The sequence below is a fragment of the Hakea prostrata genome, chromosome 10 (genome assembly GCF_041222555.1).
Source record: "Hakea prostrata isolate BN-2017 chromosome 10, UWA_Hpros_2, whole genome shotgun sequence".
In the NCBI taxonomy this organism is placed as follows: Eukaryota; Viridiplantae; Streptophyta; class Magnoliopsida; order Proteales; family Proteaceae; genus Hakea; species Hakea prostrata.
The window spans coordinates 39,754,903-39,897,879 of NC_142609.1; the positions used below are offsets into that span (position 1 = coordinate 39,754,903).

Below are 142,977 nucleotides of genomic sequence, written 5' to 3' on the forward strand. Positions count from 1 at the left end.
GAGCAACTCCCAAACCATCTCTAATATGATCATTCCTTATTTTATCCATCCTAGTTTTGCCACTCATCCATATTAGCATCCTCATTTCTGAGTTTATCTATATGATTCTTTTTAACAGCCCAACACTTTGCACCATACATCATAGCTGGTCGAACAACGGTCCTATAAAATTTTCCTTTAAGCTTTAATGGAATACGCCGATCACACAAGACCTTGGATGCACCTCTCCACTTCATCCACCCTATTTAAATTCTTTGGGAAACATCATTCTCTAAATCACCTATTTTACTTATGATTGAACCTATGTACCTAAACATTCACTCTGAGGAATCTCTTTATCATTAAATATCACCACCTCATCATCTACTCGATCATGACTAAAGTTACAAACTAGATATTTTGTCTTTGTTCTACTTAGTTTAAAGCCTTTTGATTCCAAAGCTGCTCTCCATGATTCTAATTTGGTATTAATCCCCACTCGAGTCTCATCAATCAACACAATATCATCAACAAAAAGCATACACCAAGGGACTTCATATTGAATGTCTTTGGTTAATTCATCCATTACAAGTGCAAAAAGTTATGGGCTTAAAGTTGATCCTTGATGTAGCCCAACTGTAATTGAGAATTCATTACTTTGTCCCCCCACTATTCTTACACTTGTCACCGAACCATCATACATATCCTTAATTATATCTACATATTTACTTGCAACACTTATTTTCTGTAGTACTTGCCAAATTAATGCTCTAAGGACTCTATCATAAGCTTTTTCTAGGTTAATAAATACCATATGAAGGTCTATCCTACATTCTCGGTACCTTTCCATAAATCTCCTAATTAGGTAAAGTGTTACTCAATTAATATGGCTCTATATTATTAGACTCTGAATTATAGCAGTTTTTAGAACCAAATAGAGGAAGAATAGGAAAACACGTGCTGATGTGTGTTAGTCTCATAAAGCTTATGAGGGAAAAAAGATTGAATTGGCTTTCTACACAAACTGTGTAGGAGATAGTAAATTTATATAGATTGCACTACCTTGCTGATCAAAAATTCAATTCAAAATTATAAATCCACATCTAAGATAAGAATTTCGTAAAAAGAAAAGACAAAGAAAGAAACGATCAGAGTGTTAAGTAATATGGCTATAAAATATCAGAGTGTGAACTGACTTTACTTTGAAGAACTAAAAAAGAATTACAATAATAGTAACTGGAGAAGAGTAGCAGATGGATAGAAGTAAAGAAGAAAGTGGAGGTAACATCTTCAGCTGATGAAACCTAAAGTGGGCACTTCCTTTACGTTGTCTTATATAAAACTCTGGAAATATGAGTTTATATGAACTGGCCTAATCCTAATACAATTCAACCATTACTTTTCCTACCCAAAAAAAAATAAAAAAAAATTCAACCATTACTTTAGCAAATAGTAGACTAAAGTGGCAAATCGGAATCCTAAGTTACCATGAATTTAAGATGACATATGACTTCATTAATTATATGTTGGCTAGTAAGAGATGAGCAGTTAGGCTCTCAAGCTCGTAATGCTTCTGGGGAAAGAAGTAAAATTTATGGACCTCCTGTTGGATTAAATTTAGCCTTTATTGTTGAGTTAATTACCACAAAAAAACATTGAAAAGATAAAAGCCCATAACCATCTAACATAAAAAACAGAGTCTATCTTTGTGTTTGTGTCTGACTGCATTGCATAGACATTTTTCTTTCTGACTAGTCAAGTCAAAATTCTAGTCAATTAGAGATTTCTCATTAAAATATTGCCTCGTTGTCTTTTGAAAATAATTCATTTTTACTGTGTTTTTCTTTGATTTCTTTCGTGGTGAAGGTGTTACTTTTGATGTCATAACTTGGGGGTTTAAGAGCTTGGTCAGTAGAGTAACAGGATTTGACGAAAAATAGATTTGGGGTTTGTGTTGCCTTTTCTATGAGGTATCCCAATGAAAATGGGAAAAATGAAATTGGTATTGAAGGATGAAATAAGAACTTTTGGGGATTGGAATGAATTTGCTAGTTTTCCCACTTCATTCTTTAATAGTTCGACTATTTGAAGACTTTCACAATACTGCAACAAATTTAAAGTAGGGATTGTACTTTTGAATGGCAAGAGGGTGAGATCAGTGCTGGTTGCAGTCACTTACACTTGGGAATTGTATCTGAAGCTAAAAAGATTTAGATCATGGTGTAGAGTTGTAGTAGCGTGGCTAGGGGTCAGTAAATGCATTAGTTATCTTTATATGAGTGTTTAGATTCTGAAAACTTGCTTATAGTGGTATTATAACCAGGTTTCTTTATTTTTTTTCTTTCTGAAGTTACTTTTAAGTTGTCAATTTGTGATGTAACTGCACTAATTGAGTTACTTGCTCAGAAAATTTCATTAGGTCCCTCCCTGTCACTTTCATATTGGACAACTTAGAGTTTTGTGAAGTTCAATTATCTTTTCTGCTAAGACCTATATGCATGGAAAGAAAAACAAATCCCCCAAAACACAACGTTCGCCCGGCGAACGCCGGGCAACGAACGCAAACGGAGAACACCGATATCCGCGATTTCCTCCAACCGGCGATAATAACGAAAACGAACACCCACTCCCCGATCGACCAAAGAGGAAGAACCCCGTGCAATCGATAAAAAAAGTGCAAGGAAAGGCTAGCGCACCAAGCCCAAAGAAAACGGAAGATGAAGCGGAACAAGAAGAAACCCGACGACAGAAGAAGAGAAAATGGTTGATCGCACCAAAGCCCAACGACCGATCACGGCACACCGGCGCCACGAAACCAACCACCGCAACAAACAAACGCCAGCCCACGCCCACGGAGCGACCAGGGAGGAAGGAAACAGCGAGAAACGAACGAGGCACCCGGCGGAAATGATAACTGTATCACGCCCTCACGCGGAAACTTGAAATAAATATTTAAAATTTAAACCCCTTCACAAACGCCAAAGCAAAAGTGAATAATGATAACCCATTTAATATAACGGAACCCCAAAGCATAAAGTAAACAAGATGAACCCCAATATTATCCGGGAACACGTGATATCCGACCGCCATTAATAAAGCTTTACATATTTTTATTATTTTATTTGAAACGAATGTTATTATAGGCGCAAACCGGTTGCCCGGTCGCTGGGTGGCGATGCGACTTCTCCTTGCTTATATGTAGTGAAGAGCTTCCACTTGTTGTTTTGCTGCCAAGCTTGGAACTTTCATGGGTTAGAAACCTCAGGTATTTGGCTGTTGTAATGAGAGAAACTCTAACCAGTTGAGCTACATTGCTAATTTTTTTTTTTCAATTTCTTTCTTATTGGTGCATGTGACTGTTCAAGGTTATTACTTCTGCTGCTTCTTTCTCTCTCTAGAGTCACTCATGTTAGTTCCTTATTTTTTCATGCTGGCCTAGCTTGAACCAACAGGAGGAATTGAAGTCTTGTGCAGCCATATAAAGTCCAAATTTGACAGTAGGCACTTGTTATTTGGTCAACTTCCTCGAGGAAGTTTCTGATAATTTTAATTGACATAAAGTTTGTAGATAGAATTTGATTCTTTTTGAAATTATTTTGTTCTCCATCAGCATTCCTGTTGTGATATGCTTAATGTTCTGCTCATCCCTCTTCTTTTTTTCGCTGAAACACTGACATGTGACTCCTGATACTTGACCAGGTGCTTCATCCAATGACACATCCACTTCATGTCACTTTCCTCCTGATTTAGTGTTTTTTGTGCAAGGCAGGCCAATTGAAGCTCACAGAGTCATCTTAAGCGCTCGGTCTGCTTTCTATAGGAAAAAATTTGAGTCAGATTGGAGAGACCGCAGGGAAGTGAGGTTTTCAAGTGGAAAATTATCTTATTCTGCCCTATACAGTCTCTTCCATTTCTTCTATTCTGACAGACTTGATGTTGCTGTGGATGACATGGAAGATCTCATACGAATTTGTAAAGTCTGCAAATGTGAAGGACTGCAGAAAGCTCTTGAGAAAGAGTTGATCCATCAAAAATATGCTGAATATAAATCACTGAGGGACGAGGACAATTCTCAGAAAAGATTCATTTTACAGGGCCTGTCCCTTCCAGAGGAGGATCGGCTTCCTGCAGCCTTGTACCGAATTCTTCAATGCTCTCTTGCCAAGTCCCATAAGGAAGAAAATCTTGAAAATGGTACTGAAGAACTAATTTCTGGAGTTGGGGCCTTGCTGATGAGTGACTATGGAGACGATCTTGCTGATGTTTGCATAAGGGTGGATAGCAAGGTTTTCCGGTGCCATCAAGTGATATTAGCATCAAGGTCAGAATACTTCAAAGCAAGGTTGTCTCGAATGACTGAATTTCTTGAAGGGACCAAAAGATTGCCGGGTCATACTCTTCCATGTCTTGAAGAACGTGATTTGAGCACAGAGGCTTTTGAGAAGATGATAGAATATATGTAAGCTCCATTGTCTAAAACAAAATTTGAAAAATTTAAAGTCAAAATACTTATTAGCACTCCCTAAAATTGTCTCACAGTATACCATAGATGATATAATCAATGGACCTGGTATAATTAAGGATCTTGATGTGAGTAATCAAGCAAGTTGTGGTTGGACCAACAATATGTTTTATTGCTTGGTTGTGCATATACATTAGGCTGACTCCTGAGATAACAATTGGCTTATATTTGCTACTTAATGATTTCAGGTACACAGATGGCTTGAAGGATGTAGATCCAGACCAGGTACCTAGTTTTCCTGACTCTGGAAATCTCTCTCTCTCTTTCAGTGTGGGGTGTGGGTTTACATGCCATCCATGCATGTTAATCAGTTTGTGCTTTGTGGTACTGTTTGCATTCTGATTCTGTAGGCCGAAGAAATGTTTGATGCTGCTTCAAGATATCTATTATTTCCCATGAAGCGTGCTGTTGCTGATGCATTGTTGCCACACCTTGAAATGGTCTCTCCTGCAGAGCTGTGCCACTGGCTGCTGCTATCAGATATGTATGGCTTTTTTATTTTTGGTTGTTTTTCGTTCGTTTGTTTGTTCCCCCCCTTTTTTTTTCTGTCCTAGATTGATAGTTGGCGTTCCAGTATCCTACAATTTTTATCCTTCTGTTAGATAGTTCAATTTAAAGGTCTTTGAACTTCAAAATAAACTGATAAGCTGTACTGGTGTCCAATCAACATGAACCAGAGCAGCAGGTGGACTTTTTGATCCAGCATAGCCCTTCAGATGTAAAAGTTGCTTGTCTATTCAAATCCACTCATTTATAAATCAATCCCAAATAGATACTTCTTTCCGTAGAAGTTTTACCATCTAGCTAGCAACATATTTTGTCAGCGTTTTTGCAGTTTTCTTAGTCATTTGCAGCAAAACCATATGAAGGGCTCTCATATCTTTTGGTAATGTTGTAGGTATGCTGTTGTAAAGATTAGGGAATATTGCCTCGATGTCATTGCTTGCAATTTTGAGACATTTGCTGATACACGTGAATTCCGGGCAATGCTGTTGGAACTTCCTCCTCCCTCTGGAGATTCTTCACTTCGCACCACCCTTCCAAGCGCTCCAGGAGCTGGTGGGACCACTGACCAAGGAAATATCCTAGACGACCTGCGGGAGAAGTGGCTTGAGGCTGAAGCTGGTGAGCTTGATGAGAGAGATGCAAGTGCTGCCTTATTTGATCAGCGATTGGAGATGCTTATTCTTGTGGCTAGACAAGAAAATGCTGGGGATGACGCTAATTATCCTTAACTGCAACAGTGTGTAAGCATGCTCTTTACTTGATTACAGGAATAGGAAGTTGGTTAAAAAAAGAGAAAATTGTTGTTCATCTTATATACCACATAGTCATAATTTAAAAAAAAAAAAAAAAAAAAGGTGTATGCACAAATCTGTTGAAATCTGCTGATTGATTCACTTCTTCTCAGGCTTATTGTGTGATAGGTGGTCTATTGAGCACATTGGGTAACTGGTGATTTCTTAATATTCTTCACCCCAAGGTTGACAGATGGATACAAGGTAACAATCGTACTGGAATTTCTAATTTGACTAATAAATGACATATTTAAGAGTTGAGAGAGCTTGCTTTCACTGAAATTTTGGGAGGATGAAATCATTCTTGGACTGAATTTCTGTCGTTTTTGGGAAATTGAAGTGCAGCTGCATATAATAGCGTAAGAGGAATTTCTGGCTTTTGAATTCTTGCAATCCACAAATTAAACCTGGATTGAGCTTTTGTTTCTGACAAAGAATCTGGAACTTACCAAAAGAAATAAGAATCAGGACCGGAGTGGCCTTTAATCTTTGTATTCAGTTTTGAATCTGTTGAATGTTAATCCCAATTCCGGCTAATCCAAGTTGGTGGATCCACTATACTTTTCTAGGATTCAGGTTTATCTAATGATCTATTGATTCTGGCTGCATCAGAATCTGCCGTAAAATATTTACTCGCCTTCATTCATCCCCTGTCTTTCTTTGCTCCGTTGGAGGTTTATCTCCATTGATTCAGTTTTTATCTCGATTTTCCTTTCTCGTCCCTCCTAGGGTTTTTGGCTCTGAGAATTGTTTCGGGCAGATACTTGGGCGCATTTTCTTGTCTGCCGTTCAATCTCTCAGATATGCCCGACACCGCCTATATTTAAGTTTCGGCCACTCAAAAACTAAGGATGTAAATGAAATCCAGTCCGGCCAAGTCGACCCAAACCCACCTCGGACTAAAGAAGATCAAGCTCTTCTCTGATTGTAAGGCAGTGCTTTCTAGTTTACATGGTGATTCCATTGCTCTGGATTGGCATTGTTCTAACTTAATTCAGTTTATCAAGAACCTTTTGTTGGGATTTGATACTTGCATTGTATTTCATATTTCTCGTGCAGACAATGTTTCTGTCGATTTGTTAGATAGAGGGGTCCGTTGTTTGGGTATGTATAAAGTTTGGTAGATGCAGTCCCACGTGGGCTAGCAGATTTGTACAGTGTATCTGTTGGGAGGATCTCCCCAGACTTGTTTCTTTGAATGAAGTTTAATGTGTTTGGTCAAAAAAAAAAAAAAAAACCCCACCTCTTGGGTAGATTCAATTTGGACTCTGTTAACCCAAAGAGAGGGGGGGTTGGTTACGATATAACTGGCACTGGCAGGGTTGGTAAAGGTTCAAATGTAACCCTTAGGCCAACCCAGCTCAACCTACTTGATCTGTGTTAATTTAGTAAATGAGAATTATTTACAAATTGAGTTTAAATTACTTATTTAATCAAATATCCAATTAATTATTTCAATGGATTAGCCTAGTTGCCTGACACTAACGCTTGGTTAAGAATTCAAATTTAATTGGTACCATTAACCCAAGCATTTTATTTTGTTTCCAAAGTTAAAACTCAGGGCTGTGATCATGGTAAAACGGGGTTAACCCATCAGGATAGGTCAGAGGCTTAGAAGCAACCTAATAGAGTATGGATCTATGGATATGATTTAAGGTTTGCGAACCCTAGCAGGGTTAAGTTGGATTTGGATTTGGGGGTTCAGGTCTCTAGAGTAAAGTCGGGTTTAAACTGGCTCGACGCAGCCCGGTCTGTTGGCGCCCCTATCAAAAGACTTCTAGCGAAGAGAATGATAAGATGGAAAAAAATTTATAAAGTCAAATGGTCTGGGATACGACGGAGAGAAATTGAACATATCCATGCTATGTGGTTTAAATTGAACCATATGGTTCACATTTTTGTTAATTTAGGTGGTGAGGTTATTAATATGGCTCAGGTGGATAACCTAATTCATGTGTCTTTTTTTCTTTCTCTTTTTTTGGGATGGATGGAATGAGGCGGGTTTGGGGGGGGGGGGGGGGAAGAGATGTGGAAGGAATGATGATTGAATCACATACCTCTAAGGACTTTAGGCCTTTAGCAAGAGGCTGCCTCCCAATGCGCTAGAAGTGCACCCACATATTCTTGTATCTGGCTAGCGAAATAGAGATGTAAATAGATAGAACTGAAATGGGATCGATTCAATTCAAATTTTTTCTACAATCAGCTCCGAGATCAATTTGAACCCGAACCATGCCCTTGTATACAAAGATGTCAATGGAACTCTGGTGGCCACTCGCATGAAATCCAGGAGGCTGTGGATCCCATGTATGTAGCCGCTGAAGCACCCTCAACGTCTGTTCCATTCTTTTTTTTTTTGGTAAGACGTCTGTTCCATTATGTGGGAAGAAAAGCCAGACGCATTCAAGGAGGAGACTTAAATGCTACGCATTAAATGCACGGTCTGCGAGACACAAATATTGGCAGCATATCATGTGCATTTAATGCACAATACTGAAGTTGAACCCTTTCCAACCACCACAATGCGTGTGCAGTGCAACCCTTTGACCAAAAAAAAGTCACTGCCAACGAGAGGTCTATAAAATTATAATAGATCCATGAACAACAATTTGAAGTCAAATCTGATCCGTATTGCTGAAGTAGGCCATCAAAAAAAGCATCAGGAACGAGTACATGAGAACAGTTTCATCTGATATTATTATTTTCATTCTTCAACCCTACTAGCAGAAAATAGTGTCAAAAGAATAAACCTACACAACTGCAATTTCTAATTACAAAAGAAAGGGGGAAAGAAAAATGGAAAGAGGAACCTAGTAAGGACACTATATCCTACTGAAATGAAAGGAAAGACCAATTTTACAAGACCTTGTCTTTAAAAACCACAAGTACCCCAAAAGATAACTATGCATCCCCTTCTCACTTTATAAGGTAATCCCAAAATTCTTTAACACAAAGGAATCTCCTCTCTGTTGATCTAGAAATTTAAAAGAAAAGAGTAGTTTTGAGTAGAAATCTTGCGTCATTCATCGGTTCCGGCAGCGTCATTTTCAAGCTGCAAAGATGTCACAGATGCAGTGTCTGAGGCTGCATCGTCCATTGTCATTTTTGTGATCTCACCTGCTAAGATCCCTCCATTAGCTTCATTCACTAAGGATGCTTGGGGTGAATCTGCTGAAATCCCCCCATTAGCTTCATTCACTAAGGATACTTGAGGTGAATCGGGTAAAATCCCTCCATTAGCTTCATTCACTAAGGATGCTTGGGGTGAATCTGCTAAAATCCCTCCATTAGCTTCATTCACCAGGGATGCTTGGGGTGAATCTGATAAAATCCCTCCATTAGTTTCATCCACTAAAGATCCTTCGGGTGAATTCACCAAGGATGCCTGGGGTGAATCTGATAAATTCCCTCCATTAGCTTCATCCACTAGGGATCCTTGGGGTGAATCTGAAGCAACGGCTTCAGTGGAGGACGAATCTGACTCTTCCACTGGTCTTTTAAGGCTCCAATACATGATGCTGGCAGTCAGAGTAAGGATCATCTTCTGGTTTACCTGCCAGAACAACAGAACCATTGATAGAACTCATCAAGAGAGAGAAAAAGAAGAAGATAAAAACAATTCATAGTAATAGCAATTAACAATAAATAACCCCCCATCTAATTGGTGCAACTGAATATGCTTATGTGGTTAGCCCTGAGCGACCACATGGCATATTGGATGAGGTTTTCAATTTCATGTACAGGTAACATCAAGAAGTACCCACCAAACATGCCAAAATTTCCCAGTAGTTGGAGTAATAAAGACACTCGTGGACATACATTTAGATGCATTGGGGGCATCCCACAGGGTTTATATGGTTTATTTCAACTGTAAAATTTAAACACAACATATCCGTGCTGCTCACTGTCTTATCCAACAGTCAGAATTGCGACATCATTTTGTCAGGTACCAGAATCAATGGCTCACTAAGATGAGCTCATCTAGAAAAACTAATCACTGACATGAGAAAGAAATACACCAAGTCCACCAGTAATATGTTCTTTACCTCCATGATGTCTTCGGGCAGTAAGAAAATGGAACACCCAAGTTTTCGTGCCACACTGATTGTATATGTGGCATTCAGCTTCTTTTCCTCATCTGGCATTTTCACAACATTGAAACGGTCAGACAGTAACTTCAATTTTCGGATCCACTCGTCAATTTTTTATCATTCATCAAGATGGGGAAATAATGGTGCCTTCCTCATTCTCTTGTAGAAGGCTTCCACTCCCAAAATTACCAAGACGATAAGTAATCAGTTGTCACAGGAGCAGATCTCATTAAAATGGAAATTTAACCAATCAGTAGCAGGAAATCATACCAGTTTCACCCTTTGTAACAAGGTTCCAGTTAACTACCCTTGGCTGTACAGCACTCAGAAGTTCAAGGAAGAATAACCCATTTGATAGGTTCTTGTCCTGAAGAAGAATGGCAGTAGATTCATCATTAATCACAAATCAGGATTTACGGGTCAAAAGAACAAAAGTAAGCTTCCTTTACCTTAAAGCTCTCCATCCGAGAAGTTCTGCGACTTTTCTTCACTGTTGTATTTGCCCAATTTAGGATGTCAGCATCTGTCATCTCCTTCCCTTGGGAGTGGAATCTCAAATTTTTAAGAAGTTGGAGCATATTAAACCTCATCAACTGCCATAGAAATGCTGAGACAGACATAAAAGTTTAGTGAAATAGAACATGAAACATGCTACGACAAACATGATTAGATGCTTTCAAATTGCGTTGATAACTTGTAAAGCTAGAGTCTATCATGAAGAATGACCGGCACTTTCTACTAAACACAGTGATAACTTGGTTCAATAATGAATTTGAGATGTTGATTTTTGACAATAATCTACTTCTCAAATCCAGTTTAAAAATATTGAGGCTGGTTCTGATGAACTTAGCGTAGGAGAAAAGCCACTACCAACATACGGTTTGTCTATGGAATGCTAAAGCTAATAGAATGTGGTGCCCCAAACAACCAGAACCAGAGTAGGTTGAAAAATAAGATTTCAGGAAATGATTAATAGAATATCAAGGAATAAGACCCAGCCAAAATTATTGTTAAAATATCTAACTGAATGTATGTAACATCAGAAACCAGACCTGAACCAAGGTCCAGATTCTTACGACCTGTAGATCCCAACCTGAAGAAGGAATTCTCAAATCGGAGTATCAATATAAAATTTAAACAAACAAGACTAAAGATTAAATTCAATCAATACCAAGTAAAGTCCTAACGATACCCAAGAATATGACATTTGACTTGGTAAACAGAAGTTAAAAATTAATCAAACTTTTTGATGGATTACAGGAAATCAGACCGAAGATTGGAATTTGAAACCGTAGGAAGTTTGAAGAAACAGACCCGATTATCTTTTGTGAACAACAGAGATGAAATCCAATGCTTGGGGATTAGAAGCTTCAGAAAATTGCTAAGGATTTCAGTAAACCAGAAAAAGATAGGATTCATACGCTTGAATAGAATCATAACTTCAAGAGAACTGTAAACAGAAGTTCAGCAACTCAGATAAAGGCAATAAGAAATTTGTCTAAATTAGAGAGTACACATACTAATCAGGAACTCTCATGAAGAAATATTGAAGAAGAAGAATAAGGAATAAGGATATGAATCAAGCTTCTCACTTGATCCTAGACTGGAAGTGCAGCAACCATACCTTACCATATCAATTTCTCACCAAGGGTATTACTGCATCTTACATCAATTATTCTGAATTTCTCAGAACATAGGAGATAGAAGCCCCAGCATCATTCATTTATTTAAAATCAAGGAAAGGCTCTTTAGTTTTTACATTACTAACAGAAACTAGCCGTGATTTGGCATTTGTCTGTAGGATATCCAGCAGTCAACAGGAAACAATCCTTCCAGAAAATGAGAAAAGAAGGAAATGTTTCATGAATGACCAGGGCCAAGCCGTGCTAGCTACTCTCTGTATCTGTCCCTTCTAACATGAACTGACCTTGCTGCCTTCTTTTGTATGATACCGTTTTGTCACACGTAATTGGTGCTCCCCTAATGCTGCTTTCTCAGAGAACATACTTCCCCCACCCCAAGCCTCCCCCCTCCTGCCGTGCCCAAAAAAAAAAAAGAGAGAAGGAAAAGGAGAAAAAAACTCACCCAAAACACAGACACACACACACAAGGGGGGAAAAAAGATGAAGAAGAAGAAGAAGATAAATAGCTCTCTCATAAGCAAGCCATAGTAAGAATCATTACACATCCAAGACTTCAGGAAACTATCATAAACCAGACTGAGGCTGACGGATTAACCCTCTCTTTACAAGAAACTGAAAAACACTGATTGAGGTAGTTAACTCTTGTCTGCATCACCGATACTTCAGTTTACAGAGCAGCAGACAATGGACTATAAGGCATCTCTAATAAAATAACATGTAGACTTGTAGAGGTACAAGTTACAACAAATAAGAGGGATGCAGGCATGCAGCAACATCAGACTTTCAAGTTTTGCTTATGTTTTCGTTGGTGCTATAACAGTTGTTTTAGGTAGACAGTAATATGGCAAATCTGACTATTGGATATCTAGGGAATGCCATGTGTCACATTTCAAGCTGAAAATCAATCATATGACTCACATGTATGCCCAGGCACCCTCTTCATGGTCTTGAGTTTATAAATGATTTGTTACTTCACATGGTCAAATTCCATTCCAGCTAAAACTTTACATGTGAGCAGGGATCCTGGGTTCCTCCTACACAGAAAATTTCAGCGCCATCATCTGCCAAGGCAGTGTAAGATGCTCACCTATACAAATTCCGGGAGGTCACCATGTCATTCCCTCTATAGATATTGTTCTTCTCTAAAAATCACAGTAAATGCTTAGTCAATATAAATGGTAACATTCATCTGATAATAATGATAATTCTAGATTTAATTAATTATTATTATTATTATTATTATTTTTATAATTTTTAAAAAGGTAAGAGCCTATCAATCACCTATACTAACTATTTAATCAAATTCCTTGCTCAAAATTTTACATTTGATTACCCCCAATAAGTAAACTTCTAACTCTCTGAAATTGGGACTCTGAAGATTGAAGGGGCTGGATTTTGAATTTTAATAATCTAATGAGCCTCGAAATTTGATCAACTACCAGCTAAATGATGGTGATGATATGGTCCAAAGATGGGGGCAACCTGATGGTCAGATTAGGAAGAATATTCACCCAAACAAAAATACTCGTGTTCTAGAGGTATCTGTTGTGGAGTTGCAGAGCCTAATGGCAGCAGCTTGTAGGGGCAATGAAGACTGATTTCACAGTAAATCCTGGAGTCAGGACTTTAACAACCTAACAGCACTCTCCTGTCAGACTTAAAACGCCAAGGGAAGCAGCACTCGCTTCAACAAGCAATCAGCCACATGGACCATAAACACCAGAATAAACTCTTTTTGAAATAGGAACGCAGCAGCAAAGTTGGCTCATTTGAGTAACCCCTTACAGTAAAATCCATTGGACCAAAAGCAAAACATGCATACAATCAATGAAAATGCTTTTTCCACTAAAATAACCCCACATCTATATTTATTTGCATCATTAACATAACTGACTGTGTTTGTTTGTTTTTTTTTTGGGGGTGGGGGGAGGGAAGTAGCTTCCTGAATCCCGATACCTAATCTCGCACTTGAAATTATTTGCATCATTAGCATGACTGACTGTCCTGTTTTTTATGGTGGGGGGTTGGCTTCCTGAATCCTGATTCCTAATCTCGCACTTGAAATTTAGCAGAACTTAAAAGCAACTTACCAAACTAAAAAAATGGATCAAATCAAGCAGATATAAGCAAGTCAGAAATGGTTGAATTAACTCTTTTGACAAATATGTCTAAGAAGACAAAACATACCAAGTGTAAGCTTCCTATTTCCTTGTACAAAATCATTTCCAGCTACATTGACTACGGAGAACTTCATTTGTTTCCCGATCCTGATAACTTGGTTGCAATTTTCCACTTTCCTAAATGGCATCTTAATTGGAGGTTTGGTTGCTTGCTTCCAATTAACTGACCCTGGAGACACCTTATCAAGTACTTCCAATAGGACCCACCTGCAAGAAAAGGAAAATGATCCATCAAGCCATATCCATCGCTCTAAATTTTTATGCACCTAGAAAATACAAACTCACCCATTTCTGACATCCTCAAACACATTATTGACATATGAACTAATTCCAAGACTGTTGATCCACAGCCGGAAGCATCTCTCTTCCCTAGATACTTGCACATCATCTGGCATCATCTCAGCGAAGGAGACCTTTTTGTCATCGAGTGACAGGCCATTTCTGTAAAAGCGATCCAACCCTTAATTAGTACAAATACCTGAACTTATTGTAAGAAGAAGATATATTTGACGCCAAACAATGCTAAGGAAATATATGCTTGATGCCAGTGGACAAACATATTTTCACCCAAGGATCAGTACTATAAGGCCTAATCAAAGAAATACTGAAGCATTCCCAATCCGTATGCCTAGGATCAAAACAGAAGCAGAAGTAGGTGGGTATGGAGTGAAAGCAACTTCCATCTGTTCTTGAAAAAAATATATTATATGTTAGAACCTCTGGCTAAAATTTATGTGGATTACTGGTATACTAACCAAAATGTCATCTTAGTTCCCAGAATACAAAAGTATGAGAGATTGCATAAGAATGAACGAAAAATGCATTTAAGTTGTATATACGCAGGGGATTTAATTCATTTTTCAGCACCCCATTTTGAGTTTTTTCCCCCCTTCGTTTTTATGTTTTAGCTTAATTGCATTAACCTCATAGCCGATTATGCCCCCTCCCCTCCAGCTCATTTTTGCTTTTCCATTTCAGAGTACACGTTTCACCCCAACCCCTCCTTCAAGAAGAAGGTGGTATGTCATACAGTCAAATGCATTCAGTGTGCTGAAAGCCCTGAAAGGATGGCATTCATATAACATTAAGGGAGGTTAGCTTTATCCTTTCCTGATACATAGATCCATGTGGGTGTGGAAATGGCCCAACCAATATTAGTGGCATAGACATGTCTACCATTTGACAGCCCAGAAAAAAAATGCAATTATAACTTGTTATAATACATGTGTATTGGTTGGGGAACATCGAAGGTTCATAATTCCTTAAGATTCAGGCTACTGAGTTTTCTTATTGCTTTTATGCTTCGTGCTTTCGATGGAGAAGCATTCATAAACCTTACCGTCGTCTCGTAAAGTAAGAGCAACAATTGGGGTTTTATGACTTAAAAGAGTCTTCATTTGAGAGCTTGCAGCACCATTTAGGAGTTCTTGGGAGATCTCCATTGAATTTTTCTTTCATTATATGGTGACACATCTTCAGCCTCGCCCATAGATGTAGCACATTACATCAGCTAGTGAACCACGTCAATCTACATGTTGGCTCGCTCTGGTTTCTTTTCTGTTTGTTTCTTCTTAGGTGTTCGTTCTACCTACCATGAGCTTATTTCCTTGTTAAGTAGTTGAGATTTAGGCAATTAAGTTTTCTACTGTGTTTATGCTTATACTTTGCTCAATTGTAAGTTCCCATTCTCTTTGTAATTTTGCTTTTACTTGAATAGATAAAGCTAAGCAGTTGGAAGTTAGATTATATTACCTATCTCCTAGTTTGCTTGCCCACCATAGATTCCTCTTCTCTCAATCAGAACCTCTCTCTCTCTCTCTCTCTCTCTCTCTCTCTCTCTCCTGATTCTCTAAGGTTCTGTTTGGTTGGATGAATCCATGGATTTGAAATGGAATCGGAATTCAAATCCATGGATTTCAAATCTAGAGTCATGGTAACGTTGACAAAACACTGGAACCCAAGGCACATCCGCAGATTCACGACTTTTTATACTAGGGGTGGAGTCCGGCGATTCCACCAAATCCCCAGGAATTCGCAAAATCGAACTTTTAAGCAAAAACTTGAAATCCATGGATTCATCCAACCAAAAAAGCTCTAAGCTATTGGTACCATTTCAACCTTAAGTATAGAAATGTATAACCCATATATCTTATCTACTTGAGTCATCAACAGACTATATATATCTGAAGATTACTATTATTTATTTCTTCGCATCCTTGGGCAATAATTTTATCCGTGAAGATGTCACTCAGCTACAATTCATATTTACTCGGTCGACAACACCTACTGTTGCCTCGTCTACAATAACCCATACTGCTTATTATTTGAAATGCTATCTCATTTATTTGCTCTAAGTAACTCATACAACCTAACTGGTCCACCATAAGTCCACAACCTATAGCCTATTTATCACGAGAGTTTTTATCTGAAACTTGTGTATAGGGCAAGCATGTCTGCCATTGTTTCAGCAGAATACTGTTTACCACCTGCTTTCTTTAAGAAGGGGGTAAGTGTAGCTATTGGAGCCGCTCTTTAATAGTTTCATTCTTTCTTTCTTTTTTTCCTTCTCTTTTTTTTGGGGGGGGGGGGGGGGGAGGGTTTGGGGGGTGGAATACCACCAAATACCAGCTGTATATGATGTAGTTTTTCGATGCTGCACCTTTTAACTCTCATTCAGAAGATGGCTACTTACTACTGCCGACATAATTTGGGAGTGCCTTTGATATTGCTGTTGCTATTATAAGATTATGGATTGTGATACGTGTTTGCTACTGCCTATTTTACTGGTGGTTGATTGGATGCTGGTTGATGTGCTTTAGTTGATACTGTTACCTTAATGAAGTTGCAAATAACAGAGTTTACATTGTTTTCTTCTTCTTTTCTTTTACCGGTTTATCAGCACAGTATAGTTACAAGCATATATAGTACCACCACAGAAAACAGATGTAGCAAGTTAATCAAACTATTCCCAAGCAAAGAATCCATACTAAAGAAGCAATTCAATCTTATAAGTCATAACTCAACATATTTAGGAAGCAACTGTCCTATACTAAACATTTACAAAAAAAATTATTCTTATAGTCTCATTCTCAAGGAACATAGTTGTCTTTGGTTTAGGGGAAAGGTAATAAGCAAAAGTAATACCAAAGTACAGGAAAAGGACAAAAGCAATGTCATTTGTCACCTATGATGGAAGATTTGCGCAACAAATGTGAGATTCAGATTTGCTGAGCCTTCAGTGATGTCTTTTGGTGTTAGGTATCTTTTACATTCCATCCTTTCTGCATGCTCAAGTACAAAATTTGCTCTTTCAGTAGGATCCTTAACGTCCAATGTACCAGGGCTACAGTGCTCAGGGGCGAGAACATTTAGGAGGTAAGTATAAGCTTCTCCATCCTGTACACAAATAAACTCATGGTAATAAATTATATCATTCAAAAGAGAAGCAATTCTATAGTCTATCAGATTAAAAGCAATTATAATGATGTTAATCAACCAAGTTTCCAACCATCATACCAGCTTGATGTAAGAGAGTCCCCGGCCAAAGGTAAGGAAATACCTTGATAAAGATCAGCAGTGAAGTTTAAGAGGTTAAGCCAAACCAAGCCACAAAACAAGGTTTTTGGACAATGAGGAAATTAGGAGTCTAACGGAAAGGTATAGAGGGTGTAAGAAAGATCTTCATATGGTCTTTATCGACCTAGAAAAAGCTTATGATATAATCCCTAATTTGGCAAGTGCTAGAGAAAATAAATTTTGCAAGTAAATATATGGACATGGTTAAAGGTATGTATGCTAGTTCAGTAACAAGTGTAAGAACGGCGGGGGGACAAGATGCGAATTTTCAATTATAGTTGGGCTACACCAAGCAGCTTTAAGCCCATATTTATTTACACTTATGATGGATGATCTAACCAAAGAAATTCAAGATGAGGTTCCTTAGTGTATGCTTTTTGCTGATGATATTGCTTTGTAAGACGAAACATAAGTTGGGATTAATAAAAAAATAGAATCACGGAGGTCAACTTTGGAATAAAAAAGTTTTAAACTGAGTAAAAAGAAGATGGACTATTTAGTGTATAACTTTGGTTGTAACCAGACTAATGATGAGGTGGTGAAACTTGATGACAAGGAGATTCCACAAAGCGATAGGACCTTGGCTCAATCATAAACAAAAAAAGGTGACATAGGAGATGATGTATCCGAAAGAATTAAAATAGGGTGGAAGAAGTGGAGAAGTGCCTCTAGGGTCTTGTGTGATCGACATGTTCTTTTAGGGCTAGAAGGAAAAATCTATAGAACCGCCATATCTAGCTATGATGTAAGGTGCAGAGTGTTATGCTGTTAAGAAACATCTTTTAGATAAAATCAGTGTAGTATAAATGAGCATGCTAAGATGGATGAGTGGCAACTAGGAAGGATAAGGTAAGGAATGATCATATTAGAGCTGTTCTAGAAGTAGCTTTGATGAAGGATAAGCTACGAGAAAATCGATTGAAGTGGCGTGGCCAGTTCAATGGAGACCATTAAGTGCTCCCTGTATGGGGAGGTGATTTAATCTAGATTAAGGAATTAGAAGAACCTTAAGAGAAGATGTGAGAAATAACATGCATAGCTTAGGGCTTTTATCTAGTATGGCCTCAAATAGAGTTGATTGGAATGCACAGATCCATATAGCTGGGACAAGGGTGGTGGTTGTTGTCATTTGACAAGGAGGAAATTTCTTATGTTATACACTTTAAAGAAGTTCTGAATGCAGTGTTACAAGTCTCAGAGAATCAACGTTATGAGGTGTGAACACAAGGTCTTTAGGAGGTAGCGATGATTATACTGACTATCCCAAGGTGGCTTGAGGAATGAGGATCACATTAAGAAATACCTCCAGCAACTAAGAGCCAGTTTCCATTGTTTTCTACTTCATTCTGCTTTTGGGAACCTACTACAAGCTATTAGGATTTAATGTAAGAGAAAATGAAACCAGATTACCCTAGATCAAGGCATCAAGCTATGCCCCAATTAATGTAATTAACGAATGACTTTGTTCTGGCAATGAAACCCTACAATTTTTTTGAGATCCACTCCTAACCCAGCCAGAGATCAATGCTGAACATAGAAGAAACCTCTGGTGGTCCAACAATCCCATGGACAGGAGATAAGAATCCCCTTCCAAAGGTAACAGTATGACAGTGTGCAACCACAGTTTCAACAGTTGTGATTATTCATATTTTTAAGTTTTATCAACTTAATGATGCCCTTGCTAATATAAAAATTGAGAACCAGGCAAATACTTTTCTTACCTTTACATCAGAAGAAAAATTCGTAATGGTTTTCTTGTACCCTGCTTTTTTCAGATGGAAGTTCATCCAACGAAGTAATATTTTTTCTGGGCCCAACCCCATTAGCTCCTCTACCTCCTGTTCATTCAACATTAATAAAAAGTATATAGTAAGTTTTCCTCTCAAGCAATATGTAAAAAAGTAGGGAAGAAAATTTGCATTTCCAGATTGAGAAACAAAGACAGGGCACCGATGCATATATTTACATTGCTGTCTTCCACCAATTCCACCAGTTGAGGTGTCTTCTTAAGGTTGAGGTCCGCCAACAGTTGTATCTGATATCATCAAACACTCATTAGTAAGTTACAATTGTAAAATGATATCTATCAACTGAACCATTGAGCTTTTGGATTATACACCTTTCCATTGTCCCATTTTGATTTGGACTCCTAGAAAGATTATTTTGGTATTTCGTCAGTGCAGAATTAGTTCAGGCCCTTACCTTTATGATTTGAGAAATTAACCCAAGTATGAGATGCGGCTGTGAAGAAAGAAAAACCAATATCACCAACAAGAACAAAAACAATACTGAAAAGTCCATGATCCCAAAACGGAATTGTTTAGTTGGAAATGGATAAACTAACCCTTCCTTCAACCAAGTCCTGTGTTCCAATGTTAACCACTGTGCAGCCAATAGCTTTTGCAGAATTAAGGCATAGTGTATGGTTTTCATTCCTTTCCCAAGGATTCATTACTCTTTTGGTGTTAATAGCCCGTTCATCTATTGTTCCAGGCACCGCAATATTGATCAGCTTACTGTAACAAGCCATTGGATGCATCAACAATCAGAAAAGAGCTACCAAAGTCAACAAGAAAGCAGAAGCAGTGTGAGAGACTGTCACATAAACCCTGCATATATACCAGAGAAGAACACCATCTTTGGCAAGATCAAATAGAGCATTTGTAGCTGGATCTATAGGAAGAAAATTCTTCAGAAATGGGTCATCTCCAAGATAGCTATTGATGTGGGCAACATAAGAAGCCTTCTCTGATTCACTAATGGTGTGGAGAAGAGTGGTGGTCGTGGCCTTGAGGAATGCTGAAGAGTGCTTAGAACCGCCCAATTTAGCTGTAGCTCGGGCTCGTAAATTCAGATATGCCTATCGTTGAATGGGGTAGATCAACATTACCTCCATATACATCCATTCAACTCAAACAGAAAAGGTAAACCAAACAAAAAAAAAGTCTCACCCTTAGAAAAGCTTCGAAATCGATCTCATCGTTCATATCAGAAGACTCGCTCAAGATACCAGAGATCTCCTCTTCTGTGAGCATCTGACTGAAGTCCTTCAATTTGGCCATTACAGGAGGCAAATTTCCAACGACCACTTTAGCCGATTGAGTCTTCAAGGATATAAACTAAAAACAAACATAACCCAATTCATAAATCACCTCCTATCGCAAAATAATCAACAAAGAAGATGCAAAACATACCTTGGATTTGAGCCCACGAAGCTCGACCTGAGTGAACTGACTCTGGAGCGAAGAATCAGCAAGATGAACACCTACAAAACTGGACATCTTTGCGGCTGTTGGTAATCGGGAACGGAGTGTACAGAAGGACCCGCAAAGTTTATGGTTAAGAGTTCCAGGAGTAAAACAGAACTCAATAAGTCTCCAACGATGGAATTCTATACGACACAGTCCGGTCAAAGCAGGAATTTAGATCCATTTTCTTGACCAGAGGAAAACTCAATTGAGAGAATCTCCAATGTCATCATCATCTTCCTAGTGCAGATACAAAAAATAATCTCTGTTGTTAATAAAGAACTTGAACAAAAGAAGCAAGAAAAAAGAAGAAAGAAAACCCATAACAGATATCAGAGAACCAAAGTGAGTTTAGGCAAACAAACCTGCTAAAGTAATCGAAACATAAAGTTGATGATGGGTTTTCTTCCTTCTATATGAACGCAAAGGTTGGTTTGACCATTCTTCTCTCAGTTTGCTTCAATGATGTGCTTGCTAGAACAGAGAAATACAGAGACGAGAAGAAGGAAGGGATCGATTTTCCTTCGTGGGAGGGCAAAGTGCAGGAAAGAAAACCGTATTCCCTTCCGACGCGCGAAGACTGATGGGGGCCAACCTAGAGGCTAGAGAGATTATTGGTTCGAGATCCTCGTTGAGTTGCAGGACGGCCCCCTTGTAAGCTTGACAAGGCAGCGACGGAAGGCTTAAAATGTCAATGGCATGAGTGACCGGTGGCAGTACCAAATTTCCATTTTCTGTCCTCCAGTGCCAACTGCCAACCCTCACATTGCTGCTATCAATCCGGTTTGGTTCGATTTGGTTTGACTCTTCACTCTTTAGAAATCAAAATTGAAGGATTTATCAAACCCTAATATGGGTTTCAAGGAATCAAAACAATCTCTTAGCAAAGATTGTTGGGGGTAAGACTACCTAAGAAAACAACCCTCAAGACTCTCTGATTGTACGAGAACTTTTGAAGGGTTTTGTAAGAAATGTGAAGACTTACTCCACCGAAGAAAAAAGAGTATAAACAACTACTTAGTATAGATGCATTCTTTTTAGCTATTGCATTATCCTAGATTCGATTGATTGTTTCATGGATGTGTGGATGAAATTATGGGAATATCAAAGACTTATAAAAAGCTAGGGCAGACCTCTGATGATTTAATGAGAAGTAGCGAGAAAGAATTTGCATAGCTTAGGCTTTATATCTAGCATGACCTAAAATGGAACTGATTGAAAGACAAATCTATGTAGCCAACCCAAGATTTATTGTTGTTGTTATTCATTTACTTAAAACATAATTTTATTCAACCACCAATGGTAGAAAATTCCATTCAAAGCAAAACCCTATGCTTGTTCTCTCACTAATCTATATGAACTGTTGAGTTATAGAACATATCAGCATTGGTTTGAATCAGATTCCATATTTTGCATGGACGAATGTGGGTAATTTTGATATTTTCTATGACTCATTTTCCACCATTATGTCTATATGCATCATGTTTCTCTAGTGAAATTGAATAGCTATCATTGTAATTTGTTTTTTCTTTTATAGCGGTTGGAGATCACTTAAGATACATGGCACGTACAGATAGATTTCCCGTCTAATAGCACACAAAAGCTCTCCTTGCTATACATAGGCACAATAGCTATATATTGGCCGCCTAAGTAGAGGTATATCCGTATATCTAATCAATTATTTTTTTTGAAACTGAGGTCCATCTAAGTTGATGTATGTGCACTTCAACTATTTCCTAGAAGGAACAACTTTATATAAGAGAGGAGCAGATAACTTTTTAGTAGAATTTTTGATGGAGCTTTGCCTCTACTTGAAGATTTGAACTCTTGATTTTTTATTGTGAGACGAGTTGAAATGTGAAATGAACTCCAACTAATTAAGGTCATACTCAACTGGGTTGCCCTCCTTTTCCTGTTTATAAGGAATAAAGCAGGGTGTTCTTAGTGCTATTTGTCAACTAAAGCAACCCCTTAGGATATATCAAATCAATTTCTATCGGTTCATTGTTAATAAGATATGATCAAACCATTAATCCGGTTCAATTTCACATTGACAACCTTATTTAAGACGAAATCTAAGATGTTGGTTCAGAAGCCGAGATTTTTGCGTCTAGAGAGGATGGAATTACTTCCTCCCACCCGGTCATACTACCATACCATAGGAATTTGTCTTGCGTGGAGCGGTGTGAGTGGGTCCCACACCATTCACAATTCAGTTATTTTCGATCTTTCCAAGTCGCATGTGTAGTTGTGGTTATTCGGCGCTCTCTCATCCCTTCCACCGGCCCTTGATCGAATTCAGCACGACACGTGGCCAACATGTATTCATCTGGGACCCACACGTATTTAGAAGCAGAACAGTACAAAAGTCCTAATACCAACTACATACCCATAAATCCGAAACCCTACAAACCATTTCCATTCATCAATTCGATCAGACGGTTGTGATGTGATAAATGCGAAGCCTCTATGAGAAGACAAAAAATTTGTGAAGCTGGGCCCACAATGGACCATAACTTTGCTTACAAGTATAAATCATGGGGAGTTGATGACGTACTTAAATGTCGCGTCTGGTGATGAGGATCCAATAGGGCTGATACATGCGAATAACGACAATGTGGCGTAGTGAAGCGGAGGCGTAGCCGTGTAGGTAAGAATAGATTTTGTTTCGAAATTAAGAAATCAATGAGGGGCTAATTATAACAGGTGAATCTAATCAGGGGTTTACAATCACATCAATCTTAATCAAAGATTTGCAAATTCCGAAAAGTGAGGGAGGCTTTAGCACTTTCGGGATTAATAAATATAGAACGAAAAAGTCAGCAATGATTTTTCCAGCTCTCCTTCTCTTCTGGTCGGTTCCTTGAGTCGTGTAGAGTTGGTTAGGTCAACATCGTGTTGAGGACTACGGTTTTACTTTATTGTATCGGACAGATTTAAATCGGCATCGATATACGATATCAATTCGTATCGGTTGTACCGAGTGATTTTGCATTCCAATAAGGTGATGATACGTACATATATATACCAAGCGGTTGGGCTATGATGCGTTACAGTTATATTGATGCTGTTCCCGACTAAACCTCATTTCGTTCCAAAGATGATGAGTCCTGCAAAAATGGTTAGATGCGGGCCGGGTAGAATACTGGGCAATTGCCTCCGATGGCTTAGTCAGACAGTGAATAGATTAAGGTCCCGTGCTCGAATTACACAAGACTATGCTCAGAATGCCTTCTTGGTAAGTTTACCTGACGAAGGCTGTTGTTTCTTCTGAGATTATGCCTCCTTGTCGTTGGTTCCGCTCGATCGGTGACTGAAGTTGACCTTCTCCATTGAGAATGGTTGCCATATTGATCCAACGTATGTCACGCCTTGATCAAGCTGGTCAGTTCTTATCCTGACTGTGTGGTGTGTGGAGTCCCGGGTAGGAAACTTCCTTATCAGGCTAGAAACCTTTTTCCAGAGAGAGTTGAAAGATTAGTTTAGAGCCAAAAAGCTAGTCTGAAATCTAGATTTCGAGGAAAACTAAGGGGGGCAGTCCGAAGACTAAATTATTAGGAGAGCCAAGAGGCTTAACAAAGGATTAAGCTGAACCTGGTTGACCTTGGTTCATACGGTTTGACCGGTTCGAAAGTCTAAAAAACGGTTTGAAATAATAAGTACATAATAAGATGATGGTGTATTTATTTGTACTAGTATGATATAATGCATTGGTTTTAGTTGTATGAGTGTTTTTTTTTGCAAAAAGAAGAAGACTTTCTAAGAAGAAGAAGGTCTTGGTCTTCACTCCTTTCTCCAAACAACAATTTTTCGAATAAAGAGTGGTAAAATGAAGGCCTTTGTCTCTCTTTGTTCAATTTCTATACACTGCTCATGGTTTTTTTCTTTTTTGTGTCTTTGCGAACCGGTATGATCCTCTAATGGTTGACATATTCGTAAAAGTTCATTTCTAGCCAAAAAGATCCACCTCATTTCTCCTTCCACTTCTAATGGATTATAAAGCTGTCAATTTGGTAGTCACACCATATACCAAAACCACCACCCGTGTAAATTGTACCATCCCAAATCCTTTTGTTTAAAATACAATAACAGTTTTGGATGTAGTAATGCAGTAGTATCAATGGTTTATAACATTTTCATACCATCTTGTATTGTTTTATACCATTACTGCATGGCACCGTTTGGTTTTAGTTTTGGGTGTTGATTTTTTGTATGAAGCTGATACCATACTGTATTACCGTTACTGTATCATTTGACATCCTTTACTCCACTGCCCCCAAATACTTTAAGAAATCAAAAATAGAAAAATAAGTTATGGGGGAGGGGAAAAAACAAAAAGATAAAAATGACAGAAGAAATTTGGGATCTCAAATAGAAATTCAAAAATGTTACTTTTGTACATACATTAAGAGATGGCAATAATGTAGTGACTAACTTGCATCTCAAGCTGCAAAGTTCTCGCTCTTGCTCTATCTTTTCTACCTCTTCTCTCCCCCCCCCTCCCGCTTTATTTTTTATCCTTTCTTATAAACAATTTAAGTTGTGTATTTTCCAAGGTTTTAAGTTTAAATAATTTACTAAAAAAAAAGAAATCCATTAGAGAACTTTTGTTTTTCTGCTCCACAGAAAATTGTCGATAGACCTCTAGCAAAAAGAAAATGTATTGTGAAGACTAGAAATTATGAAGGAGGGTGGATGCGAAAGGGTAAATGCAATGTGAGGGGACATAGATTTAGCCCAAAGAGGTCAAGCTCCTCTGTTCTAATAATTTCTCCGAGGCATCCATTGATGGAGAAACACTTTGTTTAATACCCATGCAACCCTCAGACTGTGACATATGGTGTTTTTTTTTCAGATTCAATGACTATGATTACAAGAATGGTAGAGATCCTTTGAGCCAACAAACAAAAATCTTTGTGAATCATTATCAAAAGGTTCGTCCATTAGTAGTGACCAACTCCTTTTAGTGAAGAAAATAACCTTTGATTGTAGATAATCATCAATCTTCTAGATTGGTAAAATAGTTTTCATAAAAAAATTTAATGCAATTTCAGAGACACAAGAATGGAAAACTTATCCATAAATGGGAGTTCTTGAGGATAAATAATTGTAACAAAGCAATATTACCTTGAATCTTTGAAGTGTAAATCCGCCCCTTGACCTTTCCCTTCATCTACTTCATGTCTCATGTCTTCGTATCGTTTCTGTTTCTTCATTTCCTCATCTATCTTTGGCGTTGGGTGGAACAAGACTTCCACGATGGATCATCATCTTAGTTGCGTCTCTTACTCCTTCCTCATAACGATTCCGAAGTACCGTAATCCTTCCTGTGCGAGGATCATACTTGAACAAACCTAGTAAAAGATTCTCATAAACGAAAAATTGGGAATAGAAAAGTTCACCATTCTTCAAAAAACATAAAGCCCTAACATCAACAATATGAATTTTTTTTTCAATGGAGAAAACTTTCGTCCAAGATTCTCTCACGCCATACTCCTCCATCATCCAACACTCAATATGTGAACTAAGGTTGGTCCCACGCAACAAGCAGAGACGATCTTCAAGGTAGCAAACACGGAAATGCGACTCATCTTCCTCACGATCAGGCAGTAACAACTCCCGAAACTTGTTGTTTTTAAGATTAAAACAAGTTATAGAGTTGTCACGCTTGAAATCATACCAGTGAAGAGCAGAATTTACGAACTCCCCATGTCCAGAGATGTTGCGGAATTCGGACGGCATGGAGTCAACTGTAACCCATGCATTGGTGCTAAGCGAGTAGACCTTCACCAGGGAATGCCAATTAGAATTGTCATCATCGTAACACTTAGCAATCTTTACCACCTTGTAATCATCAGAGTTGGGATCGTAACCGAATCCATAAACAATCTCGCAATGCTTGTCAGTGGTAAAGTCTCTAGGTGGAATTGTAATTGGCAGTTTCTTGTGCTCTCTGATAGAAGGATTCCAGATGAATATGTCATCTTCCGAGTTAACTACACAGAGTAAACCGTTGCATGAACCAACTACTTCGGCTTTGTTGAATGAAAATCCAAGGGGTTGATCCATTTCAACCATTGCTGCTGGTTGTTCCAATGCATCCAATTCAAGAGAGTAGAGTTTGAACGGATGATTATGTACGAGCATGAGGTTGAGATTGGTATTAGTAGCCAAGGATCTGTTGAGGTGGGCTTTCACCAAATCCGGATCGGAAATAACACCATACCATCGTTTCGATGCAAATTTGAATTTTTGAAAAAATTCTAACGGAAGCCTTGAAAGTATGTCGTCGATAATGAGATCCTCAGGGAGGTAGGTAAGTGTCTTCGTTGCAGTTGCCATTGCTTTCTCTATCTCAATGTTCTTCTCATGTTCAGCCATGACTGGGGACCAAAGGTAGGGTTTTCAATGCGAACAAGATATCAGGACTTTTAACTGCAGTTGAGAATGAAAATACAATACATTCCGAAAATACGGAAAAGGCTTGCACCAGGATTCTATATACCTTATGTAGTTCAGTCAACCTGAAACACTTCTGTTAAATTCAAATACAGTTTGATTTGAATTTAGAATTAGAATTAGAATTTGAGTCTGTTACAATCAAATCTACTTTTTCAAGATAATGGATTTTGAAGTGGTGTAAGTTACTTATCCATTCTTTTTAAACCGGTCCCTAGCTTGATACGTCTGTGTGATCACAACTATTGATTAAGGATCTGAAAGGAGACTTCCACCACTTGCATAGTACACCTGTAGCCATCTTTCTCGCACCACCTTAAATAAGAGTTGAAATTCCCAATTTGAGCCACGGTGCAGAACACTGACATTCCAAAATTTCCTTTTTTCTCCTTAATTACTTTCGGCCTGTTTGGTTATATGAATCCAGAGATTTGAAATCTCTAGATTCACAAATGGGAGATATATACCCGTTTGATTTTATGAATCCCTAGATTCTACCAATGGTGGATTAGTAGAGCAGTTAAAAAATCCAACCTCCCATGGGGAGGTCCTGGGTTTGCACCTATATTAGTAATATTCCCCTCACCTTATATACAAACTCTTCGAATTAAAAATAATAATAAATAAAAAATAAAAAAATTACACATTTGAACAATAATTCCATGATATTTTTTTATGACGAATCTATAGATTACATTTAAAAGTTTCATGCTAACCAAATAGTAATTTTATGAACTAGGGGTGTCAATTTATAGTCCGAACTGTTAAAACCAAACCACACCGGCCTGTTATTCCCGAACTGGCACGAACCGAACCTTAATGGGCCGTAATTGGGTTGAGGGTTGTGGAGCCTGCACCAACCCGAAACCGAACCACAACCCATTATAACCCGTTTTGTAATTTTACATTAAATAGTATTTGAATCATTATATTACAATTAGGTAGTTGGTATAGACAATTAAAAAAAATTAAGCATGAATTCAAAGATCAAATAGTCATTTTACTACTTAATATCTAGGTTCTTGATTTCTATAGAATGGGTGGGTTTTTTTTTTAATGGAAATTGACCAATAGCAACTTTGCTTTCCATATAATTTTCGCTTTTGTTATAGGATGCTCAATTGTTTCTTCTTGTTTTTTTTTCTTACACATCATAAACCGTTAGTCAACCTGAATCTAAATTGTTAGCCCAACCCGTTAGTTAGATCGAACCCAAACCGCACAAAATCGAAACCGGCCCGAAACCGTTATTTTGTTAATGGACCGTGTTTGGGCTAGGTGTTTTTCAGCCTGAAACCGCCACAAACCGCACCGTTGACACCCCTATTATGAACCATGACTCCATAGATTTGAAATCTCTAGATTTTTTAAATCTTCCGACTCAAGTAACCAAACAGGCCCTTCATGGTTGCCTAATGTGAAACCCAACCCTGACCTTGACCCGGAAACCCTGTTGTTTGTAGGTTCGATGACCCGAAGCAAAGAAAGAAGTCAACTATGGGCTCTCTCAGTGGAAGACTTGGTGTTTGACCCAAAACCCATGGAAGTTGATGATGGTGTTCCATATATGGAAACTTGTTCGGAACTGAAAAGGAAACTGCACCTAGTTGAAGATGAGATTAGTTGATGGACTTGGAGTATTATTTGACTTGGTTCGAAGGAATTTATACATACTAGGTAAGTCATATGATGTGTGTGGAGAAGCTCTTTAAATTTGGTTTTGGTTTGGTCCTTCAAATCCCTGTCTTGGCCTTGCTGTCATGCTTGGTCGGTTGGGCCAATCAACCAACCAATCGACCAACCAGATCTGTTTTGCTGTTTAGGTCTTGGTTGCTCTATATATTGTTGTCAACGAGTTTTCTTCGTCTCCTCTGCCTCCTAAGCCCTCTGAGACATGTGAAGACTCATTTCCAAGCCTCTCCTCTGCATTTTGGTGAAAATCTTGAGAGAAGCACTTCATCTCCTATTCCTCCATCTAAAGTTTGTAGTCTCTCTTGTAATCTACTTCTACTGTTTTCATCTCTTATTGTTAGGGATTATGAAGTGGATGCTGCATTCTTGCACCATTCCTTTTAAAATCTCCTTGTGTTTTTTTGTTTCATGATTTCATATTGATCTTCGCCATGATCATTGTGGAATTTTCATGAAACAATGCCCATCCTTTGATTTGATTCTTATCATATTTAGATCTGTTTTTCATGATAGATTAGTGTATGTTCTCTGTTTATTCTTTACTAGAATGAGAATCCTTTCATCTCTGGTTTTCCCTTCATGATCATGCTATGTTTTCATCAATAACCCTGACTGTTACTATTATGGAAGGTTTTGTTTCCAAATTTGTATATTTGTGTTTTGATCAATGTTGGTGTTTAGACTTACTCTTTAATGTTAAGGTACTGTTATAGTAATCTCCTCCAAGTTTGGTGATGTTTCGGATCATAAAAATCAAGTTTCGGATTAGAAGCATCAATTCTGTCTCTTACTGACTCAGTTGGTCGACTACTTGGTCGACTGGGTCAGTAGACCAACCAATCGACCAAGCAAGTCAGTAGCTCTGTGTTTGGTATGTTTTGAATGGTTTGACCTTCTATCTTTTAGATCTCTTTCCTAATAAGGTGTTTATGAATGTTTAGGATCTTCTTACTAAGTTTGGAACCATTATCCTTGATTATTGGGATATTCTTCGAAGCTATATAAGGTAAGGATAGTTACTTCTATAATTACATAGATTGCGTGAATCTTAGTTTCTACTTTTAGATTCTTTATCATAAATGTATTATTTTGTTGTTATACTACTGATGCAAGTACTTCACCACTAGCATTACACATATGTATTCTTTTGTTTATGGATATCTTTTATTGTCAGTTGTATATGAGATTGATCAGGTCATTGTATATTTTCTATATGATGAATTACTGGAAGTGTGTATGATATGATTGATTTGAGAATGTGACTGATTAAGTATGATTTGGGATTGAGAGGTGCATGTCATTTTGACACTTCTGTCCTTGGACATCAACGGAAATAGTATGAGATGTTTTCGGGGGTGCCCATTGACACCTTCCTGAACTATTGGTTGACATACCTAGGGCTGTCTAGTAGTGTTTGGCTAGGATATCCCATTTATATCAGATCTGACTCGAAAGGGTATTGAGATCGAACGACTAGTGGTAGCAATGGGGATTCATGGGCGCTCAAGACGGGTAACCAACCGGTGAGAGGAAGTGAGAGCTTCCCGTTTACCATTTGTGGATGATCAATAGGGTTGATGAGTCTATAGTCAGGGACTATGAGAACTCTAGTGTGAAGGATACCGGAAAGGATCGCCAGGGGCGAGGAATGGACGTATCTGGATCTGACTTGATGTAACTAAGTAGAAGACTTACATTTGGCTAGGCTTAACCCTGACATGTGCCAATACTTAAACCAATGGTGATGTGAGAGAGCGGTGACCTATACCCCAGCCATGGATTGTCCTGAGGGATGAAGGACCCACTACCAAACGGTATTGTGTAATGAGATCTTTCTAAAGAAATATGGTGCTATGACTTAAAGCATGTCTGCCAATAGAGACCAGCATACATAGAGTTAGAATCATACATACATCGTCTATTTCATATCATATTGCATTTTTGGCTTTGTAATCATGCTATGCATGTTGTTTTGGATTTAACTTGCCTTACTGAGTTTCTTTGAAATTTACTCCTTTTGTACAAAATCTTTTGTTAGACTTCTCTATAAAGGATTGGCCAATTATCGGTGCGGATTTTTATAAACCTGGCCAATTATCAATATGAATTCCTAAAACCCTACGATTAATACATGCCAATTATGTCACCATCTATTCATCATAAATTCATAGTGGGACTTAATGTCATGAACAACATTAGTAATGACAAAATTTTGACATTGATAATTCATAAAAGGGCGTCATCTTTTTTTGATCTTGTTGGTCTCGAAGTAACTTCAATAATGGTAAATTGCAAGAAAATTGATTGAGTTACATGAAAATGTCTAAATGATCTTACACAGAGAAGTCATCTAAATTAGATAGAAGGAGCTAATATAATTTTAAGAGAAGTAAACAATGATATGTATGGTTTAAGCCTTATGTATAGTACGACCTCAAATAGGTCTGATTGAAAAAAAATAAAAAATTCATGTAATCGATTCATAAAACTTGTTTTGTTGTTGATATTTTTATATGACCCAAACCCAAGACCGGATTTCAAATTCTTGAACCCTAATGATGTAGATTTTGAGTCGATTTGATGAATTGATTTTGAATCATTCTGAAAAAAATCGTAATAAGTGAAGAAGCCCAAATAGAAAACCGGGTTGGAGCCTGGGACCATTTCAAGATTTGACAATTTCATGGCTCCCACTACTGCCAAGACTACTTATGTGTGTTCCTCATTGGCTCACAAGTACTCTCTACAAGGAAAGGAGAGTGGGTGACAATAAATCACAGATGATCATGCCGTTCAATTATGAACTGATTCATCTTAGAAATTATCATGACAATGTGAGTTAAGGTTTATCTTTACTCAAGGTTAATTTAGAGGAATTCATGGATTTCACTTCAAACCATGAATACGAATTGTTAAGTCAAACCATGCAAATATTTCAGTTTGAGTCATAATGAGGTTTTAGGATTGGGTTGATTAGCTCTGTACCTTCCTGATCACCATTCTGAGCGGACTAGAAGAGACTTACGCTCTTAGTTGCATATAAACACACATGGTATAACGAGTTTGGATCTGCGACCCCATCGGAAAGCACACCCGATGGCTTTTCCACCCCAAAATACAGGGGGCCAGGGGTGAGTGATGGAATTAAATTTTTTTTTTTATATAATATTTTCAGCTGTGGGGCCCACCAATTTTGTGGTGGTAAAACCGTCGGGGAACACTTGAAGTCTGATGGAACAAGAATGTGTGCCAAGTGCCAACGACACCCTACTTTTACAGGTCACCAGATCTTGTCGAGCGTGAACTTGACTTCTAGAAATGTCCAATGTTGACTAGGGCAGAAGCAAGGAACAACTCCATGGGATTCCTGATTTTGATGAATCATTCAACAAAAGTAGCCAAATAATTTTAAAAATCAAATCATCATTCAACAGGAATGAAATCTGTAGAATCATATAATCAAGGTTTCTACCTAAAAGAAATATCAACAGTGGAGAGAAGAAGAGAGAGAGGCGAGGATAGATGTAAAATACCATTTACATCTCCAATTTGCAGTACATTATGTGGGGTGAAATGACAATCCTATCCTTGTGTTGTGAAGTCACCCATGGTTAACTACGTATAGAATAAAGCACATCATAGCTCACCAACTATATTAAACAGTTGTCAATACAATCCATGCAACATTACCTTGTAGCGTGTTTGACTCCTCTCTTTGGAGGAAATCTCTCATTAAGTGCACAATGAGTTATAGGATTCAACTACGTGTAATATTCTAATCCAATAGCTCTTATTGGGTTTAGCCCAGGCCTTGGATCCTATGACTCATTGGACACATCAAAAGATCCCCTCCAAGGAGTGTCTCTAGCAGAGTACCACCAACTATTCTAACTTCTTTGCTTGGATTCCAATAGAAGAGGGAGATGAAGAGAGGCCGCGGGATTTGAAATCAAATGAGACTTGGAAGTAGAACTGTGGCCTTGATGTTAGTGGCTGGAGATCCTCTTCACCCAAGTTGTTCGTCAGACCATCAGCGTGGAATCCACATTGTTCTACTTGATACGAGCATAGATTGTGAGTGTGGGTCCCACTAATTCATGTGAACATAAAAGAATGGTTTGACAAGTATGCTTGGTGGAGAGGATCTAGACGATGTCCTTAGTTTCATGTTTTGTTCATGACGACTTGGATGCGAGAGGCTTATTAAATTCATAGCAAAGATATGAGATTAAGGGGGTTTTGGATCCTCCTTAGTTTCATGTTTTGTTCATGACATAGGATGTGGCATTTAAGTAATCCAAGGATGCCCAACAACTAGGTTTAAATAAAAGAGATCTATGGGTGGGTTTAAAAAAAATTCAAAACGCTTTATTAAAATCTTAGCTAAAATATGAGATTAAGGGGGTTCACAATCCTAGATAGGAATTATACGAAATTGTAGGAGGTGAGAATTGTAGAGGATGTGAACCCGGGAATAAGGATGCCAGGCTATGAATAGAAAATAGTAGGGAGAAACATATTTGTCGTGGGTCTGTTACTCATGCAATGGCTCTCCTTCGCTCTCTCTTTCGTCCCAACCCACCAAACAACTCACCTTTCCCTTCCAAATTCAACCGAATTCCATCTGCGAAATCAATAAATCACCTCTGAAATGAACCTCCATTACCACAAACAACAGTGGAAGAACAAAAAGAACCTGCCACCCTCAGCTTCTCATGTTCTTGTTTTTCTTCTCTTCTTCCATGATGACACTTTAATAAGGAAGAAACGAACCAAATCTGGGTGGTTTGGCTGATCAAATTCGTCAACCTGGGGCGGTTTAAAAATGGAAGCTCAGAGGCTTAGGCAGTTGATGCTCGTTTGGTTAAGAAGCATAAGCTCTCGTTTAGCCCTCGTGGGTGGAAACCACACGGCTTCCAGGTTTTGCACTCGCTAAGCTTTCCTCTGCCTCTCCTCTTCTATCTCCCCCCCTCCTCGTCTCTATACATTATTTCTTTTCACTCTCTCGCTTTGTCATCGTCTGCAAAACTTGAAAGGAAAAAAACCCATTTACCAGAAATTTTGAATTTGGATTGAATCTTCTGCAACTTCAAGGATTAACTGACATCCATGAAAGAAAAAATGTTGGCTCCAAGTGTTCGACCTGCAAAGCCTCAATATAGGATCAATAAGCGACCCAGAAGTGGAATCATCGTGACTCCTGAGAATGAAGTCATTATTAAGCTACCCAATTCAAAGGTTGTGCAGGTTACTGCTCGATCTGTACTTCTGGCCTTGGCCATTATCACTTCTTCCTGGCTTGGATCACTTGTCATTTGGGATCCTTCCTTATCTTACAATCCTGTAACTTATGAAGCACCAATCCATCATGAGTCATTGTTGCCTGTGCTTCTTCGTGATTTAATCCGTGAGGGTCTCTTGAAATCAAGCGACAAAGCCCTCTTGGTGAATCGAAACGATAATGTCGACGAAATGGTGCTTGAGGGTTCTCTGTTCCTGAATACCCACGAGGTCGTCTCTGAATCTGATGCCCAGAGACAAAACTCGATCCCAGATGAGACATTTGATTTCGTCTTCGCGTCTAGTTATCATACCGGCGAGTTCATCGATCGAAGCCTCAAAATCGGCGGAATTGTTGCTATTCAATTGAGCAACGATGCATCGAATGCTTTTCACAAAGCATCGAATTACAAAATTGTGTATATCAGACAGTTCGAATTCACAGTCTTGGCGATGAAGAAGACTGGCCCTGCTGAGATGAAGTCACCATCGAAAAGATGCCTTTGCCCATTTTCATCAGAAGCCAAGAGAGAAGCATTGAATGGCCTGGAAGACGTGTTGCTTGAACCACCAGAAAAAACTCCTTCAGCGAAGCAAATCAAGAAGTTCATGAAAAGGGCCAAATATCTCCCAGACTTAATGGATGATTCTTTAGAAGAATACCCTCGTCGCCTATTCATCGATGTTGATTCACAGGCACAGGACAAGTACGAGAATGGTGGATCAACATGGTTTTCAGAGAATTACCCAACAAGAAATCAAGATTTTGAGACATACAAGATAGAGACAGTGGAAGAAGAGAATTTGGATACGGAGGAGCCACAGATGAGTATGTCGGATTGGTTGACGAATAATCTAAGGGAAGAAGACTATGTAGTGATGAAAGCAGAAGCAGAGGTAGTGGAAGAGATGATGAAGAGCAGAGCTATCTGTTTGGTGGATGAACTGTTTCTGAAGTGCGAGCACCAGGGATTTGGAGGAAGGAAGAGCAAGACCAAGAAGGCTTATTGGGAATGCTTGGCTCTCTATGGAAGGTTGAGAGACGAAGGAGTGGCTGTGCATCAATGGTGGGCTTGAAGAAGAAATTGACATTGTTTCAGGGAGAGAGAGAGAGAGAGGGGGGTTGTGATGTGGAGGGGTGGGTACAGCATCTTCATCCATTTTGTTTTTCTGGTAAATTACACATGATGTAACTTACTTATAGAAATTACACCTCAGGTACTGTTTGATAAAAATTATTTCAGATATTTGATGTTTAATAAATGTAATTCTTTTATTCAACTTTTTCTTTTTTGGGAAGGTTTTTGGGGATTCACATGCTTAATGAATGTTAAGGAGGAGTAAATCTTCTTAAAGAGGTGCTTTTTATGCTAGATTGTTGAAGGTGGGAGGGTTAAGGATGTAATTGTCATGTTTTAGGAAAATGATAGATATGATTGTTTTTATAATTTTATGAGACAATAGAGAATGCACCTGTGAATTTTTCAAGCATAAGTAAATGTTTTGTCATTTTCAATTAAAGAGATGACTTCCCTATAAATGGTGAAAGTGTCAGACAAAACTGAAAAGGTAAAAAAGATTTGCATCTAAGTTATCAAAATAATATGATGCCAAGTCATGCAAACAAGAACCACAGCTTAGGGGTTTATGGTGTTAATTAAACATTAAAAAATTGATGGGGGTCTCAAAGAGCTTTAAGACCGAAATCAACGCTGAAGGTCTTGTCTCTTCAATCCATTTCTGAATCTAATTTGTCAAATCTTCAATGTTATCTGATTTACTGTGCTTTCAAGAAAACCATATCATCTAGTGACTGATTAGATCCAACCCTGATAGATGAGAAGGTGTTTCTGAAGTATTGTTGCTGTTTGGTTAATTGTCAGGAATGCAAATCGTTTTCTTCTCTTTTTACAGTTATGATGACCTAGCCTATTAATCTTGAACTACAAAACAAACCAACTGACATTCTGGGCAACTTCCTTTTGGCTTTTTCCAGATCTAACCGCAGGATCTCATTTCAGAACTTACATAATAAATTTGTCAAACAAAACACTTTGACAAGCAAAAAACATGAACCAGAACAATCATTTCTTATGCATAACAACTTATGAATAAACTAGCTAGCTTCCATTGCCCAATATTGGATTTTGAAATGAAGAACAATATATCTAACAAAAGAACAGGACCATGTACTCCCAACTCAATTTCAATATACAAATTATTGTGTTTAAAGAATTTACTGAAATGGAAGGAAAGATCAAAGATGATTAAATTCCTCCCAGATCAGTATAAATTAAGATATTAGACACTCCAGTATTCCACATAATGCAGTTGATTTCCCTTAGAAGATTAAGATCAATCCACTTGCCATGGCCACAACCAAGCAAAGCAATGCACCCATGCTGATGATCTTGTGAGAAGAGGATTTTGGAGTTGTGTGAGAATTCTCATCTGTGCTTGGAGTTGAATCAGCAGCCGGAGCAATATCTGGGGATGGTGCCGGAGCCGGAGGTGCAGGTGGGGCCTTACCAAAGATTGCTTCAGGAAGAAGGACCTTGTCAACCTGAAACAATGAAACAGGGCTTGTAGAATGTACACTGCTGCTCACCTTGGTGCTTGTCCATCCTGAGCCAAGATGAACAGTTCCTGAGTCATCTGTGAAATTCAAACTGTACTGTCCTCCTGCCATAGTGGTTACAGGGCCTGATTGGCTCAAGCTGGTGAAATCAGACAGTGTGTAAAATTTGGGCAAGGCATGGAAGAGGAGAAGTGACTTCTTCTGATCATCAGTAAGATTTGAGAGAGAAGGCTTCTTAAGAGATGTGAAGGCACGGTCTTTAGGAACAAAGATGGTTATTCCCTGTTTAGTGTTGTTGGCTTGGTCTTGAAATGTCTTCATCACTTCGGTTGATTCAAGCAAGTTCAGGAAGGTATGGAATGGTCCAGCTACACTCAATAGATAGGCCAGGTCGACATAATCAGGCCCCGGTGCTGGTGCAGGGGCCGGAGATGCAACAGTCTTGGCACTTATAGATGAAGAACTCAACATGACTAGCAAACTTGTAACCATGGAAATCATGGAGACAGCTGCCATTGTTCTTCTCTCTTCCTCTCACCAAAAACCTGCAAGAATCAAAATTTGCAGGGAAAATGTTACCTGATCTCAACTTCTCTTCACAGACAACTATAGAGAACACAAATTCTTCTAGGAAACCAGCCTACCTTCTGTTTTCTGTTGGTTTCACACTGGTGGTGCAACGCAATAGTTGGGTTCTTTTAGAGAACCCAACTCATCCAACTACTGCATCAACAAACAGAAAGATGAGTCAAAGAACAATAACCAACAGAACAGTTAAAACGGAACCCAAAAACAGATCTTGACCAATAAAACAATAATGATGATTAAGCAAATGCCATTACCATAAAGACACAAAGAAATTAAGAGAGGAAGAAAAAATGCAAAAAATGCTTCAGTTGTTGAGAACTCAAGAAGAGCCCATTAATGAAACCAGAAAGGATGTGAAAGTAAGAGAGAGAATGAGAGACTACCAACCTGACACGAATTCAGAGAGAGAGAGAGAGAGAGGGGTAAAGGGAAGAACTAAAACATGAAAAACTGTTAGATGACAAGAGGGATTTGAAGTGTTGAGAGATTATATAAAATGAAAAGATTTGTGTGTATGGGTGTTGAAAGCTGGTGAAGGGTGAAGTAAGGTCGGTACCGAGGGGGAGGAGAGAGAGAGAGAGAGAGAGATTACAGTAAGGCACCGTTTGGTTGGCGAGATGTTCTACCAGAGTCTCATTCTCATTTTCTAAATTGAGTATTTCTTGGTAATTGAAGAAAATGAAAGACAATGAGAAAGTAATACATGAAAGGGAAGGGCTTCATGTAAGGTGGGCTTTCTATATCAAAACCTCCCAACTTATTAGTTTCTTTTTCTTTCACTTTTAATGGCCGACCTTGCACTCCACCCCTTCCGTAATACATAAACCAAATTTCTCTATCAACCTCCACCAGCGATTCTGCTCATTGTATCGGTGCCGGTATTGATAACTACTGATACTTTATACCTTCATACCGATACGATACTTCGTGAGAAAAATGAGCGACATAGAGAGAAAACTATATATTTTTTAAAATATTAGTTGGGCTGAATACTTTGTTGGGAAGCCAAGAAATGGCAGAAGGCCCATAAGGAAGAAGCCCATGGGCTTTTACTTTACACTTTGAACCCACAAAGCAGAGTGAGAAGTGAGAACCATAAACGACAAAAATGTCAATTGCCAAAATGTGACTAGCACTAGCAGTCTTTTGTGTGGCACAACTAAAAAATTTAAGTCTTTTTTTGATGTGGGAGAGCTTCAGCTTGTTGGACGCTCTAAGCATTAATTTAATCAAAGATTGTAAAAATTGGTTGGGAGGAAAGACTTAGACACAGTGGAACACTAGCATTATTTTATCCTTCCCGACATCTTTTTGTGTATAAAAAATTAATATAATTGAAAAAGTAAAAATTATAGACACCTTAAAATAAATAAGAAAAATTACAGATACTCCAAGGATATATCAAATTGCTAGAAATATTTCAAAATGTATCTTAAATTTGGTACATTGATACGAATTTCATTAAGTAATGGTTAGATAATCATAATTCAAATTAATTTTGGCAAAAATAATATGAATTTTGAATTTTTGCAAAGGGAACATCTTTTTTTTTTTTTTGGTAAGCAATAAAGACTTTGTTTATTTAACTGAAATTTTCGCGGGATTTTACACATTAAAGAGTCAAAAAGTAAAATTCAAGATAAGAAAGGGGGAGGGGATAAGTGGTACATGAACCAATACTTTGAGATAGCCATGGTTTTAGCAAGTTCATCGGCAGCAAAATTGGTTTCTCGAGGGATATAGGAGAAGGAACATTCTGTAAAGGATTTTGCTAGCCTGACGATATCAGAAATTAGGTGAGAGATTTTCCAGCTGCCACCGGGAGAGGGCTGCGTAAGAGAGAAGAACAAGCGATTGGTTGTCGCTCTCCACTTGTATATGGGAGATCTGGAGGTCGGAGGTGAGGCAGAGACCACGTCAAAGCGCTTGTGCCTTGGCAGTGAGAGAATCCTGACATCCCGTGCTTTGACCAAAAACAAACACAACCTAATGCGAAGAGTCACGTGCTAGACCACCAATGCCCGAACGTTTTGGATTAATAAAAGATGAGCCGTTCACATTTAGTTTGATTCTACCTGCAGGTGGAGGTTCCCACTTGAGAAATGGGATAATCTTACTAGGGGGGTGAAGAGGAGGGGAAGGGGTGAACTCATGGATTGCATGTTGTAAACGTAGTAGGACATCTTGAAGCCTGTGTGGCTCGGAAGAGTGGGTAACCATGGTGTGATATCCCCAAAGAGCCCAAAGGATGATAAAGGTGTGAAGGAGCTGCTTTCTATGAAGGGGAAGAGCTAGCATAGTGGGTGGCAAGGGTTTGAAGTAGAAGGTCGAAAAGACGTGTGGGTCCCATTGGTGAAGGTTAAGAGTATGTTGGATATGGGATGTGAATGGGCACAGTATAAAGGGGTGATGGCTGAAAAGGTGTGGTACCTACAAAGCGAACACCCCACAAAATGAAAAAGTTGAGAAAAATTATTGTAAAGCAAACAAGCTATTTGAGTTGAAGCTTTATCAGAGTTGCCTTTCTAAACTCTTCACAAATGTTGAAGAGGCCAAGTGGAGGACATTTTTCGGCTTGTAATATATCCTGTACTCTTTCTATTCTATTAAACATAGAGTGATTTTTATAAAGACCCTTTGAGGCTTGACTTAGGTCACTTTTACTCCAAAAAAGATGATGTTTTGCATCAGCCTCCCCTATAATATCAGAAAAGATGATGTTTTGAATATATATATATTCAAAGTTTTATTTTTACAATCGGTACAGATAGCCATCAAATTAGCATCGCATATATAAATTTCGATCCATCAACCCTAATAAAAACACTGAGTTATACCTGTAATTATAACTTTTCCTTTTCGCAATCAAGGGTTTTTTAGATTACAAATTTACAGAATCAAGCCCTAAGCCCTAACTCCTTGCCTGAAAATGAATTTTCTAGAATTCAACGCTCTGCAAAGCCGAAGAGATCAACATAATGAGTGATCTGGCAACGAGAGACAATGTAGAGGTAAGCCATGGGCAGGGGTATCCGTTGAAGATTTTCTTACGGTAAAGGTTGAAGACAACGTTCAAAGCCCACAAAGTTGCAAAATAGATAATTATTTTCAACTTCTAAGCTGCTGCCGCTTTTACCTGCTCCATGTTTGGTAGTTCGACCGGCTGTGATCGATCAACTTCATAGGCTTTGCACTCAATAATAGGCTTCCTAAGTCTTGAACTGTCTAAAGAGACAAAAAGCTTCAACAAATGAAATATAATGGGGTTCTCGAGCACAAAGGTCAGATTGTGTATATGATGCAAATCTAACAATGAGTTGTACAATAAAACTTTGGATATATATATATATCTATAAGGGTATTTTAGTTATTAAAAATTAATTTATCCCTGAGTTGGGTTTTTAGTTATTAAAAATTAATTTATCCCTAAGCGCCATGTAAAGTATATGTTGAGAAGTCCCAATGCCACTTGGCATTCACTAAGAGACATTCCTCAAGACTAGCATTCTTCCGAGAAGTGGCTTATTGAAAAGTACTTGAGCAACTTCTTCAAACTGGGTTTAGGAAAATGTTCTCAAGCAAACGGCTCACACCGGTTAATGGTCTAAACCATAATGTACATAACATTAGCCCCTAATCTTTGCATTAGAACCTGATGCGAAGGGTTACTTGTCAGGAGCATTCTTGATTGGATCAATAGTTCTCCAAGCAGTGAAACCTTTGCCGAGAAGCGGAACGTTGAAAGAGTTGTGTGCATGATGCATTAAGTGCTATGACAGTTAAGTCAGTTAATGGTGTACTATGTAATGATGTGCACGACGCTCGAGGCGTCTTGCTCATTGCCACGTTCCTTTATTAATGTGACGTCCTAGAAGTGGGAACATTACGTTTTGATAACCATTGATTGAAGAAGATCCAAACCGTCCATTTCAAATTTTCACAATCCCTAAATTGACATACTTTATCTTTCTTTTGCTTTCTCTATTTATTGCAACTGCAATTTCTGAACTATTCTTCTACTTCAACAAACCTACGCAAAGTTTCCATCTTCTCAAAACTTAGTAAGTTCCATCCCACATTTGCAACCATGGATAGAAAACTAGTGAAGAAGTATGATTCCTTCGGCAACCCTAGAGTCCCTAGTGAGCTCTGGAAGGATGATTGAAGTAAGCAAATTTTGGAAAAACAAATATGATTCTTGCCTTGAACCAAAACAACAAGCTTTTCATTGGAATCTTGGAGACCGCACATTAACTAACTCATATAGATGTGGACTTTTGCCTTGTAAATAAGGGATCATGCTATTCGATATAGATGGGAAGAGTGGAATTGCAGCATTAGTTGGATGTTTCCATCTTAGCACTGTTTTTTACTTTTTTTGGTAATTATTCTTAGCACCCTGTCAAGGACTTTAGATGGTGGTAAACCTAGCTTGACGTTCATTTTGTTAAGTGAGACTTTTCTCAGTGGATTAGTTTCTTCCCATAAAAGAAATTGGTGTAATTAACTTATAGTAATGTCATACTGAATTTGTTTGATGACTATTTGTTGTTCTCGGAGCTAAACTTGAATAATATATGTAACCTAAAAGGCATGTCTATATGTGAATTGCAAGACAAGTGAACAAGTGATTAACTTAGGGCCTGTTTGGTTACCTAAGTCTGGAGATTTAAAAAATCTAAAATTTCAAAGTTATAGATTTCAAAGTCATGGTTTATAAAATTAACTATTTGGTTAGCCTGAATCTTTAGAATGAAATTTGTAAATTCATCTAGAAAAAACAGTTTTGAAGTTATGGTTCAAATGTTTAGTATTTTTTTTATAATAGGGATGAAATCCTCATACTCATAAATCTACATATTCACATTTTTAATGTAAGAAAAGTGAATCCCTAGATTTCATGATCTGATTCACAAAACCAATCATGTATAAATCTCCCATTTGTGAATCCAGAGATTTCAAATCTCTGGATTCATGTAATAAAACAAGCCCTTAAAGGATATCCAATCTCTTCTTCAGCCCCTAATACTCACATCAAATTTGGTATTTATTCGATATCACTAGATATTTATAATTTAGTATTAAAACAATTTTGATATTCATCCTTAGATGTATATTAATACCCTAAATTATGGACTATTTTTTTTTTGGTAAACAAATTATGGACTATACACGAGTTTGATTGACAAAAAGATCCAATAAGATCTTTTTTGGAATCATACTGAAACCTTTATTAGATGATCTTTTACTGAGATTCTGTTTTAACCAAAATATCTTTATTTAGGCATTTTTTTTATGGTGCAGAGAATTAGTGGGGATTTCGGTACAAAACAATAATGCTAAGGGTAATACCTCTCTCTATATATATGAAATCTATGATATGCCAAGCATTTGACAAAGAGGTTTACGATAAAAGCTTTTGACAAAGAAATGGCTTCACTCAAGCTTCGATTAGTTTGTCTCTTCATCATCTCTCTTATCTTCTTTGCTGGATCTAATGGTCAGTGTCTTCTCTTTTGCTAGATTTCATATAAATGTAGAAATAGAGAACTAAAAACATGATTGATTATTGTATTTTCTTTTATTTATACAGCTAGAGAAGTGAAGGAAATAGATGGAGTTGATGAGAAAGCAGGAGAACAGTGTACGCCCTGCTATAGAAAGCGAGAAGAATGTCAACTTATATGCTTTAGAGAGAGGTGCAAATTGAAGTTTGAAGCTGGAAAACTTTATGGCAAATGTTGCTGCTAAGATGATGAGATTCTCATGTAATACTCTACAATTAAAAATAAATAAATTTCACAAAATAAATAAATAAATAAAATTCTCTAGTACTCTCCCTACTTACTTCTTAATTACTAGTACTTTCACACTAAAACTTTTACATCAGCCCCCTCATGAAAAACAAATTCTTGCCTCTTTCTCTTCTACCATTATAAAGATTCAACATTGGGGGGCCAAAGAATGAAAGTCCAGATAACCTTTTGTTGAGGAAGAAATAATATTTTTTTGCCACATATATTATGTGGTTTTTTATAAGACCCATTGGAGGTCCTATCTCTGAATTATTTTTTTATATTAAGGAATATGCTCACATATATTTTGTGGGGCCCACACATTTGAAAAAAATACGTAAATTATTGGTGATATTTAATTTTCTTTGGCTAGAGATGCAAACCATTTTTTTTAGGATAAGAGATGCAAACCAATGGTTTAGTTATATTGCTAACTATAGACATTTTATTTACAATATAAAATCAAATAACAAAAATTGTAGAAGAAATAAATAAACAGAGAACATAAAATTAAATAAAAAATAATAAAAAAATGAGAAAAAGAGAAATGATAAATAAATTGAGAAAGAGAAAGAATACCTAATAGGAAGAAATAAATGAAAGAAAATAAATACGAAAAAAAGAGGAGAGAGGAGATATGAGAGAATATATAGGGATTGAGGAATTAGTTTCTAATTGGGAATGACATTTTGAATACCTAATAAGAATTTTTTTTTTAAATTTTTTTTTTTGGATATGAGGTTCATTGGGCCAGCTTACGCGCACCACGATTACATCCTAAGGGAGCTTTATATAATTAATGCCACTGAATGAGTGCGAACCCAAGACCTCCTCTAGAGAGCTTGGGCCTTTAACCGCTTTACTAATCCATTATAAAAAGAGAAGACTATAAATAAGAAGAAAATATGAGAGAGGAGAATAAATAGAGATTGATGAATTAATTTTTAATTAAGAATGACATTTATATCCATTATTTTATATTTAAAAATTGTTCTCAATATTGAAGTGGCCCAAAAAAACCCCCCCCATAAAAATAGTGATATTTCACTAAGTGCCAAAAGACCCGAAAAATTTAATAAAAAAAAAAAAATGAAGGAAACGGTGCTCCAATCGTCCAAAAGGTTTTTTTAAAAATTAAGAGAATTAATAATAAGCAAGGGGGAACTTTGCAAAAAATGATTACAAGAAATTAATATAATGTTTTTTAAACAAAAAGTGGGGGCCTCCATGGGGTGCCTGCTGCCCATTCATTGAGGCGTGGACCGTGAAAAATTGGTTATTAAAACTAAAAAAATAAAGAAATTAATATAATCTTTTAAAAAATGGGGGCGATGGCCGCCCGGCCCCCTATGGTTCCCCTAGCTCCAAAAGTATCTCTTTACTAATAATTAAAGGGTGTAATTTACATTCTATAGTCCTTTCTAATAGCATTAGTTGGAACAAAATGGACTTCATAGGTGGATTAAAAAATCGACCTATAAGATCCAAATAATAATTCAAATTTTTTGTATTGTTTCTAATCTGATGTGTGTAACTAATGACATCGGACTACTTAAAATCTAACGATCTGTATTAGTCCAAAATAATCTTAAATTAAATTTGCTAAATCTAATCTGTTCCTAAAATTTCTCCACTATTCTCTTTCCCTCTTTGTGCACTGTGTAAATCAGATTGTATAATCCAAAGTGGAGATTCTCTTCACCCTGCCACCAGACAGGCCATTTTTCCATTCTCCCACACTCACATAAAGTCTAATACGAAACTTGCCCGTGATACACCGACAGACCCATATGTAACAATGGGAGGATGAAGGATGGGCAGTTTAGCGAAGAGGATCTCCACCTGTATAATCCATCCATCCAGCAACTCAAAACACAGTCCTGCTGCCCTAGACATCCAATCCCAACAAAGAAGTGGTACTCAAGATGTTTACAGTTACAAGTTTGGGGCAAAAGGTTCCTGCTGTCAGATGTGTGCTAGATGCCCAACCATGCTACAGGAAGAGCTCTGCATGTGAATTCATTAGATCAGGTGCAAATAATTTGAAACAGGACCCTGCTACCTTCACAAAAATAAAATTCCTCACAGTAAAATCACTAATTTGTTAGAGACAATCTAGGTATTCATGTGGGTAGGGAATCAAAAGAAGAAAGGGAAAAGCTATAATTCAACGATAGAGAAATACATAAAAGAGTAAAGTAGCCATTCCTCTTTAAGTAAAGATCACAAAAATGAATTGAAAAGAAAGTTATTTTTTTTGGTAATAGAACTGCATTAAAAAAAAACTACCCAGAGGAACAACTTGGAGGTAAGAAATCCACCAGCCAAGGAGAGGAAATGGGCCAAACAGTCAAACTCGGCACTGACCGGGCCCTCCTAGCCAAGGTGTCTGCTAAAGCATTAGACACTCTTGAAATAAAAAGAAAATTACAAACATCAATATCCTGACATAACCTTAAAATATCTCCTAAAATAAGACTAACATCCCAATCTAAAAACAAATTGATGCCATTTAAGAAATGGATAATCGATTGATTATCAGAACATATCTAGATGCATCTATATCTACTTCGAATTGCATCATGAAGAGCATCACGAAGGCACAAAGCTTCACCCATTAAAGAAGATGAAATCTTTTTTGGATCCGAAACAACATGCAGCAGACTTCCACTTGGAGAAAGAAAAGCATAACCAATTCCATTTTGCTCTTCAAATGTTGTAAAACTAGCATCACATAATATAGTAAGAACTATAGATATAGATTGGGAAGAAAAAAGAAGAGAAGACACCTGATTTGAGTTGTTATCTTCTTGTAGAGAATCTACCGTATGACCATCATTTCCTTTATTTTTCTGCAATACTGTCAAGAATTCATTAGCAGCCTTCTGTGCTTGTTGAATCACCACAATTGGATTCGTGTCTTTTTGTTGAAAGATCAACAAATTACGAGCAAGCCTTATTTGCCATAATATGAAACCAAATCGTGTACAGATTGCACGAAACTCCTCCTTACCCAATAGCTTGAAACTCAACCATTCAAAAATAAAATCAGATAAAGAAGGAGAGGAACCTGGCATTGGTGAGTAACCAATTGAGCTGCCATACAAAACGGCTCTCACAAAACTACAACCTAGAAAAAATTATGGTATTTTGGATTTTGGGTAAGTACTAAAGAACCAAAGATAAAAGATATTCAATAAATGAATGCAGAAGAATTAATGCCAGAGTTATTGTAATTGTGCTTACCCTCCTTTTTTCTGTGTGTGTTGCTTATATATCAACTCCATACCTCAGTTATTGTGAAGACGAATCTTGACCGTAGGATCCCTCCCATTAAGATGAAGGGTTGAGATTGTTAATGGTGGATAACTTAATCACCAAGTCATGAACTCAATCTTCCTGAAGAAGTTTCAAGCCAGTTGCACCTTTTCCCAAATTGATCATTAGCTCAGAGTCTCGTGGGCCTAGATATGACAGCTATCCCTTGAATCACCAAACAAAGCGTAGGGGAACAACCCTCGAAAAGACATGAACAAATGGGAGGCTTCCTAATGAGCACTGGTTTTTAATGCACTTAAGAGCATTTAATGTTGAATAATGCTCTAATTGACGTATGGATAAAGATGACCTCGCTGTGTTACTTTTGCCGGGAAGTGATATCCTAAGTGCCATATAAAGTATATGTCGAGAAGTGGCTTACTGAAAAGTACTTGAGCAGCTTCTTCAAATAGGGTTTAGCAATTTCTGAGCTTTCCTTCTACTTTAGCAAACCTATGCAAAGTTTCCATCTTCTCAAAACTTAGTAAGTTCCATTGGGCCTCAGTAACCGTGGGTAGAAAGCTAGTGAAGAAGTACGATTCCTTCAGCAACCCTAGAGTCCGCAGCACACCCTAGAACATGTTGGAATAAGAGGGGACCCCTTCGAGGGTAGATTCCCTCCATCCTTTCTAGAATTAGCCTCTGATTCATGTAGTGAATAGAAGAGACCTCTGCGTGAAGATAAATCTTCAACAATCTCAATCAACTATTAGCAACCTCAACCCTTCATCTTAATGGGAGAGATCCTACGGTTAAGATTCGTCTTCACAATAGTTGAGGTACACACAGAATGAAGGAGGGTAAACCCAATTAATAACTCTGGCATTAATTCTCCTACAAGTTCCAAAGAAGTTATTCCTTCTTGGAGCATTTACTCCTCAATACGAGGATCTGTGTTTTCCTGAATCTGCCTTAATCATTGGAGGTGGCTTCCGTCCCTAGAGGCGGCTCATTGTCACATCTCTTTGATCCACAGGAACCTACTACAGGCTAGAAGTGGACCAAGTTGGATGCAAGCAAATTTTGGAACAACAAATATGATTCTTGCCTTGACCTAAAACAACAAGCTATTCATTAGAATCTTGGAGATTGCACATTAGCTAACTCATATAGATACTTGGGGGGGGGGGGAGATTGTTGCTTTGTAAATAAGGGATCATGCCATTCGATCCAGATGGGAAGAATGGAGTTGTAGCATTAGTTGGATGTTTCGATCTTAGCAATGTTTTTTTACTTTTTTTGGTAACTATTCTTAGCACCATGTCGAGGACTTGAGATGGTGGCAAACCTGTACCTAGACATTCATTTTGTTGTGTTGGATTTCTCTCACTGGATCAATTTCTTCCCATAAAAGAAATTGGTGTAATTATCTTATAGCAATGTCATACCAAATTTGCTTGATGACTGTTTGTTGTTCTCATAGCTAAACTTGAAGAATATATGTAACCTGAAGGCATGTCTAAATGTGAATTGCAAGACAAGTGAACAAGCAATTAACTTAAAAGATATCCAATCTCTTCTTCAGCCCTAATACTCACATCAAATTTTGAATTTATTTGATATCATTGGATATTTATAATTTAATATTAAAACAATTTTGATATTCATCCTTAGATGTATATTAATACCCTTGAATTATAGACTAGTATACGAGTTTGATTGAAAGAAAGGATCCCATAAGATCTTTTTTGGCATTGTACTGGAAATCTTTATAACAAGAAACTATGTTTTTCTGTTTTAATCAAAATATCTTTATTTAGGCATTTCTTTTGATGGTGCAGAGAATTAGTGGGGATTTCGGTACAAAACAATAATGTTGATGATAATACCTATATATATGAAACCTATGATATTCCTTCGTCAATACAAGCATTTGACAAAGAGGTTTACGATAAAAGCTTTCGACAAAGAAATGGCTTCACTCAAGCTTCGATTAGTTTGTCTCTTCATCCTCTCTCTTATCTTCTTTGCTGGATCTAATGGTCAGTGTCTTCTCTTTTGCTAGATTTCATATAAATGTAGAAATAGAGAACTAAAAACATGATTGATTCTTGTATTTTCTTTTCTTTATGCAGCTAGAGAAGTGAAGGAAATAGATGGAGTTGATGAGAAAGTAGGAGGACAGTGTACGCCTTGCTATAGAAAGCGAGAAGAATGTCAACTTATATGCTTTAGAGAGAGGTGCAAATTGAAGTTTGAAGCGGGAAAACTTTATGGCAAATGTTGCTGCTAAGATGATGAGATTCTTATGTAATACTCTACAATTAAAAATAAATAAATTTCACAAAATAAATAAATAAATAAAATTCTCTGGTACTCTCCCTACTTATATTTATGGTACAAAGCGTCGGCGAGATATCGCCTTATCGTTCTCATGTCCGTCAGTAACATAATATGAAGCATGAGTTATACTTAAGATAAATGTATAATGAATTGTAGACTTTATATTTCTCTTATTGTTGTGTTTTTGTGTTCTTTTTGTATGTTTACGATAGTTTATATGAATTTTCCAAACTTCTAGTTTTGCCCGCATATAGTTGGACATTTTCCAATCAGAAACTTTAGATTAAGTGATGTTTTAACCCGAAATAATGTTTCAAGTGTGAAAACAACTTTAAATAGCCTTCAAAACCAGGAGTCGAGTTTTCATCGACACCCTGCCAAAAATCGCCGACATCTCTGCAAAATGTAGCTGTCTCGATGATGTCGCCAGCCACTGATACGGCAACATAGTCCGACATTTTGGACCTTGTTTACATCCTAATTACTAATACTTTCACACTAGCCCCTCATGAAAAGCAAATTCTTGCATCACTTTCTCTTCTACTAATTTAGAAGGACAAAGAACTCTACTTGGTCTTGTAGGTAATACACATAGTTATATTAAGGGTCATTGGACTAGAAATCTTAAATCTAAATCTATTATTTATTTTAAAATCAATTTATACAGTTCAGTCAGAAGTTTATTCAGAAAGTATCATAACCTAGGATTTAGAAGAATTTTGTAATTAGCTATAATTTAGGATTCTAAAAGAGGTTTTATTATTATTTTTTTTTTTCTCAGCATTTCGGGTTTTCTTTGGAGTTTGGATTAGTTCTTTATCAGGGAAAAACTATGTGCTGTCTCAATGCTTTTGAATTACACAGTAGGGGGTGAGGGCCGTGAGGCCGACAGGCAATTCATTAAGATTTTTACATTTGATTTTTTTTCTAATATTTATAGATGAGTTACACCATTATTGTGTGGTAGAGAAACGTATAGAAAGACATTCAAGCTCTTTTCTTTGGATGAAAGTAGCTCCAAATTGGGACGGAACCAAGATTCAATATTAGAGGGCAAAAAGAATGAAAATTCAGATAACCTTTTTGTTGGGGAAGTACTAATGTTTTTTTGCCACATACATTGTGTGGCCCCTTATAAGACTCACCGGTATCTCATCTCTGAATTATTTTATTATATTAAGGAATAGACCCAAATATATTTTGTGGGGCCCACACATTTGAAAAAAAAAATGTTATTTATTCATGATATTTAATTTTCTTTGGCTAGAGATGCAAACCATTTTTTTTAAATAAGAGATGCAAATCAATGGTTTAGTTACCTTACTAACTATAGACATTTTATTCACAATATAAAATCAAATAATAAAAATTGCAAAAGAAATAAAGAAACAAAAAATATAAAATCAAATACAATAAATAGAAAAAAAAAAAAAAAAAAAGAAGAAGAAGAAGAAAAGAAAGAAAGAAAGAAAGAAGGAGAAACAATAAATAAATTGAGAAAGAGAAGAAATACCTAATAGGAAGAAAGAAAAGAAAGAGAATAAATAGAAAGAAAAGAGGAGAGAGGAGATAGCAGAGAATAAATCGGGATTGAGGAATTAATTTCTAATTAGGAATGACATTTTGAGTACCTAATAAGAATTTTTTTCAAAAATTTCCTTTAACTCATGTTTATAGAAAGAGAAGATAATAAATATGAAAAAAGACGAAAGAAAAGAGAGAGGAGAATAAATAAGGATTGAGGAGTTAATTTTTAATTAAGAATGACATTTATATCCATTATTTTATCTTTAAAATTTGTTTTCAAGATTGAGGGGCCAAATAGTGATACTTCACATGTGATAAAAGAAAAAACTAAAAAAATTATGAGAAATAATATAAAAACTGAAAAAATTAAGGAAATTAATATAATTTTTTTTTAAAATGGGGGTGATGGCCCGCCCAACCCCACTGTGGTTCCGCCCCTTGCTCCAAAGTAGCTCTTTACTAATAATTGAAGGGTGTAATTTAAATTCTTTAGTCCTTTCCAATAGCATTAGTTGGAACAATGGCCTGCATTAAACAGGATGGACTGGAAAAAAATCATCTGTTGTGCACATCTCTTCTTGGGGCTTTTACACTTAAAAATTATCAATTTTGATCTCAACCATTAAATTGGTATTTTACACGTGTCGCAATGAAGCACCGCACTGCTGTGCACCGCAGAGAGATGTGCACAACAGACGATTTTTTTCTCGTAACGGAAGACATTGAACTACTTAAAATCTAACGATCTGTATTAGTCCTAAAAAATCTTAAATTAAAATTTCTAAATCTAATCTATCCCTAAAATTTCTCCACTATTCTCTTTCCCTCTCCGTGCACTGCTGCAAATCAAATTGTATAATGCCGAGAAGTGGCTTACTGAAAAGTACTTGAGTAGCTTCTTCAAACAAGGTTTAGCAATTTATGAGCTTTCCTTCTACTTTAGCAAACCTATGCAAAGTTTCCATCTTCTCAAAACTTAGTAAATCCAATCGGACCTCTGTAACCATGGGTAGAAAACTAGTGAAGAAGTACGATTCCTTCGGCGACCCTAGAGTCCCCAGCGAACCCTAGAACATGTTGGAATAAGAGGGGACCCCTTCAAGGGTAGATTCCCTCCATCATTTCTAGAATTAGCCTCTGATTCATGTAGTGAATAGAAGAGACCTCTGCGTGTGAAGATAAACCTTCAACAATCTCAATCCACCATCAGCAACCTCAACCCTTCATCTTAATGGGAGAGATCCTACAGTTAAGATTCGGTTTCACAATAGTTGAGGTATGGAGTTGATATATAAGCAATACACACAGAATGAAGGAGGGTAAACCCAATTAATAACTCTGGCATTAATTCTCCTGCAAGTTCCAAAGAAGTTATTCATTCTTGGAGCATTTACTCCTCAATACAAGGATCTGTGTTTTCCTGAATCTGCCTTAATCATTGGAGGTGGCTTCCGTCCTTAGAGGCGGCCCACTGTCACATCTCTTTGATCCACAGGAACCTACTATAGGCTAGAAGTGGACCAAGTTGCACGCAAGCAAATTTTGGAACAACAAATATGATTCTTGCCTTGACCCAAAACAACAAGCTATTCATTAGAATCTTGGAGATTGCACATTAACTAACTCGTATAGATACTTGGGGGGGGGGGGGATTGTTGCTTTGTAAATAAGGGATCATGCCATTCAATCCAGATGGGAAGAATGGAGTTGTAGCATTAGTTGGATGTTTCGATCTTAGCAATGTTATTTATTTTTTTTGGTAACTATTCTTTGCACCATGTCGAGGACTTGAGATGGTGGCAAACCTGTACCTAGACATTCATTTTGTTGTGTTGGATTTCTCTCACTGGATCAGTTTCTTCCCATAAAAGAAATTGGTGTAATTATCTTATAGCAATGTCATATCGAATTTGCTTGATGACTGTTTGTTGTTCTCATAGCTAAACTTGAAGAATATATGTAACCTGAAGGCATGTCTAGATGTGAATTGCAAGACAAGTGAACAAGCAATTAACTTATAAGATATCCAAACTCTTCTTCAGCCCTAATACTCACATCAAATTTTGAATTTGTTTGATATCATTGGATATTTATAATTTAATATTAAAACAATTTTGATATTCATCCTTAGATGTATATTAATACCCTTGAATTATAGACTAGTATACGAGTTTGATTGACAGAAAGGATCCCATAAGATCTTTTTTGGCATTGTACTGGAAATCTTTATAACAAGAAACTATGTTTTTCTATTTTAATCAAAATATCTTTATTTAGGCATTTCTTTTGATGGTGCAGAGAATTAGTGGGGATTTCGATACAAAACAATAATGTTGATGATAATACCTATATATATGAAACCTATGATATTCCTTCGTCAATACAAGCATTTGACAAAGAGGTTTACGATAAAAGCTTTCGACAAAGAAATGGCTTCACTCAAGCTTCGATTAGTTTGTCTCTTCATCCTCTCTCTTATCTTCTTTGCTGGATCTAATGGTCAGTGTCTTCTCTTTTGCTAGATTTCATATAAATGTAGAAATAGAGAACTAAAAACATGATTGATTCTTGTATTTTCTTTTCTTTATACAGCTAGAGAAGTGAAGGAAATAGATGGAGTTGATGAGAAAGCAGGAGGACAGTGTACGCCTTGCTATAGAAAGCGAGAAGAATGTCAACTTATATGCTTTAGAGAGAGGTGCAAATTGAAGTTTGAAGAGGGAAAACTTTATGGAAAATGTTGCTGCTAAGATGATGAGATTCTCATGTAATATTCTACAATTAATAACAAATAAATTTCACAAAATAAATAAATAAATAAAATACTCTAGTACTCTCCCGACTTACTTCTTAATTACTAATACTCACACACTAAAACTTTTACATCAGCCCCCTCATGAAAAACAAATTCTTGCCTCTCTTTCTCTTCTACCATTAAGGGTCATTGCACTAGAATCTTTCAATCTTAAATTTAAATATATTATATATTTTAAATTCAATTTATACAGTTTTTAATTCAGAAAGTTTCATAACCTAGGATTTAGAAGAATTTTGTAATTAGCCATAATTTAGGATTCTAAAAAAGGTTGTTGTTATTTTATTTTCTCAGCAATTTGAGTTTTCTTCGGAGTTTGGATTAGTTTTGTGTCAGGGAAGAACTATGTGCTGATGCTTTTGAACCACACAGTAGGAGGTGAAGCCCACATGCAATCCATTAAGATTTTTACCTTGATTTTTTCTAATATTTATAGTAGGGTTACACAACTATTGTGTGGTGGAGTAACTTATGAAAAGACATTTCAAGCTCTTTTCTTTGGATGAAAGTAGCTCCAAATAGGAGCGGAACTAGGATTTAACACGGGGGAGCAAAGAAAGAAAGTCCAAATAATCTTCTTGTTGAGGAAGCACTAATGTTTTTTCACCACATATATTATGTGGCCCCTAATAAGATTCACTGGGGTTCTATCTCTGAATTATTTTCTTATATTAAGGAATAGGCCCACATATTTTGTGGGGCCCACACATTTGAAAAAAAATACATAATTTATTGATGATATATTTTGGTTCTTTAGTACTTTTCCCTAAAAAGATCTCTACATGTGAATTCATTAGATCAGGTGCAGATAATTTGAAACAGGACCCTGCAACCTTCACTAAAATAAAATTCCTCACAGTAAAATCACTAATTTGTCAGAGACAACTAAGATTCATGTGGGTAGGAAATCAAAAGAAGAAAGGGAAAAGCTATAATTCAACCAAAGAGATGTCCAGAAAAGAGTAAAGTAGCCATTCCTCTGTATGTAAAGATCACAAAAAGAAATTGAAAGGAAAGTTGAAAGGATGTTTTATCTAACTTGAAAAAATTATGGTATTTTGGATTCTGGGTAAGTACCAAAGAACCAAAAGATAAAGATATTCAACAGATCCATTGACTGTAGTGTTTTCATTACACAAATGGCGTAACAAGCTCATGATACAGAACTGAAACTTTAAACACCCAACCAGAACAAGGAGAGAAAGGAAGGAAAACCTCTCACACAAGGGATAGCTCTCCCTTATTTAGGGATACATTCACCTCTGGCCTTTTCTTTTTTCAGTTTCTCTTTTTAGGGAAAAGTGAGAAAGAAGGGAGGAGGGCCATTCTTTCCTGATGTCAATTGAATAAGCCCAAGCTACTGTTGCAGAAACTAAAATAATGAGCTAAGTGGAAGGCCATTCTTTCCTGATCCCAAATGTGTAGTTGATCTCCAAGTAGCACTTGTTGTCATCATCGACAAGCTGAAACAAAAAACATAGATAAGAAACCAAACACAAAGATGATCGAAAAACAATAAAAACAATGCAAATCATTTGAGCTCCTACTGTGGAATTGGCTGATCAAGATTGGGATCGGCCAATTCAGATTGGTAATGACAGAAACCAATCTTGGATCCAGGCTATCCAGCCAATTCTAGGGTTTCTGGAATCAATTCGGCAGATTCCTATCCGATCCACGTTGAAATTGGCCAATTCAAATTGGAAACAGTCTAAGACTGACCCCAAATCCTGCTGATTCTAGAGTTTTGGTACACTGATGATCAAATTGCTCTATTAACATAAAATTAGGTGTTGTATCTAATATTACAATCTCAAGCAATCAATATATACAACCACGAAAAACTGAAAACAAGAATTTTCATGTGATTAATGCTACCTTTGTTCTTGCTGAATATGACCCTCTAGCAAAAATGCCAGAGGGGGTGGTCTCTTCTGGCATCTCATGTGTGTAAGGCTCTGCCTCTGGACTGAAAGTTCCAAGCATCTGTTTTGTGCTATCCACTGAAATCAAACTAATTGTGAGGGGAAGGTGCCAAGTTTTAATGCTTAACCAAACAGATTAATATACAAGTGAAACCCTTTTCCTAAAAGAAAGTTAATGAAATGGGGGAAAAGAGGAGAAGCATACCCTTGATACCAGTTTTCCAAACTGTATTGGAGTATTTTAGGCCAGAGACAATGTTGTTGTTCACCTTGAAGGAGAATTTTAGTCTGTAACGGCTACCCTCTTTTAAAGTAAACCATGAACCCTTGGGAATTCCAGCCTCGGGAATGGGAAGAACAATATCAGGACTTCCAGGAGAGATGATATAAAAGCTCAGGATCTTAACATCTGCTTCCAAAGTTTCTACACCATAGGGACGGAGAGAGAGCAGCCAGTCAAAATCCAATCATTCAACCAGTGGGAACTATTCAAGTTGAAGATAATCTTATACTAATTCAAATCTTTTAATGGTGAGAGCAATGGGTAGCCAGCAAAAAATAATGTTCTTGAGAGGAGAAGAAAATGGATACCTGCAACGCAGTTCAAATCGACTCTCCCCAGAAGTTGTTCCTTCCACCTCCTCAAACTCTCGTCTCCCTGAACCACCAAATTCATCCAAGAACATAGAAACATTTGATTTTGAGTTTTATGTAACAAATATCATGAATAAAGAAAGAAGAACAGATTGCTTTGCTTACAATATGAGGTACTAACCTGATCCTTTTCAAGCTGAGCTTTCAATGTGTACTGAGGACCCAACTCTATTTCACCATCATCAAAATCATCTTCTTCCTCAGTACCATAGAGAGAAGCCTCACTCATCTGTCTATTAATGCACTTTTCTCCTCCAAGAGACTCTTCGGTTGGCGCTGGAGACGGTGTTGCTAAAGCTTTTGAAGATCCTGAGAAACAATTCTCCTCCTCACCATCTTTTCTTTCAACAAAACCCATTTTCTTGGAACTTGAAGCAGCTCCAATAACCAAAGACATCAACAGTTCATGAACAGTTCCAACTAAAACCAGCAAAACCCAAGTCACCCAACAATGAGAGAGACACAATCCCGCGAATGGATAACCCAGTCAGGCAAAAATACAAACAGGAACTTTACAAAAACCCAAAATCAGATAAACCCATACACAAAACAAGACGATCGAGAGCAATGGAGGTGGAGGAAGTATGAAGAAAGTAAGAAATGGTCATGTGGTGATCAACATTAAAGAATTGGCGAGCAATTGAGCTGGAGAGATCGTGAGGGCCACTCTCGCACATCTCTACACGCAGGCCACGACCCACGATTCCATGTTTCTTCTAGTTCCAGGCCTCCTTCGGATTCCTTGGATTGGTGGAAAGTAGCTGCATTTTGACCACTGTCTTTGAGATTTTCAAAGCCTAGAGTTGGAGATAAGTGTAACGATTTGGCTCAACTTGGATTGAACCCTTATGGGTATAGGTTTGTGAAGAACGGTAAGGAAAATCGAACTAGTTGAGTTGAAAGTGAACTGATTGGCTCCAATGTGGACCAAGTGAAATGATTGACACTAATTCCTGTCTTCAATTGAGGGAAAAGAATAAAATCTTACTGCGTGTTCCATGCAGCGTTTCTTGTTTCAACGACATGGGCTGTTTTCACAATTTGCTTTCTTATTATTATTTTTTGTGAAAGTGAGGAGACCTTCTAATCTTAAATAGACTATGTATACAAGAAAGAGTTGTGAGAGGCACATCTACTCAATGTGGGATCCACCGCCCCATGGGTCATGGGTTGCTGCAAAATTTGATTAGATGAGCTTAATAGAGGAAGTTCCTAGATGGTGCAAGGGTCTATAGAACATGAGAAGTTATTTGTATCATTTTATAGGATGTAAGTGGATAATCGAAATTTATTCTAAATTCACATTTGTATTCGTTTAGGGGTATTCGAATCAGTTTGATTACTAATAGGATGTGGATATGATATTCCCCTTTCTTACTGGTTAGGTATTATCCATCCAATAAAATTATTTGATTTAATTACTTGTTTTCTTATTTTTAATGATTTTTTTTGAGATATGTGACTACTTTTAAGATTTTATACTAAAATAAATATTAAAGTTATTAAATTTCAAACCTAGCCCTCACAAATAAAATGGTAAAGATGTCAACACGGTAGCCACTGAGTGGGTGCAAATCCAGGACCTCCTCGTGGGAGGGTGGGTCTTTAACCGCTTGACTAACCCATCATTGGCCCGTAGTTGAAAACTTGTATTCATATCCATTTAGAAGAATTTATTTAAGAAAATAATTATTCAATTATCATCGGAATCGGATTAAATCCGTCCAAAAACCGATAGGATATTATATGAATCCGTCCCATTGTAATAGGATGCGGATATGGTATTATTACCACTATCTTATCCAAATCCGATCTGTTTACACCTCTACTCTTTTATCTTTCCATTGATTAGACCATCTTCATCAATTATCAAGGTAAAAAAAAAAACTTTATTGTCAATGCAGGGTTAGTAGAGTGGTAAGCTCCATTCTTCTCAGTGGAGAGGTCATGGCTTCGACCATTGCAGACAACAAAGCTCCACCCTGAGGATGTAATCGAGGTGTACGCAAGCTGGCCCAGATTAACCTTAAATACCAAAATAAAAAAAAAAAAAAAAAAAAAAAAAATCTCCATTTACCTTACATTGCTCTAGTTGGATATTGTCAGGTTGATGATAAATCTGTGGATGTATTTCTAGTAGAGTAGTGGCAGCTTTCTATGCAGAGATATAAGATTGAGGAAGTTTTAGGATTTTGTCCCCTTATATATACCTCTCCCCCTTCCCATCTCCTGAGCCCATGGACCCCAAAAAAATGATAATCTATTTCGAGTCCGGATTTGCGATCCCGTCGGGAAGCACAAAGCTTTTCCACCCCAAAATACAAGGGGCCCAGGGGTGGGTGATGGAATTTTTTTTTTTAAATATTTTTCAGCTGTGGGACCCACCGATTTTGTGGTGGTAAAACCGTCGGGGAGCACAGAGAGTGCTCTCCGACGGGGGTGATGATCCGGATTCATCCTCTCTGCTCTCCGACGGGGGTGATGATCCGGATTCATCTATTTCACCTACCAAAAAGAAAAGTGAAGACAGATCATGGGTCATGTGTGTGTGAAAGAGATAGGTTTACTGAGAGCATTTAGGACTTCAACCATGGTCATGGAAGAATCCCTGATAGTGTCTCTTTGATCAATGTTTATAAGCTAATGATCAACTAATTAAGAGATTATGTTCCACCACTTGTAAATAATGAATTGTTTAAGAACCCTCTGAGAAAGGTGGGTTTCCTTTATAATTGGATTAATCAAGGAAAAGTACTATCCACAAGCAAAAGGAGTAGAGTGAGTTTTTCCAAAAGAACTGGGCCATGATTTTGGATCTGCTTAACCTTAGATCCCTTAAATGAATCAAGGCACAGCGAAAGATTTCCTTAATGCACAATATTATAATTGTAGAATAGACAGGTTTGCATTTAGTGAGTGGATCCAGCACCATGTATTACACACTGTTGGCACTGAACCTAACCAACTAGTTGGATCGCTAGTTGGATCGACGGCTAAGATTGGACTTGAATTTGCTCAAAAAAACAAGAAAAGTCAAAGTGGGCCGATCGTGGCAATTAGCAAGGCACCTCCGATACCAATTCAGATTGTAAAACAACATTACCTGTATTAGGGTTTTAGGAAATCACGATTGCTTAGACAGTTAGAGTATTAGGTATGACAGTGTTTACCGTTATTTTGCCATAGATCGGCATTTCCGTTTTGATAAACTAGTTCTTATGCAAAACCGTTTTTTTAATGTTTTAGTGCTAAAAAACCGTTCTTTGCTTGAAAATGGGCGTTTGATAAATTCGTTCTGAAGATATTTTTAGAACACTAATAGAATATGTTGGTGTGTTTTTTTTTTTTTGAAAAATAAGTTGGTGTTTGATAAACTTGTTCTAAGGCTTCAATTTGAATCAATTTTATCACTTTCGTTTCTGTTCTTTTGTAAAAACATCTTTTTGATGTTCTGCAAAAAGCGTTCTTTAGAACACTTTTCTGACTAGTCCGTTCTTAAAGAACAGAAGAATGAACCGTTTTATCAAACGCCTCTAACCTGTTCTTCTGTTCATAAAGAACAGAATAATGCCAAAAAAGTTTTTTAAGAATGTTATCAAACGCGCCCCTAGTGTCCTGCCCAAAAAGAGTCTCCTGCTAAGTCAGTTAAATCTTCTATTTAGTAGGTGGTTGGATCAGTCCCAACACAGGCTCGTAGTCTGTAGGGCGCAACACTTGTTTGGGCAGAGAGGATGTTGAACTACTCACTAACGAGCTGGGGATGATCAATGTATCTTATTATCATGTGGTTCCCTTCATCTTGATCAGTTTTAAGGGTAGTGTTTGGCTTTAGTGCTGCGCAATTAATACGCAGCACTGGACTGCAAATGAGGAGGATCAATTCAAGTGGTCGAGACTCAATCTGATCACCATTTTTTTTTTTAACTACACCAACTAAAATCCGAAAAGAAAAAAAAACTAATGGTCAAACCATCATTTTAAATCCCGACCGTAAAGAGCTCTGTACTACTCATTAAATGTGTAGCACTGAAGCACTGCTAGTTTGCAAGCCTATTTGAGAAGACGGAACACGGTGTCATAAATGCATTTGGCGCCATTCCTTCGCTCCTCAGCAAGTGTAAATAGGGTGAACCGTGAACGTCATTTTCATCTCTTTCCTTAGCATTTCAAAGTTCAGGAGATCTTTGCTTGTGTTTCACTCAACTTCAAGCTTCAAGCTTCAAGCATTTTTCACATTCTTCGTTGCTTTTTTGATGATGAAGATACGGTTATTTTCAAATAGGGGGAACGTCATTTTCAAAGATGTTTAGCTTGGAATAGTCCCCCCTTCATCCCATAGAGCAACGCTTCCACCTCATCATTTGTGTTGATGTTTTCAGCTTTATAGTGTAGCACACTTTGCCTTTGCAAATTATTCTCTCATTACTCTAGCCTGCACTTTTTAGTTTGCATTATATACCCTTGAACACCATAAAGTAGATATAAGGATTTCATTAGGGATTTTATATTATCCTTGTGACATTTTCTTGAGTCAATAAGTTGTTCCCCATCCTCCACAACTAAGGACCAAAGCTTTAATTCTCCTACTATTCATTGGGAAACATTTCTTGGGACTTTATTTGGATCCGGCACTATTTTATTGAAGATTGTTGAATTTCTTTTCTTTCAAATAAAATAACAAGTTATAATGAAGACAGAGAGAAATCATTGGGATGACTTTCTTCGATGAGTTAGCAGAGATGTCACTTCTCAGACTGTCTATTGTCCCTTTTATGGAAAACTTTGCCTAGCCTGGGGATCATAAAGGTGAGCTGAAGTGGTCAAGGAACTATAGATGAGGAGTTGAGTGAGGTTGAAGCATTTTGCTTTAGTCCTGCGCAATTAATGTCCATGACATTTCAGCGGACCATTGGATCGAGATCTGGTCGAGATTTCAACCGAGATCTCAATCTCAACCATTTCAGCTCGATCCGACAACTAACAATTTCACTGAATGTGTCATGCACATTAAATGCACAAACACAAGCAAGGTCCAAGATTGAGAGGGGAGCCTTTAAACCTTACATTGTGGACAAGCACAAACCATGCGTCTTCGTGCCGACCAATAATCGAGGTGACTTCGACTCTAACACCACTGTCTAGATACGTGTCTAACCTTAAGAATAAGCACCTCGAGATCATCATTGGGCAATACATCCATCTTGAAGTAGCCCCTTTTCTTTATTGCCTTGGCCTTATGAAGATGTCAATTTATGTACTCGAAGCCAAATAACAAATCCAAACCCTATTGCAGGGTTATATAACAAATCATTAAACAGGATGGAGTGTGGGACTTATGGAACAGGGCAAAATTATGGTTGCAAAGATAGAGTACTTGAAAAAGAGCAACTCTCTAGAAGCACTAGTGAGGGCAATGAAGGAAGGCATGCAATACAGAGATCACATCCACGAAGTGTGGGTAAATGAGGAGATGACAACTCCTCTCTTCTAAAATAAATAAAGTTTAGTGAAGGTGGGAAACCAAATCGGATTTGGATTTTGCCTATTTCTTTAATTCAAAATAAATGAAGTTTAGGAAAATGGGAAACCAATTTGGATTTGAATTTTGCACATTTCATTAATTCAAAATAAATGAAGTTTAGGGTAAAATTGACATTTAATCTGGTTTTTATAAATGGAGTAGCATCGTCTTTTGATTTCTTAATTTTAATGAAGGGCAAATTAGACATTATATATTCAAACTTAACGGGGCTAATTATCCCTTAATAATAATAACCTCTGTTTATAAGTAAAAGAGAGTTCAGATCGATTGAGGCATTACATGTTTATAGTAGAAGGAGCACCCGGGAAAACAATATATGATTCTTGCACACAATAATATATTTTGATAGGGAGATAGTAGGGATAAAATGAAACTACGCCTGGTGGTTGTGCCACTGCCGAGGCAATTGAGATCTTCAATTGAAAGTACAATCTCTTTGGGGTAATGGACATCCATAATAAATATTATTTATAACATCCTCTTCATTAAAAGTTGACTCAAATTTAAATGCATCTTTTAATTAAAGAAATATAATTAATAGTGGAGTCTTATACTCTTATAATTTTATCTTCTTCTTCTAATTTTAGGAAGCTTTCTTTTACGGTCTCATCACCTTCATTCATGTGGTTGTTCTTTTGAAATATTACTACTTGTTATGCTATGTAATTTTTAACTAAGATTCTACCTACGAACGGTTTATGGATATCTTTAATAAGAGACTTTTAATAAGATTGTAGTCATGTTTGTTCCATTAGTTGGACTAATCAATAGACGTGTAGATTTAAAATTCAGTAAGAATTGATTTACCAAAGCATAGAGTAATTAAATTGTATGAACTATAAGAGTTTTATGAATGTCTTTGACCCCTAAATTTGGAGTATCTTACTTTCACGCGATTCTCAAGATTCAACAAATAATCGATATTTCATGATCAAAGGTGCAGTACTGCTTCTAGTAGCGGTCCTTCTATATCGTATGAACAATTGAAATATAGTCGAAAAAAATCTTTATTTGATGGGACTTCTTGCTATACCTATGAATTCCATTAGACCCATAAATGATGCATTAGAGGATCTTTTGGGTATTTTAATATCAAACAGGTTGAGTGTTTGGCTCCTAAACCATATTTTGATCGATTTAGAACCAAATTCTCTAAGGGCCTGTTTGATTACATGAATTCAGAGATTTCAAATCTCTGGATTAATGAATTTGAGAATTATACCCGTTTGGTTGTAAAAATCTCTAGATTCATAAAATCTAGAGATTCACCTTTTTATACTAAAAACTTGAATCTGTAGAGTTATGGGTAAAAGGTGAAATCTAGAGATTTCAAAAAAGCTATACATTTGCACTTTCACAAAAATCACGTCCATCAAATAGTTTTTTAGGATGAATCCACATATTTCATTCAACAACCAAACATCTAATTTTATTAATTATAATTCCATAGATTTGAAAAATCTAGATATTTGAAATCTCCATACTCATGTAACCAAACATGCCTTTAATCGAATTAGAATTGTAGCCAAACCAAAATCAAGCTGGCTTAGATCCAATTTTGGATCCATCTTGATCTTAAATTGGAGTTGGATTGCATTGTCATTGCTTATGAACGAATTGAAACCAAATTGAATATCCAAAAATGAACCTATTGACACCCTTTAAGTCTTTTTTCCTTTAATCATTCCAATAAAATATTGTAGAATTTTTTTTTTTAATATTTATATATATATATATATATTTTTCCGATCTTGTATTTTCAAACTTGATCTTGCAGAATTCATTAATGAGTTTGAGGGAGAACAGAGGATTTAATGACAACCTCCTTATCTGCTTGAGATTGCAAAGATTATCCAACCACTTTGTTTATTTGCTGCCTAATCTTTGAGGTCTTGAAAAATTCTCTTCTTAGATATCCAAATTTCTTAGAAACCCTAAATACTTGTAGAAGCTTCACCATAAGTAAGTGTGTCAATTGTGTACCGAAACCATTTAACTAGACCAAACCGCACTTGTACTGTACTGCATTGTTCAAAATTCCGTATGGCACTGTACTAGTTTCAGGTATTCATGTCGTCGGTATGTACCGAAATTGTATTGAATTGGTACCGTACCAAATTAATGGCAATGTAAATTTACAATTAAAACACTTTATTTTTACCCTATCCCTAATTTTCTGTTTTAGTTTTTCGTTTTATCCTTCACTCCTCTTCTTAGATTTATTTGTTTTGTCTCTGTTAATATTAGATTTTATCGATTGTTTTATCGCATTTTCATTAGGATCTTAATAAACTAATAATAAAAGTAGCATGGGAGCATTCGTACAAAAATTTACTAAATACCATGTTCTAACCATTTTCCCACATAGATTTAATGCAGAAATCATAATGAACTGTTTTTACAAATATCAAAATCGTACTGTACCTTGTAATTTTGGTATGGTAGGGTTTTGGTTTCGGTATTCAAAGTTGGTACCATACAAAAACTGTACCGAATTACCAAAACCATACCAATTGACACCCTTAACCATAAGAGATCTAAAAAGCCTCGAAAAACCATATTTGAATTTGACACCCTTAACCATAAGAGATCTAAAGAGCCTCGAAAAACCATATTTGAATTTGACATGCACATTTAGACTGAATATAACACTTGATCTTCTTAGATTAAATTTTATGTCAAAACAAATCAATGCATTCCTTTCAAGCATGAATTTTATTGAGAGCAAATTGCACCAACATCTCAAAATGGATGTCTTAAAACACTGATATTCCACTTTATGTTTCTTTTTTTTTTTTTCTTTTGGTAATCATATTCCACTTTATGTTTCAAAAACATAAATTCCACACAATTGGATTTTTATTGGATGCAGTCCAATTTGTTATTGAAAACTGTTAAATCACTCTTTAGTTTATTTCAATTCAAAAAATATCTCTGTCAAAATATAGAGACAATAAGTAAATAAATAATACTTTAATAATTTTCAATGACAAATTTGATTAATCACTATTGTATCTAATTTTGAGGTGTCTTTATTTTTTCAAACATAAAGTGAAGTCAAGTGATTTCAAGGCTCTATTTTGAGCTATTAGTGCAATTTTCTTTTTTATTTATTTCGGCCCTTCTAAATGGCAAACTATCATCTAGAAACTAGAGGAAAAAAAAAAAAAAAAAGTGAAATTGGATCCCCACAATTTCTAATCCTGATGCCCTATATCTCACATTTCCTTTAAAAAAAAAAAAAAATCTCACATTTCCCCATGTTTGGTAACCAAACAGAAAACCTAAAAAGGAGCTAATTCTCATCAGTCAGTGGTAGGTTCCGGTCATCTGAACTGAACCAACCCAGCGGAGGACCACCTTCCGATCGAGCCGTATCCGACCTACGCCCTCAATTCGGTTCCCAAAATAGCCTTTCCTTTTTTTCCTGGAAATGGAAAGCTCATAAAAACGTTATCTATCAGCTTTTCTATTCTCTCTCTCTCCCTTATCCACAGCCGTTGCTAACGTGTCGCCCTATTATCGTTCTGATAAGGGTATTACAGTAATTTGGACTACCACCTTAGATTACTTGTCTATTTTTGACAAAAGAGAAAACACCGCCATTTTATCCTCAGATGGCTCAATGACGATATTACCCTCACCTAACTCTTAGCTTTTCATAACACAATGCATTGCCGACACGAGGGCACTGTGGTCATTAGATTTTACAAACGGTTAAACGCAAAGTAGCAGGACCTTGCCGTCATTTCGAAATGTCTTAAAGAGAGAGGAGAGAGAGGAGAGAGAAGAGAGGGACAGAGAAGGAGAGAGACACAGAGAGACAAGGAGAAGAGAGAGAAGAGAGAGAGATGGCCAAGGAGGGAATCGTTTGATTTTCCGTTTTTTCTGTTATTATATGAAGGTTTATCCACAACAATGGTGTCGGACCAAGAAATAGCAAGCAGCGTGGAGTCTCTGCTCCGTGAATCGGATCCACACAGCTTTACCTCCCTTAACGCTGTCGTTCAGCAACTGGAAGGGAAACTAGGGTTAAGCCTTGCCCACAAAGCTGGTTTTATCAGAGACCAGATCGATCATCTTCTCCGATCACAGGTCCAACAACATGCTTCAAAGGACCATTTTGCCCTTCAACAGCTACAGCAACAGCAGCAGCAGCAACAGCAACAGCAACAGCAACAGCAACAGCAGCAGCAACAGCAACAGCAACAGCAGCAGCTGCAGCACCAGCACCAGCACCAGCACCATCCTCAATTTCAGAACAATCATCCCCAAATCCCTCAACATTTCGTCCTTCCTGTTCACCGTCATGAGGAGCTCAACTTTCGAGGTGCTCCGGCTCCGGCTCCGGTGCAGCTACAACCCTTAACGGTGACCAAAGCTAATGCTTTTGCTCAGAATGTCGCCGCTCCACCTGCCCCTGAAATGCCCAAAGAAAGGTTCGCTTTGCTTCTACTTTACTTCCGTTGTCGCTTTGGAAATCATGACCATAGGGTTTCTCCGTCAGGGTTTTGGAATTTGAGTTCTTCTCTGTTAATTTTGTATTTCACATTTTTTTAAGCAAAAGGTGAAATGGGTTTCTTCACGTACTTCGTTGCAAAATTATAGTTTCGAAGCGAATAACTTCGAAAAGAGTAACGCAACTTTCACAAATTAATATTTTTTTTGGGTACCAGACTTTGCATGCGTCTTTTTTTGTGGCATCTCGGATTCCGCGACTCCACCCCCTCCTCCGCTCTCTTCTCGCTTTCTTCTTCTTCTTCTTACCTCTTCTGGTACCTCGGTTGATTACCTACTTCACTAAATTAAAGAATAATAAAAGAACAATATTTGTTTATGAACTAAAATATGTGTTTCAACATGGTTCTGTGGTGATGGTTGGCCACTTCTAACTCTCATTCGCCATTATCCGTGTTCTTGTGCGTGCTTTCACTACACAGGCAACTTGTCTGTATTCGTTTAACTATGCTGTGATGCAATGTGTTTTGGGCTGTACTTGTATACATGATGGGGAGCTGTGGTACCTTTCTCTATGTATTTTGTTTTTTGGGGGAATTTCTATCTGTTGAGTTCCATACATATTGAATGTGACGTTTTATGAGGGATTTTCTGGTCCCAAGTCTATATGTTAGTTTAGTTTGTTTTAAATGATCGTTTATGTGTGCTACTTTTAGGTAACATAGTAATTGAGCTTGTCTACTTGTTCTGTTTATCATTTATTGCAGTACTCCAACTGGAACCAAAAGACGAGGTGGTCCGGGAGGGCTCAACAAAGTGTGTGGTGTTTCACCTGAGCTCCAGACCATTGTTGGTGAGCCAGCCCTGCCAAGGACCCAGGTTCTCTCTTTCTTGAATCATCATGTTTCATATTAGTTGGTCCTGTCATTAAATATTTTTTCTGCATACTATTGCTCCGAATCCTAATGGAACTATTATTTCAAGCCGCAGATTGTGAAGCAATTATGGGCCTACATCAGGAAAAACAACCTCCAAGATCCGAGCAATAAGAGAAAGATAATTTGCAATGATGAGCTGCGTTTGGTGTTTGAAACAGACTGTACTGACATGTTCAAGATGAATAAACTGCTGGCTAAGCATATTATACCTCTTGAGCCCTCAAGTATGCATGTCCTCCTCCTTTTTCTGTTTTTATTTTTTAAATAATGTAACATATTAGGCATTCTTGAAACATGTATGATAATTTATTTGGTTACTTTATTTGCAGAAGAGTCAGGTAAAGATTCTAAGAGGATAAAGTTAGATGTGGAGTCTGCAACTGAAACTACAGAAGCTGGTGAATCTTCTGTGATAATATCCGATGCACTTGCCCAATTTTTTGGCACTGGAGAAAGGGAAATGCTTCAAACGGAAGCTGTGAATCGGGTTTGGAAGTACATAAAAGTTAACCAGCTAGAGGTGGGTAACCATGCTCATAATTCTTTTTCTTTAAAGAAAATATTTATATTTATTCATAGTACTATTTATTTGGTCTGATTTGACTTTAATTGTGAGGGGGAGAAGGGGGGGAGGGAGTTGGTGGACCACAGATGTAGTCTTGAGGTCAAGGCATTGAAATAGTCTCTCTGCAAAAATTGCTGGGGTGTAAGACTGGGTAGGAAAATTTTCCCCCTCCCTGGGGGACTCGGCTTGTTCGGAAGCCTTCAGCACTTGGTTTGCCTAGTTAATTCTGATGAGATACGGCATGGATGTGAAGTAGAACCAAAAAGTATGATGCAGGAGCAGTTCCGTGGACAGTGCTGAACTTCTTTTGGAACTTGAACTGACAAGCAGGGCTATGGGTCTACTGGGGTGTCAGTAGTTTATTTGCTTATGTAGGTTTATCTTGTAATCATTTATTATAGGGTAGAATCTGATTTAGTTTTAGACTAAGTTAGATAATTAGGTAGTAGAGTCCGATGTTACTTCTGTTTTAGCAGTAGAGTGTAATAATTAAACTTCAATTCTCTTTATAAACATACTTGTAATCCAACTTTTTACCAAAATTGAATGGAATGAATGGTTGTGTTTGATTCTCTTGGGAGTGAGTTTGCTGTGAGGCTGATGGTCACCTTATCCAACCCTCCTTTCCCTCCCCCTGCTTCTTTTTCTCCGCTTTTCTTCTCCTTCTCCTGCCCCCTTTCCAGAAATACCCATTTAGTTGTAAGCCCTCTTGTATTGTCATCTTCTTTTTTTCTGTTATGTCAGTACTTGCAGGAATCATAACTTGGATTGGTCTTCTTCAGTTCAACTCATCCCCCTCTGAGATTTTGAGCATTGGGTGCCTAAAAAGTAGGTGATTTAAACCATATTCTGTGAGTTCCTAAGTCATCTTGGTTTTAAGATCAGCTTCTGACTTGTTGCTGCCAGCCACTTTCAGAAAATTTTCTGAAGTTAATCCTTGATCGTTTGAATTGCTATTACTTCCTGAGAGGGCTTAGAGTTAGGAATCTTATCATAATCTCATCTGATTGAGTTCTTTAGTCTGCAATTGGTTTGGATTTACCTCATGCTGTTCTGTTTTAACACCAGAAAGAAGACCACATAGTCCTTTCTCTTGGTTGATCGTTTAATGCCTTTCATTTGTTAATTCCTAAATACCTTCTCATGCCCTTGTTTATTACGTATCTTCTTTTCTGCTATTAATTGAAAACTCTCAGAAATACACGTCACATAAGTAAATGCTTCTTTATGATATAACTCCATTCCTTTTCTTGTGAGTGCTTTTAGAAGTCAAGGAAATTAGAGCGCATCTGTTACTAATTATTCAGCTTTTTCTACATAGTATTGTTGCCTAATTTATGAACATTGACTGTCCTTGATTAATCAAGTCCTATTGTCCATAGTGAGTCCACTGCAAACCCAAATAAGGTATTGTGATGTTGGTTGCTGATGTAGTCTTAATTGAATTAAGGACTAACAACAGCAGTTCAAAGACAGAAATATGCAGAGAAGAGATGGAGAGAAGAGGAGGGAAGATGGAGCAGAGAATTGAGGACAATGAGGAGCAAGAACTGCGATGGATTGCCGCTCTCCCTACACGTATAGCATAAATAACATAGAAAGATCATATTCATTTTAGGAAAAACATAGACTATTAGAAGCATATCAGACCCATATGAGACCTGTGACAGCTAGCTTGAAACTCAGTAAGTGGAGATAAAAAGTAAAAACCCACCTACTTTAACTGATACATGGCTCAAGCATACTGCTTAAATGTACTCCACAGTGCTCATGAGCCATGTCCTTTACATAGCAATATTGTTAACAAGGGTGAAGTTTAGGACCTTCAATCTAAGCTGGCTCTGTTTAGGGGATTTTGGGTTTCAAAAGTGGACCTGTAGTTTGACATTTCTAGGTTTCAGTTTGGGCTGAAATTGAGCTAGTTTGGATGGAAGGCATCAAGAAGTGTTCGAACCCAATTTAAGTAAATTCTGATGAGGAATTTTTAGGGCAGTTGAGAGAACCTAGGTATGGCCAGTCAATTACGTTTCTGGGGGATTTTGTGGCTGGGCTTTGGATTGAATATTTCTTCTTGGATGAATAAAAAAGTTCGTTACAATGGAAAGAAGAGGGAAGCGAAAATACAAAAGAGAACCCAGGAGAGAGGGGATTAACATGTGGCACCAAGCCTCACAACAAATCTAGAAGGGCGACAAAAGAGAGAGAAGTTACACAGCACTAGGCAAGAATGGACCAGAAGACAAGCCCAAGAGGCCAAACTAGACTGAGCCAAACCCAGAAATCTCACCATTTCTTTTTCTTCTTGACTCAGAAGGATCGTAGGTGGAAGAGTCAATCTTGACTATGAAGGTGTTCTCAGATGAAGTAGGATTAGCAGGCATTGGGGATTTCTTGATTTTGATGCTTCCGTAATTACAAAAGTAGCAACATAGGTTTCGAAGGTTGCAGTAGGCAGTAGCATGGTCATAGAGGGCCGTTTCAGCTGATGCAGTGTTGGTAGAGATTTCAAAGGACCTATTTTTATCATTCTCAGAACCAGAGGATGAAGAAGTTACAGCAGGTGCAGATTCTTCATTGCGAGCAGGGTCTTCATCAGAGTTCACTTCAGAGTCTTCACATCAATCAGCAGCAGTCCCGGTAGCAGGGAGTTCTGGTCACAGCACAGTAGAGGAGGCAGGGGCAAGGAAGGAGGGCTCAGGACGGCTGTCAGCATGGTGAGAATGAAGCAGGAAGAAAGGAAGACAGAGGAAGAGGAAGCAGAAGTCAGGAGGGGGGAAGAGTGAGAAAGGGTTTCTCCTGCTCCGGCTCTTGGTCATCCTCAGACAGATTCGTGAGAGAAGGAACAAGGGAGAAAGAAGCCTTGCATTGAATATTAATGCTGTAGGGGTCTGACGTTCTCATAATATTGCTGAATTCTGAAAATTAGAATGAGAGTAAGTGGTGTTCCAGGTATTAGGATGTTGGAGGCTAGGGGGGGTTTCGGTGAAAGGATGAGGCTGCAAAGAGGATAGATTGTAGGTTACTGTTAGAGTAGAGTCTATTGCTGAATATGGTAGGCAAAACTGATGGATGGAGTTTCAACTCTCAGGTCTGAGAAGTTTTGAATTAGGGTTAGGGGGAAATCAGAACTTGAAGGTGGGAGAAGGAGGTTGGTGGATGGGGTTCTCCTTACCTGTTGCGTCCTTTAATGGCAGCAGCTTGTGGGAATGGATGAAGACTGATCTCAGAGTTAGATTTGGGGATGGATATTGCAGAGTGGATCTCCAACCAGCATCTACGGTTCCAAACACTACGCAGTATACAACCTCTAAGCCTAGATCTCACGCACTAGTCAAGTTCTCATGATTGAGAGGGAGCCTGCAGCAGCTTGCTCGAGCAGTGCAGATTGATATGTTGAGATTTACCAGGGTACGATCTCATATGCTGTGTATACGTCCAATCTATGCATCTCGATGCTCTTGCTACCAATGATTGTTGTGTGCTATAAGATATAGATTTATATAGTATGTAGAATGAAATTCTCAAAAAGTATATTTTTGTTTAACTTTTGCTCCTATGGAATTGCATTTACTCATCTTTAATCTATTAACTCGGTCTGATAGTTATTACATAAAAAAGAAAGTGTTCCTTTGTTGGCTTAGGTTCACAGGTTTCATCACTTCTATTCGTAGTACTCCTCCTGGGGGAGAGAAGTATTACTGTTTACATAAATTCTAGATACTCTACAAATCTATTTGAACTTAAGTGTACTATTCTCTTCTTCTGTTTTTAGGACCTAAACTCGATGGTGATACTTTGTGATGCAAAGCTTCATGAACTTATTGGATGTGAAAGCATTTCTGCGTTGGGTATGTCGGAGATTCTGGCTCGCCATTTCTTCAAACGATCATGATATCGTTCCGTGTTGATGGTTGGTGAAGTCCTAAACACAACATTCTATTTTTGTTTTGTGTCTACTTTGAATTTTCTAATCTACCCGCTAACATGTCCTACTGTTGGTATGGTAAGCCCCTGTGTGGTTGGTGGTTCATATGATAGGCTTGACACCTGAAATCTTAAGTTTACATTGTCACCTGTTGCATACAATTTTCAAATGAAACACTCCTATCTTCCTTGAACTTACTTTTTGGTTGGAGGAAGGGTGGTTACTAAGCATTTGGTTTTTTCTGTACCTGTTATCAGCAGATTGTATTAGCATCTGTGCAAGTAGTTGCAAGTTGCAACATGTCAGGGATTGGTGGTAATAACTTGGTTGTTCTAAACTTCTAATGAAGTCGAAGTTTTTGGTGTGACATGAACTTGTATAGCAGATTTTACCAGATGTTCCTTGTGCATGGTTGATGTCCACATGCCAACTCATCTGAGATAATAGGAAGCACAATGACTTCCAGGTAGTTTTTCAAGTCACTGTTCCTACAGTTGATAACACCACCACTGCCACTACCACCAAACTCAGCCTTACCCCAACTTAATTGAGGTCAGCCTTGTTAATTGTTCTAGTGCCTGCCACTTTATGTACCGTCAGGGTACATATGTATCTACCAATTTAGGTTTGTCATTATTTTGTGAGTTTGAGCTTAGGATATCTTCAAGTAGTCTAGATATTTTCCTTTTATTGTTTATTTACTTTCGATATGGACTTTCTAGTTTTAGGAAGTTTCTACTTTCAGAGGATGTAACTACTCTTTACTAGATAGCCATCATGAGGGGAAGAGCAACCTAGTCCTAGATTAGTAGGAAATCATCAAGATCTCAAATCAGAACCACCTCCAAATCCCGAAGTTAAGATTGGGTTCGGAAGTATTAAATTTGGGATTTTAGTGTTTATGGATGGAATTTAGTGTTGGGGATCAGGTCGAACTCTATTGTGGGGTTGTCCTAGCCAAAGAGAGGCCATAACTGATGGCTAGAATGATAGATCTGAAATTGGGGTCTTCCAAGAGAAATTGGTAAAGTTCAGGTTTTGGCTGGTTGAAATGCAACCAGATTTGAATGGTTTTGTTAGGAGGATATGGGGATAATATGGTCCAAAGGGGATGATGACCTAATGGTTGGACTGGGCTGGCAGAATCTCCACAAGAAACACCTAGTGTCTGTTCTTGGAAGATTGTTACTGTCCCTTAAGGCTGCAGCTTAATTTGACTTGAAACGTGAACCTTGAATGGTATTTCTTGGGGAGCAAATTGCCTTGAGTGTGGGAGATGTGGGTTGATTTTGGGTGGTTCTAATGGGTAGTTATAGGCTGTAGATAGCTTTTATAAAACTAAATTTTCAAAAACGAAAATAGAAAGGGGAAAGAAGAGAAAATTGTTCAGATTAGATCCCCTTCCCTAGTACAAGCTTCCCAAGCTTTACTAGGACTTGAAACACCTTGCACCCATGAACCTCTTGGACTTTGAAACATGAGGAAGCAGCAGTTGGACTTTAAACACCATGCACAATCAGTTTTCTAGACTTTTAAACACCGGAGAACACTCTGACTTAGAAGGACGGCAGCACCCAAGTGTGCTCAATGCAAATACTTTTGATTCTTCAAGTGTTCTTTCTATTTTTCCACAATGGGGTTGTATAAGGCTTTGATCAGCCCTCCACAAACTCAAAATTAAAGTAATAACTTGAACTCTGGTACCGTGTCTTTGGTTTATTCACTGAACTGTGATGCCTATCTACTGTTCGCCCCCTAGTTCTTTTAGATTTCCAGACATGAACTAGGCCTTCTAGTGAATATACAATCAAAAGTCACTGTGATTTCAAGCTGTTGAAAAACTCTATTGAGGAAAATGCCCAGGGTTTCTATTCGTTATTTTTCCCTTTCCAGTTTCTGAAGACCAAGTTATCTTCTTGGTCAACCACTGATACTGTTGCTTCTCTGAGAGCTGCTTATACCCTGAGGGAAGACTTGATCCAATTCATGCCTTTTCTTGGTGACTTGATCATCTATTTCTAGCACTTTCAATTGCCCAGCAGATAGATACTCTGTTTTTGAGTTTATCCAAGACCTACGGTTGATCTCAATTTCTATTCTAGTTACTTGATTATCCTGTCCTTTTTGGATCTCATTCCTGCTACAAGCTACTCCTCTCTGATCTCCATTTCAGCCATTTACCTTGCTGTTTGTGAGTTCTGGAAAATCACCAAACAGCCAAACTGCTGCCGCAAGTTCTCTGTTTTGGAGTTTCTTCAATGTAAAATGGTAGTCTTCTGCTGGTTGATTTATCTTTTCCAGGTCAGTTTTACTACTGAGTCTCTGATTTAGGTGACTGAATCTAAGACTTCTACTGGCACCTCTCATGTTCATGATAGTACTATTAGGTAGAGTGGTGCCTCTACCTATTTCCTTTGGATTCCAGCTGTCCAAGCTTTTACTATGCTTAGTGTAGAATCAAATACTTCACTGAGGACTCTTCTATTCTTGTCCTTAAGGAACCTACTACCATTGCTGCAGAGGATGATGATTGGATGTGTGACAATTCCACCCTTAAAATCTGGTTAAAGAGAATTGACGTGTGTAGGCTGCCATGTGATATTTCACTCTTACTCTGGGTGTATGGGAAGACCGGCTATTCCCAAGAAAAGAAATACCCCCCCTTACCTATGAACTGTAAGAAAAAATTATTCCACTTCCCTCAAGGTTATATGTCTCTGAACGGCTACTTCAGTGTATACAGAGAATTCCTTGAAGAACTTCAACTACATCAACCACATCAACCACTTATCATTGTATTGGAACAGTTAGAACATTGGTGGGTTGAGTTCCATGTGGCAGAATTTATAGCTGGAGTTCATCTCAATTATCAAGAAGTCAACTACTTACTAGAGAAGGTACCTTCCCAGGATTTTTCTGTCTTCCTTCTTTGAATATGATTCTTTTTCCTCTTTTTTCTTCTTTGATCAAGTCCCAAATAGGAAATAAAATATAGAATCATGCAAGGACTCATTCTCTCTATGTTTTTGACTTGAGGAATCTTCTAGAGTGCACTGTAACTTGATGAACAAGACTTTCCTTTCTAGAATGGAATAAAATCCACTTTGGTTCCATTAGGGCTCTCTTTACCGAATTTTTCAATAATACCCTTGCAAATTTGGTTGATAATTTCCTACATGTAAAATTTATAAATCTTAATTAGAATTTGTTAGGAAATATATAAAATCACCAAAAGTATAGAATTAAAGGAAAGGTGCAACATATTCGTTTTTATACCATATTAGGGTAAATTGATATAAAACAATTATAACCACATGGAAATATAGTAAATTAATCGTCTAAAATAATATGTATGAAATCAACTTATCAAATTACCTCCAACTTTAACATTTGCTAGTCCTCGAGCAAACATCAGGATTAGACAAACTCTCATTTTGATTAAATATTCAATCTTAGTCAAGTTCAACTATAATTCAAAGGAATGTATAAAATAAGCTAAATAAGAGATGAGTAGATAGATCATAAAATCAAAACTTTGACCCGTGTGTGTGTGTATACCTTAACCAATCAAGTGCATGCATGTTTGAGATCCCAAATTCAACCGACAACTCCCTAGTTTCAAGGTCAATTCTTATATGTCCAGCGTATCATCCCTCTCTCCACTAATGAAGAGCAATCATTTATCCAAGGTCAAGAGGACTTGTGAAGGTGGAAGAAATGTAGAATATGGCTAAAATAGATGAAATACATATATGGAGATGATAACATTGAAGCACCAAATTCTTTCTCTTTTTTTCTCTCTCTCTCTCTCTCTCTCTCTCTCTCTCTCTCTCTCTCTCTCTTCTTCTTTTTTTTTCAATCTCAAGTCAACAACACATCTCCCAAGAAGTAGCCCAAGACATATCCTACACCCGTAACATGGCTCTTAAATAACTATCCAAACGTTGCGGTGGCCTTTGCCCCTAAGCCCCAATTGTGCAATGTTAACCCAATGAGAATCCAAAAGGCTCACTCAGTGGCATTAACTACGGAGACCCGCAATTGCAAGGAAGATCTACTCATAATGCTTTTGACCCTCACAATGCTTTTAACAATCCATATCACCTTCGGTCTATTCAAGGGATCACACGACTTGGGAGAGTCACCAATGAAGTATTAGCATATAAACCATATACATCTCCACGAAATGAATCATGGTATAGTAGAGGTGGAACATATTAGAAGATATTTTTTTTAAAAAAAATGAAAGAAGAATGACCTCTATCATATCTTTAAACAAGTGGTGCTCATGAATTTCACCACAAGAAGAAATCTTGGTGGATTCTAATATGTTGACTAAACAAAAAAAAATTGTAGTCTCATTTGAAAACTCCTAAATACAATAACTCAATAGCAAGGTTTAGTGCTCAAAGGGTGGGTCGCATAATCAAGGTTAAAGTGATTAATATATTCATCTGATATTTAGCGAAGTCATCATATTCAAAGAATTATAGAAGATCACAACTAAAACATGAAATACTAAATAAGATTAGGGATTTACATGTCATAACTTCCTTTTATTTACTCTACTAACTAGACAAGTAAGCTTCAACCACTGATAAAAGGTTTTGAAATGATTTGAAAAATTTTGGTTTTGAAATTTTTTTAGCATAGTGAGTCTCATCCCATATAAAGGAACCTTAGTCATCCACCCCCAACTTTAAAATGATCATTGTCCTCAATGCAATGAAAAAAATCAAAATGTTAAATGCATGCAATGGGAAAGAAAAGTAATCAGATGTAAAGTAGGGTAAAGGAGACTCCCTTGATTCATAGCCTTAAGAGTGATGTAGTTCAAATCCGCTCTCTTCTTTTCATTCTCCTAAAAAAAACAAATTATGGAAAAAGAAACAAAAAACATCAAACCTAAAAAAAAAATTAACAATTGAAAAATCAAAGAAGTAGTAAAGAAAAACTTTGGGTTGCCTACCAAATAGCGCTTGCATCATAATTCGCAGCCGAACTACCCCCAACTTTAGGTCAAAGATAAGAGTGACTTCTAGGGGTCGAAGCCACTTCTAAAGTAGTGATTAAGTTACTAGCCATGGTCCTCAATAAGAGATTTGTCAACGAATATAGGTGATAAAGCTTCTAACTGCATCTCACATTCGGAAATTCCTTTATTTTCTACATTTGTCACACCTACCAAACAAGCCTCAACTGGATAGCTTATTTGAAATACCTCCTTTGTACACCTCTCAATAGAGTCAATTTTGAAGCAGTTATCTGCTTCATTTGGAAACTTGATGGCCTTGAATACACTGATTGTGATATTTTCATCTTGTACTCTTATAGTAAGTTCACTTGTTTGAAGATCAATCAAGGTCCTCCTAGTCGCCAAGAATGGCCTACCAAGAATAATGAGTATGTCTTGATCTTCTTCTATATCCAATACTAAGAAATCCGCTGGAAATATAAACTTGTCCACTTTAACTAAGATGTCTTCAATTATTCCCCTTCGATATTTGATCGACCTATCTGCCATTTGAAGTGACACTGTAGTAGGTTTAGCTTCTCTAAAGCTTAGTTTCTTGAAAATAGATAGAATCATTAAATTAATACTAGCACCAATATCACATAAAGCCTTATCAAAATGAGAATTTCCTATAATGCATGGTATTGTAAAACTCTCTGGATCCTTTAGCTTAGGTGGAAGCTTCATCTGCAGAATAGCACTGCATTCCTCTGTCAGTGCCATAGTCTCATAATCTTCAAGTTTCCTTTTGTTAGAAAGAATGTCTTTCATAAACTTGACATAACTCGGCATTTGTTCCAAAGCATCTGCAAAAGGAATATTAATATGCAATTTTTTAAATACATCAAGAAATTTAGAAAATTGCTTATCTAGTTTCTGGCTTCTGAACCGTTGAGGATATGGAATAGGTGGATTATAAGGTGGTGGATTGTCTAGAAACAATTTGGATTTTGGCTTCCCCCCTCCTTAACGTATTCATTTGCATCTTTTTGCTCATCATGAACTGCCTCAAAAGGAGATTTAGTTACTACGATTTTCTTGAAAGGTTCCTCTAATACTTTTCCACTTTGAAGCTCAATAGCATTTACATGCTTTCTAGGATTTGTCTCAGTACTACTAGGCAATGAAGCATTTTGCTTTTGATTCATATGATGGGCGAGTTGCCCCATTTGTACTTCCAAATTGTTAATGGATGCAAAAATATTCTGATTGGTGGTCTCTTGCTTCGCATAAATTGTGAAGAAAACTGTAGCCATTTTCTCGAAAGCATCTTGCCATGGAGCTTTCTTCTTAAGTGATTGAGCTTGTTGATTTTTATGTTGTCTTTCAGTGTTTTGATTGTTTTTCCATCCAAAATTTGAATGGTTTCTCCACCCTGGATTATATGTGTTGGAATATGGATTATTTTGTTAGTTGAAGTTTCCCACATATTTTGCTTGCTCTAACTGATTTTACTTAAAAGGATTGCCCATCTGACATTCATTGTTATAATGTGCTCCCTCACAATAATTGCATATTATAACTGGAGGTTTGGTGCCTTGAGTTGCTAATAACCCTACTTGCTTTGTCAATGTTTCAAGTTGAATGGCCATGGCTGTCATGGGATTAGTTTCATTCCTCTGCAAAACTCTTCTTGGGGCAACTCTATCCCTTGGCCTTTGATATGCATTTGAGGCCATAACATCCAAAAGATCAAAAATTTCTGTTGGATCTTTGTTCATGATTGATCCTCCTGCTGCAGCATCTACTAATGTTCTGGTTGGATTAGATAGACCATTATAAAAAATATGAACTTGCCTCCATTGCTCTATTCCATGGTGTGGACATTTCCTTAGCAAGTCCTTGAATCTTTCCCATTACTTAAATAGTGTTTTCGAATCATACTGCAAAAAAATAGAAATATTTGTTAATAGACTAGCTGTCACACCCTGCCTGCCAATCTAGGTTACCCGCCCGACAACCCGTGGGGGTGAACCATCACAGGATCCACGGTCTTACCCATCAATAATAATAAACACAAGTATAGACAATCAAGAGCAAGAATAAGTGCAATAATTAATAATAAATGTTACAAGAGTCCAAATACTCCAATAAAATCAAAGAACGAAACGAAAGAGAGAAAATCAAGAATCAAAAGTAAAATCGAGTTCAGCGGAAGAAAAATAAATAAACTAAATAATCTTTTCTTTGGTTTTCTTTTCTAAATCTAAAAACTAGTTTTATAAATTAGTAAGTAAAGATGTCGTCCAATCTTTCTCCATATGATCACCAAAATCTTGGCAATCTGCCTCCATCGGCCATTAATGGGTGCTAAAAGTGCACACAAGCATCTTCAGGAGGCTTCATGCTCTGTAAGTTCATGTATCACTGTCTGTGCCACATCAGCTTCATATGGGAAGGCTCTTTCATACGAATCATCTCCAACTTCCGACGTTGTGCAACCATCTGTACAACTCATACAATATATACAATGAAAGGAATGAGTTCCGACGAACTCAGTAAGGAACAGACAATTCTCATATATATGTCAATACAATCCACGAATGCACATATGAAATGATATGGATGGTATGCAGAAATATGAATGCTACAAAGATCTAACTATGCAAGTCTCTAACAACTGACATGCTTTAAGATATACACTAGCACTCCTCTGGGTAGGTCTAGTCTCTCTGATCCGGCAAGGACTGGTTACCTCTGTAGGGATCCGGGCAAAGGGGTAAGTCCACACCTGGCTCTCAAACCATGGCTAGGGGTTAAGTCAACACTCTCTTACCACAACCATTGGCAATGAGTACTGGTGCATGTCGGGTTTCTAATCCAATGCAAGTCATAAAGGTAACATACTATATGAAGTCCAGATACTTCCCCTATGACACCAACCAACTCGGTTCAGTATCCTTCGCAACCTAGGAGTGAGAACCCTCATGGACTGGCTACCGCTGTTGGACTCCACTCCTTAACCCTATGGTCATCCACATATTATTGGGGCGGATGCTCTCATGACTCCTCACGACACCGGGTCCGTTCCTTGGACGTCCATGAGCCCAACCTTAACATATGTAACCCTACCATTGCATGACCAATAGTGGACCACTGAGTCTCCGCACGGGACTGGTTACCGCTGTAGGATGAAACAGAGTCACGTCATCATTGTCACAGGTCACCCGGCTTCAATTCCCCTGCCGAAAGGGTAATAGCATGTGGGGTACCTAGCCATGCAATTCTAGACTCTCCTACGTATGTCATCCAGTAATCATGATAGTGCTAGAGGCATTAATGAGCATGTGTCCCATACCACAACCCTCTGATATCTCTAGCCAAGATATCCCAATGGAATACCCCTTCCATCACAACTACACTACATCACTCTCTATCATACCATGAACAATTGTGCAATATCATAAAAGATGAAGTACATTAAGGAACACCACAAACAACAAGTATACAATAAGATACACATGCTTTATAAAATTACAGCAAGTTACATGATCAAAGAATAGTAAATAGAACAGTTGAAACATCATGTATATGTAATTGCATATAAATAAGAATGCATTTCCTTACTTGCATATAAGTAAATCGTCCATAAAAAGAGATCCGTAAACTATTATAAGACTTTCTCTTCAAACAGAGAACACCTAAACAAAGGGTTACAATAATGTATTAGCCAATTAAATCAAAACCAAAAGTCATTTGGTCACTGTTTACTGGCCGGTCGCTCATGCCGGTTGCTCAACCTAAGCGACCGCCACTAGTGACCGCCCCAAAAACAGAGAGTTTCAAATCCGAAACTCAGGCTTCTGATCACCCGTTTTCAATCCGGATTTCGAGTGATCATAGCCTAAATCTCGAATCTAACATTCCCATAACCACTGGGTGACAAGAAACCTAACAAACACCATAAATAGATTACCCAGAACTCTCCCCTTGACTGGATCTATCTTTTTCACGAAAGCAGGGTTTCGTTTTCGGATGAATCACATCAAGAAGATTGGAAAGAGAGTTACGATTGATCAAAAGGGTAACCACCATGATGAGGGGATGGGTTAACACGAAATTGAGAGACAAGGGAGATAAAGGATGAAGGGTGAATCCATTACCTCACTTCGAATTACAGAAACCAGGGAATGATTGATCTCCAGATTACTACCAACACTTCAGATCTGCTTTCGGCACTTCTCCGCAGCCGTCTAACCTCCAAAAACGGTAACCACGAATAAAATATTCGTAAATTGAACGAGGGTTACCTTTTATAGAAGTCAGGGGGCAAAATAGGGCAAAACCCTGAAAACAAAACCAGGCGGTCGCTCCATGCGGTCGCTTGGTTTGATCGACCGCCACTGGCAACCGCCCCCATGTATACTGCTATACAAGGGTGCTTTGCTCATGTGGTTGATGACCAAGTACAACCTAACCCTAATGAAGACATGGGGGAGATCTTAGTCCGAAATTCAATCTCAATAGGTCTATAACAAAGGGGTTAGGGTTTCATCATACATAACCTATGGCTCTCATGGAAAGGCTAGGGAGAATCAAGATTCACCCTAGGGAAAGAGAAACAAAGAATGCACAATCTAAAAGGTGTTGGGGAGTTTCCGACAGATAAAAGAACATTAGGTTTTCATATATGGTTACCTCTCATGAGAGTTACCCATAATTAACTCTCACAAAAACAACTCAAGATAGATAAAGGAATATCTCATTAGCATTTCAAAATCAAGAATGGCATTGGGAAGGGTCTAACAATGAGAGAAAATAATGTTCTCAATTAAAGTCAAAGGAAAGAAATTCAAATCATACAATTAGGGATCTACTAACAAGAATCTGTGTATCCCACGGAAAGACTAGGGAGAATAAAGATTCACCCTTAGGGCAAAGAATTTACAATCAAGAAAGGTTTTGGGGAGGGTCCAATGAATTAATTGAAATAATAGGGTTCCCAATTGGTTACCCTCTCATGAGAGTTACCCAAGAATTTCCCCTCAAAATCTTTCCCTTTTGGTTTCCAATGGTCCAAGGAATATTAGGGATCAACTCCTCAATCATGAGGAAGGTCATGGTAATAGTATGAGACCTTCCCCACAATCATAAAGATAGGTAGAAAAATCAGGGAAAATGTCATCAAGATCTTTGGTGGAGTCAAATTCAAGAATCATCGCCATATGGCTTCGAGAACATAAAGTGAATTGGGGGATTCACTCTAGGGCTAAAAGAATTAGAGAAGAGGTCATTACAGGAGTGTAATAGCCTTCTCATAATCAGAAGATCAGAAGTAGAGAAGAAGAATGAATTAAAGAAGAAACGAATTGAATACTAACCTTTTAGAGGAGAAACCGATGAAGAAACCTGAACAGCTGCTTGAGGATCTTCCTTGGCTTTGGAGGAGAGGTTCTATGGCTCTTCCCACGTTCTCTAGAGGTTTAGAAACATAGTGGGATAGTTTACCACGAAATTCAAAGAAATAAAGCTTTTAAAAACCTTCAAAACAGATATTTACCAAAATGCCCCTGCCTGCACAACTTATTCAAAAAAAAGGGATTTAATGAGCCTAACTTCAATATTTTTGGATGGGCTTCTTTCAACACATTATACTACTTACCTAGTATGGAGGGATGTCTTGAAACCAGGTCCAACTAGGCTTTAGGCCCATCAACCAAATTCTTCTTCACAAATTAGTAGTCAAACTCCAAATCAAATAAAATTTCCATAAGGAAAACACCATCATCAATATCCATGGGTTTTGGGTCAAACACCATATCTTCTACTAAGATGGCCCACAAAGACTTCTTCCTTCATTGTGGGACATTGGATCAACCCTAAGGGAAAGGTCTGACATGGCTTCCTAAGACTTTCAAAAATAGTAATACTGAAATCAAGGTCCAACTTCAAAGTCAACATTAGACAAACCCTACTTCACCCAAAACAGATAGGGTGTTCAGGCTGGATGTCACACTAGCAATCTTAGATGGTGGAAATAATTTTACCAAAATTTTTTGAGCCATTTGATTCCAAGTAGTGATGGATCCTGGTTGTAGAGAATGCAACCAACTCTTAGCGTTGTCCCTTAATGAGAAAGGGAACAATCTCAATCTTATGGCATCATCAGTAACGCAATTTCTCTTGAATGTGTCGCAAATGTCCAAGAACCCATCAATGTGAAGATTTGGGTCTTTACTAGGCAATCCAGAAAATTGATTAGTTTGCACCATTGTAATGATAGCATGCTTGATTTCAAAATTGTTGGCTGCTACAGGTGGGCGCTTTATAGCTATCCTATTATCTCTCATAGTTGGCGCAACATACTCTCCTAAAGTCTTGCGCCTTGGTACTTCAACTTCAAGAGGTGGTGGATTATTTTCAAGATCCATTGCTCTAAAAGTGGAAGATGAATTTGTTATGTCCTTCTTTGCTTTTAAGTTCCTTCGACAAGTTGCTTCAATTTCAGGATCAAAAGGAAGTAAATTATCGTTTCCTCTCCTTCTCATGCAAAATCAGTAGGACCTGAAAGAACTCCAATTCACAACTACAAATAAAATAAAATAATAGAAAAAAGGAAAAAAAAATGAATAAAAGAATTCAAATTAAAACTAGCAGTAACTGATATTGATATTAATCTAATAGTCCCCGGCAACGGCGCCAAAAACTTGTTGTGAAAAATAACAACGCAAGTGTACGCTATCGTAACAAGTAATATAATGATAAAAGATCGTCCCCTCGAGGACTATAGATTAAGTATCAAATTAATTATACCAATTTTATTCGAACAAATAATAAGGAAGAGAATTATTCTAGACTATAATGCAAATTGAAATTTAAATTGAGATTTATTAATAGCTAAAAACCTAGGGGTCAGATTTCACCATAACTAAGCATTCCCACCCTTTTATCCCTCTTTATAATTTGACAAATATTTTTTTGATTGATAGTCGAGATTCCCTTCACTATCTACTAGTCTCTCTCGAGTACTAATAAAAATTCCCTCAATTGCTAACCCACTATATTTCTATGTGGGTTAAAACAACTAAGAAATCATTAAATTCTATGGATTCCCATGTAACAACTACACAAACCATGTAAGTATATCTCTATCCTACATGTAATTCATGGCTTTTACTCCAATGAATTAAACACATAAATCCCCTCTCAATTCATTATGATTAATAAATCAGTTTATTAGTGGCCAATTAATCAAAAGCATGAAGAATATAAGTAAAAATTCAATCAAAGGAAACAATATTCATAATTATATTGATGAATTCAAGAGTGGGAATTCAAAGATAGGCTACATCTGATCCCTAGAAAAATTAAATTAGTTCATACTAGAAATAAAAAACATTATAGAAGAGTTCGTGAACATTGAAAGAAGATGAAGAAAAACTTATTCCCAAACTTCAGATCTCCAAATCCAACCAATGTCTCCTGGTTCAACCTCTCCGCTACTCCAAAGCTCCAAGAAGGTTCTCTATGCTCTTCCAAAGCTCCCAAAAACGTTGTTTTCTCTTCCTGGAGTTTGCTCTCCTTTTATAGATTAATTAAACTCAGAGTTTGAATCAAACTCAGAGTTCCTATCTGACTTAACCCAGGAGTGTTTTGACGTATGAATCGGACTAACTTAGAGATCTCCAATGCATAATCCCACTGTTGGATTTGAAGATCAAGAAGTCGTGAAGCTCTCCTCCAAAAATCGGCTCGATCGGACACCAGATGACCATCCGATGAAGGGCTTGATCAAAACTGGACAGAGACACTCAAAAACGGGATTTACACTCAAAAACGGGATTTTTCTGTCTTCCTTCTTTGAATATGATTCTTTTTCCTCTTTTTCCTTCTTTGATCAAGTCCCAAATAGGAAATAAAATATAGAATCATGCAAGGACTCATTCTCTCTATGTTTTTGACTTGAGTTAGCTTTTAGAGTGCACTGTATTTGATGAACAAGACTTTCCTTTCTAGAATAGAATAAAATCCAGTTTGGTTCCATTAGGACTCTCTTTACAGAATTTTTCAATAATACCCTTGCAAATTTGGTTGATAATTTCCTACATGTAAAAATAATAAATCTTAATTAGAATTTGTTAGGAAATATATAAAATCACCAAAATTATAGAAATTAAAGGAAAGGTGCAACATATTCATTTTTATATCATATTAGGGTAAATTGATATAAAACAATTATAAACACTTGGAAATATAGTAAATTAATCGTCTAAAATAATATGCATGAAATCAACTTATCACCTTCCCTTAGTGAAGGTCTCCTCTTGCTTGCATAGTCTTGTTACTACCTCTAATTTTACTTCTTTCTGTTCCTACCAAGGATGCTTCTGCTGTTATTGCTGGTTGTGGCTGGGTTTCTAGTAAAGGCTATGGTTGGTCTTTTGGTTGTTGTCATCTTTTAATGCTATGGTTCCTGTGGATAGCAAATTATAAATCTTCTCACTAGTATATACTTACCGTGGAAATCTTAATCATACAAGTTCGGCACCACTGATGCTTCTACTGATCATATTATTGAGTAAAAAAAAAAAAAAAAAAAAAAACTATCTTCGTCAAACTTTAGATGAAGGATTTGGCTTCGGTATTTTCTTGGTATCATGATTCTTCGTGATGAGAAAGGAATCATTTTGTCGCAGGGGAGGTGCATACTTGATCTCCCACTTGATACACAACTTTCTGTTGCTTAACCAATTAATACGCTTATGGATCCAAGTATAAAATTACTCTATTCATAGTGAAGACCTTGAGGATCAACTTCTAGGTTGTTATAAGGTCAGGCAGGGTTGGACCTTTCAAAAGGTTAACCCAGCCCCAACTCTGGCTTGGCCCCGATTCAGGGTTGGAATAATCCGACTTTGAATGCCATCGTGGTTGGGTTGGTCTGATTCTGATTGGACCTAACCATGGGGCGCAGGAAGGGTGATGCAAAGGCTAGGTTAGGTATGGTCAGGAAGAAGAAGAAGAGGCAAAAAAGAAGGATGAGGGAAAGGAGGAGAAAGGGGAAGAAGGAAGAGGAAGAAGATGGACAAGGGGTCAGGTTGGGCCTTGGCCTTGACTTGGTGTATTATTTAAGTATCAGTATTTCAGAATTGGTATATATTATGTAGTTATTAACTTATTATCCCCTGTGTAAATGGGATACATGGATTATAGAGTTGGTAGTATTTGAAATTCCTATTTAGGGGGGAAAACTAATGAATGTCTATTGGCAATTAAAAACACTCTTTTAAGTGAAAGGTAGGCTTCCTCCATAAGCCAGAGGTCAGGCTTGTTTTGCAAAGCCAAACATTCTATTTTGTCTTGTATTTCTTATCTCTCATCATATAAACCTCTCTTTCTCTTCCTTGTTACTCACTATTTTCTTCCTTATTTTATGTTGGAATATCCGAGCATTTAGGACTAAAACCTAGAAGCTTTAGATTGATCTCACTAAACCTGGATAAAAATCGATCAACTTGCTGAGCAGTCTAACCGTCAACTACCTTCAAGATGTGGACCATAGATAGCCCACACACAAACCAATCCAAACCCCCCCCCCTTTTCTTTCTCTTCCTCGGGGGGAGAAATAAACAGAAGAAGAAGAAAGTTCATCCACCTAGCTCACACACCCAATCATACAAATCCTAGTGCTTGAAAATCAATACCCTACTTTTCGAGAAACCTATTTCCTACCATCAAGATTGTCCCGTATTTGGATGAAACCATCCTTACCCCTTCCCCATTAATCCCAGCCCAAACAGCCAACCAAAACCCTGAAAGAGACCCCACATCAAACCCTTAACCATGTCATCCCACTGAAATTCTAGAGAGCTTCACTTAAGTGATAGTGATGTACCCATGTTCTAGGGTTTGAGGACTTTGATATCCAACCCTAAAAAAAGGGCAACTCCAAAGGTGAACCCGCTATCAAACAAACAGTTCCTGTGGAAATTCACTTGGTTATGGGAACCCTCAGGGCAAAGGAATTGGGAAAATTGGGATGTTTAGGGTGTTAACAGGATGGGATAGGATTGGGAAAAGTTAAGATTTAACTAGTCAAAAATGCCCTAGGTGGGATGTGATTGGGAAATTAAGATTTCAATCAACTAGGATGGGATAGATTTGGAAGGATTAGGGTTTTAACAATTTGAGAAAATAGTAATTCAGCTATAGAATAGAATTCAGATGGAAAGGGGATGGAGTAGAAGATGGGAAAGGAAGGGAAGGGTTTGGAAGTTAGCGACTGGTCTGGGGAAGGTTTAGGGATGATTTTTTAGCTTGCTTTCCTTTCTTGATCTTCTTGGAAAAACTTTGACATCTTTCTTTCTTTTCTTATTCTTCTGTCTTCTTTTCTTTCTCTCTCTCTGTCTCCCTTGGCTTCCTAGGTTGTTGCAAGTTAAAGAAGGGAAAAGAAGTAGGAAAGAGAAGGGGATGGGGTTGGGGAAGGCCTGCAGTTTTTTTTTTTTTTGTTTGCCGGGTGGGGGGTGTTGCTGGAATTTAGGTTGGCGGGGTGGCGGAGTGGGTGAGAGAGATGATATGGGAAGGGGCTGGGATGCCTTTGGTAGGAAGGGGAAATGTGGGAAAGGGTGCCTTGAGCTAGGGGAGGGGGAAAGGAGGGCTGTACTTACTTGATTGAGGAAGAAGTCTGCTGTTGGTGTTGACTGACTGCTGTAGTTTGAAGAATACTTGAAGAAGATAACTGTCAAATTACGTCGTGGCCCTCCCAAGAAGACCACGGCCTGGATTTCCTTCAAACTCGGTTTTTTTTATTTAATTCAACATGCCAACATAGACGGAGGGCTTTATTATAGTCTCGAATAAGAAATAGAAAAGAACTGAGTTGGTAAACCTACTAAAACTCTATTTGGCTTATCCAACAAACTCAAATTCTACTCAACTATCTGACATGATAAAACTCTATAACTAACTCTAGAGGACTGCAATTCCAAATTCTAGGAGTAGATATGGAGTCGTAAAAATAAGGAGACTAAAGTAGACTCAATTATGAGATCCCAACCTAATTGGGGATCTCACCTAAACAAGGACACTCAAATATCTTGCATATAATAATCAGAAAATAAAATAAAATTAGATCTAGGGTCCAAACAATATGCTGGACTCAATGGGACCCAGACTTAAGACATCTGAAAATTGTCAAAATGACCAAAATGCCCTTGGGAATGTTCTGCCAGCCCTTTGGTGTGCCAGTTGGAATTGGTTCCTGGAACAACTTTTGCTGGTTCATGGAGGGGGCTGGGCCTGGCTATGTCAGACAGACATCCTACTTATCCTACCACACAATCAATTTTTTTACCCCTTACCCTAGTTGTTCAAAATAAAAACTTTAACCCATCTGATTAGTTGAAATTTGAAAACCCTAATTTCGAATTCTGCAAGTCCTCGCCGCATTTTGCCCTATTGAATTTGGTTCTTTGTGAGATCTTTTTATTTTGAACATTAGTTTTATTTTAGGCTACATCCTGTTATTTGACTCGACTTTCAGAAATTGGTGTTTCAAACTTGGCATTGGTGATTTTATGCTGCAGCTTGAGGGGGAGTGTTAATTGTACTAGTGTCTACCACATGTACTATGGGGATACATGTGTCATACTCTTGTCGTTGTTTTGTTGGTTTGAGCTTATTAAATTTATTAGCTTAGGCTAGCTATTTTCCTTTTCTCGTCTATGTACTTTCCAAATGGATGTGATTAGTTCCGGGAAGTTCGTACTTTCTTATTCCTTTTTTATATATAGCCAGCGCGAGGAGGAGAGACTGCTAAGTAATGTGTGCATCTTTCTTAGCTGTCTTCTCCATCATCCTCTTCTTCTGTCCATCTTGTTTTTGGTTTATTTTTTGCTTATTGTCACAGGATACATGATCCAAATAAAGTAGGAAATGAAAGGTGGAAAATAAAAAGTGACTAATAAAAGATGGCAAATGAAATGAAAAAGAAGATTAAATATGGAGTAAAAGGAAAGAGTAGGTTGACATTCTTTGTGATTTGGAAATTTTTGGAGGCAACACTTGGTTTAATGGTAGAAAGCTCATTCTTCTGGTGGAGACATGTGGTTCAGTCTGTGTAGTCACTTTGTCCAAAAGAAGGCCAAGTTTGGGATGGACTTTAGGCCGCCTGTTCTACAACTGCAAAAGCAGTGCTTGCATTGTGTTATTGTTCATGTCTTTCTCTTTATATATAATAAAGGATCTGCATATGTTCTCCATGTTAGTGTTTACATAATACCTGTGCTTCAGTTGCGTCTGCTGCATGTAACCATTTGTGGGCCTGGGGTACAAGCCACTTCTAGGCATTGCTTGATCGGTTTGAGTGCTGTAAATGGATTCAATACAAATTAGATCCTGATGTATGATAAACTGGCTTTGATTATACTCAATCGGTACCTTACCCTGAGTTAACACTTGCTGGGTTCTCTGTTTATCCAAATTCAAATCATTGATATTCAATCAACCTCATTGAATGGATTAGCAATCAGGGTGAATGGAATTGATGTTTATATACATCTCTTATCAAAATTGGATTGAATTTTTTAGGTTAAATGTCGATGAAGAAAGTAAATATGTAATTGGATTTGGGTTGTAACCGAGAAGGAAGCTTTTCAGTTTGCTTATCCATGATAGCCCCTTTGGCCACTGGCATCAGGGTCACTATTCTGCCTTTGTCGTCTTCAATAATTTGAGAAACTTGTTGAACTAGAGAAACTAATCACTAATTTTTGTTGTTGCTTATTACTAGGGTTGAGCATCACTAATTAAATGCAGGCATTAAAAGATACATTTTAGTGTTCCCATTGGAAACTCCTCCATGGGAGAGGGAATCCGCTGTAACCTGGAACTGTTGCATTGCCTTCTTGTACATTTCAGGGAGTAACTTCTTCGACTGAGTTAGATTCAGTTACTGTTTGGAGTGATACCACATGCTGCACCTCAGTGACTCACTTTTCTCTTGGATAGTTATTTTGAAGTTTTGAGAATTCTGACCATGTTACCAACTCTATTGATGTGCTAATGTGATCTCTAATTAGCAACCAATGTAATCCTTTCTGGTGTTGATTGCAGGTGTAAAGCGTTGATGCTGACTAGTCAGTTCTGACAGTATGGGAGACACTATTAAGAAGATAACATATCATATGAATTTTATGTGCTGTGATTGATTAGATGCTAAGTTGTTCTTCAGACTCATTTATGAGCAAGGTGAAGTGTACTCTGGACCAATGGTTAGGAAAATGTTTTAGTTAAAGCCATGGTCCTCAATTCAGGGTTTTCTCACTGAGAATCATAGGTTACAGTAGTTCCTTTGTTACTTATTTCTAATTTCTAACCTCCTAAAAGCTAGATAAGATAACAAAAAACCTTTCAGGGAGTCATTAAAGCATGAGACTAACATCCAGTGGTCTCCCAATTTAAGTCTTCATGCCAAGAAGCATTCAATCAAAACTGGAATTCAGTGGCATAATGATTAACAAGAATCTGATCTTGGATGACGAATTTTTTTTCTTCTGTTCTAGTGTGTGTCTCCGCAGCCTGCTATAGAGCGATTATGAACCATGTACATTGCGTTGTGATGCAGAGAATATGTAGTCATAGGAAGGTGATAAAGGCCTCATTCCTATTCCAGAGAAAACCCAGGGGATGGATCAGTTTATAAAGGCTAATACTTCATAAGTCAGAAACAAGAGTTCAAATCTTTTCGTAATCTTTAGTGATTGGACAATTACAACAAATTTGTACAGGGGCAAAGAAATGAAGAACCTGTCTCCTTTAATCTCAATTTTGGCACAAATTCTAATTGTCACTTCTGAGTAAAAATTTGTTATTTATGATCTCTTACTAGTAAGCATTAGCTACCCAACGTAACCAGAGAACATGTAAGGCTTAGCTGCTCAAGTTTCCTCTCTCGAATGTATGTGCAGTACCTGATTCATTCATACCAACTAATGTTATAAAAGTAATATAAATAGGGTTTTACCCTAATCTAAGAGGATTTGAACTAATCTTGTGTGTGAAAGTAATGGTCTTTTATCAAGTCATTCTTCAAATATTCTCTTTTTAGCATATATCATCTCCACTTAGCCTATCTTTTTGTCCTTAGTCTAAGAGGATTTCTCTAACCTTCTATGCGAAAATAATGATCTTTAACAAACTTAAATATTCCTGAAATACTCTTTTTTAATGGGTATCGTCTTCACTTAATCTGCCCTTTCACCCATGAGTGACTATCATTTACTATTTTACTTGGCGAGATGACAGAGAGCCTTTATCCATTGTTGTGGACCTTGTGGTGGTGCTAAGTGCTAACTTGATATCGTGGCAGAAGAATATTGTAGCTGACGAACAAGTGGCAGAACTCTATGCATCAGCAGTCGACACCGAAGATTTCAATTCCCGGGCAAGCAGCTTCTGAAAAACCGCAAGCTCTTCGCTCTCTCGATTCTCGAATAACCGTTTCTCTCTCTCTAAGCCCACTTTCGAGTTTCTTCTCTTCCGCTCCTCTTTCGTGTTTAGTCTTCTGCTGTGGAGGATCTTGTTCTAGCTTTTGAGGCTTTTCTGCGTTTGTTTCTTCTTTTTACTTTCTTCTCTTCTGCTTTGTGTTTGTTGGGTTATGCTGAATAGTTTATCTACTGGAATATTAACTGAACGCAATGTGGTCCGGTGGTCTTCCTCAAAATCTAGCTGACAATAACAGCCACGTCGTTTCCATAGTGATTTTCGTTGCATTGCTGTGTCTGTGCATTCTCATCGGCCACTTGCTCGAGGAAAATCGATGGGTCACCGAGTCCATCACTGCAATTTTAATGGTGAACTCTCTGTTCCCATTTGGCCTTTTTCATATTTTGGTTTTTCATTGTTAATGCTGTCCATCATGTCTACACTTGATAGAGATTGTATCCTATGGTATACGTTCAGATTTAACTCTCAAAATCAAAGTAACTGAGGATCCAACTTATGCTGCTAGCAGTGTTTCTGGAGTTGGGAGAATGGGCATAGTTGGAGAAATAAAAAGATAGTACCCAGAAATAGTTTCTAACTTTCTATAAATGCTGGCTACCTCAGCTTTAATTTTCACATGAATTGATGCTATACCTAGAACCCCAGGAAAGATAAAAGTTTTTCATTTATATATTAGTTAATAATTAGCAGATGCTTTTAATATGGGATCTCTCTCGTCACCTAAATTCATAAACCATGAAAAAGGAAATATTAATACTAGGAAACAATGGGTAGGTTCCTTACTGTTGTATCATGAATGGGTCTTACTTGAAAGTGGAAGTGTTCTCTACTAGTGTAGTTTATTTGTCACTTCTTCCATCAACCCTTATATGTTTGGATTATTTGAGCAGAAATATTTTAGTTACTGACTAAGCTGTCTGATTGCAATTCTCAAAACCTGAAAAGAAACCTTTTTATTTTTGGCTGAAATTCTGCTTTCAGAGCTTTAGCACAGATTTTTTTGGTTTCAGAAATGGAAGATCCAGTGTTTATGTATATCTTATCCTTTTTAATTCAGGGATGCCTCTCTGGAACTATAATCTTGCTTTGGAGCAAAGGCAGAAATTCTCACATCCTAAGATTTAACCAAGAGTTTTTCTTTATATATCTTCTTCCACCCATAATCTTCAATGCTGGGTAAGCAGTAACCACAACCACTGAGAAATTGCATATTTTACATTAGGATAGCCAAAGTTTCTCCTGTTGCGAATCATTTTCTCACTTGAAGTAATTTATCCACAGATTTCAGGTTAAGAAGAAGCAGTTCTTCCGTAACTTTATAACTATCATGCTATTTGGAGTGGTTGGTGTTTTTATTTCTTCAGCCATCATTGCAGCGGGTAATTTTGAGGTTATCACTTAGGTCTTTGTGAATTCCTTGAGAAATAGGAAGTTCATTTAATATAGTAACTTCATACTTTATCTGAGTAAGTTCATTCCTCTCTTGTTCCTCTCAATCCAGGCAGCCGGTGGCTGTTTCCCAAATTTGGCTTCTCTGGCCTGGATGCACAGGAATATCTTGGTGTGGCTCTAGTAACTTCATACTTTATCTCAGTATGTTATTTGGCATTCTGTTACAATCACTCTGCATTTTTCTGACCCGCAACTTCGGTTGCAATTGAATTTGTTGTTATCTGGATTCAGCAATTGGAACAATATTTTCAGCAACCGATACTGTTTGTACACTACAGGTTTGGTGGACCATTAACTTACTAGTCGTTTCAAGTTCTTTTCGAATCTGAGCATATAATCATGTATGACAGTCAAATGAATTGTAGGTCTTGAATCAAGATGAGACCCCTCTACTCTATAGCCTAGTTTTTGGGGAAGGAGTGGTGAATGATGCAACATCAGTTGTTCTCTTCAATGCAGTCCGGAAACTAAATGTGTCTAAACCTGATGTTTGGGCAGCAGTTCATGTATTCGGAGACTTCCTCTACCTTTTTATAGCAAGTACTGTCCTTGGAGTTGCTGTAAGTTCAGATTCTATCTTTTCCTCTCTTCTTTCTCTCCACCCATCTATACCATTCCCACCCTGATGCATATGTGCGATAACTTCAACTATCTAAACTTGAGCTATTCTTTTTGGTGTGACTGTAAACCGAAATGGGACCCTAATGTGAATAGATGCACTTCCTCCACGGTATGTTTATGTGCATATTCAATTCTATATGGTTTTTTTAGTAAGGCTGGAGTTAGTTAATTTTGGAGTCAATAAAACTGAAAAGAACAACCCAGTGCACAAGACTCCTACTGGAGTGTCTGGGAGGCACAAATGTGTGCAGGCTTGCACCCTGCTCTGCTTTCCAAGTTCTGTACCCGAAAACAATAGCTGTAGTAGTGCATCTAAACCATTGCACCAAACCTCACCCACTTTTTGATTTAATATATAGTATAGATAATATGAACAGGGAAGCAAGAAGAATGGGTAGTGGTGACTGGTGAGTTCCCTTGCCTTATGGGAAAAAGGTCTTGGTCTGTATGTGTGGCATATTCCAGCACTAGTTCCCCTGCCTTATGGGAAAAATGTCTTGGTCTGTATGTGTGGCCAGCACCCCCATGAGTCTTGTTTCTCTCCTCTCGAAGGAAAGCTCTGCCCTCATGTTTTGAGGAGAGATATAGACATAGGAGTGGCTTAAGCCGGCACTCTCAGACTCAACTTCTTCCTATATCTTTTATATTAGATTTAGCCCTTTCCCTTGCTTGCAAAAAGAAGAAAAGGAAAATTATATCTTAATGGTCAGTGTATATGGAACAATAATAGATAGTATATGTAATATGATGTCTATGAATGGAAAATATCTCCTATGTCATCCCCAAGGAAACACATTTGAGGACAAGTCATTAATGGGGGTACTTCTGTGATGATATGAGCTGATCTGATAATTGGGTTGCTTGAAAGTGAAATTTTATGATGAATCTCAGCCATTTGACCTATCATGAATTGGATGCTCATTGTAATTTCAGTTGCAACAAGAGATGGCTTATCTTTCTGTTCTGAATTGGGATCCTGTAGACTGGCCATTTGTCAAATCACTAGTAATATGCTTCATCATATTCCCTTCATTTCCTGAATTCTTGCTTATGCTTAATAATGTTCCCATCATTTCCTGAACTCCAAGTTGTGTAGAAATCCGAGCAATTAATAACAAACTGCGTAAGTGTAGCTGCACAAATTAACCTTGTCCTCATGCTCCAGTTGACACTAAGATTGTGCCTAAACACTTAAACATATTATGTGTAATGGGATGAATGTACACAAAGTATGACTTCCAATTGAGTTGCCATTTTGTAAATAAATGTGCCTAAGAATGCAGCGTAGGGATTGACCTGACTACACAATGTACGTCAAAGGACATTATCCTTGCATGTAGAATATATTTTGGTGAATGCAAGAATATAAAACAGATATGGTATTCATTAGGTTTTATGCTAATTGGTAGTGCACAGTTTCTTTTCCTTTACTAATCCAAATCATTCAGTATGATATTTATTTTCTATTGCTTAAAATGACTAAAAAGTTTAACCAACCCAGGAGAATAGCATAATGCATGATGTGATCTGCCTAAATTTCAAAGAGTTAGGGCCTCCTTGAAAACTGGGAATATATCAACTATAATATTGAAGAGGAACACTATAATTGGCGTTTGGTCTGATCTGATGTATCTTATATAGAGAAAATGACTGCGTAGCCCTTGAGGGCATACTAGTGTTGTGGCGACCTTGTGATCTAGTGGTTTCTACAGTAAAGTATTGTGGTATAAGTAAGAGGGGTAAAATTGGAAGTTTGCTTTGTTGCTCCACCAATGCAACTTCCTCTTATGATTGCGTTTATGTCTCATTCAGAAAAGGGAGCCAGATAATGCAATGAGCAGATCATGTATGAATTACATAATATGAAGCTTCTATGTCATAGAAACTGCTGATTTTCATTGCATGGCTTAAAATGTCTGTTTTGAGATTATCTGATTTTTGTTTTTGTTTTACTCAGAATTATGAATATTAGGTACTTGATTTGGGGAAGTAGGAAAGATGCCTCAGTCGATAATCTAATCAGTTGATAATCTAAGTTACAGAAGTTTGGAGGGGACTGATTTTCATAGTGGAAGAATCTCCTTTTCTTTTGTATTTCTCCTTTGTTGCTGACTTTTTTATTTTTTATTTTGTTGTAGACTGGCCTATTGACTGCATATGCTCTCAAATCTTTATATTTTGGTAGGTAAGTGATTTATTTGAAGGGCTTCCTGGAAATCTCTTTTTTAATATTTTTCTTACAAAATTTGGTGGTTGCATCGTGTATAAAATGCCTCCTATATTGATATTGAATATTTGTTCCAGGCATTCAACTGACCGTGAAATCGCTCTAATGGCTTTAATGGCATATCTGTCCTATATGCTTGCTGAGGTAATGCTTGCAGTCTGCTTGCACTTCTATTTCATTCTTTTTTCCCCAGTCCGCAGCATGTTTGATGACTTTGTATCCATATTTTGGGTAAAGCACATTATGCTTCTCCTCTACATCCTAGGGCCACCAGGTTGAACCCCTGATTTCCAGGCAGAGGATAACTGTGAGCATCAGGACTCCATTGGATTGGGAAGCTGATTGCAGTATTCTGCATATTACCATCTAATTGGACCCCCCTCCTTCACTTTCTCCCTCCTCTTCAATACACAGTTGCATATCCTGCTTATCTGTTGTTAACCTTGTGCGAGTGTATGTGAAACCTTTAGAATGGGTGAGATTTGTATTTCTCGAGGTTTTCATCATCAAATGCATCCTTTGCATCATGTCAGTTTGCATGAAAATTTGAAAGGTTCTGCTTGGCCACCTAATAGGGAAGAAGCATAATGGTGATCAACTCAAAGTCTGAAGACATATAGGTCATCAAGTCAAAGTCATTAACTAGGTTTTCTTTGTCCAGCTGCTACAGCTTAGTGGGATTCTTACGGTCTTCTTCTGTGGGATTGTGATGTCACATTATGCATGGTATAATGTAACTGAAAATTCAAGAACCACAACCAGGCAAGTATAAACAGATCTTGTGGTATCAAGGAATTACTCTAGATATGCTTTGTGAATTATGACATGTCTAAGCTGTTTGTACTATTTGGTGAGTCTCTTGGGTTCTAGATTGTGACACCGTTTTCATTGGTCTTTATTTCTGTAGCTGGATTTTTATTTTATGCATTATCTCACACATCAAAGTACCGCTTCATTTGCAGGCACATATTTGCAACAATGTCATTCATTGCGGAGACTTTCATCTTCCTTTATGTGGGAATGGATTCTCTTGACATTGAGAAATGGAGAATGAGCAAGACTAGGTACAAACTTGAGTTTGAACCATTGAAGTCCTTGATAAATGCTTAAATCATCTGTCCGAACCATCTTATGGTTTGTGTCTGACCTCACTATATTTGCTTTATATTTATGAATCTTGTCTAGGTTAGTCAGTCTGTACCATGATATACAGAGGAGAATTTTAGTTCATCTTTGGAGAGTCTTGATTTATACACTGACGGTGTTGGAATATATTAATTAAAATCTAGTTCATCTTTGGAGAGTCTCTTGATTTAATACATTTGACGGTGTTGGATATATTAACTAAAATCTTCGTCATGAAGACTAGTTCCCACAGATTTTTGTAAATGTAAAATATTATCCAATATCTAAAGGTGTTTTCTTCATTTTTTTCTTTCTTTCTTTTTCTTTCAGTTTGAAGACATCAGTGGGAATATGTAGTACCATAATCTTTCTGACGTTGCTTGGACGTGCTGCATTTGTGTTTCCTCTGTCTGCGTTATCTAATTACATGAATAGTAGTGCTGAGAGAACACCTATTACATTCAAACACCAGGTGGCTATTACCAACTTTATGTGAGAACCATTATGAACAAATGTATTGCCAAAGTGAAATACAAGTTGATGGTTACAGTCATTTAAATATGTGATCTGTTCTGTATAGATCATAATTTGGTGGGCTGGGCTTCTGCGAGGAGCTGTCTCTATTGCTCTGGCTTTCAGTCAGGTGAGTGCTGTTTGAACACAAAAGCTTACATGGGATGCCATGTTTGATTGAAAAAACGATCTACTAAATATCTGATTGTGGTGTTTTTCATCTTGGGCTTCTTAAGTTCACATTCTCAGGTATTACTTGGAATCCAGTTCATGCTACAATGGTTATCAGCACAGTCATTGTTGTACTCTTCACTACACTGGTACGGTCACCTTCCTTATTCAATGATTTTACTGGAATTTGATTATGGGTCAACAGCACTTTAATACTTTGACCCTGTTTGTTGCATGGGAGAAGGTGTATGTTTTCATTGGAAGTAAAATATGTTCTATGGGGAAACCACTTTTGGTATTTGGTTGCAAGGGAAAAGCATATATTCCTAGAGGAAGTGAGTTATACTTGGCTGTAAAGTAAGAATATTTCCCTTGCAACCAAATGGAGCCTAGGAGTCTACTGTGGCAGATTTGGCAACCTGATTCATGGATGTAGCTGTGATGCATGTTGGGTCTTTATTTCTAGTTTCAGTTTCTTACTAGAGTGAAAGTTCTACTGCAGGTTTTTGGCTTTCTGACAAAGCCTCTTATAAGCGTACTACTTCCTCATAGTGCAATTGAAAACCATCACCATCATGATCCAATTTCCCACGAAGACGACCTAAAGGTTCCTTTGCATGGGTCCGGAGAATCTGTTGCAACCAACTTCTTGCATGCAGAGAGTAGCTTATCTATGTTAATAGAAAGGCCTGTATACACTATACACTTCTATTGGCGAAAGTTCGACAATGCCTACATGAGACCCATATTTGGTGGAGCACACTGATGATAAAAAGCAGGTATTTTTGACTAGTTTGTGAAATCCATTTATACTTTTTAGAAACACAGAGGTAAGTGTAGTTAGTGATGCAAGGTTTTTGAGGAGAAATCTGGAAGATGTCCTTAGGTGGTGTATTAAGTACATGATACTTTAAACCCTTTATGAGAGGCAACTCCTTTAACGTCATCAAATGTGTTCAGACAGTGGAAGGGAATGGTGGCTTGCACTTTTGAGTCAACATATCAGAGTTTTTTGGTGTGAAGAACAAGATGGTTCTACTTTTGTTTGTAATCTAAGAAGTGGGAAGTGAAGGTTGTCCGGTTTTTGGCTGGGTAATGGATTTTAGTAACAGAGGTTCATTTGTTCAAGCATGAGACCTTCAAAGCAGCAAAATGAGGTTGCTTTAGTTCCTATTAATCAATTCCTCTGGCCAATGATTGACGATGTTATTTTATGGACTGCAGGAACTTCCAATGCTGCTACTGTAAAATGGGGGAGGTGGGTTTTGTCTCGTGCACAAGGGCATGTTCTTGCTGTATCAGGAGGGTGTAAATCAAGAAGCTGCTTCTCTATTGGTTGTGATTTTGGAAGGCTTGTCCGTGGCCATCTGCCATGGAGTTTTTTTTAACTCTTACAGAGCTCTATCTATTCGCATCAACTGCTTGCCACTTACTAAGCGACTTCCAGTGCTGATAGTAACCTGGCCATATGACCATATAACCCAGTTTTTGAAGATTGTAAATAGAGGAGTCAATATAACTACTTATGTATATACTATGCTACACTGTTAACTGTTTTAGATATATAAATATAGGGGTAATTTTTATCTGGACCCCCTAAGGTTAGGTCAAAGTCACTTTTAGTCCAGTTTAAGTTTTCTTTTGCATATGGCTCCCCTGTAGTTTCAAGAAATGATTAAATAAGGACAAGTTTAACAGAAACTGTTAGTTTAATATTTTTTGTGACGAAAATACCCTCCCTCTCTTTTATTTCAAATTTTTTTTAAGTTTCATTCTTTTATTAATAGTTAAACCGTCCCACGAGAAAAGGAGGATTCCGGGAGGGTTTACGGGTCTTGATCTCATCTCATGGTTGGCTGAGAACTGAGAAGAGCAAGAAGGAGATACGAAGGAGAAAGAACAAATTAAATTCCAACAGAAGGGATCCGGCGCCAAACCACAATTTTGCTTTCAAACTTCTCCTTCAGATTCTAGGAATCCTTATTGTTGCCGTCTTCTCTGCTTTTATTTATTTCTTAATCTCTCATTCACTGGTAAACATTACAAAACTCGAAGAAATCTCTCTATCTCTCTCCATTTCTCGCTCTATATTCTCTGAAATTTTCAAATTCAAAATCTGTCGAAACCGCTATTCTATTCTTTGTGCACTTGTTCTCTTTGCTTAAGCGCACATTAGGGTTAGGGTTAGGTTTCCGTTTATTTCATGATTATCCTTTTCTTCTTTTTAATTGTGCTGCGAATACTATTACCTACAGACTCTGATGATTCTGCATTTTTTCGTTTTTCTTTTTAGCTTGGTGCTGAAATCCAGCAGTAGGGTTTCATGGCAGAGTCTAGAGTTCCAGGCACTCCTGAGAGCAGCGGATGCAGTGCTGGGGTTCTCAATCGACTAGTTCTGCAGTTAAAGAACAGGATAGTTCCTTCCCATAGCCAACATCAGTTGTATCATGAAAAAGGTCATGCCCTCAAATGGGAAGATCTCCAAGGAGGCCAAGGATTGCGTGCAAGAATGTGTCTCTGAGTTCATCAGCTTCATCATCAGGTGGGATCAATTGGTCTCACCCTTAATGAAACTCCTCTGTTCCTTATTTCTTCTTATTTTGTTTCTTGAACTGTTACCGACAATACGGACAACTCTTGTAAATGAAGATCCAAAGAGCACTTTGCTCAACAAAAAATAAAAGAATCGGCAGGATTTAATATTTTGGTTTCTAATTTGATTGTGCAAAGTAAGGATGAGATTACTTTTCAGTTTTTATGAACGATTATGCCGTGGATCAAACTTATTAAAAAGAAACAAAAAAAAAAACTAAAACAAATAAATTGAAAAAAAGAGAGGGTATTTTCGTCATAAAAAATATTAAACTAACAGTTTTTGTTAAACTTGTCCTTATTTAATCATTTCTTAAAACCACAGGGGAGCCATATGCAAAAGAAAACTTAAATTGGACTAAAAGTGATCTGGACCAAACCTCAGGGGGTCCAGATGAAAATTACCCATAAATATAGATACTTTCTGTTTGGCTGAAAAAAGACAAAATGAAGTTCTTTATGTGATAAATGGATTAGGCTGCATCAGTCTCAATTATCAAGGCAACTGGTTTGTATCAAGGTTTTTAGGAATGAGAGTCAGATCGGTGGGCAGTGAACGAGATCCACACGGAAAACCCTAGAAACTTTCTGCATTGGGAATTGAGGATCCACTGAACCAGATCGGTTGAGATATTATGCAAATCTTGCTTTGCAAGTACCTCTTACCCACTAACTTTTTTCTGGTTGTTTGGCTGTGCAAACTCATTGCCTTGTTAAGGGGGTTCTTGTTAAACATGTAAATGGATGTATGTCTCTCCGAAATGCATTCCTATTCGTTTAAGGGGGCATTCGAATTTGGGATTTTTTTAATTATCAGAAAGTATCTGTATTTATCTGATAAGTAACCTAATTTCTTTTGTTTAAAAAATATATATTTAAATTTTTAAATGATATTTTAGCAAGTGATATTTTCCCAGTCACTAAAGTTTGAACCGATTAATTATATAACTGATAAATTGAATTCACCTTAGTTCAATCTAGGATCCAATGGCTAATAAGGGGGGAAGGAAATACCTTTTTCTTTCATGCTAGCATTGTGGCGAGACGAGAAGAAGACATAATCGTATTTTCCAGTTAAAATGGGGAATGGTGGTCGGATGAAGAGAAGTTATATGAAATGTTTGAATCATACTACACTGAGCTTTTTACAGGGCTTATGATAGAGTGGAGTGGAGATATGTCTCATCAAATCTTTCTCAATTGGGTTTCATGCATGTTAAAATTTGTGGAAATGATTTTGAATATCTTATCATCAGTGAGATACTCTTTTATTGTAAATGGGATTCATGGTCACTCCTGAGAGAGGCATCTGGCTAGGGGATCTCTCTCCCCTGCTATCTTTGTCCTATGTGAACAGGGCCTATCCCACTTAATTGGTAGGAAGGAGCAACAAGGGGATATTCGAGGCATTAAAATAAGAGAGAGAAATGAACCATTAACTCATCTAATGTTCGCCGATGATTGTGTGCTATTTTCGGAGGCGATGCTTACTAGTGTTTTCTCATTGAAGGAGTGCATTCAAGAGTATTGTAGAGCTTCGAGACAAGCTGCCAACCTCACCCAATCACAACAATGTTTTAGCCAAAATACATTAGCAAGGGAGAAGAGGTGGTTCTCTAAGATTTTTGAAGTTTCGTATGGAAATGGACCTAACAAATATTTAGGGCTTTCAACGGATTTTGGTGTGTCCAAAGTTAGCTATTTCATTTACTCAATGATAGGTTGGAATGAAGAATTCAAGGATGGACAAAAAAACCGTTGAACCATGCAAGCAGGGAAGTTTTCTTAAAGGCAGTAGCTCCCAGCTTCATTATATGCATCTTCCCATTTTAAAATTCCAAAATTTGTGCACAACAAAATGAAACCCAAGGCGACAAGGTTTTATTGGGGTGGATCCAAAGAGAAGACTTCAATCCATTGGATTTCATGGAAGTGATTTTGCAAAGTTAAGGAGAAAGGAGGAATAGGGTTAGATGACTCTTTTTTGCATAATCGAGCAATGTTGTTGAGGTTGCTTGGATGTTGTTCTCTCAACCCAATGCGGATTGGGTTATATTTCTTAAGAAGATTTATTTTCCAAATACATTTTCTTTGGAAGCCAAAGCAGGGGAAAACCCTTAATGGGCATGAATGAGTATTATAGAAGGGATCGAGGAAAGTATTTAAAATGGGTTATTATAGAAAATTGGGCACGTAGACAAAATTAATGTATGGGAGGACCCTTGGGTGCCGAAGCTTAAGAATTATAGAATCCAATCTGAGAAACCATTGGATTGCAATTTTAATATGGTGCCGGATATGATAGATGGGGAAACTAGAAAATGGAAAGAAGACGAGATCAGATTTTGGTTCCCTCCATGGGAAGCTAATGCCATCTTATGCATTCAACTCGCTTTGTTTCTATCAGAGGACAGCTTGGTTTGGGGGATGATAAATTAGACCAATTTTTGGTCAAAGGAGCTTATAAACTACTGAAGCAACAACAAGAGAGGGAAATGCAACAAAATCCTTCATCCTCAAAAGTGCATAGCTATGAGGAAAAGCAAGTTGATCAATGGAAGGAGATCTGGAAGTGTAACACCCTACCCAAAGTCAAGAATCTTTTATGGAGAGCATGAAACGAAGGACTTGCAACTGGAATTACTTTGAATTCAAGGGGAGTTATATGCGGCGAAGAAGAATCAATAGCTCATGTGTTGTTACATTGCCATATTGCTCAACAAGCATGGTTTGGTTGCCCACGGTCTTGGAGGATACCTAAGGAGAATTGCAACAAACTAAAAGAATGGTTGGTTCGGTGGATTGAATTCAACAAAATGGGAAAAAAGAAGGAGAAAAAAACAAGAGTAATTGTTCATCGCATGGTTTCTCTGGAGGGCAAGAAATGAGAGGGTAAAGAGTATCAAGAGCTGGTCACCAGCAAACATTTTAAAACAAGCATTACAAGCGATGGAGGAGTTTATGGAGACCCAAGTAAAAATGAAAGTGGTTTCAGCAAGGCAAATTATTAGAGAGGATGCAAAAATGGGGATATGGCAGCCACCAATGCATCCCTTTATGTGGACGCTTCCTAGGTAGAAAAGAACAAAAAGGGTGGTGTTGGTATTGTTCTTAGAGGTTGAAGGTTGTCAAGGTGAACTGTTGAGAGCTTATTCACATCCAAGGTCTTTTTCATCTGCGCTTGAAGGAGAAGCATTGGCGCTACAGTTTGGATTATTGGAAGCAATTGCAGTTGATTACACCTCTATATATATAGAATTTGATTGCCAGTAGCTAATCAATTTTGTGAAGGTTGAACTATAGCCTGCATTGTCTAGGATATATATTTTTTTCTGTTGGGAAATTTTGAAAATTGTATTCCTTGTTATGTTCCTATGATTGTTGATCTAGTAGCTAATGTCCCAGCCCGGAAGGCCCTTTTGATTTCAAGCTCAAAAGAATGGCCGCTTTCCTCTCAGCGGTTGGTAGACTTATGCTCACCTTCCAATCATGCTCGCTTTGAATGAAATGTTGGTTACCAAAAAAAAGTTCACATTAAATTCTATCAATTTTGTTTAAAAAAAATAAAATATGTTTAAATTTTAAATCATATTTTATCAAGTGACATTTTGACACTCACTGAAGTCTAAACCAGTGAATTATAATTAATAGATTGAATTTAACCTAAATCCCATCAATTATACATAGTTAATTGGCCAAATTATGGAATTGGATTAAACATTAATTTTTTTTCTAAAAGCCTAATAACTGGATTCAGAAACCAGAATAAGGAAATTAGAATTAAAAAAATGACAATTGACAATTAGTAAGAAGATAGTTCATTGGATATCCAATAAAGTTTCACATTCAAATTTGAATACCTTTCGTGAATTTCCATTGGATATCGAATTGGATCAGATAACAATTTTTCTTACTGGATCAGGTATGGATAATAGTTTATTCAAGCCGAATACGATAAGTTTATAGGTCTAGTTTTTGCTTTCTTCACTGTGGCATACATGGAGGTTTGTCTTTTCCAAAGTACTCACACCCATTGTAACTTTATTCTTAATGCGGATCCTCTTCACCCAACTACCTTTCCTTCTATCCCCCCACTTTTACACATCAATTTGCCCGTGGCATGTGTGGGAGGATGGGTGGATTGCCCAACTAGGTGGAGAGGATCTAAACTCCTTTATTCTACTCATTTTGTATCATCATCAAATCTCAACAAAGGCTTGTGTCAGACTCATTGTGAGTGTGGGAGAATGGGTGGATTGGTGGAGAGGATCTAGACTCCGTTATTCTCTTCATTCCACACCAGCACCAAACCCCAACAAATTAATGCATATTGGTGGTGAAATGGCGTTGATCCTAAGACAGTTTCATCTCATCTTGGCCGATCTTAACCTTGACTTAGGGTTAAAATGTTTTGACCTAGCTAGGTCTTACTTTGTTGGCTTCAATATAGTCTATGCCTCCTTTGGTTGAATTCGATCAGGCATAGGCAGAGCTACATTGGGGCCAAGGGTCAATGGCTGGCCCCCCTAAACCTCAATTTTTTGAAATTTCTTTTTTCTTTTCCAAATGTTTGAAATGTTTTTCTATAGTCTTCTTTCATTGTGTGAAATATCAACAATTGGCTCCCTTCAATTTTTTGAAAATTTTCCATTCCTTCCCAAAATTTTGAAACTCTCCTTGTGATGCTCTTTTTGTGTGTAAGGTATTAGTATTTGGGCTCCTAAGTGGAGAAAATCTTGAGCGATAAAGATAATGGGTAGAAAATTTGTTGAGAACGATTTGTGTGAAATATCAATACTTGGCCCCTCCTGATGTTAAAATTGGCTCCGCCCCTACTATTAGGTTGCAGCTCAGTTAAGTTGGTTTTGATTAAGAGCATCAAACTAGAACGTTTCAAGTTATTTGAGACCTTGAAATAAAAGCTGACATTTAAATGTTTACAAACTCATGCATTTCAAATGTCCTTCAAAATTTATATAGATATGTGTCTAAAATATTTGTTTTTAGAAGAAAATTACATACACTGGTCATATTGAAAATAAACTTAAACAATTTATTGTTCATACATAATTTCAAAACGTCATCGACTACATAAAAAAAAAAATACAAATTTCATATCCTCAAAAAATTTTGCATTAATTATCTATCCCACACAATTATAGGTATATGCTATTTAGAAAGTCTAAAGACTAAAGCCTTGAGAGATTAAAGGTTAGAAGTGAGAATCATCACGAATCATGAATTAGGTTAGGATTAAAATCAGAGTTGGGTTGGGTCAAGGCCTCAACCCTAACCCAACTCATACCTGGGTGTATTTATCAGTCTATACCTACCTTTCAGGTTTGAAAAAGACTTGCCAAATCCCATTCAGGCTCAGGGAGGGCTTGGATCATCTGGGTCAAATTTGCATCCCTAATGCGTATAGAATGTGAGATGGGAGAAGGTAGTGACCGAGATCGAAGTGTTCAATAGTGCATTTTATGGCTGGTTCTGTTGCATATGTTGCTGGTTGATCCTAAAGATAAATGAGTTGTGTGTGAGTTGTGTGTGCTGTGTAGTTTATTTATGGTATGCCTTTCTAGCACTCTTTAGAGGCTAGATTCCCCCTCTGATGTGAACATGATCTTAAGTATCCTACATATGATACAATACTAATCGATACATATCCATATTGAATACAACCGGTATGATACATAACGATACATCTCTCTCTCATACACATTTATTTTTAGTGACATGTTTTAGATTGTATGAGAAAATATTGATAAGTACGATATAATGCTCGATATGAGATGATACGTCTTTTAAAACTACTTAATTGATATGTTATTCGATACCGATACTTTAAATCTTAGATAACGCTGATAGACCAAGTGATCAGGTAGTTATTAATTACTAATTCACGGGATGCTTAAATGATTGATTGAGTTCAGAATAACTTAATTTTTACAATAAAGTATCTCTTCACAATGTTTGTATAAGGGAAAACAAGTTAATTAAAAGCTAAGCTTGTTGGCCTTCTCCTTATAGAGTGGTAGACTTCGGCTCTCACAAGTCAAGCATATCCGGAACACTGTTAGGATTTTCAACTCTTCATTATCAATTTTCGTCCTATTAGTCAAATAAGAAAAGAGTATCTTCTGATAAGCAGTTCCTCTTTATAGATCCCTAGCTTGTTGATATTGCATAGAGAAGCCACTTTATGTCTTTTCTCATGTTCTTCCTTCCTTTTAATGAAAACAAATGTTCTTTTCTTCCTTCTTTAGCAGACCTATATATCTAACTGGTTTTCTCTTCATCTGATTGTTATCTAAACCCATTAATTTCCTACACTCAACCATTCCAAAAATGTTCTCAGTTTGCTCCATGAAGAAGACACTAGCTGCGAACCCATTCATCTCTAGAACAACAGAAGCGTGTCATCATCTTCACCAAAATATAAACCCCAGAAGGAGAAATGCTTTACATTTATTTTCAACTTTATCAACTCAAGAGCTGGGGCAGAAGAGCTTCTTTCCCAAGAGCACTATAGATTTCTCAACCGTGAAATGTAGCCCTGATATCATAGCATCTGGAGAAGATGATCACAAAGCTCTAGAAACTGTCCACAAGCTTTACAATGCCATCAAGAATAGGAATCTTCGTGAACTGTCTGATGTTATTGCAGATGAATGCAGATGTGTTTCTAATTTTGTCTCCCTCTTCCAGTTGTTCCATGGAAAACAGGTATTTCTTGATTGTAAGTATAAGGATAAAACTCAAGCACCTAAAACATTTATTCCTTGCCCAAAACTGTCAGTCATAACTTGAAAGTGATCTTAGATTTTGCTTCTACTGTGAATTCTAGCAAGTCTTGGAGTTCTTCTCATTTCTGCTGAGATCCCTGGGGAAGAACGTAGAAATCGTCGTGAAACCCACAGTGCATGATGGTCTAACAGTCGGTGTCCATTGGAGACTAGGTGTGGCTTCTCTTTCCCCAGTCTTCTATCATTCTTCCAATATCGAAGCTCTTATTTCGGTTTTGTAGTACAGCTCTTCATAGATCTTCTCTCTTGGTTGTTTCTTCATGGTTTCTTTGTAGAATGGAAGTCCAGACATTGGCTTTTAGGGAAGGGTGTCAGCTTCCACACCATGCATGTCTACCAAGGGAAGGCGACGATAACGTAAGAATTCGAAAGGCAGATCATTAGCAATTACGCATGTTTGGTTGGTAAGGAATAGCAGCTAGAAAACAAAAGAATGATGGGGTAAGGGATGTTAATTGCTACGCGATATATTAGTGTTTGTGGTACCTAGTGTTAGATGAACTCCATTAAATCTTAGCCACACATAAGAGCATGTTCATGTTATACCAACTCAAGTGAAGTAAACTGGTTTCAATCCAAATTAAACCATTCTTTTGTGTGGTTGAGTTAATGGAGCCTGGGCACCATAGACACCACCATGTCAAACTCACCAGCCTAGCAAGATTCATAAATATTTCCTGGGAAATCATGAAATCCATGTAGGTGGGGATCAATTGGAGCAAATAGGGGCATCAACAGAGGCATCACTGCATCATCTCCCCATGTAGGTACCCTGATTACAATTACTTTTTTAGAGGGGTTTTCATGTAAACCGTCACAAGTTAAGATTTGAAAATGTCATTAATGATGCCTTTTCTTGTAGTGTTGGTCTCTCCCTACATCTCAACTCCTCCACGCATCTGGTGTGGATGCTACATTCCCAAGATGGGGCCCACCTCATGGATGGTGAGAGATGTAAGGGAAGAAATCTCATGTGCAAAGCAAACCAAAGCTGGGATGGGGGAATCAGATGTGTAGAAGATAACAGTACTCTAATGTCTCCTCGATTCACCACACAGGAAAGTTCCTCTAAAAATAGAGGAAAGGATCAGGGTAATGTTATCATCTATCATCGAAAGTAGAGAATGAACTCATGGTGGGTGGAGTGGTTATTTCTCATCCTCATGTATTTGAGAACATTTGTTAAGACTTCAACATAAAATTTTACAAGCAGTTTATGAGTTTTTGTATCTATCTCCTTTTTTCAGAATTTTTTTTTTTTTTCTTTTCTTTTCTTTGCTTACCAGCAAAACATGTTTGGAGCACATTATAATTTCTTATAACAAATGTGTGAATGAATTCAACAGGAGTATTGAGATGTTCATGGAACCACTCCTTAATATCGAACCCATCCGATTGGTAAGGCTCTCTTCTCTTCTCTTGATCTCTTCGGAATCCATGAGCAGAGTTCTCACAAATAATTAATCATGAAATATTAATTGTAAATTGTTTTGCAGAAAGTACTGGGATTTGTAATGTCTCTCTTCGATAGAATTGGGTCCAACACAATGATAAAGGGCAAAGGAAAGAAACTGATATACATTGCTCTTGGGGCTCTGGTCATTTTAGCCTTATTAGTCCTTTTCAAAGGTCCTTAGTTTTGAGGCCTATAGCAGACAAACAAGATTCCAAAATGAAGATTATGCCTGGCTATGTTCTTGGCTCCACATCCAATATACCCAGCCTCTTCCTCTAAGTTTGTGGTTAGGAGAATGTTGTTCCATTGGCTGAGATTTCATTGTTGACAACCAAAGTGCAGTGTGTGTTTCAGGAGTGCATGGCTTGTACTGAAGTGAAGGTCCTATAGAAGGCTTTGGGCATTCTTTATATTTTTAGAAGGTGATTAATACTATTAAAATAATTTGGTGTGCTTATGAGAAGATTTAAGTGTTTTTTGTGAAGCTAAAATTCCATATAATGGTGGATTTCACAGGTCACTGCACAAAAATCATCTTGGATGAATTTTCGATTAGTCATGCAATTGTTTTATTGGTTCACATTCAGCTGCAAAAACATATATCATGAAGTCTTCTTTTCAACGCATTTTTTGGATTATGATTCCGACATCAAACGAGGAAGTTATGATGTTCCTCACGAGAGTGTGTGATATAGAAGGAAATCTTGACAGTGTTGACATCTGATGAAATTTGCTCTCTATGATGTTATCTATATTCATGGGTTCAAAAATTATTTTGGATAATTTTCATCTGGACCCCAGAGCTTTGGCCCAGGTCAATTTTAGTCCAGTTTAAATTTTCTTTTGCATGTGACTCCCCTGTGGTTTTAAGAAATTATTAAATAAGGACACACTTAACAAAAATAGTTAGTTCAATAAATTTTGTGGCAATAATACCCTTGTGTCCTTTGAACCTCTTTTTATTATTTTAGTTTTAATTTATTAAAATAAATATTATCAAATAATAAATAAATAAATAAAAAGCTTTACCAAACTAATTCCTCACAGTTAAAAAATAAGGAACAGTTGCTTTGCAACTTCACGACCAAGGAGGAAGACAAATGGTCTGCTTTAAAACTTTTGTTCCCCTTTCATTTTTGTAATAGTGGGGAATCATGGCAAATTGATTTCACACCGCCATTTCTGGAAGCCGATCTTAAAAGCGACCTGAGTTTCCCTTATGATGATTTTGCGATCTGGGTACCTCAAGTTCCTCAAGCTCCACTTGCTCTAAACTACAACAACTACGTTGTGCAAAATGCTAACACAAGATATCGAATCAGGCCAACAGTCTCAGTGTCAAACCTAACAAGAGAATGAATGATGATGGTTAAACAGTTCCTCAAACCTGCCCTCCGTCCTCCAAGAGGTTGAGGTCTTACCATTCATTTTGTTAATCCTCAAATTTGACTAAAACTCTCTTGTGTGTTTCTATCCTATCCCATCTGTTTGGTCTGACGGTTCTTGTTTTGTTCACCCAAATGGAGATCCCAATAGTTGTAGGATTCTTACTTGTTAGGATGGCAAAGCGTTCATGGAAAGAAAATCAAGAGTGGGAACTGGGAAGGCAAATGACACGATGTCGTTAATGACCTATTGACCATGAATCAATGAAGAAACCCAAGTCACTTAGTGATAAAAGAGTCAATTCCAGATGTCTTTAGTTTTTACAGCAAATCTACTCCATAATGAAATGTATGACGTATCATGGTTAGAATTTCGGAGAATTGATCTCTGGACTTGGAACCGAGTTTTTTGATTTCTTGGCTCAAGAAATGGAAATTATGGAATCTTTGTTCGGATTCTAGCTTTACACTAAAGTGTAAATGTGCACTTGATCTTGGTCATTCTGAAACCATTTTTACAAATTTTCCGATGCCAAAGATCAAAGAATTTGAATATCGATCGACCAAAAATCTGATAAACTCCTCTTATTATTAGACCTTAAAAGGAAAATCAGTGATTACATCATCCACACTAAATGAGAACCATGAGGGTTTTCGCTTCATTTTATAACAAAAATTGTATTCTAAGTATGCAAGAAGAAAACTTGTATTGAAGAGACACATGGTGGATTTAAAGCAGACCATTTGTGTTCTTCCGATTGTGAATTTGCAGAGCAACTGTTCTTTGTTTTCAAACTCCATTGTCTTTGCTAAGGAATTAGTTTGGTAAAGCTTTTAATTTATTTACTTATTATTTATTTATTTTAATAGTATCTATTTTAGTAAGGACACAAGGGTATTTTGTCACAAAATTTATTAAACTAACTATTTTTGTTAAGTATGTCCTTATTTAATCATTTTTTAAAACCACCAAGGAGTCAGATGCAAAAAAATAAACTTAAATTGGACTAAAAGTGATTTGGACCACACCTCAAAGGGTCTAGATGAAAATTACCCTTATTTTTATTGTATGTGTGTGTTTGTTTTACAAATTTTGAAAAGAAACCGCCCAAATTATGTATGTATAATCAGTTTGTTTCTTAGTGATTTTTTATTTTTTGTTTTTTAAACAAAACCTGCACTTAAAAGCACAATTTTGAGCTCACTTTGAAAAACAAAAAAATTGGTGATTTGTATGGAAAAAAAATGCTTCTCTTGAAAATACGAAGGGGCAGTGATTTTTTATATCAAAATTTAACCTTTCTTCTTTAAAACCCTGAAAAATTCAATATTTTTGAAATTTTTTTTTGCATGATTGTCTATTTTTAGATTTCCTTTAATAAAATAATTCAATGTTTTAATTAAGGATACTGACTCTAGTTTTACAAAATTAATCAAAATAGTGACTTTTCTTCGCTTTTGAATATTTTTACCCCTAAAACTAACCATATATACAAATTAGACAACCATGAAAGTAATTAATGAGAAAAAAGGAAAAGTTAGAATGTCACTGTTCTGCACCATGGCTCCAAATTGGGGATTTCAACTCTTATTTAAGGTGGTGCGAGAAAGATGGCTACAGGCATAAAACAAAATTCCACCGAAACTTGCGAAATTTCGGTGGAAATTTCCCATTTTGGAAAAGCGAAATGAAACTCATGAGGACCGAAAAAAAGTCCTCAGTTTCGATCGAAACTGTCGAAATTTTGTCAGACTTGTCGAAACCTCGAAACCTGTCGAAACTTTGTTCAACCCAGTTGGACCAATTGGTTCATGAGAAAAAAAAATTCTCAAATTTTGTGGGAAACTTGAAAAATTTCGTGGAAACCTAAGAAATTTCGTAGAAACTTGAGAAATTTCGTAGAAACCTGGGAAATTTCGAGGAAACTTGAGACTTTTTCTTGTAAATTTTGTAGATTTCTCAAATTTTCAATTTTTTTGTTTGTTTCATGTTTCCCCAAATACCCACAACAAATACTCCCTCCATCAGGACTTCCCTATCCAAAGTGCGTATTCCTTCAGGTTGGTTATATTAAGCATATTGATGATTAAACTCATAAAGTTACAGTTGTCGATGAACTTGACAACCATAGGCATAAAATGTCATGGGATGTCCATGTTCGTTGGTTGGAGGAGAGGATGTTACAAGCATAGTACTACTCAGCTCACAGGATGAATCCACTCTTGGCACTTCTCTTAACACTAAGTTATAGTTTCATTTTATTATCAACTATTTTGAAGTTATAAATTATATATTGAATGTTATGTGCTTAAGTAGTTAAGTTTATAATGTACTTTTTGGACAACTCTACATTGATGTTATGTACATTGAATGACATATCTACATTGATTTTTTTAGCAAAATACAACAAATGTATTATTTATACTCTAATTAGCTTAATTACAGAATCACACCCCAAAATACTCTCTAAAACCTGTCGAAACTTGTACGGAAAAGTCATCGGTTTCCTCGAAATTTTCCAAGTTTCCACCTAATTTTCCCATTTTCACCCGGTCAAAACTTGAGTTTCCCTCGAATTTTTTACCATGGCTACAAGTGTAATAGGCAAGGGGTGGAAGTCTCATTTCAGATCCTTAATCAATGGTTGTGATCTCACAGATGTATCAAGCTATGGACCAGTTTTACTTGGTCAAACCGGCGTACAGGGAATGCAAATGTCCAGATCAGATAAACCAGACCGGGCTCTAGCGAATTACAATTGGAGGCTTGGAAGCTGAAGTATCCTAGTGCAGCTACATTTGTTAGGAGTCCTATTTGGTCAGATCATTCACCAATTATTTGGATACTCAAATTGAGAAATTTATTGGCCAGAATCCGTTCAGATTTGAAGCAATCTGGTTATCTCATCCTACACGTAAGGAGGTAGTTACAGGAGCTTGGTCAACCGTTTTTGCCGGATCTCCTTCAAGAATTATTTCTGGTAAATTAAAGAAATGCCAAAAAGGATTATAACTTATAAGGTGCGGAATCGAAGCACCTTTAGAAACCTTCACACGAAGATTGGCCAACAATTGAATCCATAGGCCAATTGGGAATTCGACCCTACACTGAAAAGAAAGCTGGTAAAATTGTTAGATAAAGACAAGATTTTAGTATAGCGGTTAGAATTCAATTATATAACCATAAAGATTTAGGTTTAAATTTTATCATTGTAGGGTTAGTCGGTTGACGATTTCTTAGTGGAGATATTATGGGTTTGATTCTGTTTGATGGTATATTATGTAATACTTTTATTCCCAATATAGAAAAACTAATCTATTTTAAAAAAAAATAATAAATAAAAGAAGAAATTTTCAGTGAGTAGAAGTCTTGTGTCCCCGGTGCCTCATGCTTTCAAAATTTCCTCTCCCAAGTCACAACCCACTTAACACAGGCCCACCTATGCATGAAGGCAGGGCAGAGGATCTAGACGCTCAAAACAAAAGAAATGAACAAATCATAGTATTTATGAACGGCTCATATATCATTCAGAACAAGGTGATACCGACTCATTGATGCTTTACCACCACAAACTGAGAGACTTACAAGTAAAAAATTTAAAAAGAATGGACGAGTGACTTACGTCACTTCAAAACCCATTATAAAAGGTCAATTTGACCGTAACAGACTTAAATTCAAATTTATATTCTAATTCTAAATTCAAATCAAACTGTATTTGAATTTAAAAAAAGTATTTCAGGTTGAGTGAACTACGTAAGGTATATAAAATCCTGGTGCAAGCCTTTTCTGTATTTTCGGAAGTGCAGTTAAAACTTAAAAGCTCTAATATCTTGTTTGCTTTCTGTGGTGAAGGAAAAACCTACCTTTGGTCCCAGTCATGGCTGAACATGAGAAGAACATGAGATAGAGAAAGCAATGGCAGCTGCAACAAAGACGCTTACCTACCTCCCTGAGGATCTCATTGTGGACCACATACTTTCAAGGCTTCCATTGGAATCTCTTCTAAAATTCAAATTTGCATCGAAACGCTGGTATGGTGTTATTTCCGATCCGGATTTTGTGAAAGCCCACCTCAACAGATCCTTCGCTACTAATACCAATCTCAACCTCATGGTCGTACATAATCATCCGTTCAGACTCTACTCTCTTGAATTGGATGCATTTGAACAACGAGCAGCAATGGTTAAAATGAATCAACCGCTTGGATTTTCAGACTACGAAGCCGAAGTAGTTGGTTCATGCAACGGTTTACTCTGTATAGTTGACTCGGAAGATGAAATACTTATCTGGAATCCTTCTATCAGAAAGCACAAGAAACTGCCGTTTACAATTTCACCTAGAGACTTCCCCGTTGACTTCCGTTGCGAGATTATTTATGGATTCGGTTACGATCCCAACTCTGATGATTACAAGGTGGTAAAGATTGCTAAGCGTAAGGATCATGCCTCGCTGGTGAAGGTCTACTCGCTTAGTACCAATGCATGGGTTAGAGTTGACGCCATTCCGTACGAATTCCGCCACATCTCTGGACATGGGGAGTACGCAAATTCTGCTCTGCACTGGTATGATTTCAACGGTGACAAGTCTATAACTTGTTTTAATCTTAAAAACAACAAGTTTCGGGAGTTGTTACTGCCTGCTCGTGAGGAAGATGAGTCGCATTTCCGTGTTTGCTACCTTGAAGAACGTCTCTGCTTGTTGCGTGGGACCGACCTTAGTTCACATATTGAGTGTTGGATGATGGAGGAGTATGGCGTGAGAGAATCTTGGACGAAACTTTTCTCCATTGAAAAGAAATTCTATAATTTTGATATTAGGGCTTTATGTTTTTTGAAGAATGGTGAACTTTTGTATTCCCATTTTTTCTATCATGAGAATCTTTTACTAGGTTTGTTCAAGTATGATCCTCGCACAGGAACGATTACGAGATTTCGGTACCTTCATGATGAAGGAAACGCAACTAAGATGATGATCCATCGTGGAAGTCTTGTTCCACCCAACCCAACCAACCCAACGCCAAAAATAGATGAGGAAATGAAGAAACAGATATGAAGACATGAGACATGAAGTAGATGAGGGAAAGGTCAAGGAGCGAATTTACACTTCAAAGATTCAAGGTAATATTGCTTTGTTACAATTATTTATCTTCAAGAACTCCCATTTATGGATAAGTTTTCCATTCTTGTGTTTCTGAAATTGCATTAAAAATTTTTATGAAAACGATTTTACCAATCTAGAAGATTGGTGATTATCTACGATCAAAGGTTAATCTCTTCAGTAAAAGAAGTTGGTCTTTACTAATGGACGAATCTTTTGATGGTGATTCACAAAGATTTTTGTTTGTTGGCTCAAAGGATCTCTACCATTCTTGTAATCACAGTCATTGAATCTGAAGAAAAACACCATATGTCATGGTCTTAGGGCTGCAAAGTGTTTCTCCATCAATGGATGCCTCGGAGAAATAATTAGAACCAGAGGAGCTTGACCTCTTTGGGCTAAATCTATGTCCCCTCACATTGCATTTACCCTTTCTCATCCGCTCTCCTTCATAATTTCTAGTCTCTACAATACATTCTCACGTTCTTTTTGCTAGAGATCTATCTATCTTACCCGGATCTTCTTCCATAATGGTACGGAACAATAGTATTATTAGAGTAGATACACGGAACAATAGTATTATTAGAGTAAATACACGAATCAATTCAAATACAAGAAGAGGATTGAACTAAAAATATTTTCTAGAGGTATTTTGCTAGAGGTCTATCGACAATTTTCTGTGGAGCAGAAAAATAGAAGTTCTCTAATGTATTTCCTTTTTTTTTTAGTAAATTATTTAAACTTTAAACCTTGGAAAATACACAACTTAAATTGTTTATAAGTAAAGGATAAAAAATAAAAGAGGGGGGGGGGGGAAGAGGTAGAAAAGATAGAGCGAGAACTTTGCAGCTTGAGATGCAAGTTAGTCACTACATTATTGTCACCTCTTAATGTATGTACAAAAGTAACATTTTTGAATTTCCATTTGAGATCCCAAACTTCTTTTGTTATTTTTATCTTTTTTTTTTTCCCCTCCCCCATAACTTATTTTTCTATTCTTGATTTCTTTAGTAAAAGATGTCAAATGATACAGTAACGGTAATGCAGCATGGTATTAGCCTCATACAAAAAATCAACACCCAAAACTAAAATCAAACGGTGCCATGATGATGGTGCGGTGCAGTAATGGTATAAAACGGTACAAGATGTTATGAAAATGTTATAAACTATTATTACTACTGCATTACTACATCCAAAACTGTTATTGTATTTTATACGAAAGGATTTGGGATGGTACAATTTTTTACAGGTGGTTTTGCTATATGGTGTGACTACCAAATTGAAACCTTTATAATCCATTAGAAGTGGAAGGAGAAACGAGGTGGATCTTTTTGGCTAGAAAGGAACTTTTACATTAGTGTATCAACCATTAGTGACACTTTCAAGTACCAAAGAGTAAACAAAGATGTCAGCCATTAGAGGATCATATAGGTTAGCAAAGACACAAAAAAGAAAAAAACATGAGAAGTGTACAGAAACTGAGCAAAGAGAAAGAAAAAAAAAAAAAAAAAAACCCTTTATTTTACCACTCCTTGTTCGGAAAAAATGTTCTTTGGAGAAAGGAGTGAAGACCAAGACCTTCTTCTTCTTCAGAAAGTCTTCTTCTCAAATCAGAGTACAAAACGAAATCAGGAAGATTAGGGTAGAAGGCAAATCACGTACTTCTTCTTCTTCAGAGCGTCTTTCTTTTTGAAATTAGCTTACAAAACGAAATCAGAAATCCAACACCCATCTTGGTTTTGGTGTTTTTCAAACGATTTTGAAAACTCATATTTTGAAATCGTATATGAGTTGTGAAAAATGTTAATATTTTGAAAACGTATATGGGTTGGTTCATAGACGGTCCAGTGCTCTGATTTAGTTCGTAGACAGCAACCCGAGAGGTTTGCTCACTTAACCACTCCAATTGCGATTAATGGCCAGGATCTGACGGCTCACTTGACCGTTTGCTCACTTAAATGCGTAGGACTGAAGCAAAATCGCAAATTTGTTTGCCAGTGAAGTCATCACTAATCATTGCGGAGGATATGAAGAAAACTGAGATGGAGAAAGCAATGGAAACGGCAACGATGCAAGAATTTCTTGACCTCCCTTAGGATCTCATTGTAAACATACTTTCAAATCTTCTGATAAAGTTTCTCTTAAGATTCAAATGTGTATCTAGACACTGGTATGGTATTATTTCCGATCCGATTTTTGTGAAATCCCACCTTAACAGATCCTTTGCTACTAATACCAATCTCAACCTCATGCTCATATATAATCACCCGTTCAAACTCTACTCTCTTGAAGTGGATGCATTGGAACAACCAGCAGTAGTGAAGATGGATCATCCCCTTGGATTTCTAGCTTATGAAGCCGAAGTAGTTGGTTCATGCAATCATGCAACGGTTTAATCTGTATAGCTTTCTTGGAAGATGACATATTCCTCTGCAATTCTTCTATCAGAAGGCACCAAGAAGCTGCCAGACTTTCCCTCTTACAATCCTCGCGAGATTGTTTATTATGAATTCAGTTAGTATCCTAGCTCTGATGATTACAAGGTGGTAAGATTGAGAAGGATTATGATGATGACGACAACTCTTGTTGGCACTCGCTGGTGAAGGTCTGCTCGCCTAGAACAAATTCATGGAAAATATTGTAGTCATTATGGTTCCAACTAATGAGCCGATTCAAACCATTTGGACCAAGAGGAGGGTTCAAATCTGGTTCGAGCTGATTCAGCTGGCATTTTTCGAACTAGGCGCTTCTCAGATGGGACTAAGCCATGGGATATCTAGTTAATATATTAATTAAATATTAATATTTTTGTATATGACTTGGGACTTAGGGCTTAGGTTGAGATCATGAATCATGAGCCTTGATCTGGAAAGACCATTATTAGATTAGAGTATAGGGTGCCATTAGAAGGGTACCTTCCCATATGGAAGTAACTTGGAGATACCTTCCTATAGGGAGGAGACTTGAAGAGTTACCTCACACAGGGAGGTGACCTTATCATTTTGCGTATAGCTTTTGAGACTCTATATAAATCAAGAAACGATCTCCTATGTGAATGTGAATTTTTTCCCTTCTCTCTCCTTGTTGTCTTTCTTTTTTTAGTAGTGAATAAAGCCTAAAAGCGATCAATCTAGGGTGCAACCTTAATGGTTAGGGACTAACTGATCTTGGGGGTGAAATTGCACTATAAATCTGGATTGCACAATTTGAGACATTTAAATGCCTTCAAGAAAGTACCACAAGTACATTTCAATTCCGATCAGTTCATGATTATAGCAATCTTACAAGCGATCATGAAAAGTCTTCAACAACAACTCTATCCTAGATTTAGTCAATCTTCAATAAAAGAATTTGTATTACACCTAGATACCAAAACTTGTATGTTGGATGAGATCTTGCATATTTGAATTTTAAATGGTTGTTAAAAAATTGCATTGTAAGGGGTGGTATGCAATGTCCAAAATTTCACCCCATGTTGGGGTTTTGGCGGTTGGCGTGACCGCCGAAAGCCTATATCTTATTAGTGTAGTATAATGGTTATTATATAACCATAAAGATTTAGGTTTAAATTTTATCATTGCAATAGAATTGAGCACAAAAGTGACAGTAGGCTTAGATTATCATAAGGCACTTGTACAGATCATACCATCTTTTTTTTTTGGGGTATCTGTTGTTCTTCTAGCCAACTAGACATGGGACCGGGTGGGGCCATGGCCCTCCGGATTTTTTAAAATTTGAAACTCTACCTATATTTTTGGTTATTTCTCCCACTTTACATGTGAAATACTACTATTTGGCCCCTCTAAAAATTAAAAATAAAATTTTAAGATAAAGATAATGGATACAAATGTCATTCTTAATCATTCTAATGATTTTCATTAATTCCCTATTTTAAGGAATAAAAGGTTAAATTTTAATTAAAAACTAATTCACGATCCATGAATTTCTTCTTATACATTCTCATATATTTTAATTCATATTTATTCTGTCATGAATCTCTTCTTTTATTCCTATTTTTTCTCACATGTTTCACAAAATACTGGAATAGTTAGTAGATATTGGAATTTTCCTAAATTTTCTTCATAGTTATCAGTTATTCACTCTCTCTCTCTCTCTCTCAAATTATTCCTCTCTCTCTCACACACTCACGGTTTTTCTAGTATTCCTTTCACAAAGTATTTTTTTTTTTTCCATTGTTCTTTCTTTCTCTTAATTTTTTTTATTCTACAAATAGCAATTTCAATCTAGTTAGAATTCAGCCATTGATTTTATCATATCTAATCATAATCATTGATTTTATTTTATTTTTAATCCTAAATTTTTCTCCTAAAATTTCATTTCCTATTAATGGAAATTTAAAACTTGTTTAGGATTTCAACCATCAATTTTATCATATCTAATCATTTAATTTTATTTTTGAATCCTTAAACTTTCTAATAAAGTTTGGATTCTTACTAATAGCAATTTAAAATTTAAGATTTTTTTAAAATTTTTCTCCCACAATTTTAACTCTTATTTATTTTAATATTTATTTTTATAATTTACTTATAATTGTGGGACCCACCGTGGGTCCATCATTGGCCTACGTATATTTGGCCCCCTAACATTCAATCCTAATTCCGCCACTTCAACTAGATAATATAAGAAAGGAACAAATCATCAGGATTTATGAACGCTTCAAATATCATCTACGATAAGGTGATTTGGACCCATTGATATTTTATAATCAGAAATTACAATGAATCTGACAAATAAAAAATAATAAAACATTTAAAAAGAAAATAGATGAGTGACTTTTACGGTTCTACACCTCTTCAGAACCCAATATCCTGAAAAAGTCGATCTAAAAGGCCGGAGCAGCTGGTCCGACGTAGTGGCAGATCTGAGGTAACGGACTCAAAATCAAATTCTAATTCTAAATCTAAATTCAAATCAAACTATGCAACAAGCCGATAGACCCTAAATTGTTTGTAAGTGCCGTATCTGTATTTGAATTTAACAGAAGTGTTTCGGGTTGAGTGAACTACATAAGGTATATAAAATCCTGGTGCAAGCCTTTTCTGTATTTTCCGATTGTCTTGTATTATCATTCTCAACTGCAGTTAAAAACTCGGATATCTTGTTCGATTTCTGTGGTGAAGGAAAACCCTACCATTGGTCCCAGTCATGGCTGAACATGAGAAGAACATTGAGATAGAGAAAGCAATGGCAGCGGCAACGAAGACACTTACCTACCTCCCTGAGGATCTCATTATCGACGACATACTTTCAAGGCTTCCGTTGGAATTTTTTCAAAAATTCAAATTTGCATCGAAACGATGGTATGGTGTTATTTCCGATCCGGATTTGGTGAAAGCCCACCTCAACAGATCCTTGGCTACTAATACCAATCTCAACCTCATGCTCGTACATAATCATCCGTTCAAACTCTACTCTCTTGAATTGGATGCATTGGAACGACCAGCAGCAATGGTTGAAATGGATCAACCCCTTGGATTTTCATTCAACAAAGCCGAAGTAGTTGGTTCATGCAACGGTTTACTCTGTGTAGTTAACTCGGAAGATGACATATTCATCTGGAATCCTTCTATCAGAGAGCACAAGAAACTGCCAATTACAATTCCACCTAGAGACTTTACCACTGTCAAGCATTGCGAGATTGTTTATGGATTCGGTTACGATCCCAACTCTGATGATTACAAGGTGGTAAAGATTGCTAAGTGTTACGATGATGACAATTCTAATTGGCATTCCCTGGTGAAGGTCTACTCGCTTAGCACCAATGCATGGGTTACAGTTGACTCCATGCCGTCCGAATTCCGCAACATCTCTGGACATGGGGAGTTCGTAAATTCTGCTCTTCACTGGTATGATTTCAAGCGTGACAACTCTATAACTTGTTTTAATCTTAAAAACAAGAAGTTTCGGGAGTTGTTACTGCCTGATCGTGAGGAAGATGAGTGGCATTTCCGTGTTTGCTACCTTGAAGATCGTCTCTGCTTGTTGCGTGGGACCAACCTTAGTTCACATATTGAGTGTTGGATGATGGAGGAGTATGGCGTGAGAGAATCTTGGACGAAAGTTTTCTCCATTGAAAAAAAAATTCATATTGTTGATGTTAGGGCTTTATGTTTTTTGAAGAATGGTGAACTTTTCTATTCCCAATTTTTCGTTTATGAGAATCTTTTACTAGGTTTGTTCAAGTATGATCCTCGCACAGGAAGGATTACGGTACTTCGGAATCGTTATGAGGAAGGAGTAAGAGACGCAACTAAGATGATGATCCATCGTGGAAGTCTTGTTCCACCCAACGCCAAAGATAGATGAGGAAATGAAGAAACAGATACGATACGAAGACATGAGACATGAAGTAGATGAAGGGAAAGGTCAAGGAGCGGATTTACACTTCAAAGATTCAAGGTAATATTGCTTTGTTACAATTATTTATCCTCAAGAACTCCCATTTATGGATATGTTTTCCATTCTTGTGTCTCTGAAATTACATTATTAATTTTTTTATGAAAACGATTTTACCGCTATCTAGAAGATTGGTGATTATCTACAATCAAAGGTTAATCTCTTCAATAAAAGGAGTTGGTCACTACTAATGGACAAACCTTTTGATAATGATTCACAAAGATTTTTGTTTGTTGGCTCAAAGGATCTCTACCATTCTTGTAATCAAAGTCATTGAATCTGAAGAAAAACACCATATGTCAGTCTGAGGGTTGCATGGGTATTAAACAAAGTGTTTCTCCATCAATGGATGCCTCGGAAAAATTATTAGAACCAGAGGAGCTTGACCTCTTTGGGCTAAATCTATGTCCCCTCACATTGCATTTACCCTTTCTCATCTGCCCTCCATAATTTCTAGTCTCTACAATACATTCTCACGTTCTTTTGGCTAGAAGTCTATCGACAATTTTCTGTGGAACAAAAAATAGAAGTTCTCTAATGGATTTCCTTTTTGTTTTAGTAAATTATTTAAACTTAAAACCTTGGAAAATACACAACTTAAATTGTTTATAAGCAAAGGATAAAAAATAAAAGGGGGGGGGGGAGAAGAGGTAGAAAAAGATAGAGCGAGAACTTTGCAGCTTGAGATGCAAGTTAGTCACTGAATTATTGCCTTCTCTTAATGTATGTACAAAAGTAACATTTTTGAATTTTCATTTGTGATCCTAAACTTCTTGTGTTATTTTTATCTTTTTGTTTTTTTCCCTCCCCCATAACTTATTTTTCTATTTTTGATTTCTTTAGTAAAGGATGTCAAATGATACAGTAACGGTAATGCAGCATGGTATTAGCCTCATACAAAAAATCAACACCCAAAACTAAAACCAAACGGTGCCATGATGATGGTGCGGTGCAGTAATGGTATAAAACGGTGATGTTATGAAAATGTTATAAACTATTGATACTACTGCATTACTGCATTCAAAACTGTTATTGTATTTTATACGAAATGATTTGGGACTGAACAATTTTTCACGGGTAGTTTTGGTATATGGTGACTACCAAATTGAAACCTTTATAATCCATTAGAAGTGGAAGGAGAAATGAGGTGGATCTTTTTGGCTAGAAAGGAACTTTTACATTAGTGTATCAACCATCAGTGACACTTTCAAGTCCCAAAGAGTCAACGAATATGTCGGCCATTAAAGGATCATATAGGTTCGCAAAGACACAAAAAAGAAAAAAACCATGAGCAGTGTACAGAAATTGAACAAAGAGAGACAGAGGCCTTCATTTTACCACTCTTTATTCAGAAAATTGTTGTTTGGAGAAAGAAGTGAAGACCAAGACCTTTTTTTTTGGATTAGAGATTTTTATATATGGGGATGGGATATACATAATGCCACCGGATGGGTGCCAACCTAGGACCTCCCCGTGAGAGGTTGGGCCTTTAACCACTTTACTAACCCACCATTGGCAAACCAAGACCTTCTTCTTCTTCAGAAAGTCTTCTTCTCAAATCACAGTACAAAATGAAATCAAGAAGATTAAGGTAGAAGGCAAACCATGCGTTCCTTCTTCACACCTACTTCTTCTTCTTCTTCAAAGCGTTTTCCTTTTTGAAATTAGGGTACAAAACGAAATCAGGAATCCAACGCCCATCTTGGTTTTGGTGTTTTTCAAACGATTTTGAAAACCTATATTTGGAAATCGTATATGAGTTGTGAAAAACGTTAATATTTTGAAAACGTATATGGGTTGGTTCATAGATGGTCCAGTGCTTTGATTCAGTTCATAGACTGCAACCCGAGTGGTTTGCTCACTTAACCACTCCAACTGCGATGAACGGTCAGGATTGATTGGAATCACATCCGACGGCTCACTTGATTGTTCCCTCACTTAAATGCGTAGGACTGAAGCAAATCGGGGATTTGTTTGCTCGTGAAGTCATCACTAATCATTGCGGAGGATATAAAGAAAACTGAAATGGAGAAAGCAATGGAAACGGCAACCATGCAAGAAACTTCCTGACCTCCCTTAGGATCTAATTGTGAACATACTTTCAAATCTTCAGGTGAAGTTTCTCTTAAGATTCAAATGTGTATCTAGACACTGGTATGGTATTATTTCCGATCCAATTTTTGTGAAATCCCACCTTAACAGATCCTTCTCTACTAATACCAATCTCAACCTCATCCTCATACATAATCACCCATTCAAACTCTACTCTCTTGAATTGGATGCATTGGAACAACCAGCAGTAGTGAAAATGGATCATCCCCTTGGATTTCCAGATTATGAAGCTGAAATAGTTGGTTCATGCAACGGTTTAATCTGTATAGCTTGCTTGGAAGATGACATATTCCTTTGTAATTCTTCTATCAAAAGGCACCAAGAAGCTGCCAAACTTTCCCTCTTACGATCCTCGTGAGATTGTTTATGGATTTGGTTAGTATCCTAGCTCTGAAGATTACAAGGTGTTAAGATTGAGAAAAATTATGATGAGGAGGACAACTCTTGTTGGCATTGGCTAGTGAAGGTCTACTAGCTTAGAACAAATTCACCGAAAATGTTATAGTCATTATGGTTCCAACTAATGAGCCGAATCAAATCTAGTATGAGCTGATTCATCTGGCACTTCTTGGACTAGGCGCTTCTCGGAAGAAAACCCATCCGAGAAGCTATAAATCGAAGACCACACAATGACGCATAGTTGTCCCCATGCGACTTCCCGACAAAGGCGGCGTGGATGAGGAATTCGGCGTAACCTTTATTCAGATGTCAATCACAACATTTAATTCCGCATTTAATGCAGTGAGGGTCCTTCATTACTCATTATTGGTAAAGAGGCTCCTCACTTGTCCCAAGCGTGCCTTGAGCCTTGCGCCTGCACCTTTCTGTCCCCCCAACTGCAGGCTGGTGTCACGTCAGTATCAATCTAAGACTGACCGTTGACTTATTAACAAGATCTTCCACTGACGTAAAGATCGCACGGTTTGACTTGTTGCACAAGCCTCTCTAAGAAGTCATCTCCACCCTCCATTCAAGCTTCAAAGGATCGAAGGGTTGTTAGGCATCCTTATCCACCAAAGGTATGGACCAGCTTCATATATAACCTCACTACACATGAGTAACAATACGATAACTTGAATACTCCAACCATTACTCTCCTGCATTAACACCTGAAAAACATTCTCTTCTTTGTCCTCTTGAGCATTTACTCTTCAAGGGGGAGTCCTCGGTTTTTCTACCTGAACTGACATAATCATTGGAGGTGGCTTCCCGTACCCAAAGGCGGTCCATTCTCACCATTATTTTGGTTTCAGCAACCGGACCCAGATCAAGAGTGAACCAAGGAGTCCCAAGTACATTTTCTCCACAACAGAAAAGAATCGACGACAAGACATTCCAATTCCACAACATTTCTAGACATGGGCAGTTTATAGATTGTGCTTTTCACTGATATGTCAAGGGCGACGAGTCTATAACTTCCTTCGATCTCAAAGATGAGAAATTATGGGAGGTGTGACTACCTGATCTTGAGGAAGATGAGTGTGCTTGGAATCTTTGTTTTCTTGAAGAACGACTCTACTATTCTGTGACTGCAGCTCACATATTGGGGGCAGAGTTGAATGTTACCCATTAAATGCATAGCACCTGCTGCCTTAACGGTGGAGATCAAAATCTCTTTCCGAACACACAAGGATTGGGATATGTCTGTACCCTTCCCTATCACACTTTTTATGTTTACCAAAAAAAAAAAATTCACACTTTTATGTTTTTTATTTTCCTTTTTCAAGAGAAAATTACTTGTGGACTTCTGAATTTGCAATCAATTAATATACATTTTAAAGGTCATACGGCATTCCTTTTCGGAATTATTTTTTTGATTTTTTTGGTGAAGAAACGGTTAGAGCAAAGTTGTGGTCGTTTGATAAAATATATGCTCAGCAGCTCAAGCAAATCCAAATATATGAATAGGTCTTTGGACATAGATTATAACTTCCCTTTGAATACGAAGATAAAATTTAACTCTTGGGTTGTGGATTGTGCAACATATATTTTGATGTTTGCCCAAGCAATTGTTGAGAGGTTGGCAAGATCCAATCCGATCACGGGTACACTCTTTGGAGAGCCCAACTCAATCTGAATGGTTTATGGATCAACTAATATGACAAACTCAGATGAATTAAGAGACTACAATCGAGCAAAAAATATTATACATATCAATGCGGAGAACGAAACAGAATTAGTGGCAGCCCTATCTCTATTTGATTCAAATTCAAATCCAACAACATGCAACAAAGCCTTGTTGAAAATGTTTAAAATTTAGTGTCTTGTAATATTATTTTAATATTATTTTCTCTTATAATTTTTGTTGCGGGAATTTTAGTCTCTTCGTTTACCAAAAAAAAAATTTTAATCTCTTCATCGGAAAATGACGAGATAATTATTTAGTTTATACGTAGAAAGCACCAATTAATTACCTTTGAGATTAAACACTGCACTCACAATGCGATGCCAACCCTAGTCCGACCAAGTCATGGGATATATAATTTATATATTAATTAAATATTAATATTTGTATATGACTTGGGGCAAGGGGCATGGGACATGGGGCATGGGTCGGGATCATGGATCATGGGCCTTGATCTAGAAAGCCCATTATAAGGTTAAAGTATGGGGGTGCCATTAGAAGGATACATTCCCATATGGAGGTAACCTAGAGATACCTTTCTATAGGGTGACCTCAAAAGGTACCTCACAGGGAGAGGTGACGAAATTGCATTAAACTCGTGTTGCATAATTTGGGACATTTAAATACCTTAAAGAAAGTACCACAGGTATGTTTCAATTCCAATAAGTTTATGATTGCAACAGTCTTGCAAGTGCTTGTGAAAAGTCTTTAAGAACAACTCAATCCTAGACTTAGTCAATCTTCGACAAAAGAATTTTTATTACGCCTAGATACCAAAACTTGTATGTTGGATGAGATCTTGTATATTTGAATTTTAAAGGTTGTTATAAAATTTCATTGTAAGGGATTGTATGCAACATTCGAAATTTCGCCTCTTGTTAGGGTTCGGGGACGTTGGTGAAACCACCGAAACCCCGAAATTTTGCCTCGGTTTCGGTAAAATCAGTTTCGGGAGGGGGGGGGGCATTCTAAGTATTTTTAGGTCAAAATTCGGTATCTAGCCTAAGTTGCCTAATTATTAAATTATGGTTATACTTTTCTTACTAGTAGGAGTAGATTAAGAAACATTCAAGAATACAAGAAACTGTCTACATTTCTACCATGATTCTACATATCACTGGATTCACCACCTTCATTACATTAACTTCACACCTCATCCTTCCATATTTACCAAGATTCACCAATCATCTCTCTCATCACATTTTCCTTTCACCTCATCTTTCCATATTTACCAAGACTCTCGAATCACACCCTCATAACAACCCTTATGTATAATCGGGCGCTTGTTTCTTGTGTTTTCTCTTCTGTTTTTTGAAGGAACGGGCACTTTAGCACAATTTGAGCTTACTTTGAAAAAAAACAAAAAACAAAAAAAAACAATATTTCTCTTAAAAAAGCAGAGGCACATTGGTTTTTTATATCAAATTTTTTATTTTTTTGGATATGAGGTTCATTCGAGCCAACTACGTGCATCACGATTACATCTTCAAAGGAGATTTTATATATATAATTAATGCCGCCGAATGGGTGCAAACCCAAAACCTCCCCTAGGAAACGATTACATCCTCAAGGGAGATTCTATATATATAATTAATGCTGCCGAATGGGTGCAAACCCAAAACCTCCCCTAAAGAAGTTGAGCTTTTAACGGCTTTATATCAAAATTTGACTTTCTATTTGAAGCCAGAATGCCAAAATCCATTCAGATTTGAAGCAGTCTGGTTATGTCATCCTAAATGAAAGGAGGTGGTTACAGGAGCTTGGTCAACCGTTTTTTATATCTTCTTTAAGAATTATTTCTGGTAAATTAAAGAAATGCCATGAGGATTATAAGGTATGAAATCGAAGCAACTTTGGAAACCTTCACAGGAAGATTCGGTCAACAATTGAATCTATAGGCCAGTTGGAAATTCGACCCCTTGCTGATCCAACACTTTGAAAAGAAAACTTGTAGAATTGTCAGTCGATAAAATCAATACTTTTAGGGGAGAAGTTGTAGGTTCGCCCGATGATATATAATGTAATACTTTCATTCTTAATATATAAAAAATTATCCGTTTAAAAAAAAAAATCATACATTTCTGTGAGAAAAACATATTCTATTGTACACATATATACTAAATGGTTGACTTAGAAAACTAAGCAAATACAAAAATATTAAGGATTTTAAAATTTTAAAATTAAGTTGTTAATCTCAGCTTTTTATTTGATACAAAAAATACATTATTGTGCACAGTGAACGATTCTTTTTCCATCCCCACGGTCCATGCTTCCAATTTTTCCTTTCATAATACATTTGACACAGACCATCCCAACCCACCTATGTCAAATACGCTGTGAAAAGGAAAAATTGAAGGCATGGAGGCATTGGGGACCAAGGGCCAGATCCAGGATTGAACATTATGGGGGCCGAATATACTCATAATATTTTATAATTTGACACATAGGATATAAAATATAGATAACACAATTATAAATAAATTATAAAAAAATATATTAAAATAAAGTAGGGGCTAAAATTGTCGAAAAAAAAACTTTGAAAAATCATGAAAGAAAAAAGATGAAAAAGAAATTGTGGCAGAAATTATAGGAAAAATATAAATTCAAAATCTATTAACTAAAAATGGGATAAACACTCAATTCTATCATAAATTAATTAAAAAAATCAATGATTATGATTAGATATAATAATATTAATGGCAGAAATTTAAACATCCAACTAATAAAACTTAAAATTTAAATTGCTATTGTCAATCATGAGTTAGTAGAGCGGTTAAAAGCCCAGACTCCCATGGGGAGGTCTTGGGTTCGCATCCATTCGACGACGTTCAATTTCCAGTATTAAAAAAAAGCACCAAAAAAAATTACAAATTGCTATTAGTAGCCATTGAAAGTTTATGAGAAAATTTGAGGATTCAAAAATAAAATTAAATGATTAAGATTAGATATGATAAAATCGATGACTGAAATTCTAAACGAGATTTAAATTTCCTTTTAGAAAAAGTTTAAGGATTAAAAAATATATATCAATGATTATGATTAGATATGATAAGGAAAAAGTTTAAAGATTAAAAAAATATATCAATGATTATGATTAGATATGATAAAATCAGCTGAATTTTAACAAGATTTAAATTGCTATTAGTAGAATCAAATTTTAGAAGAAAAAAGAACAACTAAATAAAAAATGAAAATTTTTTATGAAAAGGATATTAAAAAAAGTGAGTGTGAAATAGAAATGAATAATTTGAGAAGAGAGAGTGATACCTATACTTGTGGGAAGAGTTAAGAAAATTCGATTGCAATTTAATATTTTGTGGACGGGAAACAAATGAGAGAAAGATTTAAATTGCTATTAGTAGAATCAAATTTTAGAAGAAAAAAGAACAACTAAATAAAAAAATAAAATTTTGCTTTATGAAAAGAATATTAAAAAAATGTGAGTGTGAAATAGAAATGAATAATTTGAGAAAGAGAGAGTGAATACCTAATACTTGTGGAGAAGAGTTAAGAAAATTCCAGTGTCTGTTAACTAATATAATATTTTGTGAGACGTGTGAAAAACAAATGAGAGAAAAAATAGGAATAAAAGACGATAATCATGAGAGAATAAATAAGAATAAAAATATAAAAGAGAATACAGAAAGAAATTCATGAATATTAGTTTTTAATTTGAAATTAATCTTTTATTCCTTAAAACTAGGGGTTTAATTATAACCATTAGATAATGATTAAGAATGACAATTGTACCTATCATCTTTATCTTATATTTTAATTTTTAATTTTTAAGGGGGCCAAATAGTAATATTTCACACATAAAAGTGAGAGAAATAAGAAAAAAAACTATAAGAAATTTTAAAATTTTAAAAACGGGAGGCCATAGCCCCGGCCCCAACCTGGATCCGCCACCCGCCAATGCTTGGGACAGACGCGCCCAAAGGCGACAAATGTAAAGCGGCACCTGTCTTAGATTACCATAAGGCACCTGTACAGATCAAACCATCTTAGCTAACATACAAAAATAACAAATCATCAAAATTTATGAACGGCTCAGATACTGTCCAGGTGATCCGATCCTCAAATATGAACAAAAGCTATAAATTAAGAGAGAGGTACCAACAGATCAACAAAAATAGATGAATGATTTCTACACTTCACTTCTTCAAACCCATAACTTCACTTCTTCAAACCCATAACCTTGAAAAAGTGTGGGAGAATACATTTTGCCCTCACAGATATTGTCTGTGATGATGCAGAGAAAAAAATTTATTATCGAATGTAATTTTTGTACATTATTTTTCTAATATTATAGCTACTTATTCCAAAAAAAAAAAACCAAGTGTGATATAAAAAACAGGAGCATCTGGTCCGACTTAGTGGGACCCGATGCAAGTTGGCTCTAGATTGTTTATAAGAGCAGTATTTGTGTTTGAATTTAAGATAGTGTTTCAGGTTGAGTGAACTACATAAGGTATAGAATCCTAGTGCAAGTCTTTTCTGTATTTTCGGATTATTGTTTTTATATAAACTGTTCATTCTCAACTGCTGTGTTGAAGGCAAACCCTACCTTTGATCCCCAGCCATGATTGAAAATGAGAAGAACATTGAGATAGAGAAAGCAATGGCAGAAGCAACGAAGAAATTTACCGACCTCCCTGAGGATCTCATTGTCAACGACATACTTTCAAGGCTTCCGGTGAAATCTCTTGTTAGATTCAAATTTGCATCGAAACGCTGGTATGGTTTTATTTCCAATCCGATTTTTGTGAAAGCCCAGCTCAACAGATCATTCGCTTCTAATACCAATCTCAACCTCGTGTTCATACATAATCATCCGTTCAAACTTGACTCTCTTGAATTAGATGCATTAGAACAATCAGCAGTAATGGTTGAAACGGATCAACCCCTTGGATTTTCATTCAACAAAGCCGAAGTAGTTGGTTCATGCAACGGTTTACTCTGTATAGTTAATTACTCGGAAGATGACATATTCATCTGGAATCCTTGTATCAGATTACACCAGAAACTGCCAATTACAAATCCACCTAGAGACTTTCCCACTGACAAGCATTGCGAGATTATTTATGGATTCGGTTACGATCCCAACTCTGATGATTACAAGGTGGTAAAGATTGCTAAGTCTTACGATTTTGACAACTTTTATTGGCATTCGCTGGTGAAGGTCTACTCGCTTAATACCAATGCATGGGTTATAGCTGATGCCATTCCGTACGAATTCCGCAACATCTCTGGACATGGGGAGTTCGTAAATTCTGCTCTTCACTGGCATGATTTCAGTGACAAGTCTATAACTTGTTTTAATCTTAAAAATAACAAGTTTCGGGAGTTATTACTGCCTGATCGTGATGAAGATGAGTTGCATTTCCATGTTTGCTACTTTGAAGAACGTCTCTGCTTGTTCCGTGAGTTCGACTTTAGTTCACATATTGAGTGTTGGATGATGGAGGAGTATGGCGTGAGAGAATCTTGGACGAAAGTTTTCTCCATTGAAAATAAATTCTATAATTTTGATATCACTGCTTTATGTTTTTTGAAGAATGGTGAACTTTTCTATTCCCAATTTTTTATTGTTAAGGATCTTTTAATGGGTTTGTTCAAGTATGATCCTCGCACAGGAATGATTACCAGACTTCGGTATCGTCATGATGAAGAAATAAGAAATGCATCTAAGAGGATAATCCATCGTGGAAGTCTTGTTCCACCCAAACCCAAAGATAGATTAGGAAATGAAGAAACATATACGAAGACATGAGACATGAAGTAGCTGACCGGAAAGGTCAAGGAGCGGATTTACACTTCAAAGATTCAAGGTAATATTGGTTTGTTATTTATCCTCAAGAACTCCCATTTATGCATAAGTTTTCCATTCTTGTGTCTTTGAAACTGCATTAAAAAATTTTATGAAAACGATTTTACCTATCTAGAAGATTAGTGATTATCCACAATCAAAGGTTAATCTCTTCACTAGAAGGAGTTGGTCACTGCTAGTGCTAATGGACAGAACCTTTTGATAATGATTCACAAAGATTTTTGTTTGTTGGCTCAAAGGATCTCTACCATTCTTATAATCTTAGTCATTGAATCTAAAAAAAAACACCATATGTCACAGTCTATGGGTTGCACGGGTATTAAACAAAGTGTTTCTCCATCAATGAATGCCTCCGGAGCTTGACCTCTTTGGGGAAACGTGGATGGCGTTGATACAACAAAGGAAACTTTAGAGGGCATGGCCCGTGGATTGACCCTAATGTCCAAGAAAAAAATAAAGATTCACACACAATGGAACAATGCAAAGCAGTTGGATCACATCTTCCTTCGTTCGACGGTAACTCAATGGCATTTGCAATATATTGTTCAAATTGTTACTATCTTAGACCTGCTAGAAGATACAAAAATCACACATTTTCAGGACCACAACATCCAGTTGTGGGCAAAAACTCTTGCAACTATCGCCACAAAATTGTATTTGGAATTCTATTATTTAATGTTTATTTTGTTTCTTTCAACAAAAAAAAAAAAAACACATCCCAGACTTTCAAAAAAAGAATTTATATTACAACTAGATATCAAAACTTGTATGTTGGATGAGATCTTGTATATTTGAATTTTAAATGGTTGTTATAAATTGCATTGTGAGGAGTTAATGCAATGTCTGAAATTTCACACCATGTCAACCGCTGAAACTCTGAAATTTTGTTGGGGTTTCGGTAAAATTTCACCCCCCAAGTTTTGATAATATTTCGCCGAACTTTTGTACCATGGTTTTATGGCAATGTTCTTTTTTATTTTTTATTGTGTGTTTGTTTTACAAATTTTGAAAAGAAAGAGTCCAACTTATGTATGTATAATCCAGTTTGTTTCTTGTGCTTTTTTATTTTTTTCGTTTTTTTCAACGAACCGGCACTTATGCACAATTTTGAGCTTACTTTAAAAAACACTATATTTGGTATTTTGTACGGAGAAAAAAATGCTTCTCTTTGTATTTGGGACAGTGATTTTTTATATCAAAAGTTGACCTTTCTACTATAAAACCCTGAAAAACTCAATATTTTTGAAAATTTTTTGCATGATTATCTATTTTTAAGTTTTCTTTAAAAAAATAATTCAATGTTATAATTAATGATACTTAGTTAAAACTTACTCTAGTTGTACTAAATGGTGACTTTTCATCGTCTTTGAACATTTTCACCCTCAAAACTAACCATATAGACACATTAGGCAACCATAAAGGGCCTGTTTGGTTAATTGAGTCTAAGATTTCAAAAATTTAGAGATTTCAAATTTATAAATTTCAAATATATAGAGTAATGGTTCATAAAATTATTATTTGGTTAGCATAAATCTTTGGAATGAAATCGGTAGATTCATCATGAAAAAATATCATGGAATTATTGTTCAAATGTGTAATGCTTTTATAGTAGGGAGTGAAATCTCAAGATTTCACCTCATAATCATAAATCTACATATTCATGTTTTTAATGTAAAAAAGTGAATCTCCAGATTTCATGAATTTGGGGATTCTTTATTCTTTTTTTTTTTAATTTGAAGAATTTATATATAGGGTGGGGGAATAGTACTAATATATGTGTGCCCGTTGGGTGCAAACCTAGGACCTCCCTATGGGAGGTTGGATTTTTTAACTGCTCTACTAGTCCACCATTGGCAGAGTTCAAGGATTCACACTACCAAACAGGTATAAATCTCCCATTTGTGAATGTAGATAATTCAAATCTCCGGATTCATATAACCAAATAGGCCCGAAAGTAATTAAAGAGGAAAAAGGAAAATTTGGAATGTCACTGTTCTGCACCGTGGCTCCAAATTGGGAATTTCAACTCTTATGTAAAGTGGTGCGAGAAAGATGGCTACAGGTGTACTAGGCAAGCGGTGGAGGTCTCTCTTCAGATCCTTAATCAATGGTTGTGATCTCACAGATATACCAAGCTCTGGACCGGGTTTTACTTGGTCAAACCGGCATACAGGGAATGCGAATGTCTGGATCAGACTAGACCGGGCTCTAGCGAATTCCATTTGGAGGCTGAACTACTGAAGTATGCTAGTGCAGGTACAGTTGTTAAGAGTCCTATTCGGTCAGATCATTCACTAGTTATTTGGGGCATTCAAGGTGAAAAATTTATTGGTTCGAATCCATCCAGAATTGAAGCAATCTAGTTATCTCATCCTTTATGAAAGGAGGTGGTTACAGCCTTACAGGAGCTTGGTTTACAGTTTTTGATGGATCTCTTTCAAGAGTTATTTCTAGTAAATTAAAGAAATACCAAGAGGATTATAAGGTATGAAATCGAAGAAGCACCTTTGGAAACCTTCACAGGAAGATTCGGTCAACAATTGAATCTATTGCCCAATTGGAAATTTGAACCCACACTGATGGATTTTCCTTTCTATCCAACACTTGAAAAGAAAGCTGGTAAAATTGTTAGATCAAGGAGAGATTTTAGTATAGTGGTTAGAATTCAATTATATAACCATAAAGATTTAGGTTTAAATTTTATCATTGTAGGGTTAGTCCGTTGACGATTTCTCAGTGGAGATATTATATATGGGCTCAATTCTGTTTAATGGAATATTATGTAATACTCCTATTCCCAATATAGAAAAATCGTCTGTTAAAAAAAAGAAGAAATTTTCTGTAAATAGAAATCTTGTGTCTCCATTACCTCATGCTTTTTAATTTTTCCTCTCACAAGTCACAGCCCACTTGACACAGGCCCACCTATGTCAAATACTGTGAGAAAAAAAAAATTGGAGGCATGGAGGCACTGGGGCAGAGGATCTAGAACAAATCATCAATATTTATGAACGGCTCAGATATCATCCAGAATAAAGTGATACAGACTCATTGATACACGAACTAAAGAGAGGCGCACAAACAAAAAATAATAAAACATTTAAAAAGAGTAGATGAGTGACTTACACCATTTTTTTTTTTTTTTTTTTAATATTTTTGTTAAAGAGCACTTTCATTTAGATAACTAAAAAAAGTAAAGTACAAACACACCTGCATGAGTACACAAGGTTCAAACAGAACCAAGGAGCGGCAAAAGACCAAACTATCGTACATGCAATAGACAGGGTCAGCCAGAGTAAGGGTTGGGTCAAGCCCAAAATGAATCACGTCCACAGAACCCTTAGAACAAGAACACCAAAAAAGCACCACCACCCTCAAATGGGGACATAACACCCTCATAGAGAAAGTGTGGATAAGGTTCAGACCTCCCATCCAGCGATGCCGTATAGGCATACCGTACGCAGAAAAACTTGTACCCAGACTTGGAGTTGTTCTGCAGTGTGCACCAAAGAGCTGCTGCAATCAAAGGAGCTAAAAAAAAAAAAAAAAAGAAAGAAAAAAGAAAAAAAGAAAAAAAGAAAAAAGAAAGAAAGAAAAAAAGAAGAAAGAAAAGAAAAAGAAAAAAAAAGAAGAAGAAGAAAAACAAATTACTGCAACCAGAAAAAAACAATATCTAAGGGGAAACCCTAGATCTGGATATTGAAGCTGAGATGGAGAAGAGGGAAACGGAAACGGGAAAGAAAACACCAGATCTGGTGTTCCTCGACAGGAAATAGACAGAGGAAAATCTGGGAGAGATGGAAGCGGATAGGCGAGGCAGAGATGGAAAGTGAGAAGATGGGAGAAGAAACAGAAGAAAAGAGGCTTAGATGGGAGAAGAAACAGAACCGCAGATGGGAGAGGTAGAGACGGTAGGGTGAGAAGCAGGGAAGGTGAGGTGGAGGGGAGAAGCAGAGATGGGAGATGGAAGGCGGAGGCGGCCGGGATGCGGGAAGAGGAGCTGGGAAAGGAGGCGGCCAGGAAAGAGACAAAAAAGAAGCAGAGTCGGGAGGCGCCGGGAGATGGAGAAATAGATAGAGAGGGAGAGAAGAAGCAGAGATGGAAACAGTCGGGAGGCGGAGAGACTACCAGGCGAGCCTCTCCGCCTCAGGCGTTGCGGTTGTTGGAGGCGGCGATCAGGTTGAGAAAGTTGCAAGCCTACACTCTCGTCGGTGCGTTGACTTACACCACTTCAAAAGGGATTTTGCTTGGGAGCAGTGCCTACGTGGCACTGTTCCAAGCAGCGAACGTTCAGGATTAAATCTTTACTGTTTGCTTAAATCTTCACCGTGAATTATCAGCATGTGCAACAAAACTCTTTTTAAGTGCTACTGACCCGGTTTAATGGCTTTAACTCGAATCGTGGATCAGCTCGTTTCAAACCAAATATTAAAAATCATCTTTTCATTGTCCTCTTCGTCTTCCTGTTGTGAAAAAGAAGTGCGAATCAGAGCTTGGATCCAGTCAATTGAATCAAAACCCTAGACATCCAATAAAACTGCAGGAGAATTGGAGAAATTCAGGTTGATTCAAACCTCCGAATCAAGACCAAACCCTAGGGATGGTGAAATCGATGAAACGAAACTACGAGAGAGAGAGAACCAACAAGGGCTGATTGTAGACTAAAGCAAACACGGAATGAAATACTGATATTAGGTTGAGACTTTGAGAGAGAGATGATTTTATACATCTAACGGTGGAGGAGTCATCATAGTCATTGATGGTGAGAAATGCTTAGTCCGATCAACAAATCTGCGACGGCGAACAACGGTGAACTGCAACGACGCAGAGACAAACAAAGAGAAGAAGAAGGAGAGAGAGAGAGGTAAGGAGACACTGCAAAGAAACAATCGAAAATCCTCTTTTTGGATTTTGCTTGGGTTAATCAAGTTAGGGCCTGTTTGGTTACATGAATCTAGAGATTTCAAATCTCTGGATTCATGAATCTGAGAATTATACTCGTTTGGTTGTAAAAATCTCTAGATTCATGAAATCTACAGATTCACGTTTTTAGTGTAAAAAGGTGAATCTGTAGATTTATGGGTAAGGGGTGAAATCCAGAGATTTCAGAAAAGCTATACAATTGTACATTGACAAAAATCATGTCGATCAAATAAATTTTTAAGATGAATTCACAAATTTCATTCCACAACCAAACACTTAATTTTATAAATTATAACTCCATAGATTTGAAGTCTATAGATTTGAAATCTCGAGATATTTGAAATCTCCAGACTCATGTAACCAAACAGGCCCTTAAGCAACATCCAAAATCTGGGTTCTGTCAGAGGATTTTTACCTTGTGCTCTTTCATCTTCTAGGTTACGGCTGAGAAGAGGAAAATGAAAAGAGGATTTTTAATATTTGGTTTGTTTGGTTTGAAACGAGCTGATCTACGGTTCGAGTTAAAGCCATTAAACCGGATCAGTAGCACTGAAAAAGAGTTTTGTTGCACATGCTGATAATCGACGGTAAAGATTTAAGCAAACAATAAAGATTTAATCCTAAACGTTCGCTGCTTGGAGCAGTGCCACAAGCAAAATCCCTTCAAAAGCCATTATCTTTTTAAAGTCAATTTGAGTAACAGACTCAAATTCAAATTTAAATTCAGATCAAACTGTATGCAACAACCCATGCAGTATACAATCCATGCAGCTGGTTTGAACGTTGGCTCTAAATTGTTTATAAGAGACGTATCTATATTTGAATTTAACGGAAGTGTTTCAGGTTGAGTGAACTACATAAAGTGGTTGAGTGAACTACATAAGGTATATAGAATACTAGTGCTGTGTTTCAGGTTGAGTGAACTACATAAGGTGGTTGAGTGAACTACATAAGTTATATAGAATACTAGTGCTATGTCTTTTCTGTGGTGAAGGCAAACCCTACTTTGGTCTCCAGTCATGGTTGAACGTGAGAAGAAAACTGAGATAGAGAGAACAATGGCAGCGGCAACAAAGACACTTACCTACCTCCCTGAGGATCTCATTGTGACCGACATACTTTTGAGGCTTCCGTTGAAATCTCTTCTAAAGTTCAAATTTGCATCGAAACGCTGGTATGGTGTTATTTCCAATCCAGATTTTGTGAAAGCCCACCTCAACAGATCCTTCGCTACTAATACCAATCTCAACCTCATGCTCATACATAATCATCCGTTCAAACTCTACTCTCTTGAATTTGATGCATTGGAACAACCAACAGCAACGGTTGAAATGGATCAACCCCTTGGATTTTCATTCAACAAAGCCGAAGTAGTTGGTTCATGCAACGGTTTACTCTGTATAGTTAATTACTCGGAAGATGACATACTTATCTGGAATCCTTCTATCAGAAAGCACAGTAAACTGCCAATTACAATTCCACCTACATACTTTTGCAAGATTATTTATGGATTCGGTTACGACCCCAACTCTGATGATTACAAGGTGGTAAAGATTGCTAAGGGTTACGATGATGACAATTCTAATTGGCATTCCCTGGTGAAGGTCTACTCGCTTAGTACCAATGCATGGGTTAGAGTTGACGCCATTCCGTACGAATTCCGCAACATCTCTGGACATGGGCAGTTCGTAAATTCTGCTCTTCACTGGTATGATTTCGATGACAATTCTATGACTTGTTTTAATCTTAAAAATAACGAGTTTCGGAAGTTGTTACTGCCTGATCGTGAGAAAGATGAGTTCCTTTTCCATGTTTGCTATCTTAAAGAACGTCTCTGCTTGTTCCGTGAGTTCCACCTTAGTTCACATATTGAGTGTTGGATGATGGAGGAGTATGGCGTGAGAGAATCTTGGACGAAAGTTTTCTCCATTGAAAAAAAATTCCATAATTTTGATATTACGGCTTTATGTTTTTTGAAGAATGGTGAACTTTTGTATTCCCAATTTTTCTATCATGAGCATCTTTTACTAGGTTTGTTCAAGTATGATCCTCGCACAGGAAGGAATACGAGACTTCGGTATCGTCACGATGAAGGAATGAGGAACGCAACTAAGATGATGATCCATCGTGGAAGTCTTGTTCCACCCAACGCCAAAGATAGATGAGGAAAATGAAGAAACAGATATGAAGACATGAGAGATGAAGTAGATGAGGGAAAGTTCGAGGAGCGGATTTACGCTTCAAAGATTCAAGGTAATATTGCTTTGTTACAATTATTTATCCTCAAGAACTCGTTATGGATAAGTTTTCCTTTCTTTTGTCTCTGAAATTGCATTAAAAATTTTCATCAAAACGATTTTTTCAATCTTGAAGATTGGTGATTATATCCAATCCGAAGGTTGACGTCTTCACTAGTTGACCTCTTCACTAAGAAGGGTTGGTCATATTATTACTAATGGACAAACCTTTTGATCGTGATTCACAAAGTTTTTTGTTTGTTGACTCAAAGGTCTCTGCCATTCTTGTAATAACAGTCATTGAATGTGGAAAACAAAAAACATGTGTTGCAGTCAGCTTGCATGGGTATTAAACAAAGGATTGATTCACAATAACTGGCTTAAATTTAAAGGGTATTATTTAACAAGATAAGCATTAGTAATCAAACCCCAACCGTGCTGAGTGTAGTTCCTTTTTTGTACTCCCTAAGCTTATTGGTAATCCTATATTTCTCAAGATTCTATTTTGGTGAAAAATATTTCTTAAGATCCAACAAAAGATTTGGCTGAAAAAGAATACCTTTACACAAATCGGAGTCTAAGGAGAAGTTCCATGCTGAGAGAATTTATTTGCTCACCTCTATCGCTCATCATACGTTAATGGTATGTTTCCTCAACAAATCTAAGTTTTTTTTTTTTTTTTTTTTTTTTTTGGGGGGTAGCCAATAAGTCGTCCTCGACAAAAACTAGGCCCTCCTTGCTAGGTTGTCCGCTACAACATTAGCCAACCTAAGAATGTAGAAGAAATTACAAGACACAAAATAATTGCCCAAAGTAACTATATCTGCTACAATAGGCCAAATGCCTAAAGAGGCAGCAAAGGGGTCGTTCCTAACCAGCTCTATAAGGGATTTGCAATCTAACTCTACTAGCACGTTCTTCAAATCTTCTCCAAGTGCTTAAAGGATAGCCTTCCTCATAGCCCAGGCTTCTCCTTTAAAGTGGAGCTGAAATGGCCTTGATTGGGGGCCGAATGACTCCTAATAACAATGCCATACCACCTTGTGGGCTTTTTTCTTTAAAGGCTGCATCAGAGTTGACCTTGAAAAAACCGTGAGGGGGAGGTGTTCAAAATTGCTGTTGGACCATGGATTTTAGGAGTTTTGGTCTTCTTAGAATGGGCTTGTGAGAACTCCTCTAAAGTTGAGTGGGCCATCTCTGCAACTTGAGAAGGAGTCCAAGATCTTTTTTTAAAATATTGAGTCATTTCTTGCTTGCCATAGTTTCCAATACATAGAGACACATATGCAGGGATGGAGCCAAGATTGAACATTGGGAGAGGCCAAAATTGAACATTGGGAGGGCCGAATAATGAGTCTGGATCACCTCTCCGTCAAACGAACACTAATGTCTTTTCACCATACAGCATTGGTCCACTGTGGATCCTATCTCATAATATTTTATTGCATTCAAATGTGGGGTTCATAGTAAAAATTTTAATAAATTAATAGAAAGACTAAAATATAAATTACACATTGATAAGTAAATTATAAACAATATATTAAAATAAAATGTATGGGCTAAAATTGTGGAAAAAAAAATTTTTTAAATCGTGAAAGAAAAAGGTGAAAAAGAAATTGTGGGAGAAATATAGGAAAAAAGATAGACTTGATGATTTGAAGTCTATTAACTAAATATGGGATAAACACCCAATTTATCATAAATTAAGCAAAAAAATTCAATGATTATGATTAGATATAATTATATTAATGGCAGAAATTTAAACATCCAACTAATAAAACTTAAAATTTAAAAAAAAAATCAATAATTATGATTAGATCTGATAAAATCAATGGCAGAATTCTAACAAGATTTAAATTGCCATTAGTAGAATCAAAATTTTAGGAGAAAGAAATAACAACGAAATAAATAAATAAATAAATTATGTTTTATGGAAAGAATACTAGATAAACCGTGAGTGTTAGAGAGAGAGAGGGGGGAATAATTTGAGAAAGAGAGAGTGAATACTTGATAACTATGAATACGTGTTAACTACTCCAATATTTTGTGAGACTTGTGAGAAAAAAAAGAGAGAAAAAAATAGGGAATAAATAGAAATGAAAATATGAGAGAATAAATATGGAGAAATTCATGGATGGTGAGTTAGTTTTTAATTAGAATTTAACATTTTATTCCTTAAAACTATGGGTTTAATGATAACCATTAGATAATGATTAAGAAAGATATCTTTAACCATCATCTTTATGTTAAATTTTTTATTTTAATTTTTAAAGGGGGCCAAATAGTAGTATTTCACATGTAAAGTGCGAGAAATAAGTAAAAGAGATAGGGGTGTTTACAATTTTAAAAAAAATACCCCGGCCCCAACGTGCACATATGCCTTTGATTTTGTGGCTCTTTTCCATTGATCTACCTTGTGTTTTGCAAGTTTTGATGCCCAGTGATCCAAAGTTATATCCCGAGGGGGAACAATGGCCCAAGGAACTACAGAACCACACTGTTCTAGCGAATTTGCATCTTAAAATAATGTGCTCAATTTCTCCTTCCTCCCCCCACCCACATCTATGGCGGCTAGGATTGATTTTAAATTTTCTTCTGTTCATTCTTGATGGGGGCATTCCATTCATCTCAAGACACAAATTGACCATTCAATTTTAATTTCTCATCACAAGACATGAATTGGTCCTTCAATTTTACTCATAATATTTTCTTAACATCTTTTTTATTACACATTTAAGAGAAACGTCTCTAAATACTGGTAAAATAAACCCTTTTAATATATGAATATTACAGGAAGTCAGGGATCGAGAGTTATTGCGACCAAACTCCCCTTGAAACTACTTGGCTTGGCTAACAAATGCATTTGGGTAAGGTGGTAGGGGTATGTAATTCATCTGTTGTTATCACTTGAGGTCTGTCAGTGTGAATCAAAAACAAGTTACTCGCCCAAAGTAAGCATTATTTTGTGTGCTGTCATCTATTTGATGGATTTCCAACTTCAAAGTTGTAAGGTTGGTGGCTGAAGTCAAAATCCATTTATCAATTTCTTCAGAGAGAATCTACTTTATAAATCATACTTGATTTCCAAGATTCAGGTTGATTCTTGTTGAATCTTAATCCATGGAAATAGATTCCCCATCCTTGGTGAGTTAGCTTCTTAGGGTTGCACTTCTTTAAGAAGCTATTCTTTGGAAGGTAACTCACGCAAGTGACCCATTCATCTCATCTTTCTTGATGGTGTTGAGCCGACAAGAACCTTATTGCCTCCATTAGATTTTATTGAAAATCAGACTCTTCTACTGTTAAGAGTTTCGTCAGTTTGTTTATAGTCTTAGAGAAGCCGCCAGTGTAAAAAAGTATCCATGTACAATAAACCTTGTCGAAATGTCCTATGATAAATTAGTCAAATTTCATTTTGTTGCAACATGCCTAGTAACATTGCATCTCATAGCCATGTCTCTTTCTCTTGACAAATACTTTTTACCTTGCAATCCTCAAATGACACTTGGAACAAATTCAATCGTACAGTTGTAAAATTACAAGAAAAATTAACAAGTCCAAATATAAGTGCATGGAATTTATCATTGAATTCGTAACAAAATGGATTTCATTCTTAACATAATGGATTACACTTGATTCGCTTTTAAAATTACATTTAGATAGGTCACTTTTAGTCCAAAAAAAGTTTTCTTTTGCATATGGATTTCTGTAGTTTTTGGTAATAATTAATTAAGGACAAATCATAATTTTGATGACCAAAATACCCTTATGATGCAATGGTCAAGATTGTACCATGTATGTTATATCGATCTAAACCCTCAAAGAAGGATGGAAAACAAAATCAATAAATAAAATTAGAAAACAGAATGGGGGAACACCAATTTATAGGAGCAGATCCACAGAGTGATAACCAACGTGGAACACAAAGATCATAACTGAAGAGATTAGGAACCTATTTTATGGAAATGGGATTTCATTTGAGTTTCAATCAAGGGCATAATTTTATAAATTTAAAATCTTAAGACCTTTGAATATAAAATATAAAAAAATTAAAACTCCAATTATAATTTGTCTTTTTAATATAGGTCGTTCTCGAGTTCTTTCAGCTTTTCTGTTTCTTTCTCATCGTGGTGATGAGCTATTATTCTTTCCCTTCTGTCGTCTAGGTACGATTGCGAAAATCGCCGTCTTGCATACTTGTTTTGGTGAATCTAGGTTCTTGGTATGATAATATTGATGGTAGATGACGCTTGAAAGATTACATATCAAGGTGATTCTATTCGCCTGATTAGGTAATTTCATTCAATTTTTTTTTTTCCTTTTTCTCCCCCTGCTTTGTCGTTGGACTTTTCATGTTTTTGTTCCCACGGATCTTTGGCGTTGTTTTTTTTTCTTTTTTTGTCTTTTTTTTTTTTTTTTTTTTGGTATCTGAGGTTCATCCGGGCCCGTTTGCGCGCACCTTGATTACATCCTCAAGGTCGAACCCATGACATCTCCATTGAGAAATATGGATCTTACCACTCTGCCAACCCTACATTGACAATGATGAGCAATCTTTTCTTGGGTAATAGAAATGAGATTTCACTGAAGTTGTATAAGGGCATAATTTTGGAAAATTGAAATCTTTAAGACCCTTGAATATAAAATAAAAATATTAAAATTACAATTATAATTTGTCTTTTTAACATAAACCCGTTAGATCGAAATAGCACGTATAGTACAATCTTGACCATTGCACCATAAGGGTATTTTGGTCATCAAAATTATGATTTGTCCTTAATTAGTTATTTCTTAAAACTACAGGGCATCCATATGCAAATGAAAACTTTTTTGGATTAAAAGTGACCTGGACAAACCTTAAGGGGTCCAGCTGAAAATTACCCAAAAAATTATAAATACTCCTTAGTGTTAAGTGTTGGAGTTAAATGATGATGTCATCAGTTAACAAATATATTAAATACTCATTTGACCTTCTTTTCTTATGATTTCTTTTAAAAGATAAATTACATATAGACCTCTAAATTTCGAATCAATTACATCTACTATTCCTGAAATTTCTTAGATTGCTATGTTTTAGGGAGTCTTATATTACTTTCTTTAAGTTAATGTAATACATTAACATTTAAGTCCAATACTTAATAGCAAAGGGATATTTGTAATTGAATTTTTTTTTTTTTAAGATGTAATTGTTTTTTTTCAGGATAGTAGATATAATTGATTTGAAATGTACAAGGTCTATATGAAATTCCCCCCTTCGTGCCCCCATTTTTTTTCCTCCCAAGGCCACTATCATACATCATCTCCCGGGGAGGACTCCGACGGTGTTAAAACCAAAAATTATGTGGGGCCAACAAGTAAAAAATAATAAAATATGGCTATAGTATAGCTGAACGGACGTGTGAATATGTTAGATGATCGGCTCTAAATATTCACCTTCAGATTTGTTAAACTAAATCTGAATTGTTCAATAAATGCATATTTTTTCCTCCCATTATTTATGGATTAGTTAGGTTTAACATAATATCATCGGTTGTGGATTGCTGTTGGCG

The 142,977-nt window shown here is 37.0% G+C and overlaps 13 protein-coding genes and 1 non-coding gene across 20 annotated transcripts in view; 10 read left to right on the plus strand and 4 right to left on the minus strand.

The window, feature by feature from the left end:
* Positions 1 to 6,962, plus strand: part of LOC149002891 (ankyrin repeat family protein) — a 9,521-nt gene extending 2,559 nt beyond the window's left edge. Inside the window, exons 2-6 of one of the 3 annotated variants that reach the window (XR_016170248.1) lie at positions 3,679 to 4,438; positions 4,690 to 4,726; positions 4,852 to 4,985; positions 5,400 to 6,003; positions 6,140 to 6,961. Coding sequence is in view for 2 of the 3 variants with exons in the window: in XM_089137458.1 (XP_088993584.1) it covers positions 3,679 to 4,438; positions 4,690 to 4,726; positions 4,852 to 4,985; positions 5,400 to 5,736 (1,268 nt within the window). In the remaining variant the exon portion in view is untranslated. Of the gene's footprint in view, positions 1 to 3,678; positions 4,439 to 4,689; positions 4,727 to 4,851; positions 4,986 to 5,399 lie in introns of all 3 variants that reach the window. The other 2 variants (XM_089137458.1, XM_089137457.1) reach the window with 2 other exon arrangements.
* A 1,397-nt stretch (positions 6,963 to 8,359) lies between these two features.
* Positions 8,360 to 21,206, minus strand: LOC149002892 (fimbrin-4-like). Its single transcript, XM_089136455.1, has 15 exons — positions 20,903 to 21,206; positions 20,484 to 20,777; positions 20,241 to 20,408; positions 19,911 to 20,149; positions 19,634 to 19,805; positions 19,492 to 19,530; positions 19,256 to 19,324; positions 19,011 to 19,127; positions 16,898 to 17,109; positions 13,999 to 14,154; positions 13,721 to 13,920; positions 10,340 to 10,497; positions 10,161 to 10,257; positions 9,846 to 9,937; positions 8,360 to 9,352 (listed from the first exon to the last, which is right to left on the minus strand). The coding sequence occupies exons 2-15, from the start codon at positions 20,568 to 20,570 to the stop codon at positions 8,819 to 8,821; spliced, it is 2,340 nt and encodes a 779-aa protein (XP_088992581.1). The 5' UTR covers positions 20,571 to 20,777; positions 20,903 to 21,206; the 3' UTR covers positions 8,360 to 8,818.
* A 4,551-nt stretch (positions 21,207 to 25,757) lies between these two features.
* On the minus strand, positions 25,758 to 26,918 carry LOC149002893 (F-box protein CPR1-like). The gene has a single exon (XM_089138777.1). It carries the CDS (start codon positions 26,916 to 26,918, stop codon positions 25,758 to 25,760), a length of 1,161 nt encoding a protein of 386 aa, XP_088994903.1.
* A 6,891-nt stretch (positions 26,919 to 33,809) lies between these two features.
* On the plus strand, positions 33,810 to 35,045 carry LOC149002894 (uncharacterized). The gene has a single exon (XM_089138779.1). It carries the CDS (start codon positions 33,810 to 33,812, stop codon positions 35,043 to 35,045), a length of 1,236 nt encoding a protein of 411 aa, XP_088994905.1.
* An 896-nt stretch (positions 35,046 to 35,941) lies between these two features.
* On the minus strand, positions 35,942 to 37,633 carry FLA7 (FASCICLIN-like arabinoogalactan 7). 4 transcript variants are annotated; one of them, XM_089137605.1, is made up of 3 exons: positions 37,522 to 37,633; positions 37,191 to 37,266; positions 35,942 to 37,091 (listed from the first exon to the last, which is right to left on the minus strand). In XM_089137605.1, exon 3 carries the CDS (start codon positions 37,060 to 37,062, stop codon positions 36,310 to 36,312), a length of 753 nt encoding a protein of 250 aa, XP_088993731.1. In that variant the 5' UTR covers positions 37,063 to 37,091; positions 37,191 to 37,266; positions 37,522 to 37,633; the 3' UTR covers positions 35,942 to 36,309. The 4 variants fall into 4 exon arrangements, with proteins under 4 accessions (XP_088993731.1, XP_088993729.1, XP_088993730.1 ...); XM_089137603.1 differs by having other exon boundaries at positions 37,191 to 37,269; XM_089137604.1 differs by lacking the exon at positions 37,522 to 37,633 and adding an exon at positions 37,389 to 37,477 and having other exon boundaries at positions 37,191 to 37,269.
* Positions 37,634 to 53,835: 16,202 nt separating this feature from the next.
* LOC149002896 (rho GDP-dissociation inhibitor 1-like) lies at positions 53,836 to 56,267 on the minus strand. Its single transcript, XM_089137174.1, has 5 exons — positions 55,573 to 56,267; positions 55,389 to 55,455; positions 55,003 to 55,221; positions 54,751 to 54,875; positions 53,836 to 54,335 (listed from the first exon to the last, which is right to left on the minus strand). The coding sequence occupies exons 1-5, from the start codon at positions 55,846 to 55,848 to the stop codon at positions 54,258 to 54,260; spliced, it is 765 nt and encodes a 254-aa protein (XP_088993300.1). The 5' UTR covers positions 55,849 to 56,267; the 3' UTR covers positions 53,836 to 54,257.
* Positions 56,268 to 64,758: 8,491 nt separating this feature from the next.
* On the plus strand, positions 64,759 to 90,080 carry LOC149002897 (uncharacterized). Of its 2 annotated transcripts, none has more exons than XM_089137373.1 (6): positions 64,759 to 65,432; positions 66,219 to 66,330; positions 66,442 to 66,613; positions 66,719 to 66,909; positions 70,727 to 70,868; positions 88,947 to 90,080. In XM_089137373.1, exons 1-5 carry the CDS (start codon positions 64,912 to 64,914, stop codon positions 70,844 to 70,846), a joined length of 1,116 nt encoding a protein of 371 aa, XP_088993499.1. In that variant the 5' UTR covers positions 64,759 to 64,911; the 3' UTR covers positions 70,847 to 70,868; positions 88,947 to 90,080. The 2 variants fall into 2 exon arrangements, with proteins under 2 accessions (XP_088993499.1, XP_088993498.1); XM_089137372.1 differs by having other exon boundaries at positions 70,727 to 70,864; positions 88,947 to 89,845.
* LOC149002898 (small nucleolar RNA R71) lies at positions 77,703 to 77,809 on the plus strand. The gene has a single exon (XR_016170530.1). It is a non-coding gene; the product is annotated as a small nucleolar RNA R71 (small nucleolar RNA).
* An 89-nt stretch (positions 90,081 to 90,169) lies between the features above and the next one.
* Positions 90,170 to 98,015, plus strand: LOC149002899 (sodium/hydrogen exchanger 4-like). Its single transcript, XM_089137371.1, has 15 exons — positions 90,170 to 90,685; positions 91,396 to 91,514; positions 91,620 to 91,717; positions 91,840 to 91,899; positions 92,022 to 92,068; positions 92,156 to 92,350; positions 94,550 to 94,596; positions 94,716 to 94,782; positions 95,300 to 95,400; positions 95,601 to 95,702; positions 96,094 to 96,235; positions 96,344 to 96,406; positions 96,513 to 96,596; positions 96,950 to 97,226; positions 97,672 to 98,015. Exons 1-14 carry the CDS (start codon positions 90,530 to 90,532, stop codon positions 97,211 to 97,213), a joined length of 1,545 nt encoding a protein of 514 aa, XP_088993497.1. The 5' UTR covers positions 90,170 to 90,529; the 3' UTR covers positions 97,214 to 97,226; positions 97,672 to 98,015.
* A 7,373-nt stretch (positions 98,016 to 105,388) lies between these two features.
* On the plus strand, positions 105,389 to 107,680 carry LOC149002900 (uncharacterized). Its single transcript, XM_089138880.1, has 5 exons — positions 105,389 to 105,765; positions 105,887 to 105,998; positions 106,121 to 106,202; positions 107,192 to 107,243; positions 107,342 to 107,680. The coding sequence occupies exons 1-5, from the start codon at positions 105,406 to 105,408 to the stop codon at positions 107,480 to 107,482; spliced, it is 747 nt and encodes a 248-aa protein (XP_088995006.1). The 5' UTR covers positions 105,389 to 105,405; the 3' UTR covers positions 107,483 to 107,680.
* Positions 107,681 to 112,602: 4,922 nt separating this feature from the next.
* On the plus strand, positions 112,603 to 113,739 carry LOC149002901 (F-box protein CPR1-like). The gene has a single exon (XM_089138780.1). It carries the CDS (start codon positions 112,603 to 112,605, stop codon positions 113,737 to 113,739), a length of 1,137 nt encoding a protein of 378 aa, XP_088994906.1.
* Positions 113,740 to 118,950: 5,211 nt separating this feature from the next.
* LOC149002902 (F-box protein CPR1-like) lies at positions 118,951 to 120,111 on the plus strand. The gene has a single exon (XM_089138781.1). The coding sequence runs from the start codon at positions 118,951 to 118,953 to the stop codon at positions 120,109 to 120,111; it is 1,161 nt and encodes a 386-aa protein (XP_088994907.1).
* Positions 120,112 to 129,020: 8,909 nt separating this feature from the next.
* LOC149002903 (F-box protein CPR1-like) lies at positions 129,021 to 130,211 on the plus strand. Its single transcript, XM_089138782.1, has one exon. The coding sequence runs from the start codon at positions 129,021 to 129,023 to the stop codon at positions 130,209 to 130,211; it is 1,191 nt and encodes a 396-aa protein (XP_088994908.1).
* Positions 130,212 to 136,210: 5,999 nt separating this feature from the next.
* Positions 136,211 to 137,356, plus strand: LOC149002904 (F-box protein CPR1-like). The gene has a single exon (XM_089138783.1). It carries the CDS (start codon positions 136,211 to 136,213, stop codon positions 137,354 to 137,356), a length of 1,146 nt encoding a protein of 381 aa, XP_088994909.1.
* The last annotated feature ends 5,621 nt before the right edge of the window (positions 137,357 to 142,977 follow it).

What these genes read in the sequence shown, in the direction of transcription:
- LOC149002892 (XM_089136455.1), bottom strand. Translation starts at nt 20,570, where the DNA reads ATGTCCAGTTTTGTAGGTGTTCATCTTGCTGATTCTTCGCTCCAGAGT. An exon ending in AGGACTTGGTTGAAGGAAGG is followed by an intron (nt 19,531 to 19,633) that starts GTTAGTTTATCC and finishes CTTTCTTCACAG; the next exon opens with CCGCATCTCATACTTGGGTT. An exon ending in AAATAGGAAGCTTACACTTG is followed by an intron (nt 10,498 to 13,720) that starts GTATGTTTTGTC and finishes TGTCTGTCTCAG; the next exon opens with CATTTCTATGGCAGTTGATG.
- LOC149002893 (XM_089138777.1), bottom strand. Translation starts at nt 26,918, where the DNA reads ATGGCTGAACATGAGAAGAACATTGAGATAGAGAAAGCAATGGCAACT.
- LOC149002894 (XM_089138779.1), top strand. Translation starts at nt 33,810, where the DNA reads ATGTTGGCTCCAAGTGTTCGACCTGCAAAGCCTCAATATAGGATCAAT.
- FLA7 (XM_089137605.1), bottom strand. Translation starts at nt 37,062, where the DNA reads ATGGCAGCTGTCTCCATGATTTCCATGGTTACAAGTTTGCTAGTCATG.
- LOC149002896 (XM_089137174.1), bottom strand. Translation starts at nt 55,848, where the DNA reads ATGTCTTTGGTTATTGGAGCTGCTTCAAGTTCCAAGAAAATGGGTTTT. An exon ending in CGATTTGAACTGCGTTGCAG is followed by an intron (nt 55,222 to 55,388) that starts GTATCCATTTTC and finishes CCTATGGTGTAG; the next exon opens with AAACTTTGGAAGCAGATGTT. An exon ending in CATATTCAGCAAGAACAAAG is followed by an intron (nt 54,336 to 54,750) that starts GTAGCATTAATC and finishes TTTTTGTTTCAG; the next exon opens with CTTGTCGATGATGACAACAA.
- LOC149002897 (XM_089137373.1), top strand. Translation starts at nt 64,912, where the DNA reads ATGGTGTCGGACCAAGAAATAGCAAGCAGCGTGGAGTCTCTGCTCCGT. An exon ending in CAGCCCTGCCAAGGACCCAG is followed by an intron (nt 66,331 to 66,441) that starts GTTCTCTCTTTC and finishes TTCAAGCCGCAG; the next exon opens with ATTGTGAAGCAATTATGGGC. An exon ending in TATACCTCTTGAGCCCTCAA is followed by an intron (nt 66,614 to 66,718) that starts GTATGCATGTCC and finishes CTTTATTTGCAG; the next exon opens with AAGAGTCAGGTAAAGATTCT.
- LOC149002899 (XM_089137371.1), top strand. Translation starts at nt 90,530, where the DNA reads ATGTGGTCCGGTGGTCTTCCTCAAAATCTAGCTGACAATAACAGCCAC. An exon ending in TTCAGCCATCATTGCAGCGG is followed by an intron (nt 91,718 to 91,839) that starts GTAATTTTGAGG and finishes CTCTCAATCCAG; the next exon opens with GCAGCCGGTGGCTGTTTCCC. An exon ending in ATACTGTTTGTACACTACAG is followed by an intron (nt 92,069 to 92,155) that starts GTTTGGTGGACC and finishes AATGAATTGTAG; the next exon opens with GTCTTGAATCAAGATGAGAC.
- LOC149002900 (XM_089138880.1), top strand. Translation starts at nt 105,406, where the DNA reads ATGAAGAAGACACTAGCTGCGAACCCATTCATCTCTAGAACAACAGAA. An exon ending in CGGTGTCCATTGGAGACTAG is followed by an intron (nt 105,999 to 106,120) that starts GTGTGGCTTCTC and finishes GTTTCTTTGTAG; the next exon opens with AATGGAAGTCCAGACATTGG. An exon ending in ATATCGAACCCATCCGATTG is followed by an intron (nt 107,244 to 107,341) that starts GTAAGGCTCTCT and finishes ATTGTTTTGCAG; the next exon opens with AAAGTACTGGGATTTGTAAT.
- LOC149002901 (XM_089138780.1), top strand. Translation starts at nt 112,603, where the DNA reads ATGGCAGCTGCAACAAAGACGCTTACCTACCTCCCTGAGGATCTCATT.
- LOC149002902 (XM_089138781.1), top strand. Translation starts at nt 118,951, where the DNA reads ATGGCTGAACATGAGAAGAACATTGAGATAGAGAAAGCAATGGCAGCG.
- LOC149002903 (XM_089138782.1), top strand. Translation starts at nt 129,021, where the DNA reads ATGATTGAAAATGAGAAGAACATTGAGATAGAGAAAGCAATGGCAGAA.
- LOC149002904 (XM_089138783.1), top strand. Translation starts at nt 136,211, where the DNA reads ATGGTTGAACGTGAGAAGAAAACTGAGATAGAGAGAACAATGGCAGCG.